The 142444-nt window shown below is 49.4% G+C and overlaps 1 protein-coding gene across 2 annotated transcripts; it reads left to right on the top strand.

The window, feature by feature from the left end:
* Positions 1-28800: 28800 nt before the first annotated feature.
* On the top strand, positions 28801-133892 carry ITPKB (inositol-trisphosphate 3-kinase B). Of its 2 annotated transcripts, XM_070768061.1 has the most exons (8): positions 28806-29092; positions 30443-32576; positions 119601-119700; positions 120933-121146; positions 125844-126048; positions 128093-128194; positions 129775-129846; positions 130713-133892. In XM_070768061.1, exons 2-8 carry the CDS (start codon positions 30657-30659, stop codon positions 130926-130928), a joined length of 2829 nt encoding a protein of 942 aa, XP_070624162.1. In that variant the 5' UTR covers positions 28806-29092; positions 30443-30656; the 3' UTR covers positions 130929-133892. The 2 variants fall into 2 exon arrangements, with proteins under 2 accessions (XP_070624163.1, XP_070624162.1); XM_070768062.1 differs by lacking the exons at positions 119601-119700; positions 120933-121146; positions 125844-126048; ... (1 more) ...; positions 129775-129846; positions 130713-133892 and adding an exon at positions 61978-72029 and having other exon boundaries at positions 28801-29092.
* Positions 133893-142444: the final 8552 nt, after the last annotated feature.

Genomic DNA, 142444 nt, shown 5'->3' with positions numbered 1-142444 from the left:
AAACATTGTCCCAGGGTTGAAAAAGTCCACCCTGGCAGTCTCGAAGCCGGAAGTAGAGGGGGTCAGAAAATGCAATCAAGATGGCCACAGCAGGACCCTCAGAGGGTTGTTAGTTCTGCTGATTGGAACAAGCAATCAATGACGTCACTCTCTGGCCCTGGAGGACTTCTCCAATGGGACCAAGACCTGGTCCAGCCAAAGCATGGACGGTTCCAGGCAACAGAATTGTGTGCTGGGGCTCTCACCTCAGATTAACCACAAACCAAGACTCCTTCAGAGCACGTTTATAAGATATTGAAGACAAAACGCCATCTGCCCAGGTTAAAGATATCACCTTCAAGTGTTACAGTTGGGGCTGTAAATCGTCTGAGGAAAGGTTCAGCATATGCGAAACTTTAGGGGGCACAGAAAGTGACCTGGGCTCTACTTCCAGTTCTAGTTTCGGTACTAAGTATCTGTGCGACCTTGGGCAATTTCTTTAACCTCAGCAGGACTGTTTCCTCATCTTGAAAACAAAAGCACAGTCTTAGCTGACTTTGAAGGTTCCTCTTGCTTTGCCATGCCAGGATTTCTCTGCCAGAGGGAGTCCTTCTGTGTGTCTTGGATGACGTCCAGTATCAGGATTACTTATTCCAAAAGGCAGTTGTTCTTTTGTTTGCTGTCCTCAGGGGGAACCCAGATATTTTATGACGCTATGGGGGAGCGGGGGTGGCAGTGAGTGACTGGCGTGTTTCCCTCCGCCTCAGGGCCACGGTCACTGGCATAGGCCCAGCCTCTTTGGTGGAGGTCATCCCACCCTTTTATGCAGTCAGGCTGGCTACCTTACCTTCAGGGAAGTACCCTGACAATAGATTCCTTTGGCAGCTCCATGTCCTTTCACTTGTGAGAGACAGCCCTTAAGCTCTCTAACGGGGTTCAGTTTGTAACTTCTTTAAACCATAACTTATCTTTATTGTCTTATTCAAGGAATATTTATTTGGGGAGTAATAATATCTACCTCATACTGTTACTGCAAAGAGTAAACAAATTCATATAGAATGTTGGACCGTGCTTAACACATAATACCTTTCAGTAAACATTAGCTATTGAGTATCTACTACGTGCCTGGCATGAGCTAGGCGTTGGAATGCCAAGAGGAATGGCACCAGCTCCTGGAGGTGGGCACAGCGGAAATGGACATGCGCAGAACAAGAGCACATGGTGAGAAGTAACGCAACAGGAAGAAATAAAAGTTATGGGAGTACAGACAGGGAGAACTCATTCTTTCTGTGGCAGAAAAGAAGAAAGGAAGGATGGCTTCTGTATACCCAGCATCACATCCCTCCCTTCCTCAGACAGGAGAAACCTATCTTACTCATGGGGAATGCATTCCACGTAGTCAGGTAGGACAAAGAGGGCAGGTGACCCAAGACGGGCCAATCAGAATATCAATCTCCCTGATGACAGTCCTTGCTCAAGGATGAGCGTGTGGCACACACGGGGACAATCAACTACTGAGGACTTTCCCCAAACCTATTAGAAAACATCCATTCTCTCTTTGTCTGGGATCCTGTGCTTTAGGGATAATGTGTGCCTGCCTGGAGTTCTCAGTGCCCATCTTTAACTTCAGATGGGGAGAAACTGAGGGGCTTCCCCAGGTGGCTTAGTGGTAAAGAATTCACCTGCAATGCAGGAGAGGTGGGTTCCATCCCTTGGTGGGGAAGATCCCATGGAAAAGGGCATGCAACCCACTCTGGTATTCTTGCCTGGAGAATTCCATGGACAGAGGAGCCTGGTGGGATACAGTCCATGGGGTCTCAAAGAGTTGGACACAACTGAAGTGATGTAGCTTGCACAACTGAATCTAAGTCAGAGGAAACGCTCAGAGAGTGGGAGAGAGAGAGAGAGACAGAGTAAGAGAGCAATCATGGCATTTTGAACCTCTAGATCCAGTTGAGCCTGAAGCTACACCATGAGCTAGTAAAGTGCCCTTTTGCCTAAGTGTATTGGATTTCTGATATTTAGAATCATCAGCCTGAGCTAATACAGAAAGGTGTCTTTTCCTCCAGATAGAGAAGATTTAAAGAAGAGGGGATATATGAGCTGAATTTGAAGAACATGTAGGAGTTCATCAGGCAAAAAAAGTGATATTAGTTTTGGGGATTTGGTAACAAATCATAATTCCCAGGAGTTCTTGAGATTTTTTTTCCCCAAAATTATAAATTATTCTATATTTTTATAACATTTTATGTAGTTCTTTTCAAATAATAATGGGTGACCACAGCAATAAACTATGACTCATGTTTCTGCAGTAGGGTTATAAAAAGCATTTCAGAGGTTTTGCATTTTTAAAAAGGTATAATAATAAATGCATAGTTTACTATTTTATGAGGAAATATATAGTGCTTATACATTGTATATTTCAGAAACACAAATAATCTCTACCTGATATAGACATTTGAGAGTATAAAACATGAAAAATTATACCAAAAATAAATAGCAAAGTCATTAAAATTGAAAGATATTATCACAAATACTGAAAGTTATTGTTCTTAAAATGAAATGTTTAAACACAAAGCATCAATTGCCCTGAACAACGGTCTTGATCTTTGTTTCGTGACAAATTTTCCAGATATATAAAGACCTTTCATTTTGTGTTGACACAGGTTGAATTGTTGAGAATGCAACCAAAACCATCTTCAAGTTGGGCCGGAGAGTCCATGTTGCTTCATGTAAACTCATTTCCTGTGTCATGAGGAAAACATTGTGTCTCCCTGTCCTGATTATGATTTTGCCTTTAGAATAAGCATCTCTTTTGCTAGTGCAGACTTTAGGCTGTGCCTGACTTTGTGTTGGAGGAGGGCTCCATAACCCCATCATCTTCTCATGGTGTTTCTTCTTTTCTAGCTGGGTACTCCCAGCTACTCAGCAGGGCTCGTCCATTCTGGCTCTGGGGAAGGCCAGCTGCTGGTGGTCCTGCTTGGCCTCTGAGTTTCCAGGTAGCTTTCAGCCCTTTGTCCTGTCCTTGGCCAAGGACCACCACACTCAGAGCCCTGGGCTCCCTTCTCTCTGTTTAACCTCCCCACAAATCCCAGGGGCTTCAGCAAGACCACCTCTCTCTGCATCACCTTGCTGTTGTTCAGAGAATGCCCCCCGGAGCAGGAAGCTGGCATGGATGTGGAGCCGTCCGTGTGTATCTCAGCTCTGAAGGGTCACAGCCCTGAGTTGCTCACAGTCCAGTTCTTGGAAACAGTTGTCTCATCTATTTTGCTCATTTTTCTAATCATTTTAGCAGGTGAGTATATCCAGTATTAGTTACTCCAACGTGGTCAGAAACGAAAGCTCACCCTTGATTTTCAATAGAAAATTGTGACTATGCTTATGATTATTATTATATCATCCAAGTTTATAGCATGTTTGTTCTGGTTTTGTGGCCATAATTCCACTCCTTTCTTTTCTTTTTAGCAATAATACTATGATTAAATAGATCCAGTATTCTAATTTCCTAGTGTAATTTTTATAATTATCTTTCAATTCTTGAGTGTTTTATTTGATTCATTCCCCTAAAGTTCTGATTTTAAAACAAAATAGGTGTTTTGTGTTTTTTGGCTCCAAAAAAGACTTATAGGTGTTACATTCCTGAGCTCTTTCAAGTTTGGGAATGTCTGCTTTTTGTCTTTATAATGAAACAGCATCTTATCTGGAGAAGGCAATGGCAACCCACTCCAGTTCTCTTGCCTGGAAAATCCCATGGACAGAGCAGCCTGGTAGGCTGTAGTCCATGGTGTCGCTAAGAGTCAGACACGACTGAGTCACTTCACTTTCAGTTTTCACTTTCATGCATTGGAGAAGGAAATGGCAACCCACTCCAGTGTTCTTGCCTGGAGAATCCCAGGGACGGGGGAGCCTGGTGGGCTCCCGTCTATGGGGTCGCACAGAGTCGGACACGACTGAAGCGACTTAGCAGCAGCAGCGGCATCTTATCTGGGCATCATTTTCCCAGCCATGCTTTCTCTATAGTGCTACATATTTGTCTTTATAGTGGTCTATTTTCTTCCTTAACTATTTTCCTAGTGACTAAAAAGGTCTTTAAAAATGTCGAACAACAATGATATATCATCCCACAACTGTGAGAGCAGCCATCATCAAGAAGCCTACAGATAACAAATTTTGGTGAGGATGTGGAAAAAACGGAACCCTGGCACATTGTTGATGGGAATATAAATTGGTGTAGCTACTATGGAAATCAGTATGGAGGGTTCTCAAAAAAGCTAAAAATAGAGCTACCATATGATCCAGCAATCCTACTCCTGGGTATATAGCTGGAAAATATTGAAAACACTGATTTAAAAAAGGTACATGCAGCCCAGTGTTCATAACAGCACTATTTATTAATATAATAGCTAAAATGTGAAAGCAACCCAAGTGCCCATCAACAGAAGAATGGATAAAGATGTTGTATATCTATCTATCTATATATATGTATGTGCAAAACAGAAACAGATTCACAGATACAGAAAATAAGCTAGTGGTTAACAAAGGGAAGACGGAAAGGGGGAGAGACAGATTAGGAGCAGAGAGTTAAGAGATACAAACTGCTATGTATAAAATAGATAAGCCAAGGATATATCAGATAGTACAAGGAATTATCCATTATCTTGTTATAACCTTTAATGGAGTATAATATAAATTAATTACATTAATTAATTTTTAATGTCTAGAATTTTGTTTCCTTTTACTTATGATATACTGATACCTACTGTGGTGGTTGTTTAGTCTGTAAGTTGTGTCAGACTCTTGCAACCCCATGGACTGTAGCCCGCCAGGCTCCTCTGTCCATGAATTTCTCCAGGCAAGAATACTGGAGTGGGCTGCCATTTTCTTCTCCAGGGGATTTTCCCAACCTAGGGATCAAACCCAGGTCTCCTGCACTGCAGGCAGATTCTTTACTGGCTGCGTTACCAGAGAAACTCCATACCTACTGTTTATAACCTATATATCAGAAATCATCATAAAATGGACATGTATGAATTCATCAGCTAACCTCCTAACGGGTACATTATTGCCACTGAGAAAGCTTCCTTTTAGGCACCTGCCCACACTGAGCTCCTCCTACAACCCTTTAGTTCAATTCAGTTGCTCAGTCATGTCTGACTCTTTGCAATCCCATGGACTGCAGTACACCAGCCTTCCCTGTCCATTACCAACTCCTGGAGCTTGCTCAAACTCATGTCCATTGAGTCAGTGATGCCATCCAACCATCTCATCCTCTGTCATCCCCTTCTTCTCCCACCTTCGGTTATTCCCAGCATCAGGGTCTTTTCAGGTGAGTCAGTTCTTCACATCAGGTGGCCAAAGTATTGAAGTTTCAGCTTCAGCATCAGTCCTTCCAATGAACACCCAGGACTGATTTCCTTTAGGATGGACTTGTTGGATCTCCTTGCTGTCCAAGGAACTCTCAAGAGTCTTCTCCAACACCATAGTTCAAAAGCATCAATTCTTCAGCACCCAGCTTTCTTTATAGTCCAACTCTCACATCCATATATGAGTACTGGAAAAACCATAGCTTTGACTAGACGGACCTTTGTCAGAAATGTCTTTGCTTTTTAATATGCTGTCTAGGTTGGTCATAACTTTTCTTCCAAGGAGCCAGCATCTTTTAATTTCATGGTTGCAGTCACTAAGTCTCTCACTGTTTCCATTGTTTCCCCATCTATTTGCCTTGAAGTGATGGGACCAAATGCCATGATCTTAGTTTCTGAATGTTGAGTTTTAAGCCAACTTTCTCACTCTCCTCTTTCACTTTCATCAAGAGGCTCTTTAGTTTCTCTTCCCTTTCTGCCATAAGGGTGGTGTCATCTGCATATATGAGATTATTGATATTTCTCCCAGCAATCTTGATTCCAGCTTGTGCTTCATCTAGCCCAGTGTTTTTCATGATGTATTCTGCATATAAGTTAAATAAACAGGGTGACAATATACAGCCTTGACATACTCCTTTCCCAATTTGGGACCAGTCTGTTGTTCCATGTCCAGTTCTAACTGCTGCTTCTTGACCTGCATACAGATTTCTCAGGAGACAGGTGAGGTGGTCTGGTATTCCCATCTCTTGAAGAATTTTCCGGTTTGTTGTGATCCACACAGTCAAAGGCTTTGGTACAGTCAATAAAGCAGAAGTAGATGTTTTTCTGGAACTCCCTTGCTTTTTCCATGATCCAGCGGATGTTGGCAATTTGATCCCTGGTTCCTCTGCCTTTTCTAAATCCAACTTGAACATCTGGTTGGACAATGACCCTTAGAGGAAGTCATGATACTAAATTTTCTATAAAACTTATCAGGAAAATTTCCTTAAGTAATATAGTTTTTTTAACATGAAATATGCAGTCTGTTTCTTTTTTTATTGGGGCAGTAGTCCACGGGGTTGCAAAACAGTTGGATGCAACTTAGTGACTAAACCAAAAAGAAGTTGCTTCAGTCTGTTAGTTTCTGCTCTACAACAAAGCCGTCGCTAGTTGTATACATATCTCCCCTCTCTCTGGAGTTTCCCTCCTACCTCTACCTACCATCTCACCTCTCTAGGCCATCACAGAAGGCTGAGCTGAGCTCCCTGTGCTATACAGCAACCTCCCGCTAGCAATCTGCTTTACACATGGTAGTGTTTATAAGTTAAAGCTACTCTCACAAATTCATCCCACCTCCCCTTTCTCTCCTCTGTGTCCATACGCTTGTGCTCTACATCTGTGTCTCTATTTCTGCTTTACAATAGGTTCATCTGTACCATTTTTCTAGATTCCACATAAATGTTAATGTATTTGTTTTTCTCTTTCGAATTTACTTCACTCTGGATGGCAGATTGTAGGTCCATCCACATCTCTGCAAGTGACCCATTCTCATTCCTTTTTATGACAGGAGGTCAAACCAGTCAATCTTAAAAGAAATCAACCCTGAATAGTCATTGGAAGGACTGATGCTGAAGCCCTTCCAAACTCCAATACTTTGGCCACCTGATGCAAACAACTGACTCATTCGAAAAGACCCTGATGCTGGAAAAGACTGAAGGCAGGAGGAGAAGGGGATGACAGAGGATGAGATGGTTGGATGTCATCACTGACTTGATGGACATGAGCTTGAGCAAGCTCTGGGAGTTGGTGATGGACAGGGAAGCCTGGCGTGCTTCAGTCCATGGGGTTGCAAAGAGTCAGACACGACTGTGTGACTGAAGTGAACTGAATATTCTATTGTATGTATACACCACATCTTCTTTATCCATTCATTTGCAGATGGACACAGGTTGTTTCCACATCTTGGCTACTGTAAATAGTGTGCAACAAAGGTCCGTCTAGTCAAGGCTATGGTTTTTCCTGTGGTCATGTAGGGATGTGAGAGTTGGACTGTGAAGAAGGCTGAGCGCTGAAGAATTGATGCTCTTGAACTATGGTGTTGGAGAAGACTCTTGAGAGTCCCTTGGACTGCAAGGAGATCCAACCAGTCCATTCTGAAGGAGATCAGCCCTGGGATTTCTTTGGAAGGACTGATGCTAAAGCTGGAACTCCAGTACTTTGGCCACCTCACGTGAAGAGTTGACTCATTGGAAAAGACTCTGATGCTGGGAGGGATTGGGGGCAGGAGGAGAAAGGGACGACAGAGGATGAGATGGCTGGGTGGCATCACTGACTTGATGGACGTGAGTCTGGGTGAACTCCGGGAGTTGGTGTTGGACAGGGAGGCCTGGCATGCTGCGATTCATGGGGTCACAGAGTTGGACATGACTGAGTGACTGAACTGAACTGATCTGATCTGATGTCTTAAGATTTGTTCACATTAACATGTGTAGCTTAAGTTTGTTTATTATCACTGTAAGAAAGTATTCAATTTTATGAATATGCTACAAGAAAACAGTGGAAACAGTGTTAGACTTTATTTTTCTGGGCTCCAAAATCACTGTAGATGGTGATTGCAGCCATGAAATTAAAAGATGCTTACTTCTTGGAAGGAAAGCTATGACCAACCTAGACAGCATATTAAAAAGCAGAGACATTACTTTGCCAACAAAGGTCCATCTAGTCAAGGCTATGGTTTTTCCAGTGGTCGTATATGGATGTGAGAGTTGGACTGTGAAGAAAGCTGAGCCAAAGAATTGATGCTTTTGAACTGTGGTGTTGAAGAAGACTCTTGAGAGTCCCTTGGACTGCAAGGAGATCCAACAAGTCCATCCTAAAGGAAATCAGCCCTGACTATTCATTGGAAGGACTGATGCTATAGCTGAAACTCCATACTTTAGCCACCTGATGCGAAAAGCTGACTCATCTGAAAAAGACCCTGATGCTGGGAGGGATTGGGGGCAGGAAGAGAAGGGGACAACAGAGGATGAGATGGCTGGATGGCATCATCGACTTGATGGACAGGAGTGTGGATAAACACCGGGAGATGGTGATGGACAGGGAGGCCTGGCGTGCTGCGATTCATGGGGTCGCAGAGTCAGACACGACTGAGCGACTGAACTGACTGACTGACAAGGTATCTATTCTCTTGTCAGTTGACTGGTTGTTTCTAGCTTTTTTTTATTCTATTATGAGCAATACTGTTATGAACATTCTTGTGCTTGTCTCCTAGAATATTTACAGTAATTTTTGTAGGATATACATTCAAGGGTGGAATGGGTGTGATTATAGATATGCATTTTCAGCTTTACAATCTAATGCCAAATAGAACAGTTAAACATCCATGCCCACTGTCGGGGGCTGGTGTTGTCTTTGCTTGGTGGTTTGTCTCCACTCTCTCCTGGCCTTGAATATCGCTTGAAGAGGACTGAATCTTACCAGTTTTTGCTTCTCTAGAATGATTTGCTTCTTCTGTCATCAAGATGCCTGAAGAATTTTTTCTTTATCATGACAGTTCACTAGTTTAATTAGACTATATGTTGGTATGTAACACTCCACATCATGTTTTCTTGTAATGTAGTGTATACTTCTTATTTATATGCTTCAGTCATGTTTGACTCTTTGCCACCCTATGGACTGTAGCTGGCCAAGCTCCTCGGTACATGGGATTCTCCAAGCAGGAATACTGGAGTGGGTTGCCATGCCCTCCTCCAGGGAATATTCTCCACCCAGGGATTGAACCCACATCTCTTGCATCGGCAGGCGGATTCTTTATTGCTGAGCCACTGGGAAAGATAGTTGGGCCCTCTACCTAAGGGCTTTGAGTAATCTTTATATTCAATCATTACTTTTCTCTATTTCTCAATCTCTCTCTTCCATACCTATTTCTTTCTCATTTACATTCACATGACTATCTTAAGCTTTTCTCCTGCATCATAATTCAAATTTCAACAGTATCTATTGAGTTTCTTCTTATTTTGTTCTTATTTCTAATCTATATTTTCATTCTATAATAATATTGCCCTCTGTTTCCTTAAATCTGAAATCTTCTTTTTCTTGTCATTTCTGTTGTTTTACCATCTTGTCTTTGAGTTCTTTCACCAGATTCAAGCTCTAATTAAACCATATAACATGAAATTGGGAGGAATGTCCTTCTGTTGCTTAAGATGTCTGCTCTTTCACAAGTTGCTTCTCCCCAACCCTCGCTCTGCAGTATGGTTTTATATGGTTTTATAGTTTTCATGCTTACGCTTTCCTTTTGCTCACGCATAGGGAACTACGTCTATTCAGTTTATTTGCTCTGATAGAGCGTGGGGGACTTGTGGACCCTCTCTGTTGTATCTGAGATCACTGTTTCATTGTAAGGATGGAGACATCTGTGGGGTGGTGGTGCCAGCAGGGAAGCTCAGTGGGCGGAGTGTTGGTGGTTGGAATTCCTGAGCGCTGCTCTCTTTGCTGTGATTTTGCAACAGTACCAGGATTTAATCCTCAGGGTTGGCGTTGGATAGTACACACCATTTCTTGAGGGGGCAGAACCTCAGGATTTCACTGTGGCTCAAATTCAGTTTGCTGCCCTGAAGCCTTTACTGAGGTCAGATCAGCCCCGTTTTTCACTCCCCCTATTTTACCCATTTCTCCCCAGTAGCCATTTCTACCACTTTTCAGTCAGTGGAGGAAATGCAAGTGGACACCTACATGCTTGACTTCTCTTGGCTTTGGGGATATTAGTGAGAATTCCCAGGACTTGGCAGATTCTCCACTGCAGCTCCCAGGGCCCCAGGGACCAGGTTAGGAGTCAAGCCTTGCTGGTCTTCTCTACTCTACCCCAGCATCTTGTTTTCTTGCTTAATGGTTTTTGAAGTTTATTGTATTGGGCATGCCTCTTTCCTTATTTGTTTTTGGTGAATTTCTTCTGCTTATTTTTATATGGACCATTTTTAAAGTCTTTATTGAACTGCTAAATATTACTTCTGTTTTATTGGTTTTTTTTCTTCGGCCACAAAACGGGTGGGATCTTAGCTCCCCACCAGGTATCAAACCCGCACCCCCTGCATTGAAAGGTGAAGTCTTGATCACTGGACCACCAGGAAAGTCCCTATTTTGTTTTTATTTCTTTATTCTTTTGGCTATTTTTGAGGTATTGGCAGAACAAAACTTTGAGAAAGTTTCAATCTGCCGTCTTAATCCAGAAGTCCTTTATTTGTTGTGTGTTACCCTGTGACCCCATTGGAATGTAAATTCCATAAGGACAGGGATCTTGTTAGGTTTATCCTTGTGTTCCCAGGTCTAAAGCAGTGCTTGACTACAGTAGGGGATCAGTAAAAATTTATGTGCAGAATGGACAGACTAACGGACAGATGGGGGGGATGGAGAAACAAATCAATCAGAAGGCTATCACCTTAGTCTCATGCAGGGGTGATGCGTGCCTGAGCAGTGGAGGCAGACATGGGGTGGAAGGGGTGGATTTGAGTCACAAGTTGGAATAGAATTGAGTTTGATAACTCAGGTGGGATGAGGGGCAGTGAGTAAGAAGCCCTGTCACTCCCTTAAGGTAAACTGAAGACTCTAGGGTTTCTAGCTTGGATGGTGATATCATTAGGTCCTGAACTGAGAGAGGAAGAACCAAAGGAGCAGAAGATACCGGCTCACCGTGAGTTTGATTCCATCTGGCTGCTTTAGATACGAGGCTGATTTGGGGAGAACACACGGCTGGGCAGTCTGAGGTGTAATCAGCAGAGGTGGAGTTAGAGAAGAGAAAGGCAGAGGAGAGAACAACTTATCTGTATTTAAGGTGGGGGAGGGATGAGCGACAAAGAAACCCAATTCATTAAGCTCCAGATCCCAGATAATGTTTCTAGAAATAAAAAAAACGATTATGCAGATGTATATCACATTTGTGCCCAATCTGACTTCCTCCAGGGTCTGCCTTCTCCCCCATTCTACCATCCTTCCGCCTCCATCAAGTGTTTCCAGGGTACAAAAAGAAAATGCAGATTTATATAATCTCAACAAGAGTGAAATCACTGCATTTGGAATAGGAATGGTTTGCTTCTTTTTGCATTCACTAAAGTGCACACACAGTATGATGCATTTGAGATTCTGAAAATTCAGCAGAAACTGGGCATTTTAATAGTGTAATCAGTGGGGTAAAGGGGAATGGCGGGGTAGACAAGCATCAGACAGGAGGTGCTGAAGGTCAGATCAGGGAAGATCCCAAGAAGGTTTACCTTTGGTGATGCCTCTGGGTCTGGAAACAATGCCATCAGCACAAATAGCAGTGCTGTGATGGTGCCAGCTTGCCTCTGGCTTGGGTCGAGGACCCAGGGCTGGGGACACTTCCCATCATCTCCTAGCCTACCTCGTCTCCCCTGTCCCCGCCCCCTTTATCCTATAGTGTATTTAGGGCTGGGGTGATGAACCCAATCTCTGTGAGCTATGCCCAAGGCCATACTGAGCAGTATCATTCCTGACGCTCACAAAAATTGGACGCTGGGGATGTGGGTTGAAGTGGAGCCTCCCTGGCCTCCCAGGGCTTTAGTTACTGAATTGCCATGTACAGATCTGAGCCAGAAGGCATTTCTCTGTCAGGTAGACAGGAGTTCCTGTTTTGCAAGTTTTCATCTTTTTTCCATCAAGTAGCTGAGACTTCAGAGTAGGGTTTATTGCCAATTGTCACAAAAATAAAATTATAATTATTAGTAATATAATTGGCTAGTTACTGCTAAATTAATATCATTTTCTGTAGCTAATAATTATTTTCATTTATTATGGACTTAAAATGCTAGACTAATTAACTTATACTCATAAGCTTATCTACACCTAACGACTCCTGAAGTACACATTACCAATTCTGTTTATTAGTGAGGAAACACATTCACTCGTTTATTCGTTCAGCCAATGGTTAGGAATGCAATGTGAATGTAAAAAATGCTGTTGATGGCTCGCCCAGATCCCTTCACTGGGCGGGTGGGCCAGTCCCCAGTAGCTGTGTCCACTGGCTGCTAATGCCTCTCAGAATTGCCGTTGACGGAAAGGGAGACGCTTCACCTGGGAAGGTCTGCTTTCTGCTCTGCCGCCCATAGCCAATGACTCAGGCACCAGAGGAACAAATTTGGTTGCCTTCTTGGCTCAAGTTGGACAAATTACTCTGTGGTGTAATTCATTCTCTAGAGCTCCTGATGCGAGTAGGCTAAGAAACTACCTGTGTATGTTAGCCACTCAGTCGTGTCCAACTCTTTGGGACTCCAAGGACTGTAGCCCACCAGGCTCCTCTGTCCATGGAATTCTCCAGGCAAGAATACTGGAGTGGTTTGCCATTCCCTTCCCCAGGGGATCTTCCTGACCCAGGGATCGAACCCAGGTCTCTTGCATTGCAGGCAGATTCTTTATCATCCAAGCCACCAGGGGAAAAACTACCTAGCCTCAACTAAGACTGTATCCTTCCTTTCACATCCTTCCCTGTCCTCACCCCCCCTTCCTTCGTGAGCACTTCAAAATAAAAGTGACATACCCTCGTGTCTCAGGCTCTGTCTGGTGACCCCACCAATAAATGAGCACAGGCTTTTGTTTCAGACAAGCTGAGTTCAAATCCATCTGTGTGGCTGCGTGAGCTTGGGCGAGTCGATTAACCTTTCTGAGTCCTACCGTACTCATCAGTAGGGAAGTAATACTACTCATTTAATCTTCATTTCTTCCTCCTTTCAATAACGTTTAACGTTAAACTCTATGCTGGGAAAATAGAGACCCAAAAGGTGAGTTTTGACAGAGAGCAGGTTCTGCGGCTTGTCTATCCTTTCCTCTTGCTTTTATTCCTTCCTCTTGCTCCCAGCCCCACCCTGTTCTGGAATTCTACCGGGCTTTCTCTGTTGTGGGAGCTTGCCTGAAGGGGCCTTTGACTGCACTCTTGATGATGAATAATGGAGGAAGGTTGGGAGCCCTTTAGGAGCGTATGGGGACACTGGGCCCTGGAGTTCAGAAAATCTGAAGGACTGAAGTGCTATCCAGGAGACAGGACCCCAAGGGAAATAATTTATTGCATTTACTCCAAGCCAAGCATGGATTGCATGGACTTTACATACGCAACATCAAATATTTATGATAACATGAGAAGGTAGATATTATTATTATTATCACTATTGCACAGATGAGGAATTTGAAGCTCAGAGAAATTTTTATTGCTTTGCCCAAATTACACTGTAATTGCTGAGCCAGTTTTTGAAACCAGGCACACCTGATTCCAAAATGCATACTCTTTTACATCCTCCAACATTGAATATGTTGCAACATCTTAACTTACAATGAACAATTCAGCATATAACAGGAGCTCAATACATACTTTTCATATGAATGGACAGATGGACAGGTGGATGGGATGGTTTGGGGTGCCACAAGTTGCTGTCAATTGAACTCTAGCCCTTGGTTGACGTTCCATCTGTGTAGGAAAATATTTGGCTTTGCATATGTGAAAGGTACAATTTTTCTAAATAAAGACATATTATTTATTCATCGAACTAATTATTATCAGTGACAATTTTTAAGCAATAACAAATACTTGAAATCAAGGTACTCTTTAAATGTTCATTGCAGACATTGAGAAAACATGAAATACTTTTTAAATGTTTATAATGCAAAGCTGGCAAATGGGACAATGTTTTCTTTGTTAGCAATGAAGAATTCATGGATGTTCACAGCTAAGGATTTAGCCATTATTCCTCCCAATACCCTCATTTTACAGTATTTTTTACATTTTATAAGTACTCGAGCCCCAATAAGGAACGTATATGCTTACCTGTTCACGTAATAATTATTCCGTGTTTTACTACAGGGAATACTTCATTTCTCTGTAACTGGTCCTTATGTAAATTATTTAATCTTTCTGTTATTCGATTTCAGTGCTTTTAAAGAGGGAATAATTATCTTATTTACCTTATGCCATAGCTGTGGGAATGAGATGACTAATACATGTAAATGACATATGCAAGGTCCTTAGAACAGTGCCTGGAACATAGTAAGAGCTCAAACCATTTAAATATCATTATGATTATTATCTCCTGGTGGCAAGGAATTGGATTGTTTAGTCATTAAATCATGTCCAAATCTTTGGACTGTAGATGGACTGTAGCCTGCCTGGCTCCTCTGGATTTCCCAGGCAAGAATACTGGGATGTGTTGCTATATCCTTCTCCAAGGGATCTTTCCAATCCAGGGATCAAAACTGTGTCTCCTGCATTGCAGGTGAATTCTTTACCACTGAGCCACCAGGGAAGTCCAAGGAATTGGGAGAATGTGCTAATTAATTCTTAGCTGTTGTTCCTTGAACGCTTATATGTGCTCCTGTGTCAAGCCCTTTGTTCAACCTGTGTTCTGTGTCGATGATCCTCCCCTGCAGAGAGCCTCCTGACTCTCCCCTTCCCTCCTTGCAGCTCTTTGTCACCTTAGCAGGGCAGTCTTCCCTGATCTGGAGTCAGAAATGGCAACCCACTCCACTATTCTTGCCTGGAAAATCCCATGGACAGATGAACCTGATGGGTTACAGCCCATGGGGTCACAAAGAGTCAGACACACTGAATGAGTACAAACACGTGCTTTTCTGATCAGTTCAGAAAGCAATACCTCTGACACTCTATGCCCTTTTACCACTCTTGTTCTCCGAAGTACTCTGCAATACCACAAACACAGTCACACACTCAATACATGCTTGTTACATTTGTTTCTGACGAAAGTGTCATCTTTCCAAGGTCAGGGATTGCATCTGTTCTATCTTCACAGTCTAGAATTTGCCTGCTCAACAACAGGGTTAGGAATAAATTAGTCTTCTCCCTTTTTTTACAGGTAACTGCTTTTTAATTATTTAAAGAAAGAAGGTTTTAAGAGACCTGAAATAAACCCCAGCGGACACGGACCATTTTTAGCTGCCCAGCCTCTGAGCCCCACATTCTAGCCTCCCTGCGGTGGGCACAGATCTTGACCAGGCTCAGCCTATCAGACACACCCACCAGATCTGGACACAGAGAAGCAGGGGCCTGGCAGGGCCACGTTGGTGGTAATGGGGCAGCCGTGGTGGCTGCACCCAGGAGGAACCCACCACACCACGAGCTGTGTTGACACAGCCGTGCCTGGTGCTGGACTAGTTCTTGGGCTCAGCACCGCCCCCTTTCCTGCCCCATTTCCTAAGCCTGATTTTCCAGCATGCTTAGTGATTTTATGAGCTCCCCAATATCCTTTACTATAAATTTATCTTCTGCTTATAAAGGTTAAACTCAAATTTCTGTTGCTTGCCATTAAGAACTCTGACTACTACGGGGCTCTGCCCCGTGATACTCCATACAAGATAACCACCTGTACCAACAGAGGGTGGGGACATTCAGTGACCCCTGAGACTGGAGGCACCACTGGAAAAGCAGTAGCCTTGTACAAGCTTTCCTAACCTCTCACAAGCTACCTTCCCAAATGTGAGCAATTTAGTATTCTTTGCATCTCATAGTCCACCTCTATCCTTTTTCAGAGTGTCTGTGGTCTTTGGAACAGATGTCTATATTTGAAGTTCTTATACATCTGGGCATTCTGGAGTCTTCATATGGATTTCCTGCACATGATATGCGGAGAAGGCAATGTCACCCCACTCCAGTACCCTTGCCTGGAAAATCCCATGGATGGAGGGGCCTGGTAGGCTGCAGTCCATGGGGTCGCTAAGAGTCAGACATGACTGAGCCACTTCACTTTCACTTTTCACTTTCATGCATTGGAGAAGGAAATGGCAACCCACTCCAGTGCTCTTGCCTGGAGAATCCCAGGGGTGGGGGAGCCTGGTGGGCTCCGTCTATGGGGTCGCACAGAGTTGGACACGACTGAAGTGTCTTAGAAGCAGCAGCAGCACATGATGTGAGCTATCCAACTTGATGGCAATTGCACCACATGGAGACAGAATTTGGATGGGAAGCTTTCAACCCAAACATTCATGCTCCAGGACTCCTCTGGGGGATATTCTTCTAGAGCCTCATTTCCAGAATATTTAATTACTGAAGCTGTGCTCAGGAGTCCTGATGGAGGAAGAGGCTCCCAGCCTATCCCCAGCTCCATCTTCTGAGCTCTTCTTTAGTTGGGAGCCACCCTATCCCACCCTGTTTACCGCAGCTTTCCCTCCTTAATCATGTGTCTTAGTTGAGTTAGGTGCCTTAGCTAGGCACATAATAAGTAAAACTGAGGGACACTCAAAGTCAAGTTCAATGTTGGAGGCTGTGGACTCTAGAACCTGGGATGGGGGAGTAGGCACTCATTAGTCATTTTGGTTACAATTATTTTGGGAAAGAAAGATGTAATTACCTTGAGGGATTTCTGCTGTCTCTTAAGTCCACCATGGTGGACTTGGCTTCACATCCCTTCTGTGCCTGGCAGTGCCAGGCCATCAAATGAATGCTGGACCTTAGTGGAAGGGAGTTGCCCTTTGTAGGCTGGCAGAACATCTGGAGAGGAGGACATGGCCCTGGAGCCCACAGCCTAGAGGGAAGTCAGCAAGTATTTATCAGGCAGTTATCAAAAGGATGGAGTGTCCATACCACAAGATACAAGGGCATTCTACTTTTACCACTGAGGTGACCTTGGTGGTGGGTGTGTCTGTGACAGTCTTGATCACAGCCCTCTCAGGAGAAGCCTGGAGCTCAGGGTCTCTCATAGCTGGGGCTTGCTTTGTGCATGACCTTGAACAGGCCAAATGTCCATCTGGTTCTGTACTAGTGACCTTAGTTACTGGCTTGGCCTGGATGTGGCAGAGCCCGAGGTAGGTTCTTCTGTAGACGCCATCTCCTTTAACCCCTCAAGAGCCCTGCAGGGTAAGCAGCAGTATTCCTATTTTGTAAATTTGGAAGCTGATGCTCGGAGAAGATACCTAACTTCCAGATTCACACAGCTCTAAATGTCAGAGCAGGAATCCCAACCTGTGACCATCATAGATTTTTAAAACAAAGTATAAGAATAGAACAACAGGAAAAGATCAAATATTCGACATCTTATAGGCCCACAGCATTGGCTTCCTAATCAAGCTTCTCAAGGAAGCATCACCAGAGGAGCCAGGTTGGTCCAGATAACCTCCCTTTGGATGCACAACCCCCCAAGATTACTCCTACCTTATTTTCTCCTGAATATTCTGAAATAGCTTAAGGACTGTCTCCCTCCCTAGAGATAGACTCTAAAATGACCCCAAAATATTTCTACCTATCGGTGTTTATGCCCCTGTGTAATCCCTTCCCCTTGAGTGTGACTGGGATTTGGAACTTGCTTCTAAGCAATAGAACATGGAAAAGATGATGAGCTGTGACATCTGTGATTATCTTAAGATCACCACTTCTGTCTTGCTAGCAGACTCTCTCTATTGCCTTCTCAGATCATATGTTTTGATGAAGCCAGTGGCCACGCTGAGGGGGTCCACATGGCAAAGAACTGAGGGCTGCCTCTGACCAAAGCGAGAAAGCAGCTGAATCCCACCATCGGCAATGTAAGCTTGGAAGCAGGTCCTTCCTCAGTTGAGCCTGAGATGAAATCTCAGCCCTGACCAGCACCTTATCCATGGCCTGAAGCAGAGGACCCAGGTAAGCCACATTGCATCTCACACACTCTGGGATAATAAATATGTGTTACAATAACTGTAAAGCAATTATCCTTCAATTGAAATAAATTTCAAAAAATAAAATAAATAAAATGAAAAACATGTGTTGTTTTAAGGCACTATGTTTCTGGTAATATTTTTTAAAATGTTTATGTGGCTGGATCATGTCTTAACTGTGGCACACAGGATCTTCTTGCATCATGAAGGATCTTTTGTTGTGGTGCATGGACTTTCTAGCTGTGGTAAGCAGGCTTAGTTGCTCCTTGGAATGTAGGATCTTCGTTTCCCTACCAAGGATCAAACCCCTGTCCCCTGCATTGGAATCCTGATTCTTTACCACTGAACTACCAGGGAAGTCCCCATTTCTGATAATATTTATGGTGATAAATAATCGGTATACACCCTCACTTGCAAGCTCCTGAAAGTCATCTTTGAAGTCCTAGCACCCAGCACAGGTGCTCTAAGATCATGGCCCCACTGCACTGGCCTCTGCCTCCCCTCTAATATATCCCTCCACATTGCCTCAAGGAGATGGTTCTAAAATGCTAATGTAATTGTGTCACTTTCTGCTTCAAACTCCTCAAAGCCCCTTATTATTTTTAATAAAAGTCCAAACTATTAGCATAGCAAACAGGGAACTTCACTGCATGTCCCCAAAGTGCTGTTCCAGGCTCTTCTCCTCCACTATTGACCCTCTGCCACACTATGCTCCAGCCACACCCACTTCCCACTCTTTCACCTGCTCCTCAACGGCCCAGAGCCCTTTTATATGCTGGGCCTCTGCCTACAATACTCTTTCTTCTTTGCCCAGTGAGTTTCTGTGCTGTGCTTAGTTGTTCAGTTGTGTCTGACTCTTTGCAACCCCATGGACTATAGCCCACCAGGGTCCTCTGTCCGTGGGATTCTCCAGGCAAGAGTACTGGAGTGGGTTGCCATGCCCTTCTCCAGGGAATCTTCACAACCCAGGGATTGAACCCAGGTTCCCGCATTGTAGGAGGATTCTTTACTGTCTGAGCCACCAGGGAAGTCCAAGGATACTGAAATGGGTAGCCTCTCCCTTCTCCAGGGGACTTTCCCGACCCAGGAATCGAACCCCGGTCTCCTGCATTGCAGGTGGTTTCTTTACCAGCTGAGCTACCAGGGAAGCCCACCGTACTTAGTCTTTATGATGCAGTTCAAACAGTGCCCTTTTCTAGAGCCTTCCCACCTCCTCCCCCAGCCCAAGGGCAGCCTGCCACTGTGCTCTCCAAGTACTTTGATTGCTGGAATTTTTGTTTTTGCTTTTGGCTGCATCATGCAACACATGGAATCTTACTTCCCTGACCATGGGATCGAACCTGAGCCTGCATTGGAAGAGCAGAGTCTTAACCACCGAACACCCAGGGAAGTCCCTGAATGCTGTTATAACACATATGGCAAGGAGTCATCATTGTTTTCAAGCTCGACTCCCCTTCTAGTCTGTGAGTTTTCTGAAGAACTTCCTAGACTTCTAGTCTTCTTCATGTACCTCCTCCTGTCCTTCTCTTCCCCTGCCCTGCCCCCCAGCTCTGGCCTGGAAAACTTGAGAATGGTTTGATGAGTGAACGAATGGCTTTAATATGAATAATAATACCCAAGGCTGGAACAAGGTGCCCCTGAGTCAAACAAGAGCTAAACAGGCTGTATTCATGGGTCTACAGGGGAAGCTCTAGACACCTACAGTGTTGATGGATGGTGGTTTGCAAGCACCAGAGATATGATCTCATGTTGCTAATACTGTTCCTTTATTGTGAGGGACAGGAGAAATGTGAGGCCTAAGAAACTTCCTCTTTTTGCTGGAGATAGTTGTCTATTTTGTATTAGAACCTTACACAGTGACCTTTTCTGAAACTCTGTCCTTAAAGACTCTGCGTGTAAACTTTACACTTCCTTCCTCTTCGTAAAATATTAGTTAAGGGGACAGGTTTGACTCAAAGGCCCTCTCTAGCCCTCTTGGGTTGGCCCGTTGAGACCACTCAACCCCAAGGTAGACTATATCATAACTTCAAAGAAAATGTCTTATAAATGTCATGTAACTTACATGTCCTCCATGCTCTTTCTCATCACTTCTTTTTGTCCTGGAGGTGTCCACAGATATCACACAAATCCAGTTATCTAGAGAAGTTGTCATGTAGATGCTGAGGCTGCTCCTTATTCCTTCATTTTTTAAACTTTACATTAAGAGCAGCCCCTTCAGTGACAAATAGGCCCAGTGATGGGAGGGGATGCCTGGAGAGGGGGTGTTTGTGGTGCAAAACCATAGAGCCAGTATCTTAAACTGATAACAAATGACTTGGTTGAAATTTGAGCCAAGTCTTGGCACTACATTTCAACTTGAATGTTTAAGTTGGCTAAGTTCACAATTAGGTACGGAAAGCAGGAGCCTGTCTTTTCAATCCATCTCTTATCAGGTCACAGCTGGTTGCAGACAATGAAGAAAATGCATTTGTATATATAAACCACTAGCTCAGATCATGGCAGATCCATGGCTTTTGCATGTCTGTGCCTGAATCAGATCTGCAACACAGCCAATGCAACTGTGCAGAAATCTGCTTTTCACGTGGGCGAAAAGTCTATTTGAAATGAGATGAGTGTTCCCCATGTAAATGGTCTACCTATGGATGCTTTGCTGCAGGAATAGATCCAACCAGCTTTGCTTTTCCCTGTCCAGCACCACCTCAAAACAGAAGGTCGAAAAATCCTTCTGTTTCTTGCCCATGCCTGGGGTGGATATACTGATCATGCAACAAACATTGATCAAGAAACTTTTCTCCATCAGGTCCTGCCGGTGTTGATGGAATGAAGCATTACAATTTCTTGCCTCAAAGAGGAGACAAAGGGAGCCGATTACAATGGGTGTGTAGTGAGGGGTGTTTATTAAATGATTGGTGAATGACTGGAAGAAATGAAGAGTAAGCTCTCAAAACACAAGGAAGAACTGATACTGAACCGGACCCAGGAAGACAAGGGGCCTGGGGGGAGGGTCAAGAGGAAATTTTTCTTCTTCGTCTCAACCTAGAATTACAACATGCACAATTTGCATTTTTCTCCTCCAGATTCTATCTCCTACTACTAGTGGCAGAGGGCAGCAAGACTGTGTGTGTGTGTGTGTTTTTAAATAGCTTTTGTTTTTTTAGGCTGAGGAATTAATCATGAATAAATATTTATGTGTAAGGTAAGGTATTAGGTGTCTGGAGGAAGGAGGGGTCATTCATAGAAATGCCACAGCTGTTCACAAATCTAAGGGCAGACAGAATGTGCCAGCCTCTTGCCATGCTGCCAGCTGGTAAGCCAACTCCCTGACTTTCTCTCTCCCTGGCTTTCATCAGGTGCTGTGGTTTCTCTTGTGTCTGTACCTGTTCTGCACTCCCCACTCACCCAGGAACCCTTTGCTCATTCCTGGTTTCCTGCCTACAGCTCTTGTACGTGCTACACTAGCCCCAAGTTTACCACATGATCCTTCTGCTCGTTCCTGTAATAAGGATTCCAAAGTCCTGTGAGAGCAATCTGACTGACTGGTTCATATTTTCGTGCAAGGTCATTAGGCAGCCTGTGGATTAGCTGTCTTTGGGAGCTTTGTCCATCTCAGTCTAATTAGCTGTGGGTCCAGTGTGGCCCTTTGATAACCCAGCATTTCTAAGCAGGATCAGGCAGCCAGATTCACTTAGAAGGGGATGTGGGCTGGGAACAGGCATCTCTCATGTAGTTTCACGTGCCTGAATGTGAGCATAGGCAGCTAGATGTCATTTAGACCTCAGAATTTCTCAAAATAGAGCGAAGAGAAACTGCCCAAACCTCTCCACCTTTAGTGCTGTCGCCAGGAGTATGATCAGAGTAGTAGATCATAGGAAGGAAGGGTCTCTGGGTACTGAAGAATCTTATACTGGAAACAACTATTTATTATTGAGTACCTGCTATGTATAAGGCAGATTCTTAGATCCACTAAGTCTTGGATCTTTCTGGTGTGATGGGCTAAAGGATTGAGAGGTACTTTTTAAGAAGGCATATCTTTTGGAGTGTTTCTCTGTGCATTATCTAGTAGATCTTTATAAGAACACCATGGAGGAGGGTATTATAATGCTTTCTGTTTTATAGAGCTCAAAACTGAGGTTCAGAGAGTTTCGATTACTTGCCTAAGGACACACAGCTATGGTAAATGAAGGTGCCTATAAGAACCTCAGATCTAACTAAATTGTGTCTCCCTCCTACCCTACTTGGCAGCGGCTGAAAGAAGCGCACAGCCTGTTCTGGATGCCTTTCTGGTCTCCCCCTAGACTCAGTGGCAGGGCTTATCTTCATCATCTTGTGTCTAGTAGCTGCTGCAGGCTTGATGCACAAGCTCCCACTCAGTGGTTCAATACCTGAAGGAAGGAGTGAGTTATCTACTGCCTTACACAGATCAGGGAAGGGGAAGGAAGCCAGTGAAGAAGGGGCCAGAGAGTCCGGAGCAGAGGTGAAAGGCAGTAGGAAGCTGCTTTGTGGCCTTGCTCTGCGCTGCACAGGAGAGGAGCCTCAGCCATGCCTTGGGCTAATGGTGTTTTGGAAACTTTATAACTAAGATTTCAAGGAAGGAGTGTAGGAGGAGGGAAAAACTGATGGAGACCTCCATCATCACCCCCTCTATTGCCTGCTCACAGCAGCCAAGTATGGCAGTGGGAAGCACTTCCTTCTGTCTGGGAAATAGGAGCAGGCAGCTTTCCTGATGTGCTGATTCCTTGGCCCTTTTGCATAGTGATTTGATTGCTTAATTCCTCTATTTTTTTTTTTTTATTTAAAAACATATAAGACTGGCACAACATTGCAAGTCAACTATACTTCAATTAAAAAAAAACATTAAAAATAAATAAATAAAAACGTAAAGATCCATTCTGTGTAAGGCTAAAACCTAAGGCTAGGAAAATAAATAAATCAGGGTCTTTTCCTTGAAGGGACTTCCCTGGTGGCACAGCTGGTAAAGAACCTGCCTGCAAAGTGGGAAACCTGGGTTCGATCCCTGAGTTGGGAAGATCCCCCAGAGAAGGAAACAGTTACCACTCCAGTATTCTGATCGGAAGAATTCCATGGACTGTACAGTCCATAGGGTCACAAAGAGTTGGACACAGCTGAGTGACGTTCACTTCCTTGGAGAGCTCTATCTGATAGGGAACAAAGATGGGAAGACTGAAGATTTTTACAGTGTAGCCAATAACTTAACAAGAGGTATATATGAGGGGGATGGGGACACAGAGTTATTCCATGAAGTTCCTGAGTGAATTACCGGATGAATGATTTCATATTTTACCCAGAGATGATACTATGTGTCAGCCACTGTGCCTGGTACTCGGATGGAGGCCCATAATAGCCTTGTCAAAAGCTATATCTGTCCATAGCTACTTTTTTAAAAAGTATTTATTAAGTTATAATTGATATACAGTCCACTAAAGTGCACATATGTAACATTTTATAATTTGATAAATTTCATTGATGTAAACATTTCCTTACAATCAAGACAGTGAAAGTATCCATTACCTTCAAAAATTACCTCATGACCCTTTGTCTTCCCTGTCTCCCATACCTCCCCACAGTTCCCCATTTTTAGGTAGCAACCAATCTGCTTTTTGGTATTATAAATGAAGTTGTGTTTCGTAGAATTTTATGGAAAAGGAATTGCACAGTAAATATTGTTTTTAATCTAGTTTCTTTCACTCAGCACGATTACGCTGAAACTCATCCATGTTGTATGTATATTAAGAGTTCATTTTTTTGGTTGATGAATAGTATTCAATTGTATAGACATATCACAATTTGTTCATTCATTCATATGTTGATGAACATTTGAGTTGTTTGCTGTTTATGGCTAATTAAAATACGCTGCTGTGAACACTAGTGTATGTGTATTGTATAGACATTCGCTTTCATTTCTTTAGGGTGAATACCTAGGCGTGGACTGCTTGGGTCATACGATTTGTATGGTTAACTTTTTAAGAAACTGTCAAACTGTTTTCCAAAGTGGCTATATCATTTTACATTTCTGGTAGCAGTGTATGAGAGCTTGGTTCCCCACAATTTTATCAAGTAAGTTTTTGTATTTGTAACCATTCTAATAGGTGTTTAATGATATTTAATTTGGTTTAGTTTGCACTTCCTTACTGATGAATGATGTTGAACATCTTTTCATATGCGTATTTGTCACTCATACCTCTTTCAATGCCCATTTTTTATTAAGTTGTTCTCTTATTATTGAAGTTTAAGAGTGCTTTATCTCTTCTAGATACAAGTCCTTAATAAAATTTACACTTTGCATGCATTTTCTTCTAGTCTGTAACTTGTCTTTTTATGCTTTTCAGAAGAGCAGAAATTTGAAATTTTAATATAGTTCAATTTGTCAAAATTTTTGTGGATCACGCTTTCAGTATTGTGTCTAAGAAATAGATACAATACTTTGCTGCTTAACCAAAGGCCCCTAAGATTTTCTCTTATGTTTTTGTATAAAAGTTTTACGGTTTTAGCTTGTACAATTAGATCTATGAGCCAGAATGAGTTAGTTTTTTATATATGGTGTAAGATATGGATTGAAATTCTTTTTTTTATATGGATATCCAATTGTTACAGGACTATTTGTCAAAAACATTCCTTTCTCCACTTTTCTGCATCTGCATCAAAAATCAAATGTCCGCATGTATATAATGGACCTATTCATCTAACTTTATGCTAATACCACACATTCTTGATTATGATAGCTTTATGATAAAGATTTATCTTGGAATCAGTGTCAGTCCTTTCACTGTGTTTTCAAAGCTGTCTTGGCTTTTCTACATTTTTGTAGTTTTGAGCGAATTTAGAATCAGCTTGTCAACTTCTATAAAAATGAAAACTTGCTTCGATATTGATTTTGGTTGCATTGGCTCGACAGAAATTTGGGGAGAATTGACATCTTAACAATAGTGAGTCCTCCAATTCATGAACATGGTATATCTCTCCATTTATTTAGATCTTCTTTTAATTTGTCTTAGTAGTGTTTTGTAGTTTTTATTCTATGATTGTATACATCTTTTGTCATGTTTATCCCTATGTATTTCATAGTTTTTGATGCTATTAAAATGTTCTATATGACTCAGGGAACTCAAACCAGGGCTCTGTAACCACCTAGAGGGGTGGGATAGGGAGGGTGGTGGGAGGGATGTTCAAGAAGAAGGGGGCATAGGTATACCTATGGCTGATTCATGTTGATGCCTGGCAGAAACAAACACAATACTGTAAAGCAATTATCTTTCGATTAAAAGTAAATACAATTTTTAAATGTCATTTTTAAAGTTTTAATTTCTGACTATTCATAGCTAATATGTAGAAACTCAATTGATTATGGTATACTGGTATCCAGCAATCTTGTTGTTATGGCTGAATTGTGTACCCCAAAATTTATATGTTGAAGTCTTAATTCCTAGTACCTCAGAATGGCCATATTTTGAGATAGGGTCCTTAAAGAGATAATTTAGTTAAAATTAGGTGGGTCTTAATCCAATGTGACCGATGTTTTTACAAGAGGAGGCAATTAGAACACAGACACACAGAGAGAAGACCATATGAAGGCATATGGGAAAATAACCATCTAAAAGCCAGGGAGAGAGGCCTTACAAGAAACCAAGCCTACTAACACTTTGATCTCAGACTTCTTGCCTCTTGAATTATGAGAAAATAAATTTCTATTGTCTAAGCCACTCGATCTATGGCACTTTGTTACAACAGTCCTAGCAACAAATACACTAAAAAGTTAAAGTCACTTATTAGTAAAAAGTCACTTATTAGTTCTAGTAGCTTCTTTGTAGCCTCCATAGGATAGTCTGCATAGGCAATCACATTGTCAGTCAATACAGTTTTACTCCTTTCTTTCAAATCTGGATGCCTTTTACTTCTTTTTCTCATCTAATTGCGCTGACCAGGACCTCCTCCTCATGATTCTGGGGCTGAAACTCCAGTACTTTGGCCACCTCATGTGAAGAGTTGACTCAATGGAAAAGACCCTGATGCTGGGAGGGATTGGGGGCAGGAGGAGAAGGGGACAACAGAGGATGAGATGGCTGGATGGCCATCATCTCAATGGACATGAGTTTGAGTGAACTCCGGGAGTTGGTGATGGACAGGGAGGCCTGGCGTGCTGCGATTCACACGGTTGCAGAGTTGGACACGACTGAGCGACTGAACTGAACTGAGGACCTCCAGTACAATATTGAATAGATGTGGCAAATTGCTTACCACTTTGTGCTTTAATTTCTTCGTATATAAAATGAGGGTAATAATAGTATGTATCTCATAGGATTGTTATAAGGATTGAAATATATAAATATATATAATGTGCTTAAAACAGTGCCTGGATAATAATAAGTACTAAGTGCTATATAACTTTTTTTCTTTGCCCATGTAAAATCAAGGGAGGCTACTAGATTCTGCTTCAAGATGCAAGCCAGCCATGCTGGCTTCCAGATATGGGTTTTGCTCCATCTTTCCCCTAATCTCTGTCATCCTTAGTAGCAGTTAGAATTTTAGACTGGTAGAACTATCATTCTACTGCCAGCCCAAGGCAGGAATTTCTTCAGCATGCCACCCCTAACCAGTTGCTGGCTGCGTTTTAAGCAAGAACTCTTCAGGCTCACTGAACATTCAGGAAGCTCGGATTTCTCAATTCTAGGGAAGGTCAGTGATATCTGCTGTGTGAGGTGACAGTGAGAGTTCCCAGAGGTTGGAAAGCTAAGGTTCTGTGCTCACTGGATGCACTGTTAGGTCCTCCAGCTGTTTCCACCATAACACCTGACTGACATGGGTGTTTGCATCTCCTATGATAGAAAGAAACTCCATGGAGTGGGTCTCCTGAGAACTGGCAGCTCCTGTTTCTTGCCACTAGGGAAGTGAATTAGGGACAAGGGTAGGGCTGCCGTCTATGCTTTAGCAACTGCCCAAGTCCTGAGTCAACACCTGAATAAACTCTGGGATCTTTTTATTTAGCCCCATAGGGGATGTGGGCTCCCCTGGTAGCTCAGATGGTAAAGCGTCTGCCTGCAAAACAGGAGACCCGGATTCAATCCCTGGGTTGGGAAGATCCCCAGGAGAAGGAAATGGCAAACCACTCTAGTACTCTTGCCTGGAAAATTCCATGGACTGAGGAGCCTGGTCGGCCACAGTCCATGGAGTTGCAAAGAGTCGGACATGACTGAGCGACTTCACTTCTTACTTCTATAGGGGATGGGATCTGGCGAAGGAAAAGGCTACCCACTCCAGTATTCTGGCCTGGAGAATTCCATGGACTGTATAGTCCCTGGGGTCGCAAAGTTGGACAGGACTGAGCGACTTTCACTTCACTTCACATAGGGAATGAGAGAGGACTCAGGCTCAGTCTTCTCAACATGGCACGTTAAAAAACAAGTGGACTCGGACGTCCCTGGAGGTCTAGTGGTTAAGAATCTGCCTGCCAATTCAGGTGACACAAGTTCATTCCCTGGTCTGGGAAGATTTTACATGCCCCTGGGCAACTAAACCCCTATGCCACAATTATTGAGGCTCACTCGCCCTGGAGACCACACTCTGCAACAAGAGAAGTCACTGCAATAAGAAGCCCACAGACTGCAACTGGAGAAAGCCTGCTCGTAGCCACTAAGACCCAGCACAGCAATAAACAAATAAATCAATAAATTTAACCAAAAACAAGTAGGACTCAATATTATCTCATTCCTGGGAATTCTTAGCTAGAAGATCTCTTGGTTTCAGATTGAAGATGAGATTTTTCCTGATGGAGCAGCAGGCTGCTTTTGTCACTTAAACAGTATTGTTACATAAACAATCAAGAGACAGGTTTGCCACAAGCAAAGTTAAAATTTCTGTCTAAATTATGACTAATAGGAATATCAGGACTGATTCAGGCTTTAGTATTTTACATTTCCTGAGCCTGGCAGCTGGGTTTTTCCTCTTTCCACGAAATGCTATAGTTTAGGATTTAGGGAATTATGCAAAACACACTTGCAGCGCCAGAGCTTCAATGGGTAATATCCCTGACGGGTAGTATTTGCTGATGGTGGGGGGAAATGTCTCTGGAAAGTGATCCAGTTGCAGGAGACTGAGCAATGGGTCCCAGGCCTTCTTAGTTCCAGGACTATCCTTCTTAAAATAAGTTTGAGAATGAAGTGCAAAAAATATGCCAATGTCACATTTGCTGAGTGCATTTAATAACAGAAAAATGTGCAATGCAAAGGCGTGTTTATACAACTAGCAATTGCACTGCAAAACCATTAACAGCTCACAGCCCAACCAGTCTTCCAAAATACAACTGTGATGCATTTAAAATCTGCAACTCTGCAAAGAGGTGCCCACAAAGTACCTTCTTCGAATTTGCATATTTGTGTACAAGAACACAAACCGTTTACGTGAGGCTTTAGCCCATTTAAAATGCTCAAAAAGATCCCCATTATTTGCTCTGCTTAAAATGCACACTCAAACTTTATTAAAAACATTTTTCAAAAAAAAAGTTTCATAAAGCTAGCCATCAGCGAGGCTCGATATAGGGGGTGGAAAATGGATCGTATATCTTTAACCCGCAGAACTTAAAAGGTTTTTTTTTTTGTTGTTAGCTAACAATGGAAACTTTTTTTTTTAAGTGTTTCCCTCCCTCGGTCTTGCCAAGCAATAGAAAAAAAAAAAAAAAGAAGAAAAGAAAAACTTGTTCCGCTGAGTTCAACCCCAGACAGGCTCACAACTTCCTTCCTGCTTTCCTCCCCCAAGCCCCCGCCTTTCTCCCTCCTCCCTCCTCCACCCCTAATCCCCCACCCCCACCCCCCCCCGCCCCAACTTTTTTTTTAATCGCACATTGAACAAACACTGAAGTAGCCGGGAGCAGACACTGACAGGGTAGTATCTCCACGGCCCAGAAGGGCGTGCAGGGCCGGCCGGCGTCGCCACTGCCCGGATCTCCCGCCCCTGCCAACCGGTTTCTCTTCTTTCCCACTCCCCCTTTTTTTGTCTTCCAAACGAAGTGAGGAAATCGTTTCTGAGCTTTAAAAAAAAAACTTTTAAAGTCATCTTTCACCTACGAGGTCTGCGTCCCTGGGTCATGTAGTCTGCACAGGACCCGGGAATCTGAGAAACTGCAGGTAAGCTTGGCGACTTTTTAATGGCTTTCGCCTCCGAACCCTCTTTCCCCTCACTGTCTGCTCTGGAGCGAATCTGAGGAATCTGGGATCCGAAAAAGCGCGGAGAGGTGGGCCGGGGAGACTGGCAAGGGGAGGGCGGCGTGCAGACGAAGGACAGGCGAGTTTTCGCCGTCTCTTCTGCTCTTCCGGACCGCTGGCTCTCCGCCGCCTACCCCGGCGCGCTGCAGGCATCCGCGGGCTCGGGCCGCCGGGCGGCCGGCTTGGCGCCGGGAGAGGGTGCCCTGGATGCGGAGAAGCCCTGCACTCGGCCGCGCGGCCTCGGGGCTTAGAGCTGGACCCCGGGAGGTTTGCAGAGCCGGGGCTCCAGCCCTGCTGCAGCAACGCAGACGCATCGGTGTGGACGCGAGTCCCGAAGCCCGCAGAGGCAGCCGCGTCCTCGGACACCGAGTGTGTGGAGCGCGGACTCATTGTCCCCACGCGTGCGCGCGCGCGCGTATACACACACACACACACACACACGTCCCTCCACTGGGGCGACGGCGGGGTGGGGGTGGGGGGCGGCAAGTATTGGTTCCGGTACAGGGGACGCGCAGCGCCTCGACACCGGGCGCGCGCAGACGCGCCCACACTCACAAAACACACTTGTTTGGGGACTGGCGACAAAGCCAGTGCTTAAAATGCCTCGGCTGCCGCCCTGCCGCGCGCCCAGGGCGTCGTAGGCCGAGGGACACAGCATCAAGGCCAGGGTCAGGAAGGTAAACGGCAGGCAAGCAGGGGTCGCCCCAGACCCGGGCGCAGGCAGCGGCCGGGAAAAGCAGGTTCACATCAGCTTTCCTCCGCGTCGGTCCCTGATGGCCAAGAGAAGGTGGAGCGAGGACATCCTGAAGCCCAAGATGGGGGGGGGGGGGGGGGGAGAGGCGAAAAGCTGTCCCGTTATACCCGGTATAGCCAGTGTTTGCAAAGCCGAGGAGACCCCGAGACGGTGGAGAGGGTGTCCTCACTCTCAGAAAGCTCAGAATCTGTCGCGCCCCGAACATAGGATTCAAGTAGTTGTATATCGTTCCCCGCCCGTCCCGCGCGGCTCTGGAGACAACTCTTAGCGTTTGAAATTGGAAGGGACCTTCAAGCGTATCACACACAGCGCATCACATCACCACCGCGCTGGCGACCGAGGGGGGCCCCCCCAGGTTTATGTCCTCGCCGTGCCGCACTGCCCCTATAGATAAGCCGTCCAGTGGCACCAGATCCCCGACAGATTGGAGTTCCGTGGGCCGGGGCCCGTCTTAATCCCCTAGCCGTCCCCCACACCCTCCCTCTGGGGTCCTGACTTGTTTCCTTGTGTCTTCACAGCGGCGCTGTTGTTTATGGACCTCTGGGCGGGGACTGAGCCCACTGTCTTGCCCCCCGCCCGCCGCCCAGGCCATGCCGCCCCATCTGCGCGCGGAGCCGCTGCCGCCGGGCCTCCGCGGCTGAGCCGAGAGCCGAGAGCCGCGGGAGCAGGAGACGCCGGCGGCAGAGCGGGAACGGGAGCGGCGGCGGCGGGCAGCGCGCAGGACCCAGTACTATGGCCATGTACTGCTATGCCCTCAACAGCCTGGTGATCATGAATAGCGCCAACCAGGTGAAAAGCGGCGGCGGCCCTCGGTCCAGCAGCAACGAGACGCCCCCGCCGCCAGGGAGGGCCGTGTTGAGCCCCGGCAGCGTTTTCAGCCCCGGGAGTGGCTCCTCTTTCCTCTTCCCCCCAGCTGAGTCGTTGTCACCGGAGGACCCCGGGAGCCCCCCGGGCTGGCGGAGTGGCCGGCGCAGGCTGAATAGCAGCAGCGGCAGCGGCAGCAGCGTGGGTAGCCCGAGCTGGGCCGGTCGTCTAAGAGGGGAAGGGCAGCAGATGGTGACCGCCGGTACCCTCTCCCCTCCTGGGCCGGAGGAGGCCAAGAGGAAGCTTCGAATCCTGCAGCGTGAGCTGCAGAACGTGCAGGTGAACCAGAAAGTGGGCATGTTCGAGGCGCACATCCAGGCACAAAGCTCCGCCACGCAGCCGCCCCGCAGCCCGCGTCTGGGCAGGGCTCGTTCGCCCTCCCCGTGCCCCTTGCGCAGTGTCAGTCAGCCCCCAGGAAGGGTCCTGGTTCAGAGCGAGGAGCGGAGGACCAAGTCCTGGGGGGAACAATGTCCGGAGACTTCCGAGGTCGAATCCGGGAGAAGAGGAGGCTCGCCCAGCGTCTGCCTCTCCAAGGACAAGGAGGGAGTAGTGGCACCTTTTCTCCGCCCTGCGGCCCCGTCAGGATCAGGGGCTCAGGGTCCCAGGGCTTCGGAGAGAATGGAGAAGGCGCTCCCTGCCGGACCCCACTGTGGCTCACCCACCGCTATGGAAGTTGACAAGAGGGGGTCTCCTCCGTTGGGAACTCAGAACTCCCAGGCTCCCTCGTTGGGACTGGTCAGAGTGAACTTAACCGTGGACACAGCAGTGGCAGCCCGAGCCACATCCACCGTTCCACACCATCCACACGACCCTGCCCTAATTGAGCCGTCTGAGAAGGCTCGTGAACTTGGGGGTGCGCACCCCCTGGAGGCCCTGGCCAAGAGTCAGGGGCAGTTTCTTGGCAGTGAGACAAGCCCGGCCCCAGAGAGGGGCGGACCCCGCAGCGGAGAGCCCCCTGGGAAGGTGGGGAGAGGAACTCTGTCCGATGGCATGCCGAGCTCCCGGGCGCCTGGGGCTGACGGAAGGCCAGAGGAGAGGACTGGGAACGCACAGAGTCCGGCGGAGGTCCCTGAGGCTCCGACCTGGTTCAGGCAGGGTTCCAGAGGCTCTGCCGGGACACAAAGTGGGGCCCTAGTGGTCAGGGAGGCACCGCCGGCCTCTAACAGAGTGGATGAAGGGTCCGCGACGCTGGGCTTGCTTGGGGGCAGCAGCTCAGAGCAACCAGGGACCCCGGAGGTGGAGGCGGGAGTTCGGTCTGGTGGAATGTTGGAGCCTTTGCCCTGCTGGGAAGCTGCAAAAGAACTGAAAGAACCCCAGTACTTTCCTGGGGACAGGGTGGGCGTGCCGCCTGGGACCTCCAGGGTTTGGCTGAGCCCCATGGAAGAAGCCTGTCTGGCCTGGACGTGTGGCACAGCGGTGCAATCCAAGGGGACTTGGGGAGGCCAGCCACAGGGCAGAGACGCCCACCTCAGCCCAGAGCGGCTCTCCCCAGCACAGAAGGACAAGCCTTCCCTGGGAGAGGCCTGTGGCCGAAACAGCATCCCTGCCGTCATCATCACAGACATGGGTACAGACGCGGATGCCCAGGAGGACAGGGCCTTGGAGGAGGCGCAGGGAAGCCCTCGGGGCAGCCTGCCGCTGAGGAAACTCTCCTCTTCATCTGCCTCCTCCACTGGCTTCTCCTCCTCCTATGAGGACTCGGAGGAGGACATCTCCAGTGACCCTGAGCGCTGCCTGGACCCCAACTCTGCTTTCCTGCATACCCTGGACCAGCAGAAGCCCAGAGTGGTATGTCTTGCCTTGAGATTTTTCTAGAACTTGTGCTGCTTTCATGCCCGTGTGTCCCTTTTTCTTACTTTCTACTGAGTCGGGAAGACCCTGACCAGGGCCCTGGGGCAGTCACAACGTGTAATTCTCTCCAGGTGTTCCTGGGAGGCACCTAGGCCCTGGCCCTGCGCTTTGTAGCTTGGACAGCAAATTGGAGTCACTTCTGTTACTGTTTCCATGTAAAAGACATTTTTAAAGGTACCTCGGGTAGGTCACCACTCACTTCTTGGGAAGATCATATTCATGAGTGTTACCAAAGGCTTCCTGATTAATCTCCAGAGATAGAGAACAGAGCTGTAGCTTTTGTCTGATCAGGTGAAACCCTTTAATTCTGTGATTCATTTAGGCAGAGGGGAAACTGACAAGGATGTCAGCAAATTAATTCAGCCTGTACTAATAGGCCAGGAAAATGAGTGATGTGATTCTGTGACAGGTCCCTGAAATCTGTAGATAATGGCTGTGTCTGTTGGGTGAAAAACCACCTCACCTCAGTCAATTGTCAGGATATTGCAATATTTGTGGGGCCAACAGATGTAAGAAAGAGTTTGCTGTATGATTTAAAATGAAAAGCATGGTTTGAGGTAAGGAGACGGTTTCTTTAATGACAGAATATTACAATAGGTTGAATTGCCTGAGATAAACACCTGGGTGATACCCTTAGCGTATATACCTCTTCATGGACATACTTATTGTCTGGTACAGGTACATTTCAAGTACATTTCCAAGTGCATCTGTTGTGATTCAGCACACTGACATGTTGTTCTGGCTATGGCAGCAGACAGGGGTTTATTTCTGTACACGGTTTATCTCAGTGCTAGGCTGTTTTAGCTCTTAGGAGGATCAGAGCATCGGACGGAAGACATAAGAGTTGAAGCTATCGCTTCTGAAAAGGTCTGGACTTTCTCTAAGCTTTTCCAGAGTCTGGGGAATTTCCTAGTTTGGTGTGTGAGGGGGTTCTTGTGCTACCTTGGGGGAAAGTCTGCATTTTTATTGTAGTAGGTAGTCTTCCGACTTAATCTTGAGTATCACGTACTATTCACTCAATGTGTTAAGCCACAGCAGCTGAGAACTTTATAGTTCTACACTACATTCTTCTCTAAGGTATTTTGGACTCCAAAGCATATTTCTATCCCACTCCCACTTCAGAAATCACAGTCTGAATCTCAGAAGACCAAGCGTTTCTTTTCATAAGACTCTGCTTTCTGCTGATGGTGGGGAGGCAAATGTATATGCAAAATGTGGTCCCCATCACCCTGGCATTTTGTGGCCAGCACAAGGCACCTGACATGGACACATCTGGTCCACCTGGAAGGGGATGGTGGTAACGGGAAGGTGGAATATGCTTCTCACTGAAGGTATGGCCCAGATTTCTCTGCCCGCTTATCCACAATTAAAGGCCCATGAGACGGTCCTCTGTTCCTCTCCTCCCTTTGGCTTTTTAAACCCTGGAGCACAGCCGGCACAGCCAAGTTTTTTTTCACTTGTTCTCCAACTTTCCATTTGCCCTTTCTAGTGGTGGATTAGCAGCTCCTATTGGCTGGCTCTCAAAGTATTTTGTGTGTCCTGATGTTTGAAAAGGGCTCTTGTCTGGAAGTAAGTTAAAGGGGAGATAAATAATGACAGGTGATAATTTTTTTTTTTTTCATGTGCCAGAAGGATGCCAGCTGAGAAACCAGAGGGTTGAGTGGTGTCAAGTTAGCAAACAGGTCCAGAGGTGGAAATGAGGCCTGACGGCTGTCCAGCTTACCTCCCTCCTTTAAATAAGGTTTCAGACACCCACAGAATAGGGCCAGGGAAAAAAAATCCCCCGACAGCCTCGTTTTCTGAATCACATGAGGCCAAGGGCGAGTGGGGAGGGGGGTGGAGGGAGGGAAGGGTGGGTAGCCAACTGGAAATTATGGGATCCTAGGGACTTTTGAGTTTTTGGTTGAGTGATAAACTCAGTTTTCTTTTTTTGTACAGATTGTTATGGTGGAGCCTTATCAGTGACACCACAACATCTGTTCTTTGGGTCAAAAATCACTTGATTACCTGAGATGGATATTTTGTCTACAGAAGGCCAGACAACTTGATTGACTGGGCCTTTCGGCTGGGCTGTTCAGTGTTTGACAGATAAAACCCGAGCTGGCGCTGTTTGAGGTTCGGTCAACACTCAGTCCCCTTCTCTGGGCTGTGCTGCTTCTGTCTACACTGCAGCCCTGCACTCAGGGGCATACACATGCCCACGCACACTCCCAACACCCCACTGGGATGCACAGGTTGGAAACCTGAGTGTTCAGCCTGGCGGTCACACAACCAACCCCTGACCCTTAGACCCATGCTGAGAACATTTTTGTGTGTGTGCCACCCTGTCTTTCCACAGAGTTAAACCTTCTCGTGCTCTTGCGGAGGGGTGACTCTGTGTGACGCTGTGTGTGAGGGGTGACTGTGTGTGACGTGTGTGCCGGTGGAGGTGACGGCCCCGCAAAGCCTGAAGCCTGGCTGCCAGGTTAGCTCTCCTGCTCTCTGGCCTCTCTGCCTGCTCCCTGCCTGTGAGAAGCCCCAGCTTTCGGTGCAGGGGGATTCGAAGACGTCCTTGTACTTAAAAACAAAGTGAAAAGTCGTTTGGAAACACACTCTGAAACTCCTTTAGCCATTTAGATGATGCAAATGAGCAGAGGCCTTTTTACTGAACGGGTGTGTGGTGAGAACCTTCTCTGCTCATTTGCTTCCCTGGGTAGGAGCTGTAAAGACACCCTCAGAAACATGCAAAGTGCTTGAGGCCTTTCCTGGGCTTCAGGCTTCAGAGGAGCCTGACAGATATGCTTGTCTCGGAAATAGAATGTTCCAAATTTTTGCACCTGTGTGTCTGTTTATAAAGGATCAGACGCTTGAAATTTGCTCAGAAGTAGTTGTTGTACGTGTCTTGCGTTCAATGGCTTAAATTCAGGCATGTTCACATTTACTCTTTTCTGAGATCTGAACAGAAATGAATTGCCCTGAGGAAGAATGGTGTTCTCGCTTGTTCTTTAAGGCAACTAGAAATTAATCAACAGTTCTTGACTTCCTTCTGTTAATCCATTTAAAAGTAAGTGGGCCATTGAAATGCCAGGTTTAAAGCACTAAGTTAAGAAAAGCATGCTTTTTACTTAAAAAAATAGGTTTTTATTGATTTATTCCAAAATCGTGCTAACAGTCATGTGTACGATAACGAAAACAAAATGTTGGTCTGATTATCTGGGAGGCATATAAAGAAGTATAATACAAAATCTTTGCCTTCTTGGGGGTTACTACTTTTTCAGGGCCTTTGAAATTTTGTTTCCTTTACTTTATTCGTGTTAACTAGTTTTGTTGTCTTTTTTTTCAGGTTCAAAAAGCAAACTAATATATGGTAAAAAAAAATTTGAACATTTTAAAATGGTTTTATGTGGTTTTTAAAAGTGTGAAATTTTTCCAATTAAAATTTAGACGTCTTAGAGGGATCTTTGGGGGGAAACGAATCTAGTGGTAAGTTCTTTTAAGTGGAAAATTCTGGAAGAGAATATTGAAGGCCCAGATTTATGGGGTAAAGAGTTCAGGTTGCATATGTTGTTTTCCTAAGATGGGGCACCCTTCCACCTCAGGTGTATGGCGAGGGTCTTTCTGGAAAGGGCTTAGGACCTTTCAGATCTGAGAGAACCCCAAGTCATTTATGTGAGGTTCTGACTGTTACCCTGATCTGTTTAGGGAGGAGACCAAGACTCAGAGAGGCAAAGGGACCTAAAGACTGCAGCTCTGGCTCAGATTCCCATTTTAAAATATGCACTCTGCTTGAGAATGATCTCACGGGGACCTATAGAGTTGTAACTCTGCGTGACTATGTAATTCTAGAGATTGGATTCAAAACCTGCTGTATATGAAATAGGTATCAGAGTGTTTGGAAAAGTGACAAGATTTCTGTGGTGTGGACCTCAGGCAGCTGAGTCTGAAACAGGGCACATTTAATTCTGTGCTTTTCTCTCAGACCCATTCATTGATCTGTTTCTCTTACCTGAAAGAATGGTTCTTTATAATTCTACATTGAAAAAGCATCATCAAATAAATCAGTACTATACCCAAGATTCTCGTTAATGATTAGACTGATATTAGAGGCTGTGCTGGTAGGATGCCAGCATGCTAACCTGAAAAGTGAAAAATACATTCTGTTATCTGAGGGCTTTGGCCTCCTCAGATATTTAAGTTTGGAAATTGAGGCTTTGCCAGTACAGAGCCAAAACATCACTTCAAAGAATTTGTTTTATCAAAGATGAAAGTATAATTCATCCAGCTTAAAATCCTTCAAGTAAAGGTGAGACAGAGGAAAACAGAGATGGGTATTTAGGCATCACAAAAACACATCTCAAGATTTACCAGGCTTTTAGGTTTAACAACAACAACAAAAAAAAAACCAACATTAGACTGGACAGTTTCTGCTTTTAGAGAAATGTATTTCAGGTGTTACATAAAGCATTTCCAGAACTTTTGTTTTTAGCGCTGAGTTGCTACCGAGTCCCTTTTCTGATTTTTGTTGGCACATACCAGGTAAATGTAGTTACAGATTAGATTAGTCCTCTGTAGTTTATTTATATTCCTAGGAGCATTGATAACATTGTTTAGGCTTGTGAGGTTTCAATTTAGTTATCTAAAGGTAGAATTTAAAGCAGTTAATGGAAATAATTTTATGTCCTGGTTGAACAAGCTTTGTAGACTTCAGGTAATCAGAGATTCAGGATTAACTCATGAACTCTTCTGTATTGTGTTGTGGGCACGCCCTCAGCATGGAAGGGTCTATAGATTTCTTTTTTTAATCTTTATTGAATTTGTTACAATATTGCTTCTGTTTTAGGTTTTGTTTTTTTTTTGGCTGGAAGCCTTGTGGGATCTTAGCTCTTGGGCTAGGGATCGAACCCACATCCCCTGCATTGGAAGGCAAAGTCTTCACCATGGGACTGTTAGGGAACTCCCGTCTATGGGTTTTGTTAAGAGGCATGGACTGTTAGGGAACTCCCGTCTATGGGTTTTGTTAAGAGACGAAATACTGGCATTGTAGGTTATGTATGTCATGCCCTCCAGTCCATGACAAATGTGTCTTGCAATTATTTTTTTCCTGACTAGGTGGAATTGACATTGTGAATGATTTATTTTTCATGTATCAGGGAGCTCATTGTTTACAAAATCACAGCAAACCCAACTGTGAACTTGTTGGTAACGTGAAAAGCCATTTAGAGTGCCAGTGGCCATTGTCTCGTTGGAATATTTGGGGTTTTGTAAGTCCAGTTCTCCTGAGTGCCATTCTGTGGTTGCGTACTGTTAACTTAGTTAACTAAGGGTTGTGGCACTATAGGTGACCTAACAACATAGGAACACTCAGCTTTATAGCATTCCCTCAGACCAGTGGGTCCAGTCTGCTTGACTGTGGAGGCCACCTGGGGGGCTGGAAGAATCTGCCAACCTGGTCCTATGACCCTGTAGTCAAACTCAGCTTGCTGTAGTTGTGCCCTCACCTCTCTCACTGTGGCCCCACCAGATACCTGGGCATTCATTTTTCCAGAGGTGAATTATTATTTAAAGACACTTCAGGTCTCCTGGGCTAAGAGACAATATAGATATAAATATGATCTCATTAGGAAGGTAGGGCTCTGTTCATAGAATTTAAAAAAATAACAAAATTTTTTCTATGACCTGCATAATTATCATAATATAAATCTGAGTCTGGGAGAGGCTTTAGAGCTCCTTGCCTCCAATATCCACGTTTTACAGATGAGGAAAGTGAGGCCAGAGAGTATTCAATATAGTCATGTTTTACATTTTTTTTTTCACTTATAAAACTTCATTAGTGGATAAACTCCTTACTCCCCTGGGAAGATCCACCTTGGCTTTCAACATAGGACATGCTTTTGAAATGTGGGTTAATGGAATGGATGAATGCATGAGTAACAGGCAGTAGCTCTGCTGCATTGTCTACCTGTAGAAGAACTGTGGCGTTATCTGCAAGAGGAGGGACAAAGAAAGGGGGGAAAGAACAATGAAGACAAGCTCGTTGCTCATTCCCGAGACCTTTCTGCCACAGGAGTAGGGGTGTCTGACTGAGGTTTCCGAGAACTGGGTGAAATCCAAGGCCACACGTGCCTGCAAACCCTCTGAAAAATGGGGAGCGGAGGCATGACCTTGCAGAGTAGGGGATGAGAGTTCAGGGGGGCCGTGTTTTAAAGTGCCTTAGATGGTTCCCAGAATGTAGTAGAGGCTCAGTTAACGTTAGTGGAGGTGGAGTTAGGAGACACCTTGAGTAGTAATGTCTGGAAAATCCACTGGGCCTCTTGGAAGACATGCTTGGTAGCAGCTTAAGATTTTGTTTAGGTGTACTACATTACAATCCTAGAAAATGATTGTGCCTCACCCAGTAAGGCTAGAATGAAATCGATTTCTCAAAACCCAGTGTTTACAGTCTACTTGTGAATTCACCAGGCTTCCCTGGTGGCTCAGACAGTAAAGTGTCTGCCTGCAATGCAGGAGACCTGGGTTCAATCCCTGGGTTGGGAAGATCCCCTGGAGAAGGAAATGGCAACCCACTCCAGTACTCTTGCCTGGAAAATTCCATGGACAGAGGAGCCTGGTAGGCTACAGTCCATGGAATGGCAAAGAGTCGGACACAACTGAGCGACTCACTCTCTCTGTGTGAATTCACAGGCGACTGTGGGACCACAGCAGCTTCTTCAAGTGCAGTTCATACAACAGTGAGAAGGCTGGTCTTACCTTCTCTCTGTCTCCTAGTGTAGTTTCCTTTGATTCAGTGATGGGATTGGGGATCAAAGATCAGCACCAGCCTCAGGGAACAAGATCTCCCGGAGTGTCTGAGCAGGGAAGACCACTCTGATGATTCTCATGGGAAGGCAGGGCCCTCCAGGCTTTCTCTGGTGAGGAATGACATATGATCATCATTCCACTGATAAGCCAACACGCAGGCTTTTGACTAACTTGTCTGGAGTGTTTCTAAAACAGTTTCATTAAGAATTCACTCTTAGAGATCTGATCTTTCCCCTCTGTTGAGTTTTACTTGGGCATTTTACTGACTTGATATTACTTAATGGAAACCCATTCAACAAAAGATATCTCTTCAGGCCACTGGTCAGTACTACATGTTTAATTTGCTGAAAATTTTACTTCTGTTTTGCTCCAAACCGGCTGTTAAGTTTTATAAGTAACCAAAAAGAAGGAGGTACTGACAGTAAGCAAGCAGAATGAACCTTTGCAGTTCATATTTATGTAGGATTTAAAGAGGCGGGGGTGGAACATGGAGGGGGAGGATACATTTTTATTTTCCCATTGTAGAATAAGTAGAAAAAAAACTCCTCATTTGATCTGGTGGTGACAAATATTGGACTGAAGAGATCCCACCCTCTTGAAGGTCACTATTATTCTGTTAGTCTAGCTTTTTACCTTTGTGGTAAAATTCTGGGTGGAAAGGGAAAATAAAATGATGCAGCATCTCAAACAGAGGCATTGAGATCATTTCCATTGACCTGGTGACTAAGATTAGGGTTTGCCTAACCCAGAGATGGGGCTTCCCTGGTGGCTCAGTGGAAAAGAATCCGCCTGCCAATGCAGGAGACACAGGTTCCATCCCTGGATCAGGAAGATCCCCTGGAGAAGGAAATGGCAACTCACCCTAGTATTCTTGACTGGGAAATCCCATGGGCACAGGTGCCTGGTGGCTACAGTCCATGGTGTCACAAAAGAGGCAGACACAACTTAGCAACTAAACAACAACCCAGAGATGATGTAAGTATTATGATGCAGGGTAAGCCCTTTCCTTGGCCAAGCAGAACCTGGTCTATTTGCTCACGTTTATAAAACTGATCTTAATGCGTCCAGAAGGCAGGAACGAGGTACTTTTGCTTTGGGCTTTTGGAACTGTGACAGCACTTTTCTTTCCTGACCCGTCTCAATGGGTCCTCTGCTTCCTACTCCCCCCACCATCCATTTAATCAGGATGAATAAACTGATTGTACTGTTTCCCAAGAAGAAGCTGTAATACATTTTATATTAACAGCGCTTAATATTTTCATTCACTGTGGGGAGTCTTCAGAGTGCCTCAGAATGGAGGGATTTGGTTCCCCGGTGACCAGCCATCCACCAGCTCACCCCACAATCTCTCTTGGTATGCTGTGAGTTTGTGGGACCCCGGCAGTTACTGGGGAGGTCCCTGCACCCCCAGGCGGTTCCCAGCGAGTGTTTTTCCAGTTTCACTGACATTCTTTCCAGGCTCAGCTCAATTTGTTTTCTTCTTCTCTATGGCAATTGATGACTGAGTCGTAAAATGTATAATTCAGCAGGATCTCGTGTTAAGCGCTTCTTCCATAGTTGTGTAGGAGCTGGTGTTTGGCTAGTCCTCTGCTATGCATGGGTGTGTAAGGTTTTCTTTTTGCAAGTTAGCTATCTAAAGAGTAGGTTTAAGAAAATACACCTCATAACTATGGGGAAAGGATACCGGCTCGGGTACAGAGAGGAACTCAGGGAGTATCACTTCTGTAATCCTTATCTAACCTGAATCTATTAGCAGGAAACTGAAAAGGCCTGTGTATGACAATGAGATAAACAGTTTAATCTGTTAACAATGTCAAGTGGAAAATCCAACCGCAGCCAGTAGCTTAAGAAATGGCTCTTAAGAAACGGCTAGGACGTTTTGTTGGGACAGCAGATCCTGAGACCTGGGTTGCTGAGCCAAGCATAGGAAAATGGGTCGCTGTGTGTTCAAGCTGGGAGGTTGGGAAGACACTGGTTTGAGAGACTTCTGGAAAATCCTTACAGATAGAAAAATGTGCTGACGTACGGGACGTTTTGAATGCGTTATAACTGGATATTTTAGTCTGCATGAGACCATCGAAATCTTTTCCTCCTCTTCACCATTGTCATCATCTTTGTCACAGCATTAAGTAGTCATTAGTATTCAGCATTTAGCTAATTCCAGTAATTTAGGACACACAAGACGTTCTCTGAGAAGGTCTTACTCCAGGAGTGCAGTGTGCTGGAAAGACTAGGACTCTCAGATTCGGTCCTTGGTTTCTTTGGGTTTTGGTGACGTCATTTGTAAAATGGGTGTATCGATCATCTTCTGATCTCGTGTGGTCTTTTGTGAGTCTCAAATGACATTGTGTTTGTAGAGTCATTTTGAGAGTATATGCTTTCCTGTCTAAGTTTTTTTTATTATGAATACTATGATGTTGCTTTTTTCCCCCCAAGTTTTCTCTTTATTTCTCCAGTACTCATTTGTTTATTTCTGTCACGCATACCCTTCCGTATACTTGTTTTTTTTTTTAATAAACAATGATCTATATTATTTTTTAAAGTTGACATATAGTTACCTTATGGTATCATATTACTTTCAGGTGTACAAATATGATGTTGTTTTTATAAGTCTTTCCAAAAGTGGATGGATGAGGGCAAGCACTGTACCAATGCAAGATACGCCCACATCTGTGTTGCCAGAGGAGAAATTGCTAAGAAGTATGTCAGAGACAACCTTTATGTCCATAGCAGAGCCAGTTCTGACGTGGGCATGACAGTGGGGCTGGGAAGCAGGGATGAGCAGACACTCGAAATTGCATCCTAGTTCGACTCCAGCTGCTCAGTAGCGCACCTCTTCCTGCCTGAGTGACCATCGCAGCCAGAGCACTTTATGCTTCTGTGGTTTGCTAACCCTGCGAATGCGATGGACACGAGGAACGGCTGGCGGGAGTGAGGAGTGGGTGCAGAGCAGGGGTCTGATGTACCTCGAGCAGGGCTGTCAGCTCCTGAATAATTGAGACCAGACCACAACTCCATCTGGAGTCCAGGGATGCTTAATGGGGGCATTGATTTTTCCAGTACCATGTGGTGGTTTTCTCTTGTGTCTTAGGAAGTGAAAGAGAAGATTTCAGCAAAATCTTGAGTCTTTAAAGCAGACATTTCATTTGGCAGTTAGATGCTGGGCACTTCTAAAGTATGGCTGGGTCCTGGCTAGATCCCAAAACCCGTGCCCAGAGCTGGACCTCCTTTCCGGTGACTGCCCATGTTGAGAGGCGGAGGTGGCACCCCCATGGCTGCCCAAACAACAGGCATTGGTCTACCATCTCTGTCTGCAGTTACCTCTGCTGAGGAGAATGGCTTAATTGATGCGATCCCTGTCCTTGGGGATGTGCCCTCTAGGGCAAAGTGGATGCCAACAGACATACTTGAGATTTGCGAAATGCAAGAACAAGTTGTCTAACTATTAAACAAGCACAGTCATTAAATATGAGTTAATAAATAATGAATTGGTGTTGGCATGGAAAATGCAGGAAGCTTCAGTGCGTGTCGTGGAACAAGGAATAGAGGAATCTGGGCAGCAGCCACTGAAGATAGTCAAGGCCTTGAAGGGTTTGCTATCTCTGTTAGAAGTGGTCAAGAAAAGACACTATTCTGGATCCAAAGGCTCTTGGAGGTTGGAGAGGATGGGGACACCCACCTTAATGCAATGCTTAAATGACTGTGCTGTAAATATGCTCTTGTGAGGCTAAGATGGGGTCTTGGGGGACCCCTCCATCCTCACCCCAGTCGACCACAGACACATGGTCAGGAAAACTTGGGAGGGGCTTCTACTTAGTATCTGTCCTGTGCTTAGTTGCTCAGTTGTGTCTGACTTTTTGCGATCCCATGCCCTGTAGCCCGCCAGGCTCCTCTGTCCATGGGGATTCTCCAGGCAAGAATACTGGAGTGAGTTGCCATGCCCTTCTCCAGGGATCTTCCCAATCCAGGGATCGAACCCATATCTCCTGGATTACAGGCAGATTCTTTACTGTTTGAACTACCAGAGAAGCTTGAGTCTGAATCTTTGGAAGAGTTCTGGGGAGGCTGGCTGGGCTAGGGGCTGTGTAGACCCTTCCAGGGAGAGAGCCCTGGTGTGGAGTCAGGACAGTCCTGGGTTTGAGTCTAAGCTCTGCCACCTCCTGACTGTGTGACCCTAGAGAAATGTCTTACTTTTCTGTTCCTCGGTTTCAACATCTGTGCAGTGGGGCTGATAATACCAGCCTTAAGATGGTGAGCCTTAAATGAGGCCATGTGTGAAGTGCCTGGCGCCGTGTCTGGATGTATGAAATGCTCAACAGACAGCAAGGTGGGAGGACTTAGAGGTAGCCCCGCTGTCGTTCCTGAGCATATTAAGCTGAACTTGCAATGTCCACCATTCTCTTCGCTTAGGTGAAAGTGCTGAGGGCACCCAAGGGAATATTGCCTACTGGTGCCCTTCTTCCCCTAGAAGAAAAAGTGGGGACTGAGGTCTTTTGGATGCTGAGGTTAGTGGGAGGTGTAGGGAAGTTAGGGGGGGTCTGCTGGAGAAGAGGACTCCGGCCAGCCACAGGTGAAGTCACACCCTCACTCTGTCCCAGAGAAGAACTTCACCTCTCTGAGCCTCGGTTTCTTCATCTGCCAAGTGAGGATGACCACCCTTCCTCGTGGACTCTGGAGCTGATGAGCTGAGATTGTGTGTCTCAAGGTCCTGACACAGAACAGGCAGGGATAGAGGCAGCCTGTCTCTGGCCCCTCGTCCCCAACCAGGACCCTAACTTGCCTTCGTGGAGTGGCCCCTGGCCGTCTCACCCCAAAGTGCCGTTAACTGTGAAGGATGGTGACAGAATGGGTGGCAGGATTTGTTTTTCCAAGAAGGTTTCTCCGTTGTAGGAGAGGCCTCACTTTGTCACCAGGGCTCAGAGCTTCAAGAGTAGAAAACAATCCATTAGATCCAGCTGCTGGGCAAGAGGTGTCAGGTTACTCACCTGGGACCTGCCTCTAGTCCTTCTGTTTGGGAGGTGGAAACTGACAGGTCCCCCAGGCAGGAGGCCCAGCCTTCTAGGGGTGAGGAACCCTCCATCTCTTCTCTCCCCTCCCTTCGCTCCTCTGCTTTCTTGCTGCATTTTTTAGAGTCACCATCATGCATAAGAGAGAGGATGGAGTGTCTGGGTGTGTGTGTGTGTGTGTGTGTGTGTGTGTGTGTGTAAGAAACACCACCACTTTGTCTAGCTGTGGCTCTTCCCACCAGGGAGGTCTTTGAACTTGTATGTGGTTTGATTGGCCTTCATTGCTTCCCTGTAGTGTGTCTGCTGGTGGGCTGGGCACACGCTTATTAAGACAGGATCTTTCTTAGGGTTTCCCTGCCAGTCCAGTAGTGAAGACTCCACCTTTCAATGCGGGGGGTGAAGGTTCAACCGGTGCGGGGAGCGGGGGGAGGGGAGGAGCTAAGATGCCTCACAGCCAAAAAACCGAAACATAAAATAGAAACAGTATTGTAACACTTTCGATAAAGACTTAAAAAAAGAGAGAGAAGAAGAAGACAGGATCTTTCTTAGGTGGCTCAGCGGGTAAAGAATCTGCAATTCAGTGGACCCAGGTTCCATCCCCGGGTTGGGAAGATCCCCTGGAGGAGGAAATGGCAACCTACCCCCATATTCTTACCTGGAGAATCCCATGGACAGAGGCCACAGTCCATGGTGTCGCAGAGTTGGACATAACTGAGAGACTAACACTTGCACTTTTTTCACTTTTTCTTAGATTTAAGAGATGCTTTCTTCCACTGCAGACCCAACTGACGCCTTGAGGCCCAGGCTGGGTCTCTGCAGCCCGCTTTGCACACCCCAAAGGAAAGAAAGCACAGGAGAGCTTGCCCAGCATTTCCCAGCCCCACAGCTGCTTTTTGCCATTGTCCTGGCTCAACAGACCTGTTGAGCTGCTCTTGGGGCCGGGAGGGTGGGGGATGGTGTGGTGGGAGAGCACAGTCAGGTGGCCGGGCTGAGCTGGACCGCCCGGGGCACACCAGCACACTTCGGCGTTGCAGGAGGGCCTGTAGGAGCCTATGTAGACTCTCCCAGGAACTGGGGCTGCGTGGCCACAGGTGGGTCCCCTTCCCCAACCCACAGAGCAGCACAGACTGTCTGGGCCACACATCACCACCGTCTTGGGCACCCTGCCTGCCAAACACGGGCCTCTCCTCTGGCGTACTGCCAATGTGGAAATCCCCCTTTCCTTCTTGACTATAATACGCGGTGACAGCTTATGCTGTGATTCCTTGGGGTTCGCATCTTTCCTGCCTGCCTCTGGTCCTCACTCACCTTCCCATTCCCAAGTCGGCCACTCGATGTCCGAGCAGAGTTTCTAGACCCTGAGCTGTTGAGTCCTTCCCATGATGTTACTGGACCACATACCCTTTCGGAGAGATGGGTCTCAGGGCTGGCCTGTGATAACATCCCCCTGAGCCCCAGTCTCCTGCTCTTCGCACGACGGAGGGGCTGACGTCTGGGAGGAATGAAACCACGAAAAGAACTTGTTAGCATGTGGCAGCCTTGACCTCAGAGGCAGTCTGGATGGTGAGTGTGCTGGACAGTAGCTCCCTTATTGCTCCGACCTGGAAATATACACAGGATGGTAATTAGTTTCCATCCCAGGCTAAGGCCGTATGGAGCAGTGTCTGAGACGCTGTTTGCCTTGCGGTATCACACTATACATTAAGCATCAGCCCACTCCCTCCAGGGAACCGCCTCCCGCCTCACTGCGGGCTGTTGGTTCATGCCGAGAAACTGAACCAACTCTTGCAGGTCAGAGGTTCTTCCTGGCATTCTTTCTTTGGCATTCTGGACTGGCCTAGATTTTCTGGTCTGTCACCATTGGCCTCAAATACCACATCCCCAGAGGAAGGCAGTGAGTCTCACCAGGAGATGCAGAGGAAGGGAGCTGGCCCTAAAGGTCGGCGTGGGTTAGCCTGGCGGGAAGTGCCCTGAATGTCCCAGGTGGCACATTGCTGGGGATTATTAGTCTGGGGCTTCTGACTGTGGCTTGCAGACATATGACATGTGACCTTGGAAAGAAGATTTCAAGAACTTCAGAAAATAATTCAGTATGACTCCATGACCAGGTATTGTAAAAGGGAATATAAGGTCTCTGGTGGCTCAGTGGTAAAGAAAGTCTGCCTGCCAGTGCAGGAGAGACTGGTTCCATCCTGGTCCGAGAAGATCCCACGTGCTGCGGCGCAATTAAGCCTGTGTACCACAACTATTGAGTCTGTGCCTGTGAGCCTGGGAACCACAGCAACTGAAACCCCCACGCCCTAGAGCCGGTGCTCTGCAACAAGAGAAGCCACTGCAATGTGAAGCCCACGTACGGCAACTCGAGAGCAGCCCCTGCTCTCCCAACTAGAGAAAAGTCCACACCCCGATGAAGACCCAGCACAGACCAAAATAATTAATGAATAAATAAAATTCTAAAAACAAAAGACTGTAAGTCCCGAATAGAAGTTTTACAAAGTTAACTGCATGAAGGATAGGATAGCGGAGACCTGGCTCAGAAATTTTTCTTTTGATATTCACTGGGAGTTATAATGTTAACAAACATTCAGCACGCACTAGTTGGTGGCACGTCTGTTACAAATGCAGTCTTAGGCTACACAGTACCGATGAAGTAACAGCAGCTGTGATTTCTGAAGTATATGTTATGTACCAGGCATGTTCCATAAGTTACTTTAATTTCTCCAAGGCATCTGTTAGTTTCCCCCTTTTATAATGAGCAGACTGGGGATCAGGCAGATGAGGTTGCCAGTTCCAAGGGCACAGCTGGTCAGTGGCAGGGCTGGGATTTGAACCTATCAATGTCTCCCAGGTCCCTGCTCCTTCCTTTGTATGTTACGTGGAGAAGAGACGAAGCGGGTGGAGCTCCATGCAGAGGGCTGCTGAGCTTAGTTCCAGGCCTCGTGCTTTTGGAAGATGAGGACTAACTGTGCTGAATGCAGAGGAAAATGGGTTTCCCCTGTGGCTTAGTGGTAAAGAATCAGCCTGCAATACAGGAGATGCAAGTTCGATCCCTGGGTTGGGAAGATCCCCTGGAGAAGGAAATGGCTACCCACTCCAGTATTCTTGCCTGGGAAATCCTATGGACAGAGCATCCTGGTGGGCTATTGTCATGGGGTCGCAAAGTGTTAGACCTAGCTACCAAACATCAAAGCAGAGCAGATGCTGGGCTGATGAGAGGTTTGAACCACAGGTTTGAACCACAGGTGGAGGGAACTAGAGTTGCTTGCTGCTGCTGCTACTGCTGCTAAGTCGCTTCAGTCATGTCCGACTCAGTGCGATCCCATAGATGGAAGCCAACCAGGCTCCCCCATCCCTGGGATTCTCCAGGCAAGAGTACTGGAGTGGGTTGCCATTTCCTTCTCCAGTGCATGAAAGTGAAAAGTGAAAGTGAAGTCGCTCAGCCGTGTCTGACTCTTAGTGTCCCTGTGGACTGCAGCCTACCAGGCTCCGCCACCCATGGGATTTTCCAGGCAAGAGTACTGGAGTGGGGTGCCACTGCCTTCTCCGAGAGCTGCTTGCTGCCTTGGACTTACTCCACCTGGAGGGCAAGAGAGTTGTCTTCACACAGGTGCCTTGGAGTAGCGCTTTAGTCTGTTCAAGATAAGTTTTCTGTTCACAGAGGTGGAACTAAGAGAGTATTCTTTTCCTTCTAATGAATAGGCTTTTGTGCAGAAACAGGCACAGAAACAGATGGGTTGATGGAACTGTAGCAGAAGTGAGTTTCTGGAGCCGTCTCTCTGCCCCTGGCCTGAGGGGGGGGAAAAGTGAAGAACTCCTAACCCAAAAGGGCAATAAAAACTGAAAAAGCTGCTCACTGCTCAGCCGGTGAACCTCTGACCATGGCAGGAGGGGAGGGCATCAGGCCTTGGTTCTTGCAGCCTGGGATCTCTCCTGCCTCCTCCCATAGGAGAGAGAGGGCACTGCTGCCGGAGGGCAGGGGTCCTGCAGGTACAGAGCTCTGATCTCTAGAGTCCCGGTTCCCCAGGCCACCCAGCGCAGGTGTCATGGGCCTCTCCATTTCACAGGTTTCTGGATTGATTACACTGCACAGCCCCAGGCTTTCTGGCCCCTTTCAGACGGCACGGGTAAAAGCCTGTCTGGGGTTTATATTTCAAACATAACATTAGCACCTAAACTTGAAGTGGGTGCATCAGGTTGTATCACCTGCCTACAGACTTCAGCTAAATTAGGAGACACCGGATGAGCAGAGGGAAGAAGTTTATTCCAAAGGGGCAGATGGCCAGGAGGCCCCAGCTTCCCACAGATGCTTGTCTCGGGGTTACTGACCTGCAGGAAGGGACCTCTTTGTTGGTAGCCTCAGTGGGCAGAGCCAAGACCACAAGGCGTGAGCTCTGAGCGCCTTCTTAGAGAGGAGCAGAGCACTGTTATCAGGGAAGGTGGCTTCTGATGAGCACCGTGTAGGGGCCACGTGGGGCGGTGAACAGCCGCCACGGGGCAAAGGCTTGGGGTGGAGTGAGCGCCATGCTCTCAGGGGTCCCTTAGCTTGTCAGTTGGAATCCTCACCCTTGGCGTGGCTTCTGAGACGCTGAAGAAACTCTCACTTTTAGGAGGGGACATCTGGGTGGTTTCCATTATTTGGCAATTTAGATAGAGCTGACGTGAACCTTCATGTACAGGTTATTTTTGTGGCCATACGCTTTCATTTCTCTGCATTGAATGTCCAGGAATGCAGTCACTGGGGCATAGGCTGTTGCCTGTTTATTAAGTTCTTTAAGAAACTGCCAAACTGTTTCCAGCATGCCCTCACCCTTGTGTGTTCCTACCAGCAGTGATCCAGTTTCTCTGCATCCTCGCGAGCACGTGGTGGTGTTGCTATCTTTTTTTCTAGCCACTCTGATAGCCAGGCAGGGCTGTCTCATGGTGGTTTTGTTTTTCCCTAGTGGTGGGCTGCCCCGGTGGCCCAGTGGTAAAGAATCTAGCTGCCAATGCAGGGGACAGGGGTTCGATCCCTGGGTCAGGAAGATCCCCTGGAGAAGGAAATGGCAACCCACTCCAGTATTCTTGCCTGGGAAATCCTGTGGACCGAGGAACCTGGCGAGTTACAGTCCATGGGGTCGCAAAAGAGTCAGACACGACTTAGCGACCAAACAACAAGTGGTGTTGAACATCTTTCCATCTGCTTAGTTGCCATCTGTATATCCTCTTCGCTGAAACAATATGGCTTTGAAAGAAAATTCCACAGAGATGCTGTCAAACAAGAGTCAAAAGCCCTGGGCACTGGTCCCCAACCCTGGTGTGAGCTTCCTCTCTCAGGACTTTGGTGGGGGGCGGGGGGGGGGGATGCGGGTGGGTGCTTGGTCATCTCTGAGGTCCCTTCCTGCCCCAACCATCTCTTGATTCCAAAAAAAGCATGGTGACCCGGAGCAGCCGCCCCCACGGCGGGACGGGGTGTGCAGGAGACCCAGGGCGCCCCCACCCACACGCTGCCACCCCCAGCTCTGGCTCCTCAGGATCCCACCCAAGCTGACTCAGCGGGTGCTGTATTTAGGGAAAGGTGTTGTCGGGCCTGGAAATACAAAGAAAAACAAAGGAAGAGCTGCCGAGTGTCTCCATGCCGCCTCCCTGGCCTCCTGTGGGCCTCCTGGAAGGCTGTGGCCCGGCAGCCCCCCTCCCCGAGGCACTCCTTCCCTCTTCGTCTCTTCAGTGGCGCCTGTACTGGATTTAGTTTTGCACCACGGTCATCCTGAAGGTCCCAGATATGCTTCCTTTTTTATATTAATTAAACAAACAGAGAAAAGTGTGTGTATCATTTAAAACCGGTGAAGACAGTGGCGACCGCAGTCATTTTTCAGGGTGCTCTGAATGGCATCGTCTCACCCTTAGTTGCTTGGAAGTGTTCTTGATGGTTTGTCTTCTGCCTCCTGGGGGTGGGGGTGGTGGCAGGAAGTGGTCCTGAGTGTTGATGGGATTGCTGCCAGTTTGAGGACCCGCAGGGGCGTTTGGGCTCCCCTGGGAGGCAGGGTAGCTGACTGAAGAATGCATTTATTTTTGTGTTTCTGCCTAATGATGTATACGGGACTTCACAGCACATGAAATAAGCATCCTTAATCTTCACGTCAGTGAGTCATAAGAAATGAAAGGACATGGTTGTTTCTCTCTCGGTCTAATGAAGTATAATATTTGCAAAATCTCCTTTGGTGAATGTGCACAAACAATCTATCACAAAGAAGGAATTGTTTTCTGCGTGGCCTTAGAGGAGTTTTGGAAAACGAACAGAGGATTTTTACACGTGTCCCTTGAGCCCAACCCAGGCAGTGAGGATGGTGGATGGTCACAGGCTTTCCACACAGTCACCGTGGCCCATTAGAATATTCCAGCACATTTCAGCGGGTCATTTGATTGGGCCTGAGATCGAAGACGGAGCTGAATCACATGATGCTTTGGTCCAAAATGTTTTTCTGATTTGGTACTTTTTGAAAACCTAGGTTTATGTCTGGTTTGAACTTGTTCAATAGAGTTAAGAAAGGGGAAAACCCCTCTTGTTACATTCCTGGTTCAAATTAAAATTTTATATCTGCCCTTGGTTTGAGTGTGAATAAATAAAAAGTATTATGGCTATTGGTGAGAAGTTCATTTTGATTCAAGTCACTTCTCCAGATAGCATCACTGTTATAAAACTCATTTCCCATGAACTTGCATTCTTCCAGGATGGTGTGTATGTTGATCTCATTTCTTAAGTATTCTGGTTAATGAGAGTTACTATACTTGCAATAGTGCTCTGCAGTGAACTAGAAGTAATAAAATACTTGGCACAAAAACCAGCAGAGGTTTTGCTAAATGCACAGACTTTGTCTTCTTGGGACCAGGTGAAGGGTTTTATCTACTGTTTGCAACTTGCTAACTTTCAGGGAAGAGTGAACTCTTATAAATAACTCTTTATTCATACAGCCCACAATATTTATTGTGTGCTGTCAGCATCCAGGTTGTCCTGGCAGATATGGATCTGTGTATTAGTGAACCTTAGTTCCTATCCTCTAGGAATTTCCAGTTCAATCAAGGATGCAAATGACATACCCAACACCTATTATGCAATAATTTATTTCAGTCCTTTTTCCCCCCCCCCTCACACTCATGACTTGTGTGATCTTAATTCTCTGACCAGGATCAAACCCATAGTCCCTGTAGTGGAGAAACAGAGTCTTAACCACCGGACCGCCAGGGAAGTTCTTAACTATGCTTTTATTATGTGGTCAGCATTGAATGAGGAGTTAATCTGCCTAAAATCACAGTAATAGAAGAGTCAGAATATGAATATGAATTCAGACATTCTTACTCTAGAATAGGTTTTCTCAACTTTGACACTATTGACATTTTGGGGCATCATATATATATTTGTTTGGGGGGCTGTTCTGTGCACTGTAGGGGGTTTAACAGCATCCCTGACCAGTTGCACCTTCCCCAGGTTTAACAATCAAAAATATGTTCAGGCGTTGCCAAATGTCCCCTGAGGGGCAGATCACCTCTGGTTGAGTCACCGCTCTAGACCTTGTCCTAGTAACCATGGCCCCATACTGCCTATCCAGGTAATAGTGTTCAGCACAGTTTCTGTGTGTTTAGAATGATAAGTCCATTTGGAGTCCTGCTGGAAGCAGAGGACAGATGCCACTCCATCTGTGACTGTTGGGAAGAGAAATCTCCGAGGTGGTGCTGTTTGAGTTAAATTTTGGAGGAATTCACTTAGGCAGGAAAGGGGGAAGGATATTTGGAGTAGAAGGACCCCCTTGCACAAAAGCATGAAACATGAGAAAACAAATCTGGCTTAAGGGATGGCAGATAATTCCCTCTGGACCCTTCACTTCCCTCTCTGTTGCAGTTTTCTTGTCTTAGCAGCAAGCTTGGTTCACAGCAGCCTTATAATTTTTACTTTCAATCAGAGGTGTTGTATTAGTCAGGATGAGCTAGGTTTTATTGCATAACAAATAGCCCCGAAACCAACAAAGGTGTGTTTCTTGCTCATGCTGCCTACCTGACCTGGGTCAGCTGTGGGCTCTGCTGTTTGTTGTGCTCACCCTGTAACCCAGGCCGGTGGTGCTACCACTGTCTGGAGCTCCGCTGGGTACCAAGACAGAGCGAATGAGAATGTGGCGAATCCTGTCCTGGCTTGTAAAGCTTCAGCCAAGAAGTAGCACCTGCCACTTGTTTTTATATTCAATTGGCCAAGAAAGGCTCATGCCCTCACCTAACTTTAAGGGGACAGAGGACTCAAGACATACCACGTGCCCAGGAGAAGAACTGGAAATGCTGGAGATAGCACTCACATCTCCCACAGATGTCAAAGGCCCACCCTAGGATGTGCGAGCATGGACACCTCATCCTCTCCCCGAGGGCCTCCTGCTTGGCTTTCAGTGATGGCCTATTGCCAAAGCCACTGTGAAATAGCCGAGCAAAAAGAGAAAATTAGATAATCAAGAGTCCAAAAAATTTTAATTCTCTGAATAAGTCAGAGAGGTCTTTGTGGGTTAGGACTAAGTCACAGGCTCTCATTTTAGAGTTAGGACGTCGAGGGGTGAGAGTGGGAGAAAGGATTCCGGTAAATACGGCCTGGATGTGGTAGGTTGTTTTATGGAAGTGGGTGTAGGTGTTCAGGACGCACACAGGTAGTTGTCTTCAACATTCAGGATGCTGGCTGTCTCTATCGTAAGTAAGTAGAAGAGCTTTCAAGCCTGAACTAAGTAGAAAGATGGTCTCCTTCGTGGGCTGTTCTGAGATACAAGGAAGAAATGAATGAGAGCAGGAGCCACCAAGAGCATTTAGGATTATTTTAGAAAGTCTCCACCGGTGCCTTATAAATAACCCAGGAGAAATTTTCCTTGTTGGAAACTCACTCAGACCGCGCCTCTGTCCTGGGCCCTGGGGCGAGGAGATAGACACAGAGACGGGCTGCCGTGGATCTAAAATGGGAAAAGACCGGAAATCTGCGGGGAGGATGCAGTCCTTGTCACCCCTAGGCAGAGGGGGCACAGAGGTCTTAGAAAAATAGAAATAAATATAGCAGTTGCTGGCCACTTCCCTCCCCAGTGAAGCGCCCTTTCCAAACCTGGTTTCCCCTCTATTTCCGAGCTATTTCTCACCATGGTGTGTGTAGGGAGCCAGGGCAGGAGGGGTGGAGAGAAATGAGGGGGTTGGGGGGGGGCGGGGGGACTCACAGGCATCGACTCACGGGGAGACAGGATTAGTCACAGTCTGGGAACTTGTGGAGGGGGCCTCCAGAGACCAGAAGAGTGGAGAATAGCCAGCTAGGTCCAGAGTCTCTTCACCTCTGGGGTCTTGGTGGAGCATCTCGCTGCATGGCTGTAGGTGTGCACATGGGGGCCTGTGCCCGAGAGAGGGGTGCCACACCAGGTGTGCAATGGGGGAGCACTCCAGACCAGCCTGTGGTTTGCTGACAGCTGCCTAACCTGGCTGTATTAGCTTCCTCCCTCTGTTGTAGTCAGGTACTCCAGGGTGCTCCATGATGTACCAGGGTTCCCTAACATTTTTCACAGCCCCAGCCTCTTCCTCTCTCGGGGAGCATCAAGGTCTGTGGTGCCCTTAAGCAGGTTATGCAGGACCAGACAGGAACAGACAGGTGGGCCTGCTGAGCGCAGGGCCAAGGCCCAGACAGCCCTCTCTCCTCCCAGGCCATGCTCCCCCCACCAGGACCACTGTCCCTTCAACACCTTTTTCTCAGCTGTAAAGTGGGCACATGGGAGACAGCTGAGCAGGAACTGTGTGCAGGCGCATGGGCTCTAGGCATCTGTTCAGGCAGAGGAGGCTGGTAGCCCAGCTGCCCCTCGCCATCTTTCTCAGTTGCCCATGTAGTGTGGGGAGTCTTGCTCACCCATCACTCATCCTCAGACTGGCCCTGCGCCCACAGTGGCCAGGAGGGCAGGGGATCCAGACTCTGTGCCCCTCCCAAGGGCCCGACCCTTCCCAGCAGGGCTCCGAGAAGGTAGGTCTGCTTCCCAGTGAGCCCTGCTCACCCCTGGGGAGGCACGAGGTGGTTAAACCTGCCCTTCCTCGCTCTGAGGTCTCCGGAAGACACAGGTGCTATATATAAAACTGGGCGATTATCTCACGCTTGCTAAGTTTCCACCCTGGTGGCTCACAGCAGCCACCGCAGGGAGATTTCCTGAAGCCCTCCTCTCAGCCCTGGGCATCCGTGGGACCCTCCCCCATCCCTCCCAGGGAGGCCCTAGTAGGGCTTGCTTGGGAGGAGGAGGAGAGAGGAGGGCAATGAAGGGCAGCTAGAAAAATGACCAGCCTCACACTCCAGCTCCTGCATGGTCCCAACCTACAGTGAAACTCCTTTTCTCTTTCTTGCCTTTTAAGGTGGGGCCTTGGGGCCAGGGATGGGCGCGGTGGGTGAGGGGTGCTCAGTACTGGCAGACGCCCCAGCAGGTTCAGCTCAGAACTCGAGGGGACAACGGGCAGGACTCCAGAGGGATTTCTGTTGTCGCCTCCACGACAAAGGAGAGGAGGCGGCCCTGACGGGCAGGTTTCCACCGAAGCTTCGGTGACTTGAAATTCCCCTGTGTGGTTTTTCTAAGTGGGTGTCACTGCTGTGCTGGGGGGACCTGTCTCGTGGTTTGGGACTGCCCGGCACGCTACCGGTCATCTACTACCTTCCGCCCCTTTGCCTGTACTGATTCCCTTGTCCACTGAGCACCCCTCTTCCAGACATCCACTGGGCCCAGCCAGGTACTACTGCTGGTTAGGAACCACTGAAAGGAATTATTTACTTGGGCAGCATCTCAGGAGGATATAAAATGGAGCCAGAGGATTTTAGGGACAGTGGGGAGGAGACAGGGGTTGGGTGTTAGGCTGAGAAATGCCTTGTTACCTAGGGCCAGGTATGGGCCCAGTTTTTTTTGAAGTGATTGAGTTTAATTTTTCATCCTGTTTATGAGCACCGGGCACCCTCCGTTAGCTGGAGGATCTCTTGTGTCTGTTTTCTTTTGTTTCGTTGCATCCTCTCTGAATCTGCACTGTGACTTCAGGGCCAGTTTCCTGAGTACACGACCAGTGCAATCACACAGGGCCCCCTGCTCTCTCCCCCACCCTTGGGCTTAATGCTCTGCAGTCACCATCTTGACATTCTTAATAATTCTGTCTTTGAGTTGTGTTTTGTAAATGAAGTATGGGGAGACTGGGTCCCCTGGCTGGGGCTGCATCTGCCTCCTCTCCTCACCCCACACCCCAGCAGCTGATGATGTCCCAGCGGGGGCCTGGGGGAGGGCTCAGGGAGGGCCAGGGTCTGTGCCACTGGTGGGGCGTGGCGGCCCTCCCACCCGAGGCTGGCAGCACCACAAAGCGATGACTCAGTGGGGTCGAGTCTCCCACTCACTCCCTATCCAGGTACCAAGTGTGTCCCACGGGGAGGTTCTGATCCTGTGGATGCTTCTATCCTGGGGTGGGTCTGTGGGGAGAGGAGGGCTCTCTGACCTGGTGGCTGATGGAAGGGGACCCAGAAGCCCCCTTGAGTGGCCAGAGTCACGGGGCGAGGCCCCTGGGTCCCCTGAGGGTCTGCCCGGGCCTAGAGATGTCTAGACAGCAGAGATCGACACTGTATCAGGCAGAGAAAGAGAGACTGTGGAAGAGAGGAAAAAGGTTTTTATTTTACTGCCATTCCTGGCCCTATTCCCCACTTTTTGAAGACAAGGTGGAGCTGTTTTCACTTTGCACTGGGCCTTGCAAATAATACAGCATTTTTACCTGCCATTTCTGTTTAGTTCTCCTTCCTGTTTCTGGGAAGAAAAAAGGGGTCACTGTGAATGCAAGAGATTCCATTCGTTTTCTCTCTTCTGTCCTTCTGAAGTTCGTGGTCACGAGCCCCAAACTTTTCCGAAGATACCTTGTTGGCACAGCCCCTTCTACAAGAGGCAGCAAACTGGGAGGAGGAGAGAGGGGCTGGGGAAGGGAAATCTGTCCTGTCACTAAAACATGGCTGGAGTTTTTGGTCAGATCTTCCTGCGTCTGTGGGATGTTTTTTCACAGGCACTTACTGTGCGCCAGTGCTGGCCTGGGCAGGACACTGGAGGGATACCAGACAGGAACCATAAAGCCAGGTTCCAGGAAATGAGGCTCTGCTCTCATGGGCCAGCTATATTAAGGGATCGTTTGTGAGCAGGTGTAGACAGTGTCACACCAAGCAAATTCCACACACCTTGTCCTCGGCCTGGGGGATGGTGCCGTAAGACATGATCTGCTGGACGGAGACCACACTGCCGTCATGACCACAGATGAGGTAAGTCTAGAGAAGTGGGCCAGAGTCAGGGGACTCACATTCAGACAGAGTAGGCTGGGGGAAACATCTCTTCTGCTTCATCAATGAAGTTCTTATGGGGGAAGTTGGAAGTCAGGAGCCACTGTGCTCCCCCAAGTGCTCCACCACCTGCTGCCTAGCTGCCCACCTCCCGAAACCAAAGTGATGCCTGCCCTACCCCTGCCTTTTAAGCATCAGCCACTTCTTGTCTGTTCCTCTAACATGTGAACCAGACCTTCCTAGACTCATCGGAGACCTCATGAGGCCAGATGCCGGCCATCCTCCTGCCTCTGGGCCAGACACACTCAGGGATGCCCAGATGATGAGAAGGGGGCACGGAGGTCATCTCCGTGTCCAGTGTGCAGGCAGAGGCCTGTGTCCTGAGTCTGGCACCTGGCAGAGAGGGGAGAACTGGAGCAGAGGCATGGAAGCCTCACATGTGGGACATACTTAGTAAAAAGTTACGGTTCTTTATCTGACTTAGACTTAACTGGGTGTCCTGTGCGTTTCCTGGCAGCCCTACTCCAGAGGGCAGTTTTGTCACAGGCTTTGTGAAACATGTGAATCCAGAAATGAACACTGGAGTCCAGGAGGCCTCTGCCGGTCCCCTCTTAAGGGACCAGTAGGGAGCTCAGCCGCCCAGTGCGGTCACCAGCTTGCTGCACCATCTGGAGCTGTCCTTAGGCCAGGGTAGGATGTCCTTAGGCTGGGTAAAAGCCTAAGTTGTCCTTAGATCTTCTGTAGGATGGAGATAGAAGAGCTACTGCCTTTTCTCCTTCCACCCTGAGCACTCTCCAGGATGGGCTCCAGCGAGGCCTCCTGCAGAATCCACAGGGCGCAGGGCTTTGAGGGGCTGCCAGGCCTCCATCAGAAGGCTGTTCATGCTTCTTGCCGCATCAGTGAAGATGCTCTCGCTGCAAGTAACAGAAAACTGCAACTCTGCTGGCTTTTACATAAGGAAAATGTATCTTGTTGCTGTTGTGGTATACTCGCTAAGTCATGCCCGACTCTTTTGTGACCCCGTGGTCTGTAGCCCACCAGGCTCCTCTGTCCATGGGATTTCCCAGGCAGGAATACTGGAGTGGGTTGCCATTTCCTTCTTCAGGGGATCTTCTGGACCCAGAGATTGAACTTGCGTCTCCTGCGTGGCAGGCGGATTCTTTACCACTGATCCACCTGGGAAGACCCTAAGGAAAAGGTGTTACCTCACCTTGATTCACAGGCCCCAGCACAGGCAGCTGCAGCCTTGGGCAATTCCTTAGAGCAGCAGGGTCACTCCTGTGCTTCGCATCAGTCTGCTGCATCCCCGGAGCATGGTGAGGCCCCTCTTCTAGGATGACGGGACAGCTGCTGCAGGTCCAGGTGCCCCGCGTGGAGGGGAAAGGGTGTGATTCTTCTCTGTGTCTGAGGCATCTTTCTCAGAAGGCGCCAGCAGATATCCCCAATGTCTCATTGACCGGAATGTGTCGCCCAAGTCTGCCTCTGCTGTGAGAGGAACTTAATTAGCACACGGTTACTCCCGGGGAGCTCCGCCCAGCACACTTGCTGCTGGGTTCCCTGGCGCACTGTAGACACCCAGACAGTACTAGGTCCCTATTTCTGTCCCCTGCCTCATCCTGCCAAAGGTTTGAGGCAGTGTTGATTATCTTCTTTATTCTTTTCAATTTTTAACATAAACATTACGTAGAGAGTCTTAACAGTAACAAGCAATTTAACTTTTTATTCTCAGTGGACTTTGATAAGCTGCATAACTTTGTTTTACATACTTACAATCTGATTGTAGTAGTTTTATCTTTTGCCTTTATCATTTGAATGTCATCTTGCGTTTTCAGAAACGGACATGGGGTCATCTGCTTGTCATTTTAAATGAATATTTAAAAGAAAAATTTTTAAATTTATTTATTTGACTGCACCAGGTCTTAGTTGCAGCTCGTGGGATCTTTAGTTATGGCACGTGGGATCTAGTTCCCTGACCAGGGATTGAACCCGGGCCCCCTGCATTGGGAACATGGAGTCTTAGCCACCGGACCACCAAGGAAGTCCTCTTTGTAAGTTAATATATAATAATAATAATAGCACCTAACTTTTATCAAGCACTTACTGTAGAACAGGCACTGTTTTAAGTGTTTTCCATGGATTATTTTACTTAATCCTCATAGCAACCCATTTTCAGGTGAGGAAATGGAGGCACAGACTATCTAGAAAGGGACTGAAGCCTAAGTCTTGAGCCTTAGCTTTGAACCACTGCATAATTTACGTGGTCATGCCTTTACTGTTCAGTTCAGTTCAGTTGCTCAGTCGTGTCTGACTCTTTGCAACCACATGAACTGCAGCATGCCAGGCCTCCCTGTCCATCACCAACTCCCGGAGTTCACTCAAACTCATGTCCATCGAGTTGGTGACGCCATCCAATCATCTCATCTGCTGTCGTCCCCTTCTCCTCCTGCCCTTAATCCTTTGCAGCATCAGGGTCTTTTGAAATGAGTCAGCTCTTCGCATCAGGCGGCCAAAGTATTGGAGTTTGAGCTTCAACATCAGTCCTTCTGATGAACACCCAGGACTGATCTCCTTTGGGATGCACTGGTTGGATGTAGCTGTTGCTATATGCGGCAATGAGCATTTTCTTAAAAATTACCTTTTCTCTACTCCTTTTAGTTACTGACTTGGGAAACGGTCTTAGTGGCATTGTTTTCAGAGCCCAAGAAGAACATACGACTGTGTCATTGTCCCACCTCACCCTCTGGAAAAACTGAACCAATTCAGGGTCATCTGCAAGTTCTAAATGCTCTGGCTTCCCTACCACCGCTGGGTTTTCTAGTCCGGTATTGTCTAATTGTCCTTTAATCTTTTTTTCCCTTAGAGTTTTAATTTGTAATTCTTTAAATGAGACTTTACATGTTTCCTTGTGATGGTGGCCTTTAATTACTCATGTGCAAACCGACTGTCTATCCCCATTGAGCAACCATGTAATTAGACTGCAGTGTTCATGGCCCGTGTTGATAGCACTTGAAGCTATTAGTTCCATTATTACAAATATATTTCTATTTCATGACTTTCTCTGAAAAAAGAGAAAGTGTTTCATTCCAGTTTATTCTAATCAATCTCTATTTTCCCCCTTGTGAAGTTGTTAATTGTCTTGGCCTGGAAATAGGGACCACCTGGTACTTGAGGGCAGTGGTTTTTACTGATTTTGCTTATGCAACCAACCTTTGTGATGGGTCCTTAGAGGACTGAACTGTGCCTCACCCTGTGAAAACTGGGTTTTCTGAAAACCCCCTTTTGAGCTTCCAGGAAGCAGTGTGATGTAAGCTGGTGCCTGGGTGCTAGCTAGCTGGCAGCTGGCCACATCCAGCCATCCCCAGTCCCCTGGCCATCTGTACACCTTGGCAACCAAGTGGTGACCGACACACCCAGACCCAGAAAGCCAGACAGAGTGGCGGCTGGAGACTTCATGGAATCCTTGTAATTAGAATGGGAAAGAGCCTGTTAGTGCATGCGGTGTCCTCCCCTCCCACGGGCCCAACCAGCTTTGGAAGGTGGCATGTAATTTGCTCTGTCACCTGGAGCACGCAGTTGAGTTTCTGAGCCTTATCTCTGAAGCCCGAGAGTTGGACTAGACTGATGGTTTTTGACCCCATTTTGGACCTTGTGTTTTGGAAAGGGGTTGAAAGTAGTGTGTCCTTTCCCTGGAAAAGTGCACATTTCACAAATCATTGTGTATGCTCTTTCAGGACATCTATAGCTAGAAGCCCACCTCCACTTCAGTCCAGTCTGCAGGTTTAGAACCCAAAGATCTGTTGATCTCTGAGGTCCCTTTTTAACTCAGAAAGCCAAAGTTCTAGAAAGTTTCTGGTCAAGGAACCTGGGATTGGAAGTGGACAAAAGGGAGCCTCTTATACTTACTTGGAGAAAGCAACTATCCAGCCCAGAGTTTTACTATCTGGTTTTTTGGTTGGTTGGTTTTGTGTTGTTTGTTTTTTTCCAGGGTTGAGTTCAATTCTGTGATACCACGTTCTTTCCCTGTATCTTATTCTTTGAAAATTTTGTACTGCCTCTGAAACCATTGAAATCTTTCAAGTGTATGTGGAGCTGGGTTCCAAATGCTTTTTGACATTCCTATCACAGGAATGGGGAGGGGAACATCTGCCCAGATGTCCCTGGCAACTCCCAGCAGCCCTTAGCCTTGCCTGCTGACCCTTCGCCTTTAAAAGCCTGGGACATGAGAGAATGGGCTGGTTGCGTTGTTTTTGTGAACAGATGGGTCCTTGGGAGTTGGAAGAGAAGGAGGAAAATTTCTTCTGGTTGATCAGATTGCTTTCCCAGCACCTCTGGGCTTACTTGGTTAAGAAGCTTTGCTTTAGTTCCCAGGGACTTTTCTAATTCCTCAAGTGACCTGCCTGAGAGGGAGCTGAAAGGAATGACTTGGGCCTCAAAATGTGTCTTAAGGAGTCAGGAGAAAAGTCCCAGTATCATTTGATATTAGCTGGAGGGAAGATGCCCATGGTCCCCAACTGAGCCTCCAGCTGTCCAGGCCAGCTCAGCCTCCTGCAAGGGGAGGGTGGAGACAGTCACAAATCCTTCTGGTGGGAGGTTAAAGGCATGTGTGCATATATGTGCACACTGCTGCTTCTCAATACTTGGATTCAACCCAGGAAGTCAAAAGGAGTTGGGGCATAAGGGAGAGAATCAGAGTCTTCAACCCTGATTTTATGTTTCTGGGATCTCTTCTTTCCCTCTGGCCATTGGAACGTTTCTGTAAATTGGAGGGCAAGTGATAAAGGCATTCAGTTCAGTTCAGTCAGTCGTGTCCGACTCTTTGCGACCCCATGAATCACAGCACGCCAGGCCTCCCTGTCCATCACAAACTCCTGGAGTTCACTCCGACTCATGTCCATCAAGTCAGTGATGCCATCCAGCCATCTCATCCTCTGTCGTCCCCTTCTTCTCCCGCCCCCAATCCCTCCCAGCATCAGAGTCTTTTCCAATGAGTCAACTCTTCACATGAGGTGGCCAAAGTACTGGAGTTTCAGCTTTAGCATCATTCCCTCCAAAGAAATCCCAGGGCTGATCACCTTCAGAATGGACTGGTTGGATCTCCTTGCATTAGCCCCTAGATATTTTACAGGATGAATATTTACCCCCTAAATATTAGGATGATTTCACTGTGTAGGACAGTGGCCTGAGTGTGGGGAACCTATGGATCTGGTTCAGCCATACCACTGATGCTGTTCTTGTTTCCTGCCTCTTCTAGAACTCATCTCTGAACGTTTAGCACATCTAACCAAGCAGGAGCAATGCTGTGATTCTTCTAAAAAGCACACCAACAATTTTGCCAGTAGTTCTCCTTCCCAGTTCTAAACTTTGAGAAGTTTTTTTCACAGTGTAAAGGAGCTACAACTAAGAAAATCCAGTCCAGCTCAAGAATTCAAAAGTTGAAGTTGTGTGAAGTCACAGGTTTTCCTGTATCAGCTGTGGAGCCGAAAGCCTCCTGTTCCTAGACTGGGCACTGCATTGTTGAACTTCTGTTAACTTGCTGTTTAAGTAGCCAGTGATCCCTGAAAAAAAGCCTGGCTGTAAAGTTGCCAAAATGATGCACTGCTTTGTTTCAAGCCACTGTAAACTCTTTCCCCACAGTCATTTTTATCTTCAGTGCTTTTGTCTAGGTCTTTCTATTTGTTTCCCTAGAATGAGAAAACGTTGCATTCTCCAGAAAGACAGTTTTCAATGTTGTCTGCTCATTCAATTCTTCATAATGACCCAAGAAAGAAACTAGATGGGTCTTTTTTTCCCCCCCAGTCTCATACATTTTCATCAGCACACACAAGCTTTATACAGGGAATTCTCACAACTTTTATCAATTATATTTGTTTTGTAGGGGGGGTGGCTAGCCTAGATTATATAGCAATTTTAAAAAAGATAAGTTGTTTTATTACTTTCTTAGTCATGTACAATTACACTGGGGATCTAATTTAATAAGTTTATAATTTTTAACTGCTATTTTATAGCATGCTAAATAGACTTTTCTTAAGTGCTTCTACTGTTAATGTTTATTCTACTCTAAATTCTGATTTTAGCAGCCTCTGTTTTTCATACTCAAAAGTATACTGAATTCAGCCTAAGATTGAATTATTCAAAAGTTCTCTGGGCTGTGAACAAATAGTATTAGGGCCTGACCCTCTCAGTGTTTGGTCTTGGGAAGCTTAAGTCTGCTGGGTTTGGATGCAGAACTGGTCAGTATCTTTCACAAGGTGTCCAAGGAGTTGGGCACACTGTTTTCTAAAGAAATGAAGGTTTTTGTTTACTTGTGGCATTTTTTTGAGTATCAGTCTCACACAAAGTTAACTAACAGTGAGACCAAAAACTCCTGGGGGTAAGAGGGATGGGGGAAGACATAGTCACCCAGTCGTGTCCGACTCTTTGTGACCCCATGGACCATAGCCGACTGTAGTCAATGAAATTCTCCAGGGAAAAATACTGGAGTGGGTTGCCATTTCCTTCTCCAGGGCATCTTCCTGATCCAGGGACTGAACACAAGTCTCCTGCGTTGCAAGCAGACTCTTCACCAACTCAGCCACCAGGGAAAACATCAGAGCTGATTTCGGGAATTCAGTCTAGGCTGAATTCAACATACTCGGCGATATGAAAAACGGAGGCTGCTCAACTAATGAGTGGTATTTAACAGTACAAATACTCCAGAATAAACCCGTTTAGCGTGCCATAAAATATCAATCACAAGTTATTGCTAACTCAGTAAAGTAGGTCAGCACACCTTGACTATCCCTTTGGTTTTTCACAAAATCCCTACAAAAGAGCTATTGTACCTATTTTTACAAATGCGTAAACTGAGACTTCTATAAGTTTTCGAAAAGACCGCGAAGCTGGCAAAGAGCGGCGCAGGGATTCCTTCCGAAACCGTGCAGTGGAGGCCCTCAGGTCTTTGCCACCACCGAGGAAGCAAGCAAATGAGCAGAATAGCATCTCCAGCTCCATTCACCCCGCCGCGGCCGCCGCGTGCAGACGCGCGGGCCCGCCCCTGCCATCACGTGACCACCACGGGCGCGCGCCCCGCCGCCAAGCATGCCGGGAGGCGGAGACCCCTCCCCGGCCGCGGGCTTCCGCGCGTGGGCGGCAGGCGGGGCGCCCGGGAGGAGCCCGCGCTGGGGGGTTGGGGCTGAGAGCTCGGAGGAACCGCGAGGCGGTGAGCCCCTTCGAGAGCCGGCCCTCCCCAGACCTCTCTGGCGGGGCGAACCCGAATGGAGGCCGGAAGGCCCGCCGCTCTGTCGGTTAATTGTAAACAACTCGAGTGGGAAATGAAGTCAGGCCGGGTCTCCTGGGTCCCCGGTGCAGGCTTCGTTGGTTTCAGGGGAGGCTCAGCCGGAAACACCCAGGGGTACTGACCCTCGCTTTTTCTCATGCTTAGGCGATGGGACTTTAGAGTGCAATCTCATTTTTCTAGCAATATCTGCACCCCTTTCCCCTTCACCTACTCAGACATTCCCATTTTTCTTCATAGTCACTTTCTCCTACTTAAACATACACACTTAGCCCTTGGCAAGCGAAGTGGAATCTTGGGTCCTTGTCAGACCTCAATGTTTAAGCTGCTAAAACACAGGGCATATTTGGTTTAGATATTTTACTGTTGTGAAAATAAACCACCTCCTGCAGTTACACCAGCTCAGATTTTTTCCTCGATAGGGTCAATGTAGATTATCTACAGGAGGAAAAAATGTTTAATTAGAAAGGAATGAAATTATTCTAACTCCTGGTTCCTTGATATTGCAGGGAGCTGGGGCAAGGAACAGTTCTATAGATCAGTACAAAACATACCAGGGACTGAAGAAAGCCCTTTGAAATGTTGGTTCCTGGTGATGACCCTTCTTTAAATTCGCTTTCTTGCTCTTAGCACACGAACGGAGGTTCCCTGGTTCTGGGTTTCCCGGTTCTAACTCCACTCTAGACTTAAGACTTGAATTTTAGACGGATGAAGTAGGGAAGTGCCCTGTTAACGAAACCGCGTTTACACCTGCCCAGTAAAGAAACAGTGAGAAGTTGTTCCATGGGTTTCTCAGGGCCAAATGATTTGACTTAAATCTACACTCTTACCCTGCAAGTGTAGTCGGCTCAGTTCATCTCTCTCTAGGCGTGGTGCCTGCTGTGTCCTGCCTTTTTAAGAGATAAAGTGAGGCCCTAGAAGAACATAGGCAGCCCAGCAGGTTAGTAATTCCTTCTTGGTGGTTCATTGTGTTGAGATCAAGGGGGAGTCTCACGTTGATTTTTCTGTTGGGGAAACAGTTGCCCTGCTAGACAAATAGCTGGTGAATTTTTTTTTTTTTTTTGGTCTCTTTCTGTTCTCTGATATTTTCTCCGGTCTTAGGCAAGCATTTCCTGCCTTTTCTGATCCTCTCAGTGTGTGTGTGTGCGCACACGGGTGTTAGAGGAGGAAGGAGGAGGAAGCTTTCTGATAAGGGATCAATTGGTGAGCAGGAAATGGCTATTTGGTACTGGTTGTTCTGCAGAAGTAGGGATGTTTATGGTGCTGATGCTGTGTGAGGTCAGTGAGAAGCATTCAGCACATAAGGAAGGAGGAGGCTTCCCGTCACAAGCAGCTGGGTTAGTGAGTGTCCCTAAAGTATACTCATGTCAGGCCTGGTGAGCAGTGGGAGGACTCACCACCTCTCTTACTCCCTGCCATGCTAACAGTTCACTGAGCAAGTCTCCATGTATCTGCCGCCCTTAAGAGATGAGGTCCTTAGAGAAAATGGGGAAGGTCAAGTTTTTGAAGTACGGCCATTGTTAGAAGATGTTAGAACCCTCAGAGCCTTACAGGAATTCTCCTTTGGGGATTGTACTCTTCTGTAGAAATGGTACTTCTTCCAAAAGCAGGAAGTTCCTGGCTAATATAGCAGGGAGCCTTGCCTGCAGCTCCCACCGATCCTGTGTGGCTGGCTTCTGATCAGAGTGCCAAGAGCATCTGAAGTTCTTGGAAGTGTGTTCACACGAAGATTCGAAGGTGCCGTGAGCAAGTACCCTGTGCAGTCGGAATTCCAGAGTCAAAGGGAAGGCAGCAGATGATGACAAACTTAGGTCCAGAGAAGGACACAGGCTTTTATAAGATAGTGAATTTGTTCTGAAGTCTACAGCATTTCTTTTTATATTCTTGTCCTCTCTTATTTGACTGCTGTTTAAAGGGCTCTGGTGCCGTCTTGCTCTGTGCTGAGCAGGTGGTAGTCAGCAGTCAGGCAGCGTAGCCTGTGGCTCTGGAGTCAGAGGCTGAGTTTCAATCCCAGGTGGCCAATTACTAGTATCATCTTAGGCAAGGTAGTTATCGTCTGTCAAAGTACTTCCTGCATTGGGTTTATGTGGGGACTGAGTGATGTAAATCCCCACGATGCTCACATGGTAAATGGTACTAATTGTTTTTGTTTCACACTGATGAGGCCATGCTGGGTACTGTGTAAGGACTGAGAAAGGACTGCTCTGAGAAAGTTGTCAGTAAAGATGCTGGTAGTTAACTCTTGTGGGCTTAATATACGTCAGGCGTTCTCGATGCTTTCAATATCCTGGCTTGTTTAATCCTCATAATGGGCCTGTGAGATCAGGCTGTTAATATATCTATTTTGGAGATGAGGAAACTGAGACACAGGTTAAGTAACTTCTCAAGTGTCAGGGAAAGTTCTAGTATGTGAACATAGGCAGTTTGGCTCTGGAGTCTGAGGTCAGAACTGTTCTGCTCTCCCCGACCTCTCAGTGCAGACTGTAGACTAGGGAATCAATGTTGTCAGAGCCAGTGGGTGCCTGGTGGTGCTGAGACCCTCAGAGGTCATCCCCCAGGCATCCCGCCCTTGCACTTCGGCTTTCTCTGTCACACAGCCGCTGTGACCAGAAGGCTGCTTATTCAGCCTTCCTATTGAGCAAACGGCCCACTGAAAACTCCGCTTTGGGCTGAGACCTTTCGCTCTCTCTTGGCCTGACAGGTCTTTATTATCAGTGTGTTAGAAAGTCAAGGCTGCTCTTTATGGGAGATGGTGGTGGGGCGGGGGGAATGGAGGCCACAGGGCCATGGAGAGTTCAAGGAACCCGAGGAAAACTTAAGGCATTGTTCCTTGCCCATCAGCTCCTCCCTGGGTCCTCCCCAGCAGTATGTTTGAGTTTCCAGATGACCTTGGTTTGATACTCGTTTTCCAGCTCTTTCTTAAGCTGCCAGGCTCAGCCTTCTTCATTTTAAGTAAGTAAGTGCAGCAGTTTGGAGAGGGCACCGGCCTGCGCCATGACCAGAGTAACAGAGCTGGTGCAGCCAGGTGCTCTTCCTGGAGCCCAGCGGCAGGTCTGCAAGTGCTGAGTCACCAGGACTGGAGGAGAGGCCAGGTGCAGAGCTGGGCTCCAGCTCCGTGGTCTGACGAGGAGAGGGTTGCCCTGTCAGGGTGCAGCCTTCCAGAACCTTCTGCAGATAATGCCCCTCCTCTTCCTGATGCCCTGGTCCTGGCCAGGGGCTCCCTGGCTTTGGGATCAGCCACCTGCAGGAGGAGCATGTCTTTTCCATTTGTCTCCAGCTGCTGGAGTGACAGAGTTATGACCCATTCAAATGTGAGTGAACCATACCTGTCCCCTGGCCTCTGTCTTTCTAGGTGTGGTTTAGGTGGGCCCTACTCTGAGTCTGGGAAGAGGCAGAATAAAACAAGAAGGCACACACTCTTCTGCCTTATGATTCTGAAAAGCTCTCCTCCTCTCATTAGCTCAGAGCATCCGTGTCTCAGTTAAGAGAGGTTTCTCATCACCCATGGGCTCAGCATTCCTAGCCCTGCCCCTCTGCCCTGAGGTCAGCCCTGTTCAATCCAGAAATGAGCTGTAACTGCCACATTAGAGGCCTTAACAACTCAATGACCTTTCTCGTCTTGCACATCAACAGAGATTTCCTGAACATCTACCCTGTGTTCCAGGCACCATGCTAGGTGCTGCAGAAACAGAAATTCAACACAACTTCTGTCCTTAGGAAACGGTCCGTTGTGGGTCCTCTTAGCCTTTGACAGTCATACGCATGACATTTAGGGAACAGAAAATGAGATTTGATCTGGTTGGGCAAACAAACCCCAAGCTGCCTTTCAGCCTGTGGTACCATCCTGCCATGGGGCAGTGTTGCTGCCCCATCTGTCTGGAGAGGGCAGCATGACACGTGTCTGGGTCTGGTGGCCGTGACTGGCGCTTCCCCAGTAGGCCATTCGTTCCTTTCTGGGGTCCTTTACCTGCAGATGTAAAGGCATCTGTGTGGCTGGCTGTTCTTGCTCGTTCTGACAGGACCCTTCCCTGGAACGATCTCTGAGAAGATGGTTTAGCCTTCATGCACAAGGAAAGGCAGTTTTCAGGGACAATGTGTAGCATAGGACTGGACGCATCATCACAGTCTGCCGTCCCTTTAGAGTTCAGTTTTGGCAATTATATTTTCCCCTTGAGGGCTTGGCTTGGCTTGGGAAAGGCAGGCTTGGGAGCTCGTCGCCCCTCAGGCCTGCAGTCACTTTGGTGAGGTCTCCCAGGAGACACCACCAACCCTAGCTAAGGGCCCTGGCCTGGTGCATGGCTGGGGCCCAGGTGCCAGGAGAGGACAGAGAACCGTGGTTTTGCAGGGGCAGCCCTCACCTGGAGAGCTCAGGGTTCTCTGCAGAGATGCTGAGAGCTCTGTCTCTCTCACTGCCTGGAGCGAGGTGCCAGTGTCTTCCCCTTTAGTCGCCCCCTCCTCTAGCCCCCACGGTCATGTCGAGAAGTGAGTGAGTGTGGGGAACCGCACGCAGACCCTCCTCATGAGAGATACGCTGCATTTCAGTGCTTCTTCCTCAGCGTGGAAGCGGCGTGACGTCATTTGCAGACAACCAGAGCAAAGGGAACCCTCACCCGAGGTCCACACAGTGAGGGTGCCGAGAAGAGGAACCAGCGCCCTCGCTGGCCCGTGCCAGGGCTCCATCTGCTGCGCTCGTGTGTCTCTTAAGGCAGGGATTCTTTTCCTTGTGTTTGCTGTACTATGTTTGTGAACTTTTCAGATTTGCTTATTTGTGAAGGGGAAAGAAACTTAACCTCTGTTGAATATTTGCTAAACACCTCATCGTGCTCTTAAATGCGTCATGCCTTCATCATGCCCCATGATGATTATTTCTGCCATCTCTCAGCCAAGGAAACATGCAGAAAGGTTAACCGCTTGGTCGTGGACACATCTCTTTAATCAGTGGATCTCTTCCTGGACCTCCAGCTGGTAGTTGACGCTTGCCTGTGTTTTCTGGTTCAGTGAACTATGTGGCATTATTCTCAGATCGTGACACCTCCAGATTCAAGTGAACCAGTTTGTTTAGTGGTTTCTGATATGATTTGTTCCCAGGAAGGCCAGGTGAATGAACGTCAGGGTGTGTCCTCTTTTTAATTAAGGACACTCTCTCTGTCCTTATGTAGGAAGTTGGTATCCCCAAGTGTGATCTGTGGTGGGTGTGTTTCCTGGGAGTGGGGACTGCTTGTGCTGAGCCCCCTGCAGTCCCTATGAGGGTAGGGGGTACTCATGCCTGAGGGGGAGTCTGGGACCATGTCACTTCTGCAATGTCTCAGCTCTAAGATTCTGTGACTTTAGTAAGTGTGATGAAGAACTTAGAAACAATTCAGAGCCCTCACTGGATATCAAGGCATGGTGTGTTGTTTTTCTCATTGCTAATAGCGACAGTCACTTTTTTGTAGAAAATCAGTCACCTTAGTGGGCACTTTGTCTCTGAAGGGACCCTGAGAAGTAGGAACAGCCAATGCTCCAACAAGAAGACAATGTCCTCAGGAAACAGAGGAGAAAGTGCAGGGCCTGGCCTGCCCGTTTCATTTCTTAGCCGTGGCCTCGTCAGAGGTGGGAGCTGGCATTTGTGGTCGTAGAATAAGTTACTCTTTCCCTGCCAGGGATATCCATTACATCTCATTCTAGCTACAGGGAGCACTTTCTGTGTGCCAGCTTCTCATTTAATCCCAGAGCAAAGCTATTATCCCATTTCACAGATATGGAAGCTAAGAGAGAGGCTAGTAATTGGTAAAGCCAGGATTTTAACCAAGTGTGTTGAATTCCAGAGACTCCCAGGTAGGGGCATTATGAGTGGGTAGTGGGTGAAGCTGGGTGTCCCGGGTGAGGGGCCAGGCAGAGGCTGGGGGACGAGGGAAAATGATGAAAGTGGGGATGATGGAGGGCTGAGGAGGAGGCCTGGGGGACACGCTCCACCTTATTCTCTTTTCTTCCTGGTCCTAGACTTAGGGGCCCCCCTCAGCCCCTCCCTGTCCTCACCCTCACCCTCCTGCAATGCCCCCGCCTTGGCGGTTCACTGCTGGTCTCGCCATGGTCTCTCCGTGCCCCGCCGCCTCTTCTCCCGGCCCTTTTCTCCACTTTTCCCCTCTCTTCCTTCTTGCCATCTTGTCTGCTGGTTTCATTGCACACCAGACTCCTGGGAAGGGCAGGGTGCGGATGGGGAGGCGGCATGTTCAGGGGCGGTGTGCGCTCTGTAGTATCTCGGGGTCTGCTGCAGTGGGTGGGGAGGGGAGAGAGGACCATAGGGCAGTGCTGGGGCCATGGAGGGTGGGAGTGGGGAAACACCTGTGCTGCTATTCACACACTTGGCCCCCGCCCCCGGGTCCACCATATATAACCGCTGTGAAACCAGCACCCACCTCACTATATAGGGAGTATCTTCAACACCAAAATGTAGAACCTCCATTTTCTTTTATTATTGGTTTTGGCCTAGCAGTTTGCTCAAGATAATTCTGACTCCTGATTTCTGTGTTTTATCATACTCACTATCCATCCCAGCTTTTTGAGAGGGTAAGAAGAAGACCTACAGGTATTTTTGTCTATCACAACTTGAAGGGAGGAGGTACCACTGCTATTGTGTGGGTAGAGGTCAGGGATGCTGCGCGACACCCTGCAGCGCACAGCAAAGCCACGAATTACTCCATCTGAGCAGTGAATGTGGCAGAGGTGGAGAAACCCTGGTGGCTGAGTCTGAGCTTCTTAAACTGCAAAATTAACGTCATGATCCCAGGCTCCCTCACTTGGGGGTGGGGGTGGCTCAAATGAGATAAAATATGTAAAAGTACTTGATAAAACTGCCAAGTGCAATGTACGTGGCCAGTTCATTCATTTATCGATTATGATTGAGGCTGCTCCAGACCAGTTAGTCCTGCTGTATTTACCAGTTAAAGAAGTCATTGATCAACAGGTTGCTTGGGACTTCCCTGGTGGCCCAGTTGTTAAGAACCTGCTGCCCCTTCAAGGGACTGGGAGGATTCCACATGTCGCAGAGCAACTAAGCCCGTGTGCCACAACTACTGAGTCCAAGCACCTGGAGCCAGTGCCCTGCAATGAATAGTAGCCCCGGCTTGCTGCAACTGGAGAAAGTCGGTGTGCAGCAGTGAACACCCGACACAGCCAAAAATAAATAATAAGTAAATAAATAAAAATTAGAAAAGCTTGCCTAGGATTCGACTTAGGGAGGAACCCTCTGGGGCCTTAACAGAAGCATTCCTTGGGGTTAAATTTCTGCTGTCAGTAGCCCCCGGGATGTAATTCAAACAGCTTCAGAACTAATTACTCACTGTCTAGTACAGATTTTATTTCTCTGTTTTTTCATGCAACTTAATGAGATATAAACTCATTCTCTGTAGCATTCTTCCTGATTTTGTAGCCTGCATCCAAAGAAGACATGAGAGTGGTTTGCTGAGATTTTTTTTCTTGCTAAACCCACTAGACTGGTAGTGATGTCTACTTTTCTCTGTAAATACTTACAACTCACTTGTTGTATAAACCAGCCCTATGTTTGCCAGTCGGAAGCTTCCAGAATCCAGTTTGGCAGAACAGTAGGCAAATATTGACCTGTCTTTAGTCCTCTGACCCTTCTCCCATTCTCTGTGCTGTCTTAAAGGTTACTAGCAACGGTTCTGTGAACACGTAGTGGAGTTCTTTGGGGCTGCCCCAGAAGACAAGGATAGTCAGCAATGTATGCTGGGATATCCCCCGTGACTGGGGCCCTTGGATAACTTGAATTCTCTTAAAAGCACTGGCGTGAGGCTTTGTGGGAAAATTGGAGTTATCCAGGAAAGAGGAATAAGGTACAGATGAGCCGCCTGATGTAGATCTTCCATCCGACCCATGGTGTCAGAATGTGAGGCCTGCCTCCTATGAACCACAGTGGTTTTAGAACTACAGAGCATGACCTCCATGGGGGTCAGCATAGATGGGTGCAACCAACATGTTTTAATGAATAGAGTCGAATAGGGACGTCAGAAAAGCATCACACAAGCAATGGTAAGTATGTTTTGCGAAACGTCTGTTTTCTAGTTTGTGTGTGTGTGTATGTGAGGGATGTATTGGGGCATGCTGTAAATTTGATTGCCCCAAAAGGGTCACAATGAAAAGTTTGGCCACGCAGCAGGCGGTGGTCTCTAGACCCACATAGGAAGTGGTGCTAAAGTCTAGAAATTAAATTCTAAAACCGTAACTCTTAGACAAGGGTTTCCCTGATCTCTTTGTGTGAAGAGATTCTCAGCATTGCTTGATGGTTTGGTTTAGACCAGTGAGGAAGAGGCAGGAGAGGAGGAAGAGGGTGACGGAGGGGCCTGACTTCATTGAGAAGCCTGAGGCATTCCTAGCTCAGTGTCTTCAGTGCTCTTCTGCTCTTGGGCTCCTGGGCCTCCCCGTCCCCAATAGGAACTTGAGTTCAGCTTCTGGAAAAGTAAGGCTCTGCACTGTCTGCTCCTAGCAGTTGACTGGAGGATTTATTGAAACAGTTGCCTTGAAGGGCTCTTTGGTCCCCAGATTAAAGAAGCAGACTGGATCGAAATGCCTGGTTTGTACCGTGACCAGTGAGCTCTGTTCTACTCGGGTCTGAAGCAGTTCCAGGGTCAGGAGACTAAATCCATGGACTTAGGGCCAGATACTGAGAGTATATTGTCTGCTGATTGTTGGTATGTGTGAGGAGAAGAGAAGGAGAAATGAGAGACAGCATTTGCATTGGCAAAATTATCTCTACAGAGTAGTGTCACTTGGTGTGCTGGTCTTTTTCTTTCTTTCTTTCCATTTTTTAAGAAGTTGGCACCTTCCTCAAACCTGAGTATTTATATTCTGGGCATTAACAGTTTTGCAGGTGAAGGCTGTCTCTAGAATGCCACATGCCCTCCCGCTCTTTTTTGGGGAATAAGCTAGGTGCTGGTGTGATGTGACTTTTCCTTACAGTGGTGGCTCAGAATTAGCCACCATGGCCCAGACCCCCAGGCTCTCTGGAGGCCAAGTTCAGCCTCTGGGGGTGGGTAGGCTGAAGATCAGCCCTGGAATCCCAGGGAGGGAGGTGCTTTCTTTAGAAGCTTACCCCTTTAAAAATAATTTCCACTTTCCTATTTATTTAAAGAGGCTTTTGGACTTGTGTTTATAAAATCTCTTCCCGCCATTTCATGTGACTTGGGACACAGCAGCTGGGATGATGTTCTTTTTACCCAAATGGAAAGTTGGACTGGGTTGGGGCCTACAGAAAACTTGGGAAAGCAGAGCAGCCAGTCAAGTGAGATTTAAAAAAAAATAAAAGTCATTCTGAAAGGCAGCTGAGCGTAATGGAAAGAGTGTAAACCCTGGAGTCAGATGACTTGGAATTGAGTTCTAGCTCTGCTCCTTGGGCAGACTGCAGAATTTCTTCCCTTTCATTAAACTGGACAATTACAGGGCTGTGACGGCTCATGAAGAATCAAGGCCTAGCTCCTTGCACATAGTAGGCTCTTGATAAATACTGATTCCCTCCCAGGACTTTTATCCTTGTTTTTCCAGAGTGGTTATGTTTTACTATTGGCCCGTCATAGGTCACCCATTTGGGCTCCAGCCGGTACCTGGGAGCCCAGGACAGAGTGCCCGCTCTGGACTTGGGTGGGTCCTGGTTAGGCCTCCTGGGACCCACTGAAACCTGCCTTCAGAATTAGAGCTGGTACAACCTAGTGTTTCTCCCAGAGCCCTTCCGTGTTTATTTTTCGTTTGGGGGTCATTTAAAATTGAACCCATCATATCCAAAGACTCGGTGGGGAGAGATGGAAGCAACACAGGACCATTTGGAAGCAGAGCACACAGCTGCTGCGGTGACAGGGCAGGCTGCTGGGCATTACGGCATTATTATTTATTAGGGAAAGTTGAACTTGGTCAGAGAACAAAGTTTTCCTTAACACATCAGTCTTAATACCAGAAGTCTCTTTTCATTGTTCCTGTGTTGAAATTATTTGCTGTGCTCTCTACTGGGCCAAATATACAAGCCAAAGTACTGCTTTGCAAATTGGGAAGGGGTGTATGTCTTGCTAATTTTAGGCCCTCCCTTTCCTCCTGTTGATTCAGGCTTGGGCTAAGGCATTTATATATATTTGGGGGATTTTTCTGGGGCTGATTTTAGACTGTCTGATGACTGTACAGTCACATTTGGCCACCACCAGTCTCCCGCTGCTGTTACTGGAAGCCTTATGGCCTGAGGTTGGGAAGAGAATAGAAGAAACTGATCTTATGAACAGTTTATAACTGTATAAATAGCTATATAGTTGTATACTATATATAGATACATATACACACATTATATAGTCTTTTTATTATGGGTTGTTGTAAGAAATTGAATATAGTTCCCTGTACTATACAGTCGGTCCTCGTTGGTTTCTAGTCTATATATAATAGTTTGTATCTGTTAATCTCAGACTCCTAATTTATCCCTCCCCCACGGCCTTTCCCCTGTGGTAACCATGAATTTGTTTTCCATGTCTATAAGTCTGTTTCTGTTTGGTGAATACTTGTATTTTGTCCACTTGTGTCACGTTTTAGGTTCCATGTTTACGTGATACCATATATTTGTCTTTCTCTGACTTCACTTATTATGATAATCTCCAGGCCCATCCATGTTGCTGCAAATGGCATTGTTTCATTCTTTTTATGGCTGAGTAATAGTCCACTGTATATACGCACCACACCTTTATCCGTTCATCTGTCAGTAGACATTCAGGTTGCTTCCATGCCTTGGCTATTGAAAATAGTGCTGCTATGAACATTGGTGTGCATGTATCTTTTTGATTTAGTTTTCCCTGGATATAGGCCCAGGAGTGGGATTGCTAGATCATCTGATAACTCTATTTTTAGTTTTTTGAGGCACCTCCATACTGTTTTTCAGAGTGACTACATCAGTTTACATTCCCACCAAAAGTGTAGGAGGGTTGTCTTTTCTCCACATCCTCTTCAGCATAAAATTTACCATCTTAACTGTTTTAAAGTATGCATTTCTGTGGCATTAACTACATTCACATTGCTGTGTAACCAATGCCAGAACCACCCGTATTCAGAACTTTTTCTTCTTCCCAAACTCAAACTCTGTACCCATTAAATACTAACTCCCCATCCTCCCTCCTAGCCCCTGGCAACCACCATTCGACTTCCTGTCTCTGTGAATTGGACCGCCTCACGTCAGTGGAGTCATTTAGTATTTGTCTTTTTGTGACCGGCTTATTTCAGTTAGCATAATGTCTTCAAGGTTCTTCCACATTTCAGAATTCTCTTCCTGTTTAGGGCTGAATAATATTCCCTTGTACGTGTAGAATACATTTCATTCATGCATTCATCCATTGATGGACACTTGGGTGGTTTCCACCTTTTGGCTATTGTAAGATACTAGTTTTGATGTGTTGGGATGAAGGCCTGCTTTCCTTGCCTCCTTGTGAGGTTGACAAGTACTATCCTATGGACAGTACTCTGTGTGAGTGAGTGAGACACATCTGGATGTGTTTGGAAGTCTGTCTGTCTATGTTTACGTAAATAGTTAGGAGATAAACGTCCTGGCTCAGTGGTAAAGAATCTGCCTGCAGTGCAGGAGACTTGGGCTCCATCCCTGGGTCAGGAAGATCCCCTGGAAAAGGAAATGGCAACCCTCTCCAGTATTCTTGCCTGAGAAATCCCATGGACAGAGGAACCTGGTGGACTACAGTCCATGGAGTTGCAAAGAGTCAGACGTGACTTAGCGACTAAACAACAACACGTCCTATTTTATATGTGGAAAAACTCTTCCTGCCCACCTGACTTGTCTAAGACCCTTTATGAAAGGGTAAACAGTAGACACATGTGAGGCCAGCTCCTGATGCAAGAGGAGACATACACAACAAGCTCCTCCCTCAGGTCCTGGGTGCCCAGATCAAGTTTCCCTGCTCTGAGCAGTCTCTCCCGACTTGCCCCATCCCACTTCGCCTCCTTTACTTTCTTTTTTATTTTATGACTTTACAATATTGTATTGGTTTTGCCATATATCAAAATGCATCCACGCCTCCTTTACTTTCTAGTGCACACATACTCAGTCATGTCCGACTCTGTGCGGCCCCATGGACCGTAGCCCACAAGGCTCCTCTGTCCGTGGAATTCTCCAGGCAAGGGTACTAGAGCGTGTTGCCATTTCTTAGTCTAGGCGATCTTCCTGATCCAGGGATCGAACCTGCGTCTCTTATGTCTACATGCACTGGCAGGTTAGTTCTTTACCCCTAGTGCCACCTGGGAAGCCTCATGTATTAGGATGGCCTATATACTGCCGGGTGCTGCAGGGGTGGGAAGTCCTAGCTGGGAGCCTGACAGCCTGGGGCCAGCACCAGTTCTGCAATTCCTGGGTTGTGTGACATTGGCTAAATCACTGAACCTCGTTCAGTCTCAGTCTTTGCATTTAAGAAGACTTTTCTTTTTTTTTCTTTCTGGTGTGCGTATTAAAGGCAACGTATCAGAAGTTGTTAGCACAGAACCTGGCTTATGGTATACAGTCTCCAAAAAATCTTTGTTCCCTTTCTCCTCCCTTTTCTACCAGGTAGTGTGCACTTCGATAGGACAGGCCTTATTTTACTAACCTGTTTGGCCTCGGGGCCTAAAGTGCAGCGCTTACCGCAGTGGCGGCTAGTTCAGGGCTTACTAATAATATGCTGGACTGTATGCAAAACAAAGGCTCTGCTACAACCAGGCTTTCCAAAAGTGTTCTGAACAAACACAGCACCAGTGGAATGAGGGCAGGGCCTCCTAAGGAGAACACTTTGAAGAAATATTATTTGGATGGGTAGATTCTGGCCGGATTAAAAACCAAAAACCTGATATTGGTCTTGTTACTTTTTTGGTCGTTGCCTCCTTGTCTGTGTGTAGAGCACTTCTCGAAGATTATTAGTTGGGACTTTAAAAATAGGCCAGTTGTCAGATGTCTTGGCAAGAAAACATATCCCAGTGGCTTTAGGTATTTTCATAAAGCTAAACAACTCTCCTTGGAGAGAGCTGTTTTGATGAAAAGTCACTAAATACTCTGAGGAGGTCAGAAAACAAATTCAACCCCTCCCCAGCTAGTGGCATGGAATCTGAAGGTCAGTCAAGCTGGGAGGGCTTGTGTGTTGCGGGTGGGGACAGATGGATTGGTGATGGGAACAGGAGTTCCGATCATTCTTTCCAGACCACCACCCTCACCCCCACCCTCACTAAGGGTGTCTGTCTTTGGTTTGACCAATGCATCATACCAGTCTCCATGGACAGTTTGCGGCTTGGGCAGAGAGGAGGATGCAAGGATTGTTGGTGGGGGGTTCCAGGAGCCAGGTAGAAGGCAGAGGAGAAAGTTCTAGCATAAAAGCTCTGTCCTGCACTGGACAGGCTGCTTCCACTCATGGGAATGTTGTACTAGCTCTGATATCCGTCTGGTGGCTGAGCCGTCTGCTCATGGCGATGGTCCCCGTTAGCATCAGCAGCGTCTCTGCCATCAGGGTTGCTTTGGTGACAAGACTTCCCTTCCTCCTTTCTCCTCGTGGCCTTCGTGTAATGCCAGATGTAGCAGGATGGGATGGCTCTTCTCTTTCTCTTACAGGAGATCCTAAACAGATGGGACCATCCTGCAGTGCCGGGGATTTGCATGCTGGGTCTCCAGGAGCAGCTCTGCACAGCACAGCACCTGTCCCCTGTAGGACTGATTAAGGGAGAGCTCTTCTTTTCTTTCCCTGGTGGCTCAGATGGTAAAGAATTTGTGTGCAATGTAGGAGACTCAGGTTCCATACTTGGGTCAGGAAGATCTCCTGGAGAAGGAAATGGCAAACCCACTCCAGTATTCTTGCCTGGAGAATCCCATGGGCAGAGGTGCCTGGTGGACTGCAGTCCATGGAGGTCACAAAGAGTCAGACGTCAGACAAGACTGAGTGACTAACGCACTTAAACTTCTTTTCTGAGACCTCAGGGCTGTAAGGATCTTCTTCACAGTGATACCACTAGTCCGATTTGTCATTTCAGAGGGACTCAGAATCGGTGCTACCATTTAATGGGTTAAGTCCAGTTTGTTTTTTCCTTGCTTTGGATTTGGGGCGGGTTAGTGTATAAGCCTCCACTTTTCCTTATCCTCAGGGAAATTTATGGAGATTGGTGCTTTCTCCTGTTTCTTGTTTAGAAAAAAGGGTGGGGGAGGTGGTTGTTGCAGCCTGGTCTGGTTGCAGACCCTTGACTGGTCCTTGTTATTGGGAGCAGCTCTTCCCTCTCCCTAGATGCCCAGAGGAGCTGGTGAGCTCCTCAAGAGGCAGGGGGATAGTGTCTTTTGAGCTCAGCCTCCGTTGCCTCACTGAGGGCCATGTGTAAGGGGACCTGGAAACTGAGGAGCGATCCCAGAGCTGTGCAGGTCCCCTCTGGCCTCTGCTCGCTGTGTCTACTCCAGGCCGAGACACGGGAGGCACCAGTCTCTGGGTGAGGGGAGCTGCCAGGGCAAGACTTCAGGGATCTCGTCGGTTTCACTGGCTTCACGTTGTCGGCAAGTTCAGGAGCAGGCTTTGTGTCAGAGCTCGCTCACGTTCCTTTTCAGTCCAGGAAGCTGTTTCCTGGGCTGACCCCTGAGCTGGAGAACAAAAACCAGGGAGCTGCGAGGGACACAGGCCACGGCAGGTGGCAGCTGATACCCTCACATGACCCCTTTTTCAGCCCACTTTTGGCAGATCGGTGTGGGCAGTGGGTGAGGTTTTTGTTTCCATCCCAGCATGGGAGCTGTAGACTCTTGACTGCGAAAGAGCTCTCTTCGCAGATAATTTATGGTCCTGTATCTCATGGTCTATTTGGCGGCATTCCTGTTTCCTCTTCCTCTGCACTGTTTCTGCCTTCTCTTAACCAGAGTTTACGTTGCTCCACCCTGAACTTATTTCAGTCCACGTGTAAATTACGCTACAGGAAGATTCCTTATAGGAAGATTCCTTTTTAAGGTATTCCTTCTTGCTCACTGTATGTAGAACTAGAAATGCAAGGCAGCAGATGACTTGAGCCGCATCAGTGAGGCAGGAGTTGGCCCAGGGCCACAGCGCTCCCTGGGTGCATCCAGTCCGGCGAGCCCTCCGGGGGCGTTTGTTGTTACACAGTCGGATCCTGCCGACCAGCACCTTCTCCCCACGTGTCCTTCTGCACCTCTGCTCTGCTTCAGCCCCTGCCATCACCATAAACCAGCCACAAGCGGCCCCCTGGGTACAGAGGCCAGTTTGTACTTGCCATACAGAACAGCCCTTAGGAAGACTGGATGTACACCCAAACCCTTTGAGTGCCCTTTTCCAACATTGTACATAGTTAATACTGTATTTCAGAAAGAAATCATAGGTAAGCAAGAGGGATGTTTAACACTGGGTTGGTCTGTATTGGGTGAAGGGCGCTCACAGCTCAGGCTGGAGGAGACTGGGCTCTCTCAGAGGCTGGGGAAGGGCTGGGTGTAAGAAAACTTGAATGGGCTGATCTTTTAAAATTTCTCCCATTTTCCCCAAAGCCTGGGGCTTCTTTGGTGGTTCAGATGGTAAAGAATCTGCCTGGAATGCAGGGGACCAGGATGGATTCAATCTCTGGGTTGGGAAGATTCCCTGGAAAACAAAATGGCTCCCCACTCCAGTATTCTTGCAATGGACTGAGGAACCTGGTGAGCCTCAGTCCATGGGGTCGTGAAGAGTCAGAGAAGACTGAGTGACTAACACTTTCACTCTTCACTTATCCCAAAACCCAAGGTGGATCCCCAGCTCTGGACTGCAAAATGCTGGCGAGGACCTGAGTCCAGTAATGCTATCCCTGTGAAGCTGAGGGAATTTTTCCATGTCTGTTAGTATCTAAACATAACCTCTTTTTCCATCAGTACCAAGCATGACCAGAGGTGAAATTAGATCCAGTGGGTGGCTAAAGAATTAGAGAGATTCTCCAGCCACTGGAGCCTCACTGCTCGTCTAAGGGCAGATGCTTCTGTGACCTGCCCCCCTGCTCACCTACCTCCGCTGCCTCAATACAGCAGACAAAACCGGTTCAAAAGCCTGCTAGCCCACATGGCTTTCCCGTGGGTTCTTCTGAAGTTCCCTGTGGGCAGGAGCCTTATCTACCATGCTGGAGGAGCTCTTTGCTTTCCAGTGGCAGCTGGTCCTATTCATCAGGGGTGGATATCTTTATCCTCCCCCGACTCTTTGCACAGCTTCCACAGAGCTGTCATCAGCTCCCATGTTGCTCTACGTTTACCTGCTCACGAAAAGTCTCTTCCTAAAGACTGCCCGTCAGTCCCCTGCCCTTCTGGCACCCAGAAGAAGCCACTTCACTTCCCCAGGTCTGGGGATTTTTTTCCCCCTCTACAGTGTGTTTGGACTTTTCATTAGTTCATTTTATAAACACTGAACTAAACACCTGTTACATGCTAAACATTCCAGCTGAGCGAGGCCCTGGAGGAACTGGAGATGTAGCTGATCTCAGGTCCAATCAGATCAGGAGCCTGGGAGCGGCAGGGCAGGGCTGTGGGGCATACTGGGAAACCTCCAGCCCACAGCCATCCCCGAAGGCTCCCTGGACGTGGTGACTGTGGAGCCGCGTCTTCAGTGGTGAGCTGGACATCAGTGCCTGAACAAGGGAGGGAAGGCGGATTCCATGTCACACGATCCAACAGCCAAGAAAGTTGAGAGAATGTGGCGGGACCGGGAAATGGTGAGTGAGTGAGTATCCCAGGACTGAGGAGCAGGGCTGGGGAACAGCTGGGGTGTCTGTACTGCTATACCAGGTGTACTGAATACTAAGCTGCTCAGGAGTTGCACTTTGGCAGGCTGCACTCTTAGGAGAGTAAGCTATCCTGTGGGTGATAAGAGAACACGTCAAGTTTGGGGAACATCATCAATATATCTGAGTATAGAGAGGCCACTCTGTTGTTCCTGTAGAAGACTGTTTCCTCGTGGTACATGGGAACCTGACCTTGGTTTTGATGGACCAGGAATCAGTCTGATTCTAAGTTCTGTATTCTCTTGCCCTGGGAATGCTGACCCGTGGGCATGAGCGGCAGAGGGCAGGAGGCAGATGCCAGGATGGAGGGGCCAGCTCATGGCCTCTGAACCCACCTGTGTGTCCTTCTGGACAAGTGGTTTCGGCCCCTGTGCCTTGTTTTTCTTCTCTGAGGATGTGAATGACTGCCTTCTTTCTGGATTCTCCCTGAACAGCAGATGATACCCCCGAATGTGTTCATTTGCAGCCCTGTACTGGCCCTCCCAGGGGCTTACACCGGCTTCTTTCCATTGTGGAAAGAACATTTGGCCCCAGGAGAAGGGCTCTTAGAGACTCCAGTTCTAGGCCAAGTATGATTTCAGGTTTGTGTGGACTATACCTATGGGTCTCCCTTTTTGGTTTAAGAAAAAAAAGATGCTACCTTTTTCCCACTCTTGCCCCATCATTGACAGACTCTGTGAATACAAATGTAGGCATTCCAGACAGGGTTTCAAGAAAGATTGGCTCCCTGGCTGGTGCGCATCTCCTGGAAGCCTCGTGCCAGGAGGGCGGGTTGGAGAGGAGCTGGTAACAGAGGAGCAGAAATTTCTCCTGCCCTGAGTTCTTTGGGGGCGAGTCTGCTGTTTTCCTCATTTCCTGCTGCTAATGCTTGTGCTGGTTCCATTTCTTCCCCCTTGATTTTGTTGCTAATAGCCCAACGTCCATCCTTGATGCTGAGGGTGAGAGTCCCATTGATGAGACTTGGGTGCTGTACAGGAGCTATTTTTCCACTAGTTTAAATTCATTTGCTCTTTGTATTGGACATTTCCCTTAGACCCGGAAAGCCAGATGGTTTATCAATACAGAGCATGCCTTGGGGAATTAGCAGGATATCTGTGCCTTCTGCAGCTGGAACTTAACATTTCCCGCTTTGGGCCAGCAACTAATAAAATCTCTTTGCAAAATACCTTGCACTATCCTCATTTCCTTAGTTTTTTTGTTCTTTTTTTTTTTTTTTTTTTTTGACCGTGCTGCATGGCATGCTCTTAGTTTCCCAACCAGGGATTGAATCTGTGCCCCCTGCATTGGAAGTGCAGAGTCTTAACCACTGGACAGCTCGGGAAGTCTCTCATTTCCTTAATTTTTTAAAATGAAGTTTGGTAAGATTAAAGCTCTGTTCTGGGGGCATAGACCTTGTAAGGGGCTTGGAGGTTGGTTTTTTAGTCCTCCTTTAATCTTTGCATTGGTAGCCTTGCCATATCTCAGATGAGGATAGGAGAGAGGGAATGATGTGTTGCTTAAACTTACAATTTTGGAATTGAAAATCAAACCAGCTACCTCTCCTCACCCTCCTCTCCCCACCATTTCACAATTGACTTATACTGCACAAGTGGGAGGGCTGTTGAAATGGGTAGGGGTGAGGGGACATAGCATGGCAGAGAGAAATGGGTTCTCAGTACACAGACATGGATTCAAGTCCTGGCTCTGCCCCCGATAAGTTCTGTGAACTTGAGCAAATCATGGGATCTGCTGAGCTTCTACTTTCTTATCAGTGAGTGGGGGTAATTTAGTCCCTGCATCTCTTGCCTCCCACGGCTGTTTGGAACATCATAGGATATAATATATGCAAAAAGCCCCATCAACTCTGCGGATGAGGAGGAGGGAGAGGAGAGGAAAGGAGAAATAATTATGTTGGAAGCAAGATCTTTTATGCTGGGCTGCTCAGAGCATGAATTGGCAACTGTTGTTCCAGAGTTGGGATTCCCCCTTGTCTCTGCCTTGGGACACCTGACACAGATTGCCAAGCTCTGTCTCCTCCACCCAGCTGTGCACACATTTGTACAGAACAGGGGCCAGGTTGCAGTGGTTTGGCCGCCCCCTGGGACCTGGCTTTCCTCAGAGCATCATGGCATCATAGCCTAAAGTAGGAGGGAAGAAGGAGGAGGCAGACACACCTGTCCTGGGCAGAGCTGCCGTGCGTGGGTGACATAACCTAGGGTGACATAATCCAGTCTGATGACCACCCACTTTGGGAGGTACAGCTGTAGCCAGATGCTTTTGGACTCTCTTCCTAAGTTGCCACCTCCCTTTAAAGCTGAACTTGGAAGTGAAACGGGGACTCCACATGGGCAACCAGAGTGGGACGTGTCCTGGAGACTTGCAAGGTTGTCCTGCCTGTCTCCCACGCCACTTTCGGTTTCATGGGGCTCCTCCCCAAAGAAGTATGACTCTCACTCACTCAAGAGGGCCCCTTTTGTCTGCCCACCACATCCCTTTTCTTCATGCCAACCGCGAGTTAATCCCAGGTGGTTTGTTAACAGTCACAGGTGTCACCTACCAAAGACCTCATGCCAGGCAGTGTCCTAGTACAGCTAGTTCTTAACACAGTCCCGTGAGGGAGGTATTATTGTCACTCCCATTTTACAGACCAGGAAACTAAGGCTCAGAACCATGAAGTGGCTTGGCCTAGGTCACACAGTGGGCCAAATGCTGGAGTTAGGGTTCAGATTTCTGCTTGCTTGGCTCCAAAAACCTACCCTCTACACACCTTCACTGCCGGTCAGCAGAAGTCCTCAAGAACCCTGAATGGCTTGCTTCATGAATGTTACTTCCATTTTCTCAGCTCTTTGGGGCCACTATGACCAAACACTAGCCCCAAAGTTCTTCCCCAGGCTGCACATTGGAAATGTGGGAGCATTAACCAATCCTGATACCAAACCACAGTCCAAACCGAGTAAGTCAGCATCTCTGGGAGGGGGACCCAGGCAACAGTGGTTGTAAAGCTCCCAGGTGATGTTGTGCAGCCAAGGATAAAAATGTTGCACTTGTCCACCAGGCCTCAAGCTGGTGGTGCTCCTTTGAGTAATCGAGGTGAAAGGTGACTGGGATCCTTCAGGAGGCTGAGGAATCCTTCAGCCCTTTGGGTGACCCACCTCTATGGCGGCTCCACTCTTTCTAGATACCTCTGCCACTGTCTTTTTATTTAATGGTGTCAGTCAGCCTATAAACTTTCTAAGCAGTATCTGGAACTCCCAGCTTGGGCCTCTCAAGACAGATGCAGGAGTGCGAGTATTTGTTTTGAAGGGGGAGGTACAGTATTGTCCAGGAGAGCTGTGTCCTGCAGGGCTGCCAGTAGACCTGCACTCACTCCCTTTTTCAGCACTCAGGTTGAGGCATGTAAATGTCATTGCAGGTGGGAAGGGGTAAGCACAGATCCAAATCTGTACAATGCAAAGATATGCAAATTGGGTTTTAAAATAAAAGACTAATTTTTAAATCAAATCTTCTGCCTTGATGTAGGTGTTCCAGGCAATTGAAGGAAGGCAAGCTGACATCTAGCAGACCTGGGTTAGACCTCGACTCTGGATTTATCAAAATTTCTGCACTTACCCACTCTGTGCCCTTGCCACAGTGGCTGATAAGACTGAGGGAACAGACACAGTCCCTCTTGCACAGTGCCAGGCACAGAGTGCACACCCAACACATGAATTCTTTCCCTTTCCTTCTCTGCCCCATTGTAAAGATGAGGAAGTTCACTATTCTACAATAGTAAACCTGCTGGTCGACCTGATGGTAAGTGAAGTAAGACCCCTCAAGAGCAGAAGAGCTGGTCTAGACAGGATCCACAGGCTGGGAAGAAAGGTGCCAAGAGCCCACCACCTGGTGTTCCATCTTCTCTCAAGACCACACGGTCTGACTTGGTAAAAGGAAGCAGATGGTTAATTTTCTGACCAAGGTGCTCAGCTGAAAGGCCACCAGAAGTGGCACTAATAATTTGGCCGTCCCTGGTAAATTTTGGTTTCAGAGGACAGTGCCTCTCAAAGGCACCCTCGGGCGCAATGACGTCACCTCACAGGCTGACCATTTCCTATGTGGGGACTTTCTCTCAGCTTATGAAGAAACACTCACACAGACCTAGCTTATCCACAAGGTATGTGTGTGCGGTGGGGTGGAGTATGGTCTTGCATTTACCCAGCATGAGGTGGAACATTCTTCCCTGTTTATTGCAGGGACAGGCTAGCTGTCTTGTGTCCAGTGGGCTTTGAGGCGAGAGGGCAGCATAAATCTCTGTGCTGAGAGAAGACACTTTAAAATGTATCCCGGACAACAGGGCACTCCTGGCTTAGTGCCCTTGCTCTAACTTTTCTTTAGTTTGAGTTGCATCCCAACTCAGCTGAAAAGCCTGGGTCCTCCTTTTTGCTTCCTCCGCAAATGGTGAGACTTGGCTTTCCTTTTCAATAAAAATCGTGGATAACTTAGTACAGTTGATCACGGTGAAGTCACTGTCCAGGAACTCTCGTCCACCCGCTTTTCTTAGACAAGGACCCTGACACATTCAGCCTTATCTCCTTAGAGGACGAATTTCTGTTCCTCCTCGGTACTCAGCTGCCTTCGGGATTTGCTGCCTTCGGGATTTCCTGCCTTCCGCCTCGCGGCCAAAAGGGATTGAGAACCTCGATGCTGCCTTTCAAACCTCAAAGGAATGAGAATTAAATTTGCAGCAGCCGGGGGCTCTTTCGGGGTCACGCGGTTTCGGGCAGCTAGTTGCACTCCGGCCCCGCCCTCCCCCGCCTCGCCTCGCGCTCTGCCGGGGCCTCCAGTGCCGCGGCTCCAAAAGGTAGGGGCGGAGCCGCGCTCACGTGGTTGTTCCGAGGCCTAGAGGCCCCGCCCTCTGGCTTCTGGGTTACATTTTTGCCCCTTTTGCTGGATCTAGGGAGGCTGAGGAGTTGACCAGCGCTTCTGAGATCAGTTTTAGGCTTGGAGGTGGTCTCTATAGGTAGGTTAGAAGCGCAGACGTGGGGCCAGGGTTGTCCATAACAATAGGAAAACAGATTTGCGGGGACTTTTCGCATTTCCCCTTGTCCCACGTTTGGCATCACTTTAATTCTCCGATTTCTGCCTTGTTGGGCCAAGTGACAGCAGCTTACGCTGGTGAAGAGGGGGATTTCTTAAGACAGATTCTTTCTTAACCCTGTCTCCGGCACTTAGTAACGTAAAACGTTATACGTCTGTTGTAGATAATTGGATAAATCTAGAAAACTATAAAGAAATAAAAATCACTTATACTCATCGTGCTAAACACTTTAAAGCGTTTTTTGAAAAATTGCTTTCATACTGTCAAAATACAGTTTAAAATATATGCTTTGGGTTACTTTGATAAGGTAGAAAATTTCCATTCTCTTATCTGCTTTCTCCCTTAAAAACCACTTTAAAAGGGAAGCAGAATATTAACACAGATCAGTAACCACAATTGAGCCTTTTTTGAGAGTATCCAAAGACCACGGAATTTCAGAGCCAGCTGTTATTTTTTAGTTTATGTGGTGAATTCGTCTGTTTTATGGACTGAGGCTCAGAAGTGACATGACTTGCTTGGGGTTGCCAAATTAGCTCCCTAGACTCTTAAGAGCACAGAATAGGGCAACTCATTTTCAGGTTGGAGATTTAAAAAAGAAAGCCTGAGAAGGGTAGAGGGGAGGTAGGCAGTAACATTAGAAAGGGACAGTTTTCTTTGGAATTTTGATGCATTCTATTTTTTTTTTTTTAACAAATGGAGCTAAAGTGACATATTCTAAAATTCTAAATATTGATAGACATTATTCCTCCATGGAAGAAAACAAGGAGACAGATACATAGAGAGGCAGAGAGTGCTGTTTTAGAGAGGCATGTGTTTCTTTGGGATACATGGACCAATCTATGAAGAAGTCAGTCCCAATCTCCTCTAGCCTAAGACTTAAAAAAAAAAAAAATTATTTTAATTGGAGGATAATTACTTTACAATATTAAGATGGTTTTGCCGTATATCAGTATCAATCAACCATAGGTATACATGTGTCTCCTCCCTCCTGAACTCCCCTCCTACATACATTCCTCCCCACCCCATCCCTCCAGGTTGTCGCAGAGCACTGGCTGTGGGTGCCCTGCTTCATGCATCAAACTGGCACTGATTATCTGTTTTACATATGGTAATGTATATGTTTCAGTGCTGTTCTCTCGGGTCGTCCCACCCTCTTCTCTCTCGCAGAGTCCGAAAGTCTGTTCTGTAAGTCTTGACAATGCCTTTTGCTGGGCAGCCGCCATTCTTCCTTCCTCCATTATTAGCACCTCCACCAGGACTGCCCCTCAGCAGCCACCCCGGGGCCTGCCCCCTGTTTCTCCTGCTGGGAGTATTAATTGACGACTCCTCATCACTTCCTGGGAGGCCTCCCTCTTCACACAGGAAACCTCTTTCCTGACAGCAGCCTAAAGTAAGCCTACTGTGAGTAGGGTTGTCAAGACCATGTGAAAACCTGACCAAAACACAATGTTGCTCTTTTTGAAATAGATAATTCACTCTTTTTCTCTCTGACTGGGACGGTAATGATAATACAAGTGAACACCTAAGAGACAGGAAGGAAGGGGGCAAGGCACAAGGATTAAAAAGAATGACACAAGCATTAAGAACAGGATACCACAAAAACTGGTTAGAACCTCCTAGGCCCAAGATGGTGGAAGATTCGCTTTCCAGTGGACCTTGAGCCTCATTGTGCGCTCACTATAAAATATTAGCATATACTAAATGACTCACTAGAATATTCCTCCCACTCATGAGCCTGTGAAATTACCCAGCCCATAAAAACTTACCACCCCCACACATCGGGGCCTTTTAAGACAGAACAGACAGGATTCCGTCTATGGAATGTGTTTCTCCCAGTGCCTTTTGAGAGGCCCGGACCCACTATCCTGGGGCTATAGCTCTTGCCTTCTGTGGTGGCCCATTCTGTCTCTATGGAGTGGGCATCTCACTAAATAAGACTGTTTTCCCTTTACTGTGGCTCACTCTTTTAAGTTTTTTCCTGCACGAAGCCAAAGAGACTGCACTTGGAGTCCCATGCCGAGGACTCACGTGAGACCTGGGACGTGACCAGTGTCTCGTGCCTTGTTTTTTCCTACAGCACCTAGAGAGTGTCTAGTGCTATCTCCCCGTGTCCCAAGCTCTTTTCACAGATAAAGCGATGGATGAGGCACAGACCAGCTTACCTGAAGAGCTAGTGAATGGCAGAGCCGGAGTTCACACGGCTGGCTCCAGAGATGGTATTTCTAACCACTAGACTAGGTGAATTGATTTCCTTTATGGGCTCAGCCTTTTCCCCAAGGGGCAGTATGCTAGAGGAGGTCTCAGCCAGCTGCACAGGGATTTTCTTTTCTTCTTTCCTGAGCCAGACTCTGGTGTCTTTCAAACACTAAGTTAGAAGCCTTGGTTCCGATGCCCTCATGGCAGCCAGTTTTCATTTTGTGTCATTTTGTTTTCTTTTCCATAGGATGTTTTTTTGTCATGTTTAAGAACTAATTTGTCACTGAGTAACTTTTGTAAAACTTTTCATACCAGTAATGTTAGAAAAATAATCTTCGTTAGCTTCCATGTCCTAGTTTGGGTTTGGACAAGTGCAAATGTGTGACCAGAGAGAGCGTATTATGGGATTGGACAGATCTGTTTGAATACAAATCCTACCAGTGACCAGCAGCATATTTTTTAAAAAATTCCTTCGTTTGATGTTTTTCAAACTGTTCAAGCTTGATATAGCATGTGAAATAAGTGAAATACCCATACAGGTGGGATAATACAAGATGTAGAGAAGTGAAGTTGGTCATCTCCCCCTTCAGCTCTGTCCCTGTTAATCAGTGTTAGATACTTTCTTCTACTGGGCAGTTTACTTGGCCTCTCCAAGCTTGTTTTCTTGTCAGTAATACAAGGATGATGCCCCACTTTGTGAAGGACTGAGCATAATTTATGTAGAAGGTTCTCTTCAAATGGTAGTTGTTTGCGGAACCTAAAAGAATGATACAAAGCAACTTATTTACAAAACAGAAATAGACTCACAGACATAGAAAACAAATTTATGATTACCCCAGGGGAAAACAGGCTTCCCTGGTGTCACAGACGGTAAAAAATCTGCCTGCAATGAAGGAGACCTAGGTTCGATCCGAGTCGGGAAGATCCCCTGGAGAAGGAAATGGAAACCCACTCCAGTATTCTTACCCGGAGAATTCTATGGACAGAGGAGTCTAGTGGCCTATAGTCCACGGGGTCGTAAAGAGTTGGACACGACTGAGCAATTAATACACATTGAAAAGTGGGGTGGAAGTAGGGGTAAGGGGGATAAATTAGGAGTTTGGGATTAGCAGATACACACTGCTGCTGCTGCTGCTAAGTCACTTCAGTCGTGTCCGACTCTGTGTGACCCCATAGACGGCAGCCCACCAGGCTCCCCCGTCCCTGGGATTCTCCAGGCAAGAGAACTGGAGTGGGGTGCCAGTGCCTTCTCCAGATACACACTACTATATATAAAATGGACAGCAAGGACCTATTGTATAGCTCATGGAATTATAATCAATATCTTGTAATAACTTATAATGGAAAAGAGTGTGAAAAGGAAATTATATATATATATGTGCGTGTGTGTGTGTATAACTGAATCACTTTGCTGTGCACCTGAAACATTGTAAGTCAACTATATTTCAATGACATAGCAAATAAAATGGTAGTTATTATGTGTTGGGAACATATGTCCATTTGGGCTGCAGTGAGTTGCATTTTTGCCATGGAAAGAAGCGTTCATCAACTTTCCCGCTCGCTCAGTTTCTCCAGTCTCCTCTGTCTTGCAGCCTGTGGCATAACCCAGAGCTCAGGAGTGGGCAGCTGCTTGTGGGAACCCCTAGCCAGACCCAAAAGGCAGGTGGAACTCTCTTCCCCAACCATGAGCAGTAGTCAGAGTGAGTCTGGGTCTGAATTCCAGGCCTTCTGATCCTGGGGCTGGGCTTGTGTGAGATTCAAATGAAGTTAGAGGACTGAAGAGGAAGGAGAGACTGCCTTAACCCCCGCTCCCTCCCCCTCAAACCTCAGACAGCTCCCTGTGCTTCTCTCCTGCACATGCACCTCTTCCTGCCTTCTCCACCTGGATGCACTGGTCTCTCCCCAGCCAGGTGGCGTCTTGCCTGGGTGCTAATAATAGACAGGAGTAAATCTGCCAGGCAGTGCATTCAGGAGACTGTCCCAGCTCTGCTCTTTCACCGTGATCCTGGCAAACGGGCAGGGCTGACTTGGTAAATAGCCCTTGTGAGCAGAATAAGCCTTTGTGTGTCCTAGAGACTCCTGCTGTCCCTCCCTGAGGGCAGCACCCTCCTGGAAGGGTGATGGGGATGCCTTTGGCCTGGAAATCTTTGGGAAACCTGGTTTCCAAGAGCCCTAGACTTCCAGGCCATCTGGGGGCTGGGAAGGGACATTGAAAGACGGCTACTCTTCATAGATCTGCCTAAAAGGCAACACGATATGTTTATGTTAGTCCTTTTCGAGGCTCTAAAGCAGAAATCAGAGTGAAAGAAGAAAAGTAAAAGATCTACAGTTTTCCTATTAAAAAAAATAAGAATCCCCAAAGCCTGCCTACCCAATGCAGTAGATAGTTCTTGTAACTTGCTTGTATAAACTAATTTAGAAATTGTTTCAGCACCCCTCTGGGCAGCTACCTTAAATTCTTTTTAAATTTCAAGGTAGGATATCCGTCCATTAATAGATTAAATGAAACACTTCCAGCCTTGGGGGTTATTCTCCAGGCACTTTTGCTAGATACCTTGCATTTGGATGATGTTTTGTGGTTTGCAAAGCACTTTCACATCTGTTTTCTCACTTAGTTGTCACAATAACCTTGGGAACCAGGCAGGGCATGTCTTGTTATTATCCTTGTTTCACAGATGAGGAAGCCATGGTTTTGGAAGGTTGAGTGGCCTGTTCAAGGTCACACAGGGGTAGAGAGAGCCCTAGAGCTCAGACTTCTCTTAATTGGCCTGCTTCCCACTGAGATGAAATAGCAGGATGGTTCCTGGGACCCAAGATCTGGGGTGTGGGGGGATGGAATTAGGGGGAATGTTCTTAGATTAAATTAATTCATAGTTCTTCTTTATGAGTGTGTGGACTTGCTGGTTCTGGCTACTTTTCTGCTTCATTAGAATTTGCAGGTAAGCCAAGATGGCTGACTTTGTGTTAGGCCATGCACAGTGGCGTGAATTAGCATGGGCGTGTCCGTGACTCTCCTTTCTGCATTGCTTTACACATCAAAATTGCCTGGCAGGTAATCATGAGTTAAAAGACGGTACACAAAAGGCATCAGGCAGCAGCCAGATGTTCATTTTAATAAATGGAAAATATGACTCAGAACTGGGGCCACTCTGACCCTCCAGGCAGGCAAATTAGCCCTTGAGGGTAAAGTCTTTGTCTTTGGATCGATTGTAGAGGATGTGGGAGCCCAGGGTCAGGTAGTTTTGTTTATTTCTCCCCACTTCTTGTGTTTGGTCTTGCTTAGATTCCTCTCGGCAGACTTTACAGAATATTCTACCAAAATTCTGCAGAACTGTGGGCAGTAATAATAAACAAGGCTCAGAAGGATGAGTTGGGGAAGTACTCAAGTGGAAATGTAGCTGAGGGGATAAACTGGAGGAGACAGAGTTCAGCGCTCAAGAAAGCTTTGTAAGGTCTTGATTCTTGTTGATGGTAAAAGCCTACCTTTGCATAGCACTTTGGAGTGTCCTGAGAACCTTCACCTTTATGCCTTATTCCATATCACTCTCACAACCAAAGACGTGAGCAGAGCAGTTAATAATATCCCCGTTTTATAGGGGAAGTAGAAACCAAGAAGCAGGAAGGTTGAGTAATTTGCCCAAGGTTCCACAGCTAGTAAATGGCAAAGCTGGGCCCAGAGCCCCGGTTGTCCGACCCTTGCTCAGTTGAGTATTCTTTCCAATCCACCATCCAGCCTTCTTCCCCCTCGTCCTCCCCCCAGCTGCCCAGGGGCTCCTGACCATCTGTCTGCTTAGAGATAAGGGAAGCGATAGTGAGAAGTTTTCCAATGCTGAGATGTTTCTGGAAAAGAGCAGACCTGTATCTGGATCCTGATCTGTGCTTTTTGAGGGTAATGGGGCTGAGCCTTAGACACTCTGCTCTGGAGGAGAGTGCTGTGCAAGCATTTCCAAGTGTGGCGGGCTTCTTGCACACTGCTAGTGGAAAGTAGTAAGAGTTCCATTTTCCTGTTTCAAGCGAGCATTTCCCCCTTGGGGTTATAGTAACCACTTCCTCCTCAGCACCCAGTGGAACGTGGTAAACACCAGTTACAGCAGAGTATTCCCTTCTGAGAGCAGGGTTCCTTTTTTTCCTCTTGTCTTGAAATACACGCAGGGTCTGATGGATAAGTCTCCTTCCCCTCTGATACAGGGCTTGGGGAGTACAGAAAACCCACATGCAGGTCAACTGCAGGTCTCCCGAGGTGCTTTGTCATCCTGCTTCGTTTTGGAGGAAACTGGGTTGGCCTTCCACCTAGTAGGAATATGGAGCGGTTAATTATCAGGAGTTGGGGGGAGCACGCTGCATCAGGTTGCTAGGAATGAAAAGGAACAAACCCTGCAGGGTTTTTTTTGAAGACTTTCAGGGGAGCAGAGCAGGACTTGGTGGTTAGGTAATGATGAAAAGGAAGCAAGTAGGGATTCTAGAGAAATGAAAAGAGTGTGGGGGATATAAGGAAAGGATCAGTAAAGAATGAGTAAGATGTTTGAAGAGGGGCTGTTGATTTTAGATATTTTTAAACTAATACTTAAAATGTATATTTATTATTGCTGGTTTGCCATACACTTGGTACAAGAACTTCTGAATCCACCCCAGTCCTTTGTAGAACCTTGAAGACCATGGAATCCCACTCCCAGAAAATGCTTGTGATGTAGGCCTGATCACGCCAACTTTGGAGGGCGGCAGCTGAGGTGGAGTGGCATGTGGGTGAGCTTGAGGCATGTGTGAACCATAAAACCTCCTGACTCTGTCCTCCAATTATGCAGTGACTGAGCCAAAGAAGGGGAAAAAGTAAAACCACTCTTTGTGAATTTGTGCTTAATCTTTATGCATTATAAAACAAAACAATAAAAGAGCAGGTCTCTGAGCCTATCTGGAAGAGCGATCTCGGCAGAACAAGCGGGAGCTTCCTGCAACTCTAGTGGGTTTGCAGGACAATCCAGATATAGAAACTTAAATTGCACACAGGCTTGTAACATTTCCCACTTTGTGCAGATAGATAAAAAAATAGATAAAAAAGCCGAAAGGCCAAGAAGTAGAAATATATGACATACATCTCATGTATATGATGTGCATTATGTATCAATCTATGCTGTGCTATATTCTGTACTCTATAGGTACCAAAGATCTATCAAAATTTCCATACATCTTGAGAATTTAGAAGAATCCCTTGATAGGTAAGAGTTGAGACTCTGGCTACAGGTTGGGAGTTGGCTGGAGTCACAGTTCCTATGACTGTATTTAGACCGCCGAGGTCTCTGTGTTGGTCTTCTTCATGCCATCCCTACTCCTCAGCAAGACTGAAGGTGTTTTCACAATTGCTCCAGTGCTTCCCTTTTTAAAAACAGGAATATCTAGAAAAACATCTTGCCATACACTTGGCACAATTTAAAGCACGTTCTCCATGTTCTCCACTTGTCAGAAGCAGGTTTCTGGTTAGGAAGGACCAGTGTTCTGAGGGTAGTGGGTATTTCTGATCACTGGAATTGGGGGACAGAAACCAAATGCAAGCTCTGTCCCCCAGACCGTCTTCCTGTTTGTCTGCCTGAGTTCACACCTCTCATTAGGAGCTGCAGTCTGGAGCGAGATATCTACAAAGTGAAAGTGAAGTCGCTCAGTCGTGTCCGACTCTTTGCGACCCCATGGACTGTAGCCTACCAGGCTCCTCCGTCCATGGGATTTTTCTAGGCAAGAATACTGGAGTGGGTTCCCATTTCCTTCTCCAGGAGATCTTCCCGACCTAGGGTTTGAACCCGGGTCTCCTGCATTGTAGACAGACACTTTACCATCTGAGCCACCAGGGATATCTACACCCCTTCATCAAACCTGAAATTCCTTTCACCTCCCACAGAGGCACACCCAGGGCAGCACTCCTCACCAGCCCACAGACAGGTGCTTATCTCTGGTCCAGAATTCCTTCCTGTTTTCATGTTGTCAGGATCCCAAGGCCTTTGCAAGCACCTCCTGTGAACAGGGATCTCACCTCCAGGCTGGAGTGGGCATGTGAAAGAGTCGTGCTCTCACACCCAGAGGTAAAACAGTCATGGTCCAAAGCAGAGAGCTGTTGGGTGTTTGTTTTTTAATCCATCTTCCTCTCTTACCTGGACAATCACACAACCTCAAAACTGATCTCTCTGCCCTGCTTTCTGTTCCCCAGGTCTGTCTTCACACAGGCTGAATGAGATCTTTAAAACCCAAAGCTGATCACAATGCTCCTCTCCCAGAACCCCCACTGCCTTCCCATATCTCTCAAATAGAAGCCAAGATCCTCAAGGCAGCCTGAGGAGCGCTGCCCCAATGGGCCTGTTTTTTTTTTCACCCCCCTTTGCTCGTTCCATTCGGGCGCTTGTAGCTCTTGCTGACCTTTGATCCTGCCCAGCACACTGTGTCTTAGGCCCCTGAACTGGGCTGCTCTCTTGACCTTGGCCAGGACCAGGCCGTGTGCAGGGCTCAGCTCCTCACTTCCTGCAGGAAGGCCTTCCCTGAGCGCCCAGCCCAGATAGCAAGCCCTCCCCCTGCCCTGAGCCACACCCTTTCCTCTGCCTCCCTTTATCTTTCTTCAAAACACTCCCTGCCATCCGATGTACCCGGTATTTATTTATATGATGTACCATTTATATATTTATGCCTTTTTCCACTGGGAAGGGAGGGGCTTTGCTGTGTTCACTGCTGTAGCCGCTGTGCCTCGGACACAGCATGTGGCAGATACTCTATAAATATTTGTTCAAAGGCCAGCAGGGAAATGAACCCACCAGCAGCAGCATTTATTGAGCTCTTGATTGGGCACCGTGTTTGTAGCAAGGGGTACAAAAATGACCCTCACGGTCCTGCTCGAACCATCTTGCTCTCGTCTCTGTGGGAGGGAGTCACACGTAACTCTGTCCCTCACTACTGTTCTGAGTATTGGAAAGGCCACTCACTGTGTTATTCTAGCTGTTATCCTCCTCTGATGTTCCTGGGCTTCCAGAGTTCCATGGGGCCCCATTCAGGGAACAGTGTCCAGTCTGGACCTTGAGGAGCCTGCCCAGAGGGGAAGGAAGGCTGCTTCTCCCTCAGATGAAGGAGCATTTTGGAGGCGGCTGTGTTCTTGGATCAAATGCAAGGAGAAGCACTGAAGGTGCTGGAGGAGACAGAACAGCAGGGTATGCATGTCACGTGTGTGTGTGTGTGTGTGTGTGTGTGTGAGAGAGAGACATCTGGGCTTCCCAAGTGGTGCTAGTGGTAAAGAACCTGTCTGCCAATGCAGGAGACGTGAGACGGGGGTTTGATCCCTGAATTGAGAGGATCCCCTGGAGAAGGGCGTGGCAACCCACTCTAGTATTCTTGCCTGGAGAATCCTATGGACAGAGGAAGCCTGGAGGGCTGCAGTCCATGGGGTCGCAAAGAGTCAGACACGACTTAGCTTGCTTGTGATCTGTACATTTTTAAAATTGTAAAAGCCAACTAACTGTATCACAGACATTTTAGGAATAAAGTAAAAGAACCTATAACCCTACTATCATCATAACCCTAAAATTTTAACTAAGTCTATTGATTTGTTGATTATTAATTAACTGGTTAATTTATATTCCATCTTCTTTTTAAAAATTTTATTTATTTAGCTGCATCAGGTCTTAGCTGGGGGTTGCCTTGGGGGCAACTTAGCTGCCCCAAGGTATATGGGATCTTAGTTCCCTGCCCAGACCCCAAGGTATATGGGATCTTAGTTCCCTGTCCAGGGATCGAACCAGTGTTCCCTGAATGGCAAGGTGGATTCTTAACCACTGGATCAACAGGTGAGTCCCTGTATTTCATCTTAATTCGAAGAGGTTTGAGGATGCTTACAAGCTTATATGTAGTACAATAGAATATAATAAATAACTAAGAAATCAGAACAAAGGCTTAAATAGGTTTATGGAAGTCAATATAAACTTTATGCAGAAATGCATATTAATATAACTATTCATATACATTCATGTATTTCCTCCTGGCCTTTTAATTATGCACAATCTTCATAGACTATTCTGCTTTCCCCCCTGCCACCATTTAACACTATACCAAATTTTCCATGTTACCTTCTAACTGTTATTGTTCAACACGGAATGATGAATCCCAAGGACGTACCCCTAATTTATTTAATCATTCCTCTATTGTTAGATCTTGAGTTATTTTCAATGCTATTGTTAAATAAACAATGGCTTAATTAACATCTTTGTGCTTGTAAGTTTTTCCATATTTTAGAGTATTTCCTTAAGTAGATTTCCAGAGGTAGAATAACTAATGAAAGCTTCAGACATTTTTATGGCCTTTAAAACATATTCGTGAACTGATTTCCCTCAAGGTCCTATACAGCTGGGTGTCTCCAGCAGCCTCCCACTGTGCACTCCTCCTCACAAGCACTTGTATTGATTATGTCTCTGTTTTTTACTGACTTAATGGGGAAATCTTATATTGTTTTTTTCATTATGTGTTGGTTGATTTTATGTTGCCATGTTATCTATTGGCATCTTAGAGGTTTTTTTCACCTATTTCTGTGAGTTCTTTATGTACAGAATGTGTTAACCCTTCCATCATAATGTATTCTGTAAAATATTATTCCCAGTTTGACTTTTACTTACATTTGGGGGTTGCTTTGCTCTTAATACTTGGAAGTCTTACATTTGGGATAGTCAAAGCTCTGTTAGTTTCCTCTGTCGTTTCTACCCATTTCCCTGGAGACCATAGTCCAAGTTCATTAGCCCAGCAGTCCAGGTCTTAGTGATCTTGGCTTGGTTCTCCTCTCCCAAAGCCTCACCTTCTCTTCTCCTCTTGAAACCATCTTGTCAGAAAGCTGAACCAGTGGCATATCTAGCATATTTGGCATGTGGCATGGATTTTTTTTTTAAACACTCTTCTGTATGACAAAATTGTTTTCAGTGATAATAAAGAAATAAATAATGAAAATGGCCAGGAAAGATTTGCAGACAATAAAACTTTTCTACTATTGAATTTTGTACATATGATCATGCCAGTCAATAAAAACTGTGGTGGTGCTGGTGGTTGTGGGTTGGGGGGTAGAGGCAGAGATGAGTAGTGGATTTAATCCTTTTTAAAGATAGTAATGCATCCTTTGGGAACAGGGGAAAATTTGCACTTACATATTGGTCTGTAGCTGTAATGACTAATAACATTATAGCTCCTATTTCTGTTGTTGTTGTTTAGTTGCTGAGTCATGTCCGACTCTTTTGCGACCCCATGGACTGTAGCCTGCCAGGCTCCTCTGTCTCTGGTATTTCCCAGGCAAGAATACTGGAGTGGGTTGCCATTTCCTTCTTCAGGGGATCTTCCCAACCCAGGGATTGAACCCTCATCTCCTACACTGACGGGTGGATATTTTAACGGCTGAGCCACCGGGGAAGTCTTCTATTTCTGAGGCTCGTATAAATTTGTCAGACTTCATAAAAACTGACCCTCCTTTGCATATTCATGTTAGGTAGACAGAGCCAGATTTCTCCATCTGTCTTCGCTTGTAGTTGGTTGTAAAGAATTTTTTATTCATTTTAATTTTGAAAGTTTTTTCAATTGAAATGTCAGGTATACAAGTAGGAAAAAAATCTTAAACATAAAGGTATGTTTGGCAGAAATTCACCAATTTCCCATTTCACAGTAAATCCAGAAACTGTAACACTGTCCTTATCTGTCTTTCTTTGGGGTTGATTGTATGTCTCTGCTTTTGAAAAAATTTAAACATTAAAAAAAAAAAAATACACAAGTGGTCTTAACAGAATGTCAGGGAAGCCAACTTCTGTGTAGAAAACAGTAAATTTATTAGGATAAGTAATGGGCTTCCCTGGTGGCTCAGACAGTGAAGAATCTGCCTGCAGTGTGGAAGACGCAGGTTCGATCCCCTGGGTCAGGTCGATCCCCTGGAGAAGGGAATGGCTACCCACTCCAGTATTTTGGGGGCTTGCTTGGTGGCTCAGACGGTAAAGGATAAGTAATAAAGCTGTGAATTTGAAGCTTACATATGTTATTAAAAATTAAAGTCATGTGCTCAATTGTTTAGAGTTAGATAAGAGGCTTGGAGGAATTAGACAAAATGTTAGGTTAGGAATATGTTCACTCAGAATTGCCAGCTTGTGGTGATAATAAAAAGCTGATCAGTTTTATTATTGTTATAAATTTCCCAGCAGACTGTTAACCCTCTTAATTGCTTACCTCTGAGGCAAACTGCCCCCCTTCGCCTGGGCTTGGTGGTGAGCTAACCTGCTTGCTGTTCTGAATGTGCTTTTATTTCTCTGTTTTACTTATGTTTTTCCCAGGGCTGAAATCTTACCTGAAACACACACACGCCCTCTGCACCATCCTCATCTTCCAGGATGTAGCTTAAATGCCACCTTTTCCTGTAGAGCTTCCTTAATGTATTTCCCCTGATTCCCAACTAAGCTAACTTCCTATAGCCCCTATCTGCACCTCCGTAAAATCGCCAACATTTTCTACACTCTAATGTAGTTTTTTATCCCCCATAAAGAACTCAGCACTGAACCTAGGACATAGTATAAGGATTGGTGTACCTTGCTGAATTGGAATGGGTACAAACTGTCCTGGGTGGTAGAGGACAAAACGAGGAGGAATAGGCAGGAGGGATCACGGGATTTTGGATTTCATAAGCAGGGGAGGTGAGTGGAGGCTGTTTTTGTCGGGACAGGGCCAAGGAGAGAGCAGAGTGCGACTGTTTGCTCTCAGTCAGGATAGAAGTTTCTGGAGAGGACAGCCGACAAAGAGGTGGCACACTTGTGGAACCAGCTTTGACCTGGGTTTGTAGAAACCTGGATTCTTCTCTGTTGAGCTTGTGGTCTGGGCAGGTCCCTCCCCTCTGGGCATTCTTTGCAGTGAGGGACCTGCACAGAGTGGCCTGAACTCTAGCTGCTTCTTGCTCCAGCGTTCACAAGGTGAACTTTAGGCGCCTTTGCTGCTGCTGCTAAGTTGCTTCAGTCGTGTCCGACTCTGTGCAACCCCATAGACGGCAGCCTACCAGGCTCCCCCATCCCTGGGATTCTCCAGGCAAGAACACTGGAGTGGGTTGCCATTTCCTTAGGGGCTCCTAAAGGGTTTAGGGTTCACACAAGGTGCCTTTAGGGGCTCCGCCTTCCTTTTGTGTCCAAGTCCCTGGCTAGCCGTGCCCTGGGTCTGTGGGTGGAAGCCAACCCCTTCTGGGAGTTGTGTGCAGCCTGGACCAGCCTCTGATGGGGATGGGAGAGGCCAGGGAGCCTGCTCAGGGTGACCTGTCTGGGTCCTGGGTCTGGGGTGCTCCTGGAGGGGCTGGCCCTGGGGGCAGGACCTTATGAAGGCCTTAGAGGCTGCTGCCTCTGGTTCTTGACTTCTGGGTGTGTGTGAAGCTCCTCCTTCTGCTTCAGGAATCACAGCTTTCAGCCAGACTCCACAGTGAGGACTGGGGCTTCTGGAGGAGAAGACTCTTACCTTCCAAGCAGCCTCTGAGTCCAGGAGGGCACTAGGCCTTTAGTGTAACGGGCATTGATTACTTCTTGACTCTGGGAGGGTCATGCTTTAGGGCCTAGGGTTTCAGCTGTTCGCTGACCTCACGGATTGCTCGCTGTAGTTAGAGTGACACCCATGGTACAACCAGATAATTTGATTTTGCTCTAAAGGGAGCCACAAATGAACATGCAGGGTGTGGAGGAGTAGTTCTCCAGGGAAGGAAGCGATGAGCTTCTGCATGTGTTGGGCAAGGGGACATGTGGTGTGGGGAAGGGCAGAGAGGAGGTGATGAGTGAGCAGGGTTTGAGAGAATGGAGACCAGCTCTCTGGGCAAGTCAGGAGGGTGGCTCTCCAGCCAGAGGGAGCAGCATGAAAGGCTCAGAAGCATGAAGCCACATTATGTATCTTGGCAGAAAGGTCAGATTTTCTTCTTCAGCACAGGGGGTGGAGGGACATGGCTGGGCCAGAGCTCTCAAGAGCCCCTCTGAAGGAGTTTGGTCTCTGTTCTGAAGACTTTGGGGAAGCTGTTGAGGGTTTAAAGCAGGCAGGGGTCTGCTGAAATTGGCGAGATGAGCTTTACATTGTAGAAAGAGATGCGGAGCGGGAATTGGAGGAAGGCACACCTGGAGAAAGGGAAGGCCGTCTAATCCAGGTAAGATGGGAGGAGCACAGGGTGGTGCAGATGAGGATGGGAGAGCTGTCAGGGAGATAAACTCGGGGGCCTTGGACCATCTGCGCCAGAGTCTCCTTAGCTCCCCTGAGGGGAGATCCCCAGGTCTTCCACATGGTTTGTGATCCTCATTAGTTCCTGTCAGGCCTGCTGAACGGGTGTCAGGGCAGGACTCTGCCCAAAGCCCCTTCAGCCCCCAGCCACCAGGAAACCAGTGAGGTATGTGGGCAAACAGTGGGACTCCTGTCTTCCTGATGCTCTCTGAAGGAGCTGGTTGTCTTGGGAGCAGTGAGCAATTGGGCTCTGGCCTCTGAGAGCCTCTGGCTTTGGGGGAGGCACCCTGATTGGGTGGCTTGGTCACCTTGGCGTCCCCAGCCCCCAGCCATAGGCGCTCTGGCCACAGGATCCCATCTGGTGGTCCCTGCTCTTCTCATTTCATAGCCGGTCTCTCCCCAGCCTTCCCTGCAGACAGCCTGTGCTTCGTGCATCGCCTTCGGGAGGACTGCAGGGTGGACATGAGACCAAGGCATTTATCGCTCATACCTCTCCTTATCCAGGAGAAGCCCCTTGGTGGCTGGCCCTCTTCCATCCAGTTCATCATTTTATTCTTATTTTCACCAGATTTAGGGGAAGAGAGAGGTTGGGCAGGAGCTTTGGCTCTGCTGCTGCTGCTAAGTCGCTTCAGTCGTGTCCGACTCTGTGCGACCCCATAGACAGCAGCCCACCAGGCTCCCCCGTCCCTGGGATTCTCCAGGCAAGAACACTGGAGTGGGTTGCCATTTCCTCCTCCAGTGCATGAAAGTGAAAACTCAAAGTGAAGTCGCTCAGTCGTGTCCGACTCCTAGCAACCCCATGGACTGCAGCCTACCAGGCTCCTCCATCCATGGGATTTTCCAGGCAAGAGTACTGGAGTGGGGTGCCATTGCTTTCTCCATTGGCTCTGGTGTGGGCCTATACCTAAAAGTGCCCCTGCCACTGCCCTGGGAAATACTCAGAGGCCATAGGACCCTCTGGTTTCTCCTAGCATTCTTTTTTTAAAAATTTTTATCAGAGTACTATGTGTGTGTTAGTTACTGAGTCGTGTCTGACTTTTTGTGATCCCATGGACTGTAGCCCACCAGGCTTCTCTGTCTATGGATTCTTCAGGCAAAAATACTGGAGTGGGTAGCCATTTCCTTCTCCAGGGGATCCTCCCAACCCAGGGATTGAACCCAGATCTCCTGCATTGCAGGTGGATTCTTTACTGTTTGAGCCACCAGGGAAGCCCATACTTAATCGGAATATAGTTGCTTTCATTTCAGTTCAGTCACTCAGTTGTGTCCAACTCTTTGTGACCCCATGGACTGCAGCACTCCAGGCTTCCCCGTCCATCACCAATTCTCGGAGCTGACTCAAACTCATGTCCATTGAGTCGGTGATGCCATCCAAGCATCTCATCCGCTGTCATCCCCTTCTCCTCCCACCTTCAATCTTTCCCAGCGTCAGGGCCTTTTCCAGTGAGTCAGTTCTTCGCATCAGGTGGCCAAAGTATTGGAGTTTCAGCTTCAGCATCAGCCCTTCCAATGAATATTCAGGACTGATTTCCTTTAGGATTGACTGGTTGGATCTCCTTGCAGTCCATGGGACTCTCAAGAGTCTTCTCCATCACCAGAGTTCAAAAGCTTTATGAAGTTGTATTGGTTTCTGCTGTACAGCAAAGTGAATTGGCTATATATATATCCATCCCCCCTTTTCTGGATTCCCCTAGCATTTTGAGTGTTAGGTTTTGTGGCTAAGACATTAAGGTTTCTCCTGACCCACTGTGGTGATGCCATGGTGAGCGTCTCCTCCCCAAGGCTGGGTCACAACTGGTGGTCCCAAGTGCCGGGCACCCCTAGTTCTAAATTCTGCTCTGATTTGAAGCCCATCAGAGCCTGTTCTGTTCAGGCATGACCCCGTGATGTCCCACCTCTCTGGTTGAGGAGACTGGGCCTGGTTGTGTGGCTCAGAAGTGCTGGGTTCTCCTTCAGCTTCCCTAAGTAACCACTGAGCCACCTCTTGCCTCCCTCTCCCTGGCTACTAATCTAATCAGAGAGGGCACCTTTCTTTGAGTGTTTTATCCTTTAGACCTAAATGGCCATGTCTCACCTTGCCTGTGGGGTGGGCAAGTGTTGAAAGCATTCCCCTTGTTCTCCCACATCATCCTCCCGACAGTCCGAGAGGCAGGGTGGTCCTGTGCACTGTCTGCAGATGGAGAAGAAACTCAGGGTGGTAGGTGACTTAACCGTGTTACATGGCAGTGAGTAGTGCTTTTACAACCAGTTGAGGTCCTAAGGCATCCTTGGAGCCTGATCCCCTTCGTCTGTCATCCAGAAACTCAGCTTGAATGCTGTCGGAGGCCAGGCAGGTAATGCAGGTGAACACCCGGTGACAGGTGACAGAAGGTCCATCTCAAGGTGTGTAGTTTAGCTCCGGCCCACAGACGGTCATCACCCCCAATTGCGGGGGGGGGGAGGGTGGGGGCGCAGTGTGAAGCACAGTATTTCAAAGAATGCTGGAAATCTGGATGTTTGTGTAAAATGTCCTGATTTTTAAATGTTGGCAACTAGTTTCGAACAAAACAAATTGTTGGCAAAGAAAGCGAATGTGCTGGCCACTGGCTGGAGGCTCGGTCCTGCGTCCTCCGGCCACTCAGTGGCTTTCCTCTGGGTCTGGTTTGGAGCTGAGGGGGAACTCCGCCGCCTGACTTCCCCAGCCAAGGGTTTGGGAAGTTGGGGAAGAGGAAACCGTCCCAGGAGCTGCCGGTCCATCCGCGCCCTGCTGGCCAAGCACCCTGTAAATAGCTCATCTGCTTGCATTCCCGGGGCAAATACTTTCCATTTTCCTCTTGGGTCACTGTGAATTCTGGGGTTCTCTGGCAGTTTATTGCCTCGCTTCCTCTTCCAAAGATTGAAATGACGGCGGCTTGAAAATATTTTCTCCATTTGGGTTTTTCCTTGGTGACCTCACTCGGAGACAGATGTGCCCTAATAATAGCATCGAAAATTGAGGGGGATAGATGAGCCAGCTGGTTCTGTTCCCTAGAAGTTATGTTACAGTTCCCAAATGTGGGCGGTCCCCAGGGACCTGGGGTGGAGGCAGAGCCTGTGACAGGGCCAGGGTCACCATGAGACTCCGGAGTGCCCCCCTCTCTGGGACAGAGTCCCTGCGGCTGTGTTTACCCTGGAGGGAGGCTCTCACGCCTAGTCCGGGCTCCCAGCTCAGCTGCTGGGCTCCCGGCACATGGCAGGTGGACAGTGCAAAGGAGGTTTGCACTTGGCATGGATTGGCAGACCGAGCGCTTTCTCAACTCCTGCCTTTTCCCTGTGCCCAGAGGCTTAGAACTTGGCGAGACCTAAGCCCAGTCTGTCTGGAGCAGCCAGTCTTCCAAGGGTCTCTCTGGTTGCTTTGGCTCAGGCCCGCTGGCTGGAAGGACCCTCGGTCCTTAAGCCTGTTTCTCAGCTTCTGCCATCTGAGAATACGTTTTCCAGACAACCCACTTGCATCTCTCAATAACCTTTCACTTCCCCCGACTTAGTTGGAAGAGGCTGGAAACACGTCTAAGGGAATCAGAAGCATTCCATAAGCCATGTGGGCAAGAAGGGGGACTTTTGTAGCTCAAGCTTTGAGGCAGAGGGTGGGGTGTCCCTTGTATAGAAAACCCTTCACCATCTATATGCAGGTGCTGGTGCTGGGTTGTGGGTTAGCTCCTCTGTAATCTGAGGGAGAAGCTGGGAGAGACTGTGGCAGAAGCCGGCTTTCAGTTCAGTTCAGTCGCTCAGTCATGTCCGACTCTTTGGAACCCCATGGACTCCAGCACACCAGGTTTCCCTGTCCATCACCAACTGCCTGTGTCTTCACACAGGAGATCCCCAACGTGGTGTTAGGATCCGTTCGCTGTGTGACTTAATTATCCCAAGAGCTGCTGTAAAATACTTCAGTGTGAGATAAATGTTAATGCATTGTAGCCTAAAGCAGAAAAGTGAAGGAAACAATTGTGGGGTGTGTGGGAGACCCCCCTGAAGTTGGGCATGTGAGGGATGCAAGGGCTGCCAGGGATGGGAGTTAGGGCAGGAGCCCCAGGTCTGTCCCCTGATTGGGATCCAAGCCTGGATGAACCTCTTGGCCCCTGGGAGCTGCTCAGGGAATGAAAGGTGCCCTGGGAGGCTCCTGCTATGCAGTAAAGTGCTAAGTAAGCACTCAGGGCCCCAGTTGACAGAGAGGCATGGGGATGGGTGATGAGTCAATCTGTTTATGAAAATCACACATACCGACAGACGTCAGGATGACCCGGGGGACAGCTGCACTCTGATAGCTGACAAGTCTTGCTCATACTTGGGGGTTCACTGGTGTGTCTTTCTGGCAACCCATTTCCTGTGCCTCCAGCAGTCTGCACGTGAACAGATGCATGACCGCCTCACTGAGACAGGCCTCTACCCAGAACAGCCCTGGTCGGGAGAGGGAGGCTGGGTGACTCAGAGCTCTGCCTCAGCTCTGTTGGGCAGGGCCGCCGCAGTCGGGTTCCGAGCCTCTGCAAGCCCGCCTTCCTATTTGCTGAGCGCCACTCAGCCACAGGCAAATCAGCGTCATCTGTTAGAAACATGAATTGCAGCCATGTGTCTTGCTTGGAAATATTTTCTAAATATAGCTAAATATTTGATACTGCACATGATTTGTTCTCATGTGGTATTCACGCTCTTCCTGAAAAGTTTGCTTGTTAGAAATGCCTTTGGTGGGAGTTCCCCCAAAATCTGACTTTGGCATCAGTCCAGAATATCCCCTTTTGACCAACACCCTTACAAGTGCTTCCTGGGGTCTCAGAAACTACTTAAACAGTAGTTTTTAATTTGTGAATGTTCTTCCCTAGAGAAGAAAACTTTTATCAAGCTGAGGAGTGAGGAGTTCTTGTCTCTTCTAGTAATACTATGTACACAGTAGGATCCTCAGGTTCTTAAGTTTATAACCAGAAGATTTCAGTCTCAGAGCATCTTTGAGAGAATACAGGGAATCTCTGAGCTGCTAACACAGGAGAAGCTTGTTTGCATAAGCAGTGCTGTTCTGCTTGTGAGCACTGGAGGAAGAGAAGAGGACATTCTCCATTCTTCCACATTTTGCAGAAAACTTCCTCTCCGATTCCTGGCCTTTTAAATGTCATCTTCTAGAAAGGAGAAGGGGCTTCCCAGGTGGCGCTCATGGTAAAGAACCCACCTGCCAATGCAGAAGACAGACGTCAGAGACTCAGGTGCGATCCCTGGATTGGGAAGATCCCCTGGAGGAGGGCATGGCAATCCACTTCAGTGTTTTTGCCTGGAGAAATCCTATGGACAGAGGAGCCTGATAGGCTACAGGCCACAGGGTCACACAGAGTCAGACGTGACTGAAGCGACGTAGCACGCGGAAAGGAGAAGGGGGCAACAGAGGATGAGATGGTTAGATGGCATCATTGACTCAATGGACATGAATCTGAGCAAACTCTGGGAGATAGTGAAGGACAGGGGAGCCTGGCGTGCTTTAGTCCATGGGTTGCAAAGAGTCAAACACGACTCAGCAAGTGAATGACAGCAAAGCATGGGGAGAAGAAGTCTGTTTCCAGTGGGCCACCTGTCAGAGCTGCCTGGAGCCTGTTGCCTGGCAATAGGCAGAGTGACTTCTTTCACATCTTGGGTCCCTGGGGGAAGACTGGGGTGGTGAGAGGGGAGGGTCACCAGTAAATAGAGGAACTGCTGGTAGTTGCTGGGCAAGGCTGCCTCTCATACCCATCCTAGAAGGGCCCCTGGGAGTTCTGGACTTCCAGGAAGTCTCTGCTTAAGGAAAGAGTCGATCTGTTTCTGGGGACCTGCTGCCTGATGTCTGTGGCCTTCATCCTCTGCACTTTCCTCTTGGAAAGGTGGCCTCCGAAGGCCAGGGCTGGGGTAGAGAAGGAGGTGATCAGACCCTGCTGAGCCAGTGCAGAACCCCCTTCCATGTGCTTCATCCCATGGACGGGCTCCTGTCCTCAGGAGGCTTGCAGACCAGACCGGACACATGAGAGGTTTGCAGTACTCACCTCTACTGAGCGCTTCTTCTGTAGCAGGTACTGCATAGAGAGACTTTAATCCTGAAAATAACCCTGCCAGGTAGGTGGTATTCCCATTTTAAAAATAAGGAGGAAACTGAAGCTCAGAGAGGTTTGGTAACTTGCCTAATACCACCAGCCAGGAATAACAGGATCTAAACCTGGGTTTATCTGGCTATAATGGTACATGTTACAGATGACCAATGAAGCAGCCTAGCAGAGGGATGGACAGCTTGGACCCTGAAGCCAGACTGCCTGGGTTCAAATCTTAGCTTTGCCAGTTACCATTTGTAATTGGGCAAGTTGCATTCTTGGGCAAGTTGCTTAATCTGTTTCTCAGTTTCACCATCTGTAAAATGGGCTAATGAAATGACCTAGGTGACAGGTTGAGACACTTGTATTATGTATACGTAATACTTACAAAGCATTTAGCATTGTGTCTAGCTGTAGTAAACACTCGAGCACACATGCATGCATGCTCAGTCATATCTGACTCTTTGCAACCCCATGGACTGTAGCCCCCCAGCCTCCTCTGTCCATGGGATTTTCTGGGGAAGAGTACTGGAGTGGGTTGCCATTTCCTCCTCCAGGGGATCTTCTCCACCCAGGGATCGAACTAGCATCTCCTGTGTCTCCCGCGTTGGCAGGAGGATTCTTTTGCCACTGCCTGCCCAGAAGCTGAGATGGAGGGTCTGGGCTGAAGGAGGTCTGTTGGAGCTGTGGTTGTCCTGACTGGTCCCTGTGAGGAAGTGGCTCTGGGAGGGGCACTGGGGGTACTCAGCCTTCAGTGCCAATTGTCTGTTGACCAGTAAAGACCTCAGTAAATTTCCACCCTCTGCAACTTGGCCTTGTTTTTTGCATTTTAACCAAAGTAAAAATAAAATCTCTGGGGAGGGGTGGACGAGGCGACGGGAGGGAAGGGACCTGTGTGTTGCCGGGCGGCCCCCACCAGCTGGGCAGGGCCCCGGGTGCCCTTTCCCAGAGGAAAGGCTGAACCTTTCTGTCCTGTGAGCTTTGTCCACTAGGAAGTCAGCTGCTAGAAGCTGCTACCCCCACCCCCAGGGCTCTTCCCCGGCCCCCTGACTACTCCCTGCTTCCTGCAATTGTTGGCTCCCCCAGGCCTCTGCTTCTGCGGCCCCACAGACTCCTGGTGGGAGAGGTGGGCTAGGCCCCTGCGCACCAAAGCATTTCCTATGCTTTCAGCTGCTTCCCCCTCCCCGTCTTGCCTCTTTCCTCTAGCGCTCCATTATTTTTAGTTCTTAAGAGGATGAAGTCCAGGAGGGAGGAGGAAGGAGGAGCCAAGCCCGTGACCTTCTCAATCAGAGATGGAGCATTTGCTGGGGCTGCCTGGTAGGGAGTGTTCGGAGCATTTCCATTTTGGGTGAAGGATACCTCCATTCCTGGGTAACAACAACAAAAAAAAGGCTGATTTGGCAAGATTGTAAGCCCCTTGATTGCCAGCTTCTGTAAAGTTAGGAAGAGGGGAGGAGGGTGGATCTGAAAGAATTATTGGTAGAAGTGCTTTCTTCATGAACCAGAGTGAAAGAACATCCTCCAGACCCTGATGAGTGTGTGTGAAAAGGCCCCTGGGTCCGGCTCCGCTGTGCTGGAGCCTGGCGGTGTGTAGTGAACCCCAGGCAGATTGGACAGGAAATCCCCATAAGTATGCCCCCTGGAGATGTCTCTGGAAAGATCCAAGCTCAAGCATGTGAGTGTAAAGAGGTAGGAGCTGGTTTAGATCTGTTTCAGGTCCTATGGGACTTCCCCAGTGGCTCAGTGGTAAAGAATCTGCCTTCAGTGCAGGAGCCACAGGAGACGCAGGTTCGATCCCTGGGTCAGGAAGATCCCGTGGCGGAGGGCACTGCAACCCACTCCAGTATTCTTGCCTGGAGTATCCCATGGACAGAGGAGCTTGGCGGGCTACAGTCCATAGGGCTGCAAAGAATCGGACACGACTGAAGCGACTTAGCATGCGTGCATGTAGTTCCTAAGAGGTGGGATATAGCAGAGCCTCAGCCCTTGCCGTGTGGCTGGGTCTGTAAACTTTGCTCATCCGTCACATGGCTGGTTGTATCGTACTCCACTCTGTCCAGCCTGGGGCGCATCTAGCAATGAGAGGACACACTCCCGGTTCTCCAGAAGCATACCCTCTGATGGGAGACACAGTACAGCCCAAAAGAATCCCTCTCAAAGAAGCTCTCAAAACCTATCCTGCTGGGAGGAGGCTTCCTGGAATGGTGTGTCACTGGTCTAAGCTTTATGGAGAAGATAGGGCCGGCTCACAGATTCTAGCACTATCGGCTGGAGCCACAGGTCAAATGTGGATCAAGGAAAGGAGGACAGAAAGCTTTGCAGGCAGAGCACCTGCATGGGCGAGGACCTGGGGCTGGAGCAGTTGTGGGACGAGAAGATGGCCCAGGGGAATCAGAGAGGATGGTGAGGAGCCTGAGTGTAGGCAAGGAGGGCGCACAGGCATCTGGGGCGGCCGCGTGTGCCTGTGGGGCCTTGATCCTGCCTGCAGGTGTTAGGAAGTGCTCGCTGGGACCTGCCCTGGCCAGCTGGGCCTGGGCAGCCTTGTCAGGCAGGGACTTTGGGTGATGGTCGAGGAGGGAGAGGGGCCGTGAGGGCCGACCCCTGTGTGCCACACCAGGTACTACCCTTTTCCCCGAATCTGGGCTTCCGGTTGCAACAAGACAAAGGCCATTGCTCAGGAGAGAACAGCTGGGCCACTGCTCAGGGTTTTCCTGGCTTTGGCTAGAACATGCCACTAGGAGCTGACCGACTGAGGTGGACATCCCTCAGAGAGGGCCAGGCCAAGCTGCACACTCCAGTCGGGAGCCCTGGGTCCTGAGCAGCTCCTGCCCTCCAGACCCAGAGCAGAGCAGCCCTCGAAACTGACCAGGAGTGGGGAGGACAGAGCACTCCCCCTGAGAACACGGAGCCAGAGCCCACCTCTCGAGTGCACAGGAACCAGGGGGTCCGGGCCTGCTGAGGCTGGTGAGGACCGGCTCTTCTCGTTCTCCAGCCCTAGAGCAGCCGTTGGTTCTGGGGGAGGTGCTCCACCCACCCCACCCCTCAGCGTGATTCTCACCCTCTGCTGTGGGATTTTTGCAGGACAGGTGAGGAAAGGGCATGCCAGGCACAGCCCCTGTGAAAGGTGTTCTGAACCACCCAGCATGTGGGAACATCATGTAGGGGCGGGAGCGGGGTACAGATTAAACTCAGCACTACTCGGATCTTTCTCAAAAAGTGTTTTTGCATTTGGCTTTTAGGGGAGTTTTCTTGTTTGTTAAAGGAGGAAGATGGTTAGTCTTCAAATCCAGATTCTTATTTTTAGCCGGAGCTACCTGCCCTGCCAAGTCCTTGGGCTTCATTTTTCCGATCCTTGGTGTCTAGGTTTTGAAAGGCCTTCCCTCCTCCCCTCCAGGCTCCCGGCTCCCTTTGGCAGGGGCAGGTTTCGCTTTTGGCCCCAGCCAGGTTTCTAACCAGGGCTTCGGGACGGAGCTATTGAGCCAGGGGCCCCTACCTGCCTGGGCCTGCACCCAGCTGCCGTCACAGGCAGGCTCTGCCAGGGCGAATACAATGAACAAAGTTGGCTGGCCTCAGCTCTGCAGCCTGGGAGAAGCACAGGCTTTTCCCCAGCGGAGGAAAGAATGATCACTAGGGAAACCCAAGCTGCTTTTTTAGAAAGACCAAAAGAAGAAAAGAAAGAAGAAAAACGCATTTTTTCCAAACAAGGACAACTCAATGCTTTTCTCTCAGACTTCTGCAAGAGCAGGACAAAGGCACTGACACAGAGCGAACCTCCCGGGGCAGGGGCGTCTTCACCCGCTCTCAGTGCTTTGTCACTGCCTTCCCGCAGTGTCAGGGAGGCTGTTCTGGGAACAGCTTGGAAAGGAGGGCAAGGCAGGTCTTTATTCAGACCCACTCCATCTGAAAGGTCACTCTTCTGACAAAGCACTTGCTGTTTATCCGAGACTATTTTTTAACTGGAGGAGAGACGATGGGGGCCCAGTTATCCTGTTGGCTGAAACAAAACAAGATCCTTGGAGCACACCAGGAAGCTGTGTGACCTTGGGCAAGTTACTTAACCTCTCTGAACATGTTTCACCATTTGCATAATGGTGATAACTGGATGCATGTAGTGAGTGAGGATTACATGAAATATTAGCATGGTACCTAGTGACATGTTAGGCATTTAATAGGTGATTTCTCTGCCTCTTTTCCCAGACAAGCCAGGTTATCATCACTAACCAACACACATATGCACAGGCATACTTGTATGCACACGTGTGCAGCAAGGCAAAGGATTTTGGCAGTATTGCTTTGGAGAGACATGGGATACAGAGATAATTTCCCTTTTCTGATATTTTAGAGATTTCCCTTCATCTCTTTCACTCAGGGGAAAAAAAAAAAGGATACTCTTTATAATTATCTGAAAATAAAAATTAGCCAGGTGATCTACTTAAATGAAAAGGGAAGTGCTGGAGGAGACAGTAGCATATTAAGGGAACAACTCAGGTGAGAAAGGGGTTAAGGAGAGTGTGTAAACCCCAGTACAAAATGAAATCCGTTGAGCAGGCCCACTGTTTATTATTTTCTTCACTGGAGCCTAGCAGAGTTACACATGTGTGAAATGGGGTTCTTTGGGAAGCTCTTCTTTCTCTTTTTAGCAATATTACTGACTTTCTGAACCAGAAACTGCTGTCAAGACACCTGGGCGCTGGCCACCTCTGCTGTCCCTGAGTCATGGAGCTCGGAGGCCATGGGAGCCTCCCTGCGGGTTCCCAGCTGCCTCGAACATCCAAAGGGAAGCGTTGTAAGCAATTAATCACACAATTAGCTCATCTTCTTGCCACTGGCAATGATTGACCCTCTAGAAGTGCCCGATGGATTTTTTGCCAGTCTCTTACGCCTCGGAGGAGAAAACCATTCAATTTTTTTAAAAAAGGAAAGAAAGATAAAAGCTTGTACACAGAAGTACAAAGTGAACATCTAAGGTTCACCTGTTCAATGACCGTATACAGAGCACCCATGTATATATGTTACCGCTTCTTCAGTTCTCTCTCTAACCTGGTGGGGTGGCCAGTGGGAGGTTATCATGTCCAGTTTACAGATGAGAACACTGAGGCAGGAGAGGTTCAAAGACTTGCTCACAGCTGCAGCTGGGAAGCGGCAGAGCAAGGGATCATTCTAGCTCCAAAACCTAGGTTGTGTGCCTTCTGGAAACAAAATCCAATGCTGTGGCCTGCCTCAGAGAAAGAGGACTTTGGACAGACTCGAGGTGGAGGGGGGGAGTACAGAGAATCTGCAGGGCGGAAACGCTGCAGGCCTGGCAGGGCCAGCGGGAAGGGAAGCTGCAGAAAGGCCGGCTGCCGTGGACGAAGTGGGGTTGTGAGGAGCTGTCTTGAAGAGGCCTGCTTGTCAGAGACAGTCCAGGCTCCGCTGGGGCTGTTAGGAGGGGAGCAGAGCCCGCAGAGGCCTGCAACTTCATCTCGCTTCGAGCGATTTTGACCAGGTTCCTGATGGGTGACGTTGGATGTGGTCGCCGTCCTGCTGAGCCATGGGGGACCCCTCACAGCTGCAGGCCTCACTAATGGTGGTGATCTCTCCGGGGACCCTCTCAGCAAGCACTGGCTGAGTATCTGCTGGGGCCAGGTGCAGGGGCTCCTGGGTCTCTGGAGGGTTATACTCACCCAGAGCAGAAGTGGGGAGCAGGTGTGCCCAGAGCACCTTGGGAGCACCCTGCTCAAACAGAGGAAGGGCTTCTGGGGAAAGGGGTCTCTGAGCTGCCTAGGGGTTAGCGGAGTCCTTTGCCTCTGTACCCATGCTTATGAAAAATCCCTGGTGGCTGAAAGTGTTGAGGGCGGGTAGGGAGGGATTTAAGGAGCCAGGAGTTGCCTGGAGAATCTCAACAGTCCTGAGAGAAGGTGTGTTTGTGTGTGTGTATGCTTAGTGGCTCAGTCGTGTCTGACTCTTTGTGACCCTATGACTGTAGCCCTCCAGGCTCCTCTGTCCATGGGATTCTTCAGGTAACTGGAGTGGGTTGCCATTCCCTTCTCCAGGGGATCTTCCCAACCCAGGGATTGAATCCAGGTCTCCTGCATTGCAGGCAGATTATTCACCATCTGAGCCACCAGCAAGGCCCGAAGGTGTGTTTAGTGAGCTGCAGATGCCGCCTTGTGTGGGTGGGGGAGGGGCACCAGGCCTGGAAACCTCCTACTACGTGTGAGACAGTCCTCTAGCAAAGGGGCATCTGCACCCCCAGGACACTACCCCTTTTTCCTCCACCCATCCCAACTTTTGTGGAGAGACACAGCGTTGGTTTGGAGGGGCAGGCGGTGGCTCGAAAGAAGACAGGAAGCAGGCCCCGGACGGCAGTGTGGGCTGAGCTGAGGAGAAGATGGTATTGACCCTGGGCAGCCCGCCCTCCTGTTGTGGGGGCTGGATCGGCTCCGACGACACTGCCGGGCCCACTCCCTACTCAGTGGACGAGAAAGGTCACGAGCAAGGGCAGAGCAAGGCCAGGCCCTGAGGAATGTGCAGAGGGTGAATGAGGGGAGAGCTGAGGACATCATTCCCCTTCTGCGATTTTTGGGATGTACTACTGGGAGCCCCCCAAGGAGAACCTTAAGCACCTTCAATCTCCAGCCCTCCCCTCCCAGCAGTCTGTGGTCATCGGCAGAGAGGGAGTAAGTCAGGAGCCGAAAGGCCTTGCAACCCCCGAGTCACCTGCTGCCACTTAGCAGCAGGGCTCTTTTCCACCCCGGGAGGCAGGGCCGGCTTCCCGGGGGAGTGAGAGCATGCAGCCCCTGAGGGCCCTCAAAGGGGCCCCACGCTTGGTGCATGCCGTGCCTCCCCATCCTGATATTCTTAACAAGTTCTGGGCCTGGGGCCCGAATTTTGCTTTGCTCTGGGCCCTGTGTATCATGCAGCTGATCCTGACAGCAGCTGAAGCATCCTGTGGGTAGGGTGGCTGGAGGCCCCCTCACGCCCTAGCCTCGGCTCCGGATCCCTGCTTTCCCTCCTTCGTCTTTCTCCTCATCTCCACCAGTCCTTTTTGCCTGTTTGATGGCCCAGCTTTGAGGTCATCCGTTTAGTCCTTTCATTTGTCTTAAGGCAATGTTCCACGCAGCACGAGGCAGATAACTGGTTGGGGGAGCCAGCCGGAAGGTGGCGTTTGCCCAGGAGCCATTAGCATCATTGGGAAGCTTGGAGTCTGGTTAAGATAAACACAGAATCAGAGACGCTGCCCAGGCTTCCTCCCTGGGGCCCCGGCAGCCCCACCGGCCAGTGGATCGTTTCCGCGTTGGGCTCTCAAGGGCTCCGGGTGATTCGAGTCCAGGCCAGAGTGGGGGTGAGGAGCAGCTTTCCTGGCCAGGGCTACCCCGGGCACTCTGAGGCTCCATGTGCTGGGTGGAGGGGTCGCCTCTAGAGAGTAAACTCACATCTGCCCTGAGGCCTGGAATCTTCAGGCAAAGATGCGGAGGGAAAAGTGAGACAGAATGTGTTAGTCCCCAAGCCTTCCAAAAGCACCTAGTGGCTGGAGAGGGCTCTGCTCATGCTTGCCAGGTTCTGAAACTCCCTTTCCGGGTGACTTCTGTCACCTCAAGCTTGAAGAGGGTTGGGGTTTTGTTGTTGTTGGGTGTTTTTTTTTTTTTTTCTCCCACTGCAATCCCTCTCTCCACATTCTCTGAATATTTGAGCTCCCGTCAAGTCAGGTATGAAGGGAGGGAACCAGCCAAAGCAGTGTCAGAGCACCACATATCTCTTGAGTCTTAAAGGACCAGCCTCTGCCCGCTGGGGCTGGCTGTTTTCTGATCCTCCTGAACTACTCTGAGAGCGTTAGGGTTCTGTGCCTTTTCCCGTGCAGCCAGAGTAGAGAACAAGACCCCACCTCTCACAGAGCAAGGTCAGGGCTGTAGCAAACGTCAGCAGAAGGCCCTCCTGTCCTGCATGCAGGTAAGAAAACAGAGCAAAACCCAGACCAGTGCTTATTTAGCCCAGGCGTGCAGGCAGTCATCTAGGGATCTGTGGAGCCAGGTGATCCAAGCCTACGAAAAACCTTACTTCCGGTCTGCAGTTGACTTACATCCAGCACAGAATCAAGGTGAGAGATGTGCACCTCCGCCCCACCCCCCGCCCCCCTGCCATCCTGCTTGACAGGCCATCAGCTTTGTGGGGCTTGCTTTCCCCTTGGAATGCCACCCAAGAACATCCCCAGTGCAGGATCCCAGCCACAGTCTAGGAACGATTGGTCTGATCTGACTCATGGGCGAGCCCAGTGTCACCTGGTGGCTAAGCTGGAAGTGGTTCCTGCCCAGCTCCAGAGTGAGACCTGTCTGGGGTTTTGGTGGTCAGTCGTGGAGCATCTCCCAAAGACTCTGGGCCCCTCTGCTGAAGAAGCAGCCTGAACACCTCTTCCCCCTGAGCAGCGTCGTGCCCTGGCTGCCCAGGGGAACTGCCGTGAAGAACCGTCCTTCCCGCCCGGTTTTCTGTCCCCGTCACCTCGTCCAGCATGCTCTGGGCTGGGAGGGGCCCTGCTTGTGGATAGACACCGCTGTTGGTATCTTGGTGTGGGGTTCCCAGGATGAACTGGCACCTGCGGCTGGGGGAAGAGTGGAATGACTGGGAAGCAATTCAACTGGTAAGATTCTTCATTTTCCAGAGGTGGACTCCTGTCCACCATGGGGCTCTTTGAAGATGAGAAATGCGGCCGTAAAGGGCCCAGCCCAGCTCCTGTCACATAGTGAGAGCCCATAAGCGATGAGTCAGTGCTGAGGGAGGCTGGCGCCCATCCTGTTGCACGTCTAGGGAAATGAGCCCTCCTGGTGAGATGACAGACGATGCCAGCTTGCAGGCAGTTTCTGAGAGCCATCCCCTTTGCTCTGTCATGCTCAGCAGACTGGAGGGGAACACCCCAGCTTATCCATTTAGTTAAGCCGGTTCCACACCTGCATGTGAGTAAGGAGTACATCAGAGCTGAGCTTGCCTGAGTCAGCTAGCCGACTCCTCAGATTGACATGTGAGGATCCTGCCGCCCAGAGAGGTCAAGGGGGCGTGTCAGCCAGGTGGAGCTTCGGGGGCATTCCAGGGAGGGTCAGCGGAGGGTGTCCAGATAGCCCTGGTGACTGGGAGGTGATGGAGGACCGGAGCCAGCGAGATCAGCAGGCAGCCAGTCCTGCCCTGGAGGAGGGACCAGGCACCCTCGGCCACACCACTTTCAAGGCCTGTGAGGGCTGCCTGTGTGTCTGACATAGCTGGGCTCAAGAAGCTTGAGACCTGGGGCTGTGGTCTGATTCCAGTGGCTGATGCTCTTGAGGCTCTCCCCGGATAGAAAAGATGATCTCCTCCTCAAGATGGAATTCTTCCAGATTGTCGGGCTGTTCTCCTGTCTTGCTGGCCTCCTGTCTTGGGTCGGGGCAGAGGCCTGGCCTCCACTTCTGAGAACTGTGGCTTCCTCCAGCGAGGGGCTCGGAGGGAGACTGCTAGCCCCCACCTGCCTTCTGGAACTGGCTGCCTGGGACATGGCTTCTACCTGGAGCAGGTGGTCCCTGGATGGGTGCTGGGGTCTCCGGCATCATCATAGGCGAACCGATTCTCTGCGACCTCCCACCTTTCTGTTTCTCTCTGCTTCTATGGGCTAGGGGTCGGGGGCCATGATCACCCTGCAGCCTCCTTTCCTGGGCCTGGACCGGGATCTGCTTTTCTGTTTAGTGTTTGGCAGCGACCTTAGGCACGGCCTGGGTGCTGCTATTTAAAACCACAGGAAAATCCCCTGCATGCTGCTGCCAGCGCAGTTGAGAAATCCCCTGGTGTGCACACCCGGCCCAGTGGAATATTCCACCTTGGAAGGGGCGGGCTCTCTGGCCTTGGCCACGTGGGGCCCATTTTCACGTTGAAGAATTGCTTCCTTGTGGAGGAGGTGTGGGAAAAGGGAAGCTACCCAGAAAAAGGTCTCGTTTACTCAGAGCTCGGCCATGCTGGGAGGCTCTTGGGTCCCATAAGCCATTTGAGGACCCCTGCCCTGGAGCACCCTTCTCCTTTTCAGACCCCTGGACCTAGAGGTTTCACAGCTCAGATGCCTCCGCTGGGCTGGACCTGGCTTTTCTCAGCCAGCATCAGTTCCCTCCTGCCTCCTGCGTCCCAGGCCCCCTGCCCAGTGGGTCCCAGTGGGTCCCCAAAGAGCTGCATCCCAACTGGGTGGGTCTGGCCCAGCCCCAGCTCGATGGCCTTTATTCTTTAGTAAACTTATCTCCAGACTGACTATTCCTGGGGTGACTTCAAGGACACTCTTCCTTGAACTCAGACCACTAAGACTCTTCTACAAACACCTCTGTGCCCTGTGAGCTCCTAATGGCTTTACCTCCTGGGACCAAAGGAAGCTATGTGTTATTCCCATTTTACAGGTAAGATAATAAGGCCTCAGGAAGGGTCCTACATGTCCCAGGTCAGTGAGGAGTGGATGGAGCCAGGACTCAGGCCCAGGGCAGCCTGTCTCCCCCACACCGCAGTTCCCTGAGTCCAACCATTTCAGCCCGGCATCCAGAGCCGGTCTTGCCTACTCGCGCTTATCAACCACTGCTTCCAGCTCTCGTTCCCACCACACATGGCCCAGTTGCTCTAAACCCCGGTCCTGGGCCTCTGTTCCCACAGGCCCTGCTGCCTGCAGGAGTCTTCTGCCCCCTCGAGTCTGCCCTCAGACCGCCTCTGGGGGTCAGCCTTCCTTCCCAGCAGGCCTCAGGCATCACCCCACCCCCAGCCCCACCCCGGCAGCCGACACTCCTCCCTGGGTCTTCTGCTGTCACTACATCTGCAAATCGGGGCCTCTCGTCTTTCTCTGAGGGGCCCTTGATCTTGGAATGTGAGAGGGGTTGTTTTTCAGAGTTCTAGAGTGTCCACATTGAGAAGGTGAGGGCACCCCACTCCAATACTCTAGCCTGGGAAAAATCCCATGGACGGAGGAGCCTGGTAGGCTGCAGTCCATGGGGTTGCGAAGAGTCGGACATGACTGAGCGACTTCACTTTCACTTTTCATTTTCATGCATTGGAGAAGGAAATGGCAACCCACTCCAGTGTTCTTGCCTGGGGAATCCCAGAGATGAGGGAGCCTGGTGGGCTGCCGTCTATGGGGTTGCACAGAATCGGACACGACTGAAGTGACTTAGGAGCAGCAGCAGCAGCAGAGTGTCCACAGGACCAAAGAGCATGGGGGACCAGTTGTCCATCTCTCCCTAGACAGATGAGAAAACTGAGGCCCCAAGAGGGTTTGTGAAGAAGGGCAGTGTGGGGGGACTTCCCTGGTGGTCCAGTGGTTAAGAACCCAACTCTCAGTATGAGAGATGCAGGTTCAATCCCTGGTCAGGGAACTAAGATCCCACATGCCATGGAGCAACTAAGCCTGCAAGGCCAAAAACAAAAGTCAGTGTGGGTTTAGTCGACCTCTTATGGGGGAGTGGTATAGGACGGGGTCAGCTTAGCCCTGGTTGGAGAACACTGTGCCTTCCCCCGCCTCCAACCTGGCTCTGAACCTGTCGGATCCTCGTCCCCTCTGAGCTCTGTTGCAGGAGTGTGATCAGAAGATGGTGACCACTATGCGCTTTGCTTTTGGACCCACCTAAACGTCTTCCCCCTGGGTCGAACACACCATCACTTGATTGGTTGTCTCATGTAACTAGATTTTCCCATTGCTGCCCTCATGCATTGTCTGCCCTGAGTATTTATGCAGCCTTCTGGGTCTTAGATAAGAAACACTGGCTTTCCTTAGCCTTCTTTGGTGATCTCCATCAGAAAGACCTAGAAAAAACACCCTTGTCGATGAGGCCAGCCCTTTGTCACGTGGCCTGGCAGAGCACTGCCCTCACTTAAGGATAGAGTAGGTCTTGACGGTAGAGCGAGGGTTTCTGGGATGGGGCAAACATTGCCAGGTTCATGTAGGGAAGAATTTTTCTCCTTAAACAGATTTTAACTTGAAAACTTGATGACAGAAGTAGCTGAGTCTCACCACGGAGAAAAAAACAAAGGAGACCAATTTAACCTTGATTTACCCTTGGGGAGTCCATTCAGCATGCTTTGGGTGGCTGCTGGCAGACGGTTCAGGACAGGAAAGGAGGAGCTGCCTCTCCAGGGTGCCCTGTCCAGGCAGGACCCCCTCTTCTGCAGAATTCCCAGCTTCCCCTTCCCAGCACAGAGTCTTGGGTTTACTGTCTGTGGTTTTGCTGGTTCAGGGATCCACTTCTCAGGAACTTGAAATGCTTCTCAGTTCACTTCTCATCACCCGCTTCAGGGGCTCAAGACACTTGATCTTCATGTCTACAACCCATTCTTATTAAAGTTCACTTAGGGATATTTTTATACAGAGAAATGTTTATTGCTGGGGATAAAAAGGATTTTTTAAAAAAGTAGTCATGTAGGTGAGGGTTTAAATGTTGCTGTGTTACTTACTTGTCTGAGGCTGGGGTTCTGCAAATCGAAACGACAATGATTGCCATGCTTGCTGAGAAAATAAAGTAAGGTGCTCAATAAAGGTTAGTTCTCTTTTCTGCCCAAGGAGCTCCTCCTACACACACACACACACACACACACACACACACAGTTTTTATTTAAGAAACGTCCTGAGAAGGAGAAGTACAGTGGAGAGGGAGTCTCACAGGCATGCTTGCAAGCCTCAAAGACTTGCTTGCAAGTCTCAAAGCCTTGGTGGCACTGCAGTCCCTGGGGAATTCCCTTTAAAGTCTCCTCACGCCTCTCATAGGCAAGAGCTGCCTCTGCTGCCACTGCCTGTGCCAGTGCAGAGTGAGATGGCACGCTGCCACGGGGCGACCATAACCTCTCTGGTCTTCCCCTTACGAGCCCTTGCTGTTGGGATGAGAGAGGTCATTTTCCAGAGTCCTAGAGTGTCCACTGATCCAAAGAGCATGGGTACCAACTAAAACCTCCCTAGATAGATGAAACTGAAGGCCTGAGAGGGGCACGAAGAAGGGCAGTGTGGGTTTAGCTGTCCCCTGACAGGGGCATGGCATGGGATGGGCTCAGCCCTGGATAGAGAACCTCTGCCTACCCTGCCCTCTGTTCTGAGTGCGTCGGAGCCTGTCCCCTTGACTCGAGGTGTTTTGCTCAGCCTGTTTGTACAAAGGGGCAAAGCCCCCTAGATATATGCCACATAGATGTTGGAGGCGAGGACCTCGGAGGCTAGGTCCTCAGAGGCTAGGTCCTCAGAGCTGCCTGCTTTGTGGGCGTGGCACTCACCTCTCGTCCTGTGGCCAGAGCTTACCTGGCTTTGAATTCATCCTAACCAGAAAGTAGCAGTTCTGCTTCTAATGTTGAGTTTTTCGTTTGCTTGTTTCTAGAGCAAATCATGGAGGAAAATAAAAAACATGGTGCACTGGTCTCCCTTTGTCATGTCCTTCAAGAAGAAGTACCCCTGGATCCAGCTGGCAGGACACGCAGGTAGCTGCAGCTCTCCCGGGACGTCTGGCTCTGGGGAGGTGACCAGCACATGTCGGGGGCGGCCCTGGATATTCCGGGAGTTCAAGGTTCCGAATAGAGATGCTTTCCAAGAGAAGGGCCCTAACACTGCCTTGAAAATGCACATGACAATCGCCCTCTCCATACTGCGTCACCCCTTCACAGATCACACACCTCTCCGCCTTCAGTCTCTGTCTCTTTCGATCTCTTTCTTTCAATCTTTCATTTTAACTCAATAAAACAAAATCATCCGTCTTTTTAGCTCGCCTGCCATTTGTCCCCCTGGACAAAGAGACAAAGCTAAGTGCTTCCCCAAGTGCCTGTTGTATGCTCCCCTCACCATGCTCCTCGGGGTAACAGCATGAATGCAGATACAGTGTCTGCCCCAGAGGAGACTCGTAGCTGGTGGGAGAGACGGCAGGTCACTCCACGAGTGTTAGACGGTGGGAGTGCTGGCTGCAGTGGCCAGGCCCTGGGCTAGCCATGAGGTCTCCAGGTGGCCCTCAGTGACAGGGCAGGGCATCTAGAGCTGTCTAGCCCACTAGCCATGGCCCTTTGTCATGCATCGTCCTTTGTAATGATGATCCATCCATCATCAGGGGGGTTTTCAGCGGCTGCCTGTGGACTTCAGGGCAGCACAAGGTCTGACGTTTTTTTATATCCTCGACTACGTTGGCCTAGCTCAAGGCAGGCCGATGGACACCCTTCCTCAGTACTTGCCTGAGGGTGTGGCTCAGAAGTGTGGGGTCCACACTTCTCTGCCGGTTTCCCTGTCCTGGCACTAAGTCCCATCTTATCAGGGCTTCTCCACTGAGAGTGGAGACACCTTCGTGGCTGGGAAGGGTCAATGGTGGGGTGGGAGGTAGGAATCACATAAAGGGGGGTGCATAGGTCCTGCCCAGACCTCTACTAGCCTTGCTCACCCTCCAGCTGTGAGCACTGCTCTGCTTCCAACTTCAGAGGAGGAGCCTGGGGTCTGGGAATTCAGGGAACCAGCCCAGAGTTGCCGTCTAGGTGTGGGGGAGACTGGGACTTGCCCCCACTCCCCTTAAAGGGCTTGTTCCGCCAGCAGAGACCTGGGCACATCCTGAGCCCTGTGCTTAGCCAACTCCACAGCATCCCGTGATTGAGGGGCGTGTGTGCCAGGGGGGAAAGGTCAGGGCGGGGAGGGCCCGGGCCAGAGACCCAGGGTCTCCTCCCACCTCGCTCCGCAGGGAGCTTCAAGGCGGCTGCCAACGGCAGGATCCTGAAGAAGCACTGTGAGTCGGAGCAGCGCTGCCTGGACAGGCTGATGGCCGACGTGCTGAAGCCCTTCGTGCCTGCCTACCACGGGGACGTGGTCAAGGATGGGGAGCGCTACAACCAGATGGACGACCTGCTGGCTGACTTCGACTCGCCGTGTGTGATGGACTGCAAGATGGGCGTCAGGTGAGCCAGGCTTCTGGGATGGGGCTGCCCACTCCTTGGCACCCAGCTGGCTGGCAGCAGTTACTGGGCAGGGCGGCGCTCAGGGATCCCAGGAGGCGGGGGCTTTCTGGGGGTCCCTGAGGCCTCGTGTGTGCGAGGATGGGCCAGAGGTCTGGGTGGACCCCACCCCGGTCATCTCGCATATGTGCGGAGGGGACAGGAAAGCTGGCTCTTCTCAGGACGACCTCTTTCCTTCTCCAGTGAGCCAGGGACCCAGGGGACCTGGAGGAGTGCGGAGCCTCCCCACGGAGAGGGCTGCCCATTTGGTCAGGCGGGATTGCTGGGGTGAGCAGTGGGGGCGGCTTCCTGTTGCATGGGTCACAAGGGGGGCACCTGGAGTAGAGGCTCCTCTTCTCCCATTCTCCCACTCCTGCCACCTGCCCCCATGCTGGTGAGTGGGAAGAAGGAACTGGTCAGTAGATTGTGTTGATATGCCAAAAGACTCAAGCCTGCCATAAGGGAGCAATGGAGAAGGAAGTCCAGGGGCACAAGAGGTCCTGACAACAGGCATCAGCTTGCTGCCTTCTGGATTGGGGCTGGTGGTGGCCCCAGCCTGGCAGCTGCATGTTCCCGGGTCAGGGGCAGGACATATGGCCAGATGGGTATGTGGGCAGCCTGTATGTGGAGTTGGGTCCCGCCACCTGACCCCAGACCCTGCCCAGACAGGAGACAGGAGGAGTGGGCTGGAGGAGACAGGGCGGTGAGCAGAGCCAAGAGGGCCTGAGACCTGGCTGCCGGCCCTTCTTTGCTAGTCAGGTTTTCCTCATCTCTCAGACTCTGAACATTTCATCTCAGGAGTCACCGAGTAGCTCCTTCTCCCCAGCAGGGCAGCGGGTGGGGAAGTCCCCGCAGGCCTCAGAGAGCCACCCAGCTGCAGGTGCCGAGAGGAGGCGGCCAGACGCCGGCTCCTCCATCCCGCCCGCTGCTCGCTGGGGAGACCAGGCTCCCAGCCGCAGAGCTCACAGCTGGAGCCTGTGTTTGCTTTGGATGGTTTAAGCAGTTTTACTTCTTAAAAGAGGAGATTGAGAAAGAGGAGTGTGTGTGAGAGTGTGTGTGCACGCGCGCGTGCGTGCAGGAGAGAAGCAGGCAAGCCGGTCAGTTTTCTTTCCCTCTTCATTCCTCCTGGGAGTTGTGTCATAAAATCAGACCCTGCAGGCTGGCTCACTGTGTCCCCTTGGCATTGCCCCGAGGGCGGGGACGAAGGGGTGGGTAAGTATAGGTCCCAGTCTTTGCTCTGGCACTGTCCCCAGCCTCCCAGCCTTCTCCTCCCTCCATCCAGGGGTCTCACCATCTCCAGCCCACCGGGGAGGAAACAGAACATCCCTCCAGCCACCACTTGGCCACTGCTCTTCTCCAGAGTCTTAATTTCTGTGCCTGGAAGGCACTCGCGTGATGCACTAGGAAGTACCTCTCAAGGGGAGACACATAAAAATTCTGATGGCTGTACAGTCAGACCACGGCCAAAATAAGCACACCCCGTGGGAAGAACGTGTGGCCAGTCAGTCCCAAAAGGCTGTGTGTGCCCGTCTGTTCCCTGGCAGGCTGTGGGGGACAGGAGCCACCCCCTCTCACCAGGGCTGCCCCCTCCCTCTGCCACCTGTCCCATTGCACACAGGGCTCTCGGGAGCCACCAGGAGGGCTGGGGCACAGTTAGCTCAGTCCTGGGCAGAGCTTGGAGACTGAGAGTGTGGGCAAGTGAGGGCCCGAGTGGAGGGAAAGGGAAAGGTCTCTCTCAAACCAGTCCCCCTCCAGCCCCACCTTCCCTGTCTCGTGGGTCCTGAGTGTGGAGGGCCCTTCTGTGCTCCGAGTGTTGAGGACCTCTTACAGCCATCCTGGCAGATGGGCCTCAGGCCAGTCTGGGGCAGAAGCCCTTTGCCACCAGAGGCTAAGGGACTCACCAGGGCCACGCAGCCAGACAAACACACCGCCCACCTCTGCCGCAGGCCTCTGACTGCCAGTCTAGCCTGGGCTGCAGCTTGGCCGTGCCCAGGGGCTCTGTGGTTGTCAGAGGGAGGAGGCTGGAGCTGGGGCCACCACAGACCCTGAATCCCCAGCAGGAGGGGCTCAGACTCATCACAGACTTGTCACTGTGATGGAAGGACGGATCAGCAGACTGAGCCTTAGCCGCGGTGGAGCCCAAGGAACGGGTGATGGAGGCAACTGTGGTGTCCTAACAAGGGGTGTTCTTGGGACCCCAGTTCCACAAGGACATCGGCCTGCTTTGCTCTAGGGAGTTTTCTTCGATTTAACCTGTAACTTTGTGTCTGGAGAATCAGGAGTGTCTTCCTGATGTTCGGGCCAGAGACTGGCAGGCAGAGACCGAGCTGCCTGTAGCACCTCTGCCCTTGTGGAAGCAGGTTAGAGAGGGTGGTGGGAATGGGTGGCTTTGGTGTGTCACCTGTTGGCTCGCCACGGGCCGGCTGCCTTCCTGAGAGGAGCCCTCCCTCTGCTTCATCTTGTGGCTTCGCCCCTTGCCTCTGCTCCTCCACGTGACATGGAGGCGTGACCCTCCTGCGGGGATGGGCTAGGTGGGCTGGGCCAGTGTCAGGACACCCTCAGTGGACCCCTGACCCCACCACCCGGCTCGTGACCCTTGTGGGCATTTGCCCAGCCCCTTTCTTCCCTGGAAGGTGAGCAACTCTGCCCAGATTGAACTGTGCAGGTCCCTTTTTGAAGAAAGCCCTGTGTGGAAAGGGATTTGACATTGAGGCTTGCTTCCTGTTTAAGGAGTTACTGAGAAATCTTTGCAGAAGTGCACCCATCCACCCGCCCTGCAGGCCCCTGCAGTGCACTCAGGAGCATTGGGATGGCAGCCCCTTCCACACCGCACACACAAATACACGCAAATACACACACGGGCCAGCACGACACAAGTCCACACAGAAGCCTCCTGCCCACAGCCTCTGCCCTGAAGCTCTCAGCATCACTGACCTGGCTCTGTACACAGTGGTGTTTGTGTGCATGGGCGTATGTATGTGTGCATGGTGTATGTATGCATGTGTGTGTGTGTAGAGGGCACAACCAAGGCAGACCACCTCCTATGGTCTTCATCATTCCCTGTGCTGTGCTTAGTCGCTCAGTCATGTCCCACTCTTTGCGACCCCATGGACTATTATAGCCCGCCAGGCTCCTCTGTCCATGGGATTCTCCAGGCAAGAATTCTGGAGTGGGTTGCCATGCCCTCCTGTAGGGGATCTTCCCAACCCAGGGATCAAACCCAGGTGTCCCACATTGCAGTGGATTCTTTACCGTCTGAGCCACCAGGGAAGCCCAAGAATACTAGAGTGGGCAGCCTATCCCTTCTCCAGAGGAATTTCCTGACCCAAGAATCAAACCAGGCTCTCCTGCATTGCAGTCAGATTCTTTACGGGCTGAGCTACCCAGGAAGCCCTCATCACTCTGGAAGGTCCTAATGACCAGACCCAAGTTCACACCCAAAGATTTGCTTCTTTCAAGAGTTGGTCCAGTGGTTCTGGAAACTTTTTAATAGATTTAGATTTGACTAGTGTTTTCTGGGTCCTGCACTGGCAGGTTGGAGGTGTGGTGGGTGGCTGTGGAGCAAAGTCCCCGGGGACAGACGGTGAATGGAGGCCGGGTTGGTTGTCACAGGCCACTGTGTGGGCAATGCCCACCCACACTGGCCTGGGGAGAAAACTTCCCTCTATTCAACTGACGCTGCAGATTTCTGTCTCAGGAAGGGTCACAGACAGCAGCTGAGCTCGTTGTGGGGGGTGATGGGGAGTTTGAAATAGGAGCAGGGAGGAGGGTGGGCGTCTGATGTGCAACAGTGGGGTGACTCACCCCATTGGCCCTGGGGGTCAGGGAGGCGGCCTGGGGCCAGGAATTCAGTGCCAGGCTGCCCAGAGTCTGTACCGTCCCTGCTTCTGCTATGTCCGCTGGTTTCTAGGGGACCCCTGCCAGTTGGGCCTGCAGGCTTCATCCCCGCCCCGCCCCCGACACCTGTGCAGAGGGCGCGGTGGTGAAACAGTTTGCTTAACTGTGTCTTCTCAAGGCCTGGTGTCTGAGAGGCAGGAAGAACCCAACATGTCTCTTCTGTAGCAAAACGGAGCCCCGAGGCTCCCCTCTCCTCCCCACCATCATGCTTCTCCCTCCAGCACTGTAGCTCCTTCGGAGACCGCCTTCTGGCCTGGCCTTTTTACTCAAGAAGGTGTTCCCTCTTCAGAGAGAGGCCTCAGGATCACCAGGGAAATGGACAGGGTAGAGGGACAGAACATGCTCCCAGACCCATACAGTTTCTGGCTTCCAGAGCCCTCGCTTCTTGGGAGGGTCCCAGGCAGATGTGGGGGGTTGGGAAGCTGGGCTCTGAATGGACCTGCCTTCAGCCCCCTCCCCATCCTTACCCCAGCAGGACGAGCCTCCAAGCTGCCCTGCCTCCTCCTCCCCTGCTGGTCCTGTGAGCTTCCCCGAGAAGGAAGAGCCCCTTGGGCTTTGTCAGGCCTTCCCAGTGGTCCCGGAATGAAGTTGCCCCTGTTAGGCAAGGCTGCCCCGGTCTCTGTCAAGAGCCAACCCCAGCCCAACCCAACATGTGCCCGCCCTGGGTGAGCCTGGCTTGGCCAAGCTGACTGCAGCCCTTGGGCAAGGTGGCAGTGGGCCTTGGTCCAGCCGGCGGCCCTCATGTGGCCTCCCTTCCCTCCTAGGACCTACCTGGAGGAGGAGCTCACCAAGGCCCGGAAGAAGCCCAGCCTCCGGAAAGACATGTACCAGAAGATGATTGAGGTGGACCCAGAGGCCCCGACCGAGGAGGAGAAAGCCCAGCGGGCCGTGACCAAGCCACGGTACATGCAGTGGAGGGAAACCATCAGCTCCACGGCCACCCTGGGGTTCAGGATCGAGGGCATCAAGGTGAGGACGGCCAGGTGGGGCCTGAAGCTGCCTGAGCCGCCCAGCTCCTGGACGGGAAAGGACTGGGTCCTTGGATTCCACCAACATTCACCCCAGGGGTCCTTCAGAGACTGTAAGATTCCTCCCAGTATAGAGCCAGGGCACGGGCAGCCAGCGTTTGGGGAAACTGGCCTTCTCCTTGGTCTGAGGTGGGGTGGCCATGGAGGGAGCTGGGGCCTCGGAGCAGGGGTGCCTTCTAGCTCTGCCCAGCAGTAAGCGCTCTGCCAATGACCCTGCCTTCAGTCCAGACCATGCCTGGCATTGAGTACCCACACAGCAGGGCCCTGCCTGGATGCCAGGGCTGGGACCTGGCTCATTCTGCCCAGGGTCCCAGAATGAGGACTTTCAGTGAGATGCAGGCAAGGGAGGGAGCCCGCTAGCTGCTTTGACATCCGAGTCGTCTGCCCAGGTGGGCAGGACTAGGCACTGCTCTGTCCGGGTCACCAAACAGCTCTGGGGAGCCTGCACTGAGGCCACCCCTCAACTTCCAGGCCACCTCATTCTCCTTTCTTTCCCCTTCACTCATTTGAGTAGGGCCTGAGAATGCGCTCCCCAGAGCCAGGCTCCCAGACGCCGCCTTTGCTGTCGGATCTGGGCGTCTGCTCAGACGTGCGTTTCGTCCCAAGCAGCATGGTGTGAGGTGCTGGCCCCTCGGTCTCAGGCAGCCATCCCTGTCAGTGGAGGACAGTTCCTGAGCATTCTTGGGTTTCTCTTCTCTGTCCATTCTTGGCTCATGTTGGCCGGCCCTTGCCCAGAGTAGGGCATGACTCCCAAGCAAGTGAAGCCAGGGCAGCCTCCTTGCAGATGGCATTGGGTGGAAGTTTCTGCTGGGCAGTGGCCCCTGGGACAGCTGCTTTATGAGCTGAGAAAGCCACTTGCTCCTCCCCTGTCTTCTGAAATCAGTTGTTGCTGTTGTTATATGCACATCCTCTTCCTCTCAGCGCTCCTTTTCCTTTCTGGACCTGTCTGAAGCAGTCTGCTTTCCCCTTTACCTCTCTCTCCATCTCAAGCTGGATCTTCTGGTCTGTCTGTTGTCTAGCTGTGTGGGAGCAGCCCACAGCTTCTCGGGCTCTGAGAGAAGCCAGCTGCCTTCACCAGCTCTCCACCAGCCTCTCCCCTCCCTTAGTCCAGGAAAGGCCCCCCGCAGAGACCCTCTGTGGGGTGGGGAAGGCCCAGGCCACCGCTCTCTCCCTCTGCCCAGGGTTCTTACAGAGGCAGCCACAATGCTTTAAGCTCAACTCCTGGGGTGCACAGACCCATGTCTGGGGGCTCCTAGGAGAGCCATCCTTTCTCACTCTTTGATCTTAAAGAACAGATATCCTCATAAAGGTGCTAATTAAGCCTCACGTGTTGCCTGGTCTGCCTGGAACAGACATAGCACCAGGCTTAGGAAATGGACCCATTTCGTGTGCTGGGCGGGGCTGGGAGCCGGGTGGGCTGTTAAATCTCAGCTTTCAGGGAGCCTAAGTCAGAGACCTGAAATTACAAAGGGAATCTGAATGTGGGGCAAGGGGCTTCTCTCTCCTGTGGGGAGCAAGGGCGTCCCTGGGCAGCAGGGAGCTTCTGGCACCCAGGTTCCACGGTGCCGACACCCCGGGCCTCTATGGGCAGCAGAGGCCCGTGCAGCTCCCTCAGAGCCCCACTGCTCACACTCGGGACCCTCAGGATGGGCAGCTCTCACGGCCCTGCTCCCCCAGCTTGGCCCAGGTGCCCCTCAGGCTTCCAGGCCTCCCTGATGCCCTTCCTCTCTCTGAGACTCTGGTGCCACCCGCTGCCTCTCCTCAGCCAGGGCCCAGGTCAGGCGCCCCTCTGCTGTGCTGTCCCACTAACCGCCCCGTGCCTGGTCAGTCCAGCGCCTGCCTCCTGGTGCTGCATGCGGGCGCCTCACTGCCTGGGGGTCAATTTGGGGCTCCTGGCTCTGAAGCATGGGGTGGGGGAATGAGTGCAGTGCCCACCTGCGGGCTGTCTGCTGAACTGCCTCCCGGGTGGGTGTCATTCTTTTCAGAAAGAAGACGGCTCTGTGAACCGGGACTTCAAGAAGACCAAAACGAGGGAGCAGGTGATTGAGGCCTTCAGAGAATTCACTAAAGGAAACCCAAACATCCTGGTGAGTCGGGTGCCCCTGGCAAAGGGGGCTGGGCCCTCTCTGGGGGTGCTTGCCCAGCCCAAGACTGAGCAGTGGTACCCATGCAGAAAACCATGGCCCCGAAATTCTGCTTGGAAGGTGAGAGGGAGATGCTGTGGTTGTCAGCCTGTCAGTGGGTGAACATGTGCTTGTTTTTTCCTTTCGTCAGAAACTCAGCTCCCCAGAACGTCTCCATCCCCTTCAGAGCAGCCCTTTCCAGAACTGTATTCCTCTAGCACCACCCCCCCCACCCCCCACCCCCCCCCCCCCCCCCGCCTGCCAGGTATTACACCAAGTGCTCACCAAACCTCCAGAGCAGCCGCCTGCAGCGGCTCAGCATCCTTGTCCCCATTTTACAGATGAGGAGACTGAGTGGTCAAGGGCACACAGCAAGGAAAGCAGGGGAGCTGGGGCTCACACCCAGGGGCCTGGCAGCCTGCTGGTCTCTGCACTTCTAGGCCTGGCCAGCCCTCCACTAGGCTGAGACTGAGGGAGGGAAGTGTGCGGGGGACAGAAGGTGAGATGTCACATCACCCTCCCCAGCAAGAACTGACAGGCTCTCTGAGCCTGGAGGTGTGGGTGGCATAAGTTCGTGACAGATGACTTCATTTGCTGTAGGCAGGCTGGACAGATGCTCTGAGCACTGGGATCATGTGAGGTAGGGCGTGTTGAGCCCCCACACCCCGAGGACAGGGCACCCTGTGACAATCAGGGCCTTGACTACACCAGGGAGGTGGGCCCTGGAGCCCTCCTGAGAGGCACCTTCTCCTGCATGGGCTTGCCAGGACTGCTGAGCAGGAGGGCTGGACCCAGACAGCCCTTCTCCAAGGAGACTCAGCACTGGCTGGTACTGGGCAGTCTCCCTCCCGCCTTTTCCAGCCGAGAGACTTCAGTCTGTGGTAAGAGCTAGGCTTCAGTCATGGGACAGATGCCCCAGCTCAGCAGAGCTGCTTCAGAGTGCACGGTGCCCGCGCCTGGACAAGAGGGGTTTATTCCTGGCGCTGAGCCCCAGGCTGGCGCTGCTGCACATGGGCGTCGAGGGGACCCTGTGTGTTTGTGTGTGACGGGCTTCCCTCCTTGCAGCCCCCCGGGAGGGTGGATGCCCCAGGGCCAACACAGCTCTGCGGAGAAGCCACTGGCAGAGAGATTTGTGGCTTTGGCTCTTTTATGCTGTTCTTTTCAAAAGTTCAGGGCAGTGAAGTTTGTGTCAGGAAGTTCGCACCATGGCAACCGGGCCCCTGGGTGCTGCCTCCACACTGCTGGCATTCCAGAATAGACTTAACCCCTGTGCGAGGGGCTCCTGGACTGACTCCCCTCCACCCCAGCACCTCCTGTCACGAAGCAGTGTGGAGTAGAGGGAGCGTGGGACCAGGGCCTCAGCTGCCATGCCTTCATGGGTCTCAGTTTCTTCATTTCTAGATGAGGAGCTTGAAATTATCAGAGTGCTAGGACCCTCTCATGGTGACAGTCAGTGACTTTTAACAAGGTAAATGACACCTAACCCCACCACACCACCCCCCCCCCCGATATATTTAAAAATCCGGGCATCTTTCTGTTCCCAGATTGCCTACCGGGACCGGCTGAAGGACATCCGGGCCACCCTGGAAATCTCTCCCTTCTTCAAGTGCCATGAGGTAGGTGTCAGGCGTTTGTCCTCAGGGGTGGAGACCTGTGCTCTGTGTGGTGGCCCATGACTTTGGGGCGCCTTCCTGAGTTGTGGGCCTGTCCCCCACGCTAACAGACCTGCTCCCGAAGCCCGAGGGCCATCCTTAGGCTGACTGCAGCCGGGTCAGGCCCCTCACTCCATCCGGGAACCACACTGCAGCCATCTGCCAGGCTCCCCGGACGGCCACGGGGGCTGTGAGCTGTGGTCCTGTCACCCTCTCCTCCCTCTCCCTCCCGACCACGGGGGCTCCTCCGTTCTGAGTGGCTGTGGCAGGACTTGTGTCTCCTACGCCCGAGGGTCTCTGAGCTGCTGGAGTAGCCAAGAAGCCCTCCATCACCACTCCAAGATCCTCAGGAAGGGCAGGCAGATCTCAGGGTACCACTCTGGAGCAGGGCTCCTGCTTTCCTCTGCAGGCAGAGGGCAGCACGCAGGGAGCCTGAGAGAGAGAGAATTTGGGGATTGACAGCAGTACCCGGAGGGGTTCGTAAGACCCTGACTTGCTGGGGAGCCCAGGCCCACGTACGAGCATGCACACACGCACACACACACACACACACAGGGTCTACCATCCTGGACATTCCTCCCTGGCTCTGTTCACACTGTGGGTGGTCTTGTTCTGGATCCCATGTACTCTGCCCTGGGCGTGGCCACCCTCCTGGGCTCTGCTGCCCAGGAGAGAATGGGGGAATGGAGCCGTGGGCTCTGGGCCTCACCTGAGTGCAGCTCTGCCCACTTCACACTGAGGTCTCCGGCTTTCCCGAGCCTGGTCTGCAGCAGGGTGAGGTCAGGGTAGGGCCTGGCCCTTCCCAGCCTCATCCCCTTTCTCCCCTCCAGGTCATCGGCAGCTCCCTCCTCTTCATCCACGACAAGAAGGAACAGGCCAAGGTGTGGATGATCGACTTTGGGAAAACCACGCCCCTGCCTGAGGGCCAGACCCTGCAGCACGACGTCCCATGGCAGGAAGGGAACCGGGAGGACGGTTATCTCTCGGGCCTGAACAACCTCATTGACATCCTGACGGAAATGTGCCCCAGTGCCCCGCTCGCCTGAGGCCACCCTCTGCCCCACCTCACCACCGCCCTGGCCTCTTCTCCCCCTTGCTTTTCTTCTCCTTCTGAATTTTCCCTTCACTCCCCAACTGGGTGCAAGCCCCAGAACTGACCCTCCCGATCGATCGGCACTACAGGACACTTTGTAGAAGGGATGAGATTTTCTAGTTACTTCCTAATTGAAGGGCCCGAAGCCGGGGTTTCCACTTTCTTTGTCAGTAGGATCTCCTACTAGCAGAGAAATACCCAAACCCAGGCTTGGCCACCTGCTGGGAGGCCAGTAGGGTTTAGAGCTGGGGGGAGGCTCAGGCAGCCATGGAGTTCCTGGCTCCAGAGGGGACCCTAACAGAAGAGCACCCCAGCCTCTGGGCAGGTTACCTGTGGGGGCCTGCTGCCCCCTGGTGGCTGGTGCCGGTGATGGCACTGTTAGGTGGGGCCCGCTTCTGCCTTACCCTTTGGGGATGGGCTGACTGTTGCTCTGGACGTGGGGGCCTGCTGCCAGGCTTTCTGGTATTTGGGGCACAAAACCATGTCGGCCATGAGTAAAAGACTCTGCTTATCAGCCGAGGGACTCCCAGAGATGCCCTGGTGGCCTTTGTAGGTCTGCCAAAGCAGGGACCCCTCCCATTGGGTATTGAAACACCCCAGCACTGGGATAGACCCAGGATCCAAAAGTCCCAGATCCAACTTGACTGTGCTCTTGACATTGAGCTTCCTGGGAGGGCACAGGCAGGAGCTTTGTTCTTCCTTCTGTGGTCTTGGCATGAATTCAGGGGGACACTCTGCAAACCTGAGCTTTCAGAGATGTCCTCTGACCCCCAGGGCCTTCCACCTGTGCCTCCCACTCCCCTCCTTACTTTGAGCAGTCCTGAGGGCTGGATGGCAGCGGGCCAGAGCCCAGGCAGCCCCAAGGGAAGAAAGAACCTGCAGAGGACGCTCCTGTCCTCTCACCTCCCCACTTCCTAGTGCCAGCTGGTCCCCCTGATGCACACCCAGGGCTCTCACGAAACCCAGAGTGTCCATCAGTTAGGGGGCAGAGCCTCAGGCCAGCGCTGAGCAAGGAGGAAGCAGGACATTGGCTCACTGGCATAATTTTCCCCCTGAAATAGCAGCCTGGAGGGCTTAGACCAATTTCCCAAATGCGCTGTGGGCAGCTTCCAGAATATGTGGAAGATGCCAGGCATCTCTTCCTGGGGTTACTAGGTTGTTTGAAGATTCATAGGGAACCACTTGTAAGCCTTATTTTAGTTGTAAAACAAGTAGATCTGTATTATTGAGAAGGATGTAAATCTTGCATGACTTTTAAAGAACAAAACTCCAGCTCTGCGGCCGTTTCGTGCTGTGGCCCAGGTGCTGCTGCAGGAGGTTGGACCCATGGCTCTGCAGGGAGATGCTCCAGGGACACATGGAGTGGATGTGTCCCCAGGTGTGTGTGCCTGGAGGACCAGTCCACAGGGAGGGCTTCCTGGGCTGCCCGCCATCACCCCAGGGTCTCTGGGGGAACTGTCAACTTGCCCACGTGACTTACGTTTCCCTTTCCATCCTGAGTGAGTGACAGTTGGTGGGGGCGGAGGGTGGGACACACGAGGATGTGTAAGTACAGATTTTAAAAAAGGAAATCACTTTTCAACTTCCTGGCTCTTGTTCAAAACAGCAGTGAGCTCCCGTGTGGGCTGACTTGCTAAAGGTCACACCCCCGCCCGGCTGAGCACTAGAGAGCTCGTGACACCACCTGACCCTAGAAGCCAGAAGCACCAAAGTCAGCTCGGGGTCTGGGAGCTGTGGTCAGCTGGGTCAGAAGGGACCCCAGGGGTCTCTGCTGCAACTGTCTGGGGGGGTCTGGGACATCATGAATTCAGATGTAAAGCCCCACTAGGGGCTGGTCGGGTTACCCTCATTCTATCTATGAAAAAAAGTTTGCTAAAGCAAAATAATGCTATGAACAAAAACTACAGGGGACCAGCCTAACCAATTGAAGAGAACAAACTTTCCAAGCACTTTAAGCAGACGCCAGTTGTTTGCAAACAGTGTGCTAATATACAAGTGATTTGTTCATTAAAGGTGCCCCAGAGGGCCTCCCCTTGGCAATTCTTTGCTTTGGGTGACAAGTGTATACCTGAATGGTAGAAAGTGGTATCTCTGTGGGGTTATTCTATTACTTAGGGGTTTGAGGGGTTTGTATTTCCTGTGCTACTTCTCCTGCACACCTCCTCTCTCGCACCCCATTCCCCCCGCTGTCCCCCACTCCTCCGTTGTCCAAGCGGGCTGATGGATCCTGGAATGGGATTCAGGCAGTCTGGAAACCTCCCCCAGCCAGCCCGGTCCAGGTGGGGACCCCCTGGGCCCTGGCCCTGCAGGTGTCAGGAGGGAGGGCCGAGGTGTGCACACCTGCACACACGTGAGTGGGTGGCCCTGTGGGGCTCCTGGGGTTCAGCACTGCTCAGCAGTGGAGGGGGGTTCTCAACTGCTTGTCCCAAATGTGCTTTTAGTATCATGTAAGAGGTTTTTAAGTTATATTTATTTTGTGGGTTTTTCAATTGCACAAAACACTAAGTCTGAGAGGCCGGATGCTATTTCTCCTTTAAAGCTCTGCCTTCTTTCTGAACGTCTTTTCCCACCCAGTGGAAAGAGCCCGGATGTAGCCTTGGCCACTGCCCCCCTCCCCTCCTCACTCCCCATGGACTCTTTCCACCGCTAGCTGTATTTAGCTTTGAGTTTCTCTGCGTCTGGCCAACCCCCATGTGTATATAACCCAGGCCCTTGCTTGGGAAGAAGCAAGGTGCTCACCCCCTGCCAGTGCCTTTTTCTGGAGAAGAAGACTCCCCCGGGTGTTCTCCTTCCCTCTGCACCCCTCTCCTCGCCACACCTTTGGAGAAAACTGAGCTGTTACAGACCCCTGCAGCGTGCCTGTCAAACAGACTTTACACGCCCTGTACCTTCGTGAATAAAGGCCCTGGAGACCATGGTGCTGGGCGCCATCTGTGTGCTGTCCTTCCCACCCCACGTCCTTGAGGGGTGTCTGGGGGCGGGGGCAAGGGTATCTTTGTAAGTTGGAGGATCCAGTGGGGCTATGATAACTCCCAGGTGTGTGGGTCAGATTGGGTAATATTTTAATCGGCAAAGGGTTTTAAACACTTTTCAAAACTCTTTTCTACTCTTCCCATGAAAACTTCACATAGTATCTCAGGGACGAAGCCACAGTCTGCTCCCCCCTGGAGCTGGCAGAGCTGCCAGCAGCCTTTGCTTATGCAGCCTGGCTCTGGGTGCTCACGTCTCTAGTCCCCTTGGATCCCGGTATCGGCTCCATGAGTAAAGCTGTATAGTCTACCAGTGGGGAAACTGAGGCTTAGAACAAACACCTTGTCCTGGGTAATAAGTGGGAAGCAGGGATTCAGATCCAGAATTTGCCTGTTTTCAAAACCAATTCTGTCTTCTCCCTCCCTGGGAGGACATCTGGAGGGCAGAGAGCTTGTCTTGTCTTTGCCATGCATCCCAGGCACTGAGCACCAAGCCTGGCACATAACAGCCGCCCAGCGAGGGTTTGGTGGGCTAATGCACGGCCGTGGGGCTGGGTTGGCCGAGGAAGACCACTGAGAGCAGGAGCCCTGGCAGCATATCAAGGATTCGCCTTGCCCTTCCCTTCAGGCCTCTCCCAGCTCTAGATTGCTGGCGGCTTCATTTGCAGAACCCAGCGTTCTGTATCCAGGGGGCTGGTTCATCCTTATCATTTTGAAAAATTACAGGACAAAAGCACAAAACAGCCACAGTGCCTTTGCACCTTCTGTCCCTCCTGGCTGGACTGCTCTCCCCAGGTTATCCCGTGGTAACTGTGCTCATTCTCACGCCTGTATCTCATTCCTGTCCCTGCCCCACACTAGCTCTGTGGGCTCCAACCAGATTCATCCCAACTGCTTCCTGCCCTTTCTTTCCTCTCAGCCCAGAGCCCTGGGACGTGCCCATGTGCCTGTGTAACCCTGAAGTCTGGGGAATTTAACAGTCCCCCTTCCCGTGGTACAAACCTTTCCCCAGTGGGAGACAAGAACAGGTCACTAGGTCCCTGCACCTTCACCACACACCCACCTGCCTGATGGATGCAGCTCCCCAAAGGTCCTATCAGATCAGACCAGCAGCTGGTCTTCATTCTGACAAAGAAGCTTCATTGGAGAAAACTGAGCTGTTACAGACCCCCGCAGCGTGCCTGTCAAACAGACCTTAAACGCCCTGTTGCCTTCCTGAATAAAGGCTCTGGAGACCATGGTGCTGGGCGCCATCTGTGTGCTGTCCTTCCCACCCCACGTCCTTGAAGGGTGTCTGGGGGCGGGGGCAAGGGTATCTTTGTAAGTTGGAGGATCCGGTGGGGCTTCATGCTGATAAAGAAGCAGGAAACAAGCCTCCTCCTCAGGCTTTGCTCCCTGGGGAACCTCAGCAGAGATAACCATCCTTTAGCTCTTGGCTCCCATGTTGACTCCTTGGAAAAGTCTCTGAACCCCTGGCTAAAGTGAGTGCACCCCAGCTACACTCATCTCCCACATGCTGCTCAGTGTTTCCAAACCATCTACAGGACTTGGGGTCTGTCTCCTCCATTCCGAGAGCAGAGACTTGACCTTTTAACTACAGTTTTCCACATTTTGCAGTGCCAGACACAGGGCAGGCGCTCAGGCAGTGTTGATGGGGTCCCTGAGCACCCCCAGTGACCATGGCTTTCGGGCACACAGATGCCCCTTCTTAGGCAGGAGCAGAGCTGCTCCCAACCGGCATGGATTACTTGGCCTCCATCCAGTGCCGCCTTCTTGTCTGCGCCTCTTTCAGCCATCTGTTCTGAGTGTCTTTCTCTAGACCTTGCCATTGCCAATAATTGCTCAGTAGAGGCACTCATGGAGAGTACTCCAGTATTCTTGCCTGGGAAGTCCCAGGGACAGAGGAGCCTGGCTGGCTCTAGTCCATGGGGTCGCAAAGAGTCAGACATGACTGAGAGACTAAAGAACAACAACAAGGCTCACGACAGTGCTTTCTGGGATGGGTGAGTGTCACTCCCTCTCCTCACCATCATCACCCCTGCCCCCGCCAGGCTTTGTGATCGCTCCCAACCCATGTGCAGCTCCTGTGGCCATGAAACCCTGGCCTCGTATCCGCCTGGTTTCCCTGCTCAGCCTCCTATGTCTCCAGCACAGACTGATGGAGACATCGCTACAACCCACCAAAGGTGCCGTCTCTACACCCTGCCTGGGACCTGGGCCACCCACTCGACCGGGGCTCCTCTCCAGCTGTGCAGTCAGGGCACCAGGAGCATCCAGGCCTTCTCAGCTTCCGCACTCCTCACCCTGCTAACCTGGAGTGGACCCTACATGTCCCCTAGAGGCTCGGGCCACAGAGAAAGGACCAGACCCCAGGCCATGGGGACACAGAGGAGCATGGGTACCACCAGGGCACACGTGCCCCTGAATGGGGAATAGCCATCCTCTGGCTTACTTAATGGGATCTTGGGTCTTTCTGCCTGCTTCAGACAAACTGCAGTGGCCAAGGTGGCCCGTCAAACCCTGCCTGCCCTGGGGAGGGAGAGTCAGCACGTGAACCAGTAGAGCTCAGGGACCCTGCTGCCTACAGGCCACACACTTCGTAGGTGGAGACAGGATGGGCCGGCGGGGGATGGGGGCAGGGTGTGGCGGAATCACTCCGGTGTGGCTCCACTGCCTCAGAAGGGTTTGACCTTAACGCAGCAGGTAAGTGCAGACCCTTCCAGAACTAAGTCACATCACGTACCTCGGCCAATCACAGGGGCCTGCCCCTGCTCACCTTCCACCCACGCTCCACTCCACCGGAACAAAGCGGGAGAGCCCTGGGCACAGACATGGCCTGGTGGGCAAGCTGATACCACCACCCCACCCTGAGGTTCTGCTTCCTAAGGGTGACCAGCTGTCGGGGACCTGTGTTGTGGGGAACTGGAAGGTCAGTCACCCTGCCGCTTCCCAGAACCACTTGTTGTACCAGCTGCCTTGGCAGGCTTCCCTGAAACATGGACGCCAAGGTAAAGGCTGATGTGCTAACACTTCATTGGGAAGAGCAGTCCCTGGGGGCAAAGGTGAGGGGTGGGGTAATCGAGGCAGGGATAAGGGCAACATGAACAGGAGGGAAGCTTACAGAGAGGCCTTCATGCTAGGGTCTGTGGTCGGTCCTACGGGGCAGGGAGGAATGGACATTCCCACTGGTTATCTGTGTGCATCTCTGGGGTGACACTCCAGCTCCTTCAACAACCTGAGCACAGGTGCCTGTGCTGGGTCAGTGCTGGGTGGGGGTGGGGGGTGGGGGGACAATGTGCCTCCTGGACTGTGGGGGGCAACAGAGGGCTTTGCCGGGTTGCTCTGGTTTCTGGGGTGCTGTGGGAACTAAGTCTGGTGAGGAGCTTTTTTTTCCATAAATTATACCAACAGGGCAGCTCCCATCTGACACTCCTCTCTTCTGCCTCTTGCATTTCCCTGACTGAGGGACACCCCACACTCAACTGGGTAGGACACTGGACACATCAAACCACCCTGCCGGTGTGCCAGGCCTGGGGAGGTGAGAGGGGTCGAGAAGAACAGAGCTCTCTGAGAGTCTACAGAGGGCCAGCTGGAGAGTTTTCGGCTGTCTGGACAACATGGAGGCTGTCTCTGCCCCAGGGATGAGCAGGAAACCTCCTTGAGATAGTATGAGGCCCAGCGGTTAGGGGAAGTTCTTGGGCGGTGTGGGCGGAAGGTACAGGGAGCCCCTTACCTGCCCCCTAAGCAGATGTGGCCTGCTCAGCCAAGGGACCTCTCTTCCCACATTTGACATGGCCCCGAGGTCTCCCCAGGAATGTCACTGAAATCAAGGGAGTCATGTGGCTTAACACAGAGGTCTTTCACCTTTTGAGGGTCATGGATGCCGGAGATAATCTAGAGCAGTAGTCCCTAACCTTTTTGGCACCAGGGACCAGTTTTCATGGAAGACAATTCTTCCAGGGACTTGGGGTGGGATTGAATTGGGGGTGGGGGGTGTATGTTTCAGGATGATTCAAGTGCATTGCATTTAGTGTGCACTTTAATGCCACCACCAATCTAATACCTCCTGACCTGACAGGAGGTAAGGGTCTATGGCCCAGAGGATGGGGACCCCTGATCTAGAGGGAGCTATGAACCCTCTTCTCAGAAAAACGTCCATGAGCACACGCACAGACAAATTTATATATGAATGCAGGGACTTCTAGACACTCCACAAAGCCCCTTGAAAAATTCCCAGATAGTATATGGGCCCTGGCTTAAGAACTCTTGGATTGTAATTGCCCTTCCCAACAAAACATTATGGACATGTGCCCCACCCATCCCCTCACTGCAAGGACGTCTCTGCATGGGAGACTTGCCCGGCCTCTGCACCCCCTCCATCCTCTCCCTTAGCCATGCGACCTTCTAAACAGGCACCATCTTAGAACTGCAGTCCATCTGTCTTTAAGCAGAGCTTTATGGGAAACAGCCATGCCTGTTCCTTCATGTACTGCATATGGCAGCTTTCGTACTAAACAGCAGAGTTGAGTAGTTGCCAGAGACTGAACAGCTGCAAAACCTAAAATATTTACTATCTGGCCCTTCACCAAAATGTCCTCCAACCCCTGCGGTGACCGCTGATGAAAAATTGCTACCTGTCAGGCACCACATCAGGTGACTTAAGGCTACAGAAAAACTTATAAAACTTCACAAAATGGGCTTTGTTAATCCCACTTTGTACACAAGAAACACAGAGAGGGTGAATAACTTAACTAAGGTCACGCAGCTGAATCAGTCTTTGAACCAAAGCTCGAGATCTTTCCATGACCCTACATGACCGAGCCTCCCAAGCAGCCACGTTTGTCCCCACACTGGCTGCATCACAGGATTGCTGGGATGGCTTGTTGTCAAGCCGTAAGTCCTGGTTTCGGTGACTATAAACCTGACCAGGCCCTGGGGATGTTCATCCCAAGCATGGCTTCTCCTAGGGGTGGGTGCTGAGCTGCAGAGGCCCCAAGACCAAGAGGCTGCCCCTGGTCTCCAGCCAGCCTTGGGGGGTTGGGCGGGGGCGACCCTGGATCAGAAGCTGTCTGATGAGGCACTGTTTGTTCTGGACTCTGAGTGACCCTTCAGGGAAGTGCGGCCTGCGCAGCACCGTGACGCCACTGCTCGCCCCACCCCAGCCCAGCAGCCTGTGCAGAGCCAAGCGCATGTGCTGGCTCACGGGGGGCCTTTCCACAGGAAAACAGAAAATGCATCCTAACTTTTGAAAACACCAGGAAACCGCTCACGCGTCATTTTTCTCTCTTTACTGTGATGGCATTGGCCGGCTCCTGGCTTCAGCGGGACACACGGAGGCCTGAGATGACAAATTCAGCAGAGAAGTCAGGGAGGGAGTGGAAAGTGCTGAGAAGAGGGCTTTCACTCTTCAGCAAAAGGTGAGGGCTTAAGGTTATCTTTTTCTAATGAGAAAATAACTAGTTTGATATAATACTAACAACAATAATAACCTAAGAAAGGGAAGGGCTTTCCTGGGTAGGTGCCTGTCTCAAAATGTAACCCAAAGGCATACACTGGGCGGCTTCAACAACAGGGATTTTTCCAAGTTCTGGAAGTCCTGGATGAAGGTCTGGCGGGGACTGGGTTCTGGGGTGAGCTCTCTTCTTGGCTTGCAGACAGCTTCCTTCTCTCTATGCCCTCACCCGAGCAGCGGGTGGGGAGGAGTCAGCTCTTGTGTCTCTTCCTCATCTTCTAAGGTCACCAACCCTATCTAATGAGGTCCCCACCATTATGACCTCACATAACCTTTATCAGGCCCTCACAGGCCCCATTTCCAAATACAGTCACACTGGGGGTTAGGGCTTCAGCATATAAATGGGGTGGGGTGGGGGTGTTGTGGGAGGGGGTGTGGGGGTTGGGAACACACAAACATTCAATCCATAACAGAGCCCCTGTGCTACCTAATACCTAGGGCTAGTTCCACCTCCACCTTCCGGTCCCGAACCTTCCAAACTCGTGAATGAATAAAGCAGTTTGAAGGGTAGGGATGGGTCATGCAATGCTAATTTCTGTGGTTTGCAATGTGGCAACATGTATTTGGGTTATTTTAAAAATAGTTTCTGCAAATCATGGACAACCAGTATCTTACTGAGACAATTTGCTGTTGACAGCAGCCCTGTTTTATTTCAATGGGAGAAAATGCCCAAGTTTAGTCATGCTTTAGAGAACACGTGCTGGAGTGAAATCAAGACTGCAGCCTACAGAGGCTGCTGAAGTAGAGAGCAGTCAGAGGAGGGTGCCCCCTTCTGGACAGACATGTGCATTACAATGTACAGGAAGAAATGGAAGATGATGGAAGATGGGTCAGTCAGTTCAGTCACTCAGTCGTGTCCGACTCTTTGCGACCCCATGAACCGCGGCACGCCAGGCCTCCCTGTCCATCAGCAATTCCCAGAGTTTACCCAAACTCGTGTCCATTGAGTCGGTGATGCCGTCCAGCCAACTCATCCTCTGTTGCCCCCTTCTCCTCCTGCCCTCAATCTTTCCCAGCATCAGGGTCTTTTCCAGTGAGTCAGTTCTTCCCATTAGTTGGCCAAAGTATTGGAGTTTCAGCTTCAACATCAGTCCCTCTAATGAACACCCAGGACTGATCTCCTTTAGGATGGACTGGTTGATCTCCTTGCAGTCCAAGGGACTCTCAAGGGTCTTCTCCAACACCACAGTTCAAAAGCATCAATTCTTCGATGCTCAGCTTTCTTTATAGTCCAACTCTCACATCCATACATGACTGCTGGAGCCCGGGGTGGGGGTGGGGGGAACATTTGGGGACGGGACGGGGAGAAGGGTGTGCCCAGGCACACTTCTGGTGCTGTGTGTGGACTTTCTCCCATTGACCAGAGGCTTTTATGCCAGGGCGTGATGAGATCACATTTGTAGTGGTAGATGGCTCTGGCTGCCTGTGCCCTGGGGGTGAGTGGAGGGGACAGATGAGGTGAGGGGACTCGTTAGGAGGTTAGGATAAGCCAGAGGGTCCTGAAAAGAGGTGGAGACCATGGACTGAAGAATGTGAGAGGCATAGTGTGGGTGCCCATGCACACATGGCTGTGGGAGGGCTGGGCTGGGGTGCCCAAGGGTGACCAGCTGGTAGACTGGGGCAGGGGAAAGGCAGGAGGAAAAGCAGGACTAGGGGTGGGCGAGGAGGGGAGATGGCGAGTTTAGTTTGGATGACTTGAGATAGAGGTACCTGGGCAACATATCCAGGTGGAGCCGTCTGCCGGCAGCTAGGCACATGGGCCTGGAGTTCAAGTGCAGGCCTGGGTGGGGAACGGGCTTCTGGAGTCATGGGAATAGACTGTGGGCTTCCCCAGGGAGGCTGGAGTGGGGAGGATGTTCACAATATCATGGTAAGTGACGAAAGCAGAATTCAGAATTGTATGTGCTATTTGGCCCAAGTTTTAGAGTTAAAAGGAAAACCTCAGATTATTCACAGTGCTTTTTTTTGAGTGATGGGATCATGAGTGTTTTATATTTCCTTCCTTACAGTTTTCAGTTTAATCAAAAATTTCCCAGCAGACATAATTTGCTTTCATAATCAGAAATATGTACGTGTGTATGTGTTTTGGAGTCGCAAAGAATTGGACAGGACTTAACGAACGAAGCTTCCCTGGTGGCTCAGACAGTAAAGCGTTTGCCTACAGTGCGGGAGACCTGGGTTTGATTCCTGGGTCGGGAAGATCCCCTGGAGAAGGAAATGGCAATCCATTCCAGCACTCTTGCCTGGAAAATCCCATGGACGGAGGAGCCTGATAGGCTACAGTCCATGGGGTCGCAAAGAGTCGGACACGACTGAGCGACTTCACTTTCACTTTCACTTTAGCGAATGAACAACAATGTGTTTTGTTTTTAGTCACTACCTCTGAAACCAAAATGTCCTTAACCCTCCCTTCCGAGCCCCCAAGCCCTGCTCTTTGGGTGCTTATCACACACTGTTGTATTTGTTCACCTGTGGCAAAGTCCGAGTCCTCATCATCCTGGGGTCCTCAGCTCCAGCCCAGAGCCTGGCACATAGAGGCAGCATGAGAAATCCTGCATCAGTGGAAAAAGGAAACTTAGAAGGCCCACCACAAAGCATGTACCCAATGGCCAGGCAAGACCAGGGGCTCCCTGGAGCCCTGACAGTGCACTTGCCAGGATCTTAGGCTAGGCAGGGGACAGGAACTTGCTATTTATGCAGCTCTCAGTCCTTGGCAAAATCTGTTTATAAAGAAAAAAATCTAACTATTTGTAAATGTTCATGAAATGCTAATATTAATTATAAGGATCAGCAATGAATAATATATTAGTTCATAAATGAGCTCATAAAAAGCATCACTACTTTTATAGAGGACGATTTGGCAGTAAATAGTCTCAACTTTTTAAAATACATATCCACTGACTGAGCAAAACTGTCCAGGTATTTATTTACAGATACCATAGCCCATGTGTCCGATGACACCGACACAGGAAAATTCAATCCAGGACA

This window comes from Bos indicus, chromosome 16 (genome assembly GCF_029378745.1).
Source record: "Bos indicus isolate NIAB-ARS_2022 breed Sahiwal x Tharparkar chromosome 16, NIAB-ARS_B.indTharparkar_mat_pri_1.0, whole genome shotgun sequence".
Classification (NCBI taxonomy): Eukaryota; Metazoa; Chordata; class Mammalia; order Artiodactyla; family Bovidae; genus Bos; species Bos indicus.
Note: the sequence above shows the minus strand (reverse complement) of the source record. Positions and strands in the feature narration are given on the sequence as shown.

What these genes read in the sequence shown, in the direction of transcription:
- ITPKB (XM_070768061.1), top strand. Translation starts at nt 30,657, where the DNA reads ATGGCCATGTACTGCTATGCCCTCAACAGCCTGGTGATCATGAATAGC. An exon ending in ACCAGCAGAAGCCCAGAGTG is followed by an intron (nt 32,577 to 119,600) that starts GTATGTCTTGCC and finishes GCTTGTTTCTAG; the next exon opens with AGCAAATCATGGAGGAAAAT. An exon ending in CCTTCTTCAAGTGCCATGAG is followed by an intron (nt 129,847 to 130,712) that starts GTAGGTGTCAGG and finishes TCTCCCCTCCAG; the next exon opens with GTCATCGGCAGCTCCCTCCT.